The sequence below is a fragment of the Rhipicephalus microplus genome, chromosome 5, assembly GCF_043290135.1.
Source record: "Rhipicephalus microplus isolate Deutch F79 chromosome 5, USDA_Rmic, whole genome shotgun sequence".
Lineage (NCBI taxonomy): Eukaryota > Metazoa > Arthropoda > Arachnida > Ixodida > Ixodidae > Rhipicephalus > Rhipicephalus microplus.
The window spans coordinates 33,550,870-33,656,095 of NC_134704.1; the positions used below are offsets into that span (position 1 = coordinate 33,550,870).

General features: G+C 47.0%; 2 protein-coding genes across 3 annotated transcripts; one reads left to right on the plus strand and one right to left on the minus strand.

Moving 5' to 3' along the window:
* The first annotated feature begins 1,795 nt into the window (after window positions 1–1,795).
* On the plus strand, window positions 1,796–97,837 carry LOC119174740 (cytochrome P450 302a1, mitochondrial). Of its 2 annotated transcripts, XM_037425772.2 has the most exons (11): window positions 1,796–2,185; window positions 11,900–11,972; window positions 69,201–69,465; window positions 70,414–70,651; window positions 71,477–71,670; window positions 74,864–75,065; window positions 81,217–81,376; window positions 85,146–85,315; window positions 88,424–88,502; window positions 91,141–91,347; window positions 95,567–97,837. In XM_037425772.2, exons 3-11 carry the CDS (start codon window positions 69,201–69,203, stop codon window positions 95,678–95,680), a joined length of 1,629 nt encoding a protein of 542 aa, XP_037281669.2. In that variant the 5' UTR covers window positions 1,796–2,185; window positions 11,900–11,972; the 3' UTR covers window positions 95,681–97,837. The 2 variants fall into 2 exon arrangements, with proteins under 2 accessions (XP_037281669.2, XP_037281671.2); XM_037425774.2 differs by lacking the exons at window positions 1,796–2,185; window positions 11,900–11,972 and adding an exon at window positions 50,009–50,232.
* On the minus strand, window positions 51,795–56,127 carry LOC142817720 (uncharacterized). Its single transcript, XM_075895176.1, has 2 exons — window positions 56,058–56,127; window positions 51,795–55,974 (listed from the first exon to the last, which is right to left on the minus strand). The coding sequence occupies exon 2, from the start codon at window positions 55,933–55,935 to the stop codon at window positions 54,277–54,279; it is 1,659 nt and encodes a 552-aa protein (XP_075751291.1). The 5' UTR covers window positions 55,936–55,974; window positions 56,058–56,127; the 3' UTR covers window positions 51,795–54,276.
* Window positions 97,838–105,226: the final 7,389 nt, after the last annotated feature.

Genomic DNA, 105,226 nt, shown 5'->3' on the forward strand with positions numbered 1-105,226 from the left:
ACTTTACTTGCCACCGACTTCAACGTTCCAACGCGCTGCATTGAAGACGATTTCAAGTCATGTTCAAGTCAAGGAGCGTTTCTGAATACGGGGGGAAGAACACGGTACCTACTCCGTATGTATTGCAAACGGAATAATTGTTCAAATAAAGTGTAAAATCGTCGATGCACCCTTGTTGTGACAAAAAACATCAAGAAATAAGAGAAAAGGAGTGTTGAGCACAAGTGAAATAGAACTAGCGTTTCATTTCCCTCCACAGTTAACAGAACGGTTTTATTCCTCTATAATTAAGGCAGTTAAAATGTGACGATTGGTATTTTACGTCCGAAAGAAGCAGCGGTAATCTGTTTCCTGAAGTCAATATATTGTTTCAAACAAAAGGACACCTGCGCGCCGAATCCTGCATGCTACGAATTCATAGAATCAGGGTGACGATTGTGCGTGTGTGCGTGTTTCATGCGTGAATGCAGGAATCATATGAAGCACTTAAAAAAAAACGACTATGAGAGCTTCTGGAAGTCAACAACGCCTTAGAGAGGCAATTAAGTTTCCACTTGGATTCTATACGAAAGCGGCCGCATTTGCCGTGCGCCGAGAGTCAGAAGCCCCGAACTTACCGTCTTCAGAGAGTACTCCCGCACTGACTTTGTAAATCATTTTCAACCGTAAACAGCGCGGCAAAACGAAAACAAGGTAGACAGACGTAAATACGCCTAGTTTAGTTGAACCAAAGGGAGAGTGTATTTTGTTCCTGCTGCGGGGAGCAGATGAGTGGCCCACCGACATAGGCCCCGTACACACCCACCCCAACAACACCCATCCGATAGAGCTCTGAAGACAGCAGATGCTGGCGCCCGACACAACACAGAGGAGCAGCGGCCGCGCCACGAGACACCCATACGCACGAAAAGAGGCCCCAGCTAGGGTCAAAGATCCCTACCAGTGAACTGTTCGCAGAGGGAGGTTATGGGCGAAGGTCACGGACGGCGGAAGTTCCGAGATGCAGCAGCCGGCCGGCCACTACCGGGCACACGGCACAATGGCCGAAAAACGATTGAACCCCCCCTGAGGGCGTCAGTAAAGGGGCCGAAAACGGGGGCATAGCATAGGTGAAGGGGGGGGGGGGGAGAGATGTGGTTGCTGGAAAGGAACGTCTATTTACGCCCCCCCCCCCCCGCCCCGTTTTTGCCTAGGAGATGCGGCGGGGGGTCGTATGACTACGGAACCAGGCTAACCGGAAGGTGAGGGACCCCGATCCCCGTCTGCTCAGCCCAACTAGGTTTTCAGCCCAAGTCCCTCTGACCACTGCGGGACAAGAAAAAAAAAATGTTTGGAATATGGAATTATGACTAGAGGTGAGAGAGACGACCGGACGCGACGAGAAGAAAATAAAGATAAAAAAAAAAGAAATAGCTAGCGTCGATATCAAACATTTTAAAATGGAGCAAAGGCACGAAGCCAGGGCTTTCGGCAGCCCTCTTTCCCCTTCGGTGGGTTCACGGCTTTTGTGTTACGCGGCGCGGGCGGCTGGGGTACCGCGCGTTCCCTCTACGCGTTCAATGTCAAGGTACGATGCGCCGGTAGGAGCACGGGGGCGAGGAGGTAGCGCGTAAGTAAACTGGTATGAACTGTAGCACTCCGAATGCGGTAGCGAAGGAGAGAGAGAAAGAGAAATCTATGGTGGTGGCGGCGCGTTGAGGATAGAGAGAGAAAGAAACGATGAGAGAGAGAGTACGACGCCAAGTCGAGGGCGCGATTACTCCCCGAGCATCTGGTTTGGGCGCGCTCGCTCGGCTCTGGCAGCGTTGTACGTTGTACATCGGCTCCAGAGCGGTGTCTTTTCCCGATCGCGTCGCCGACGACTCCGTCGCGCTCCTCAACTGTCGTCGGTCGTCGCGGATCACACGTGCGCTCTCATCGGGAGGGGCTTGTCCCGGTAGTCGCGCTCTCGGTGACGCGCGCTCGACTGTAATACGCTCCAGGCGATTTTCTGTATTGCTCGTATATTTGTTTCGTACCTTATTCAAGACTGCGTTCGTCGACGTGCCTGGATTGTGCGTTGTTACGAGGACGAAGCTTGGGAAAGAGATAATTCGACGTTTTCCCCATCCATCGAACGCTGTCGGAGTTCAGTGATTGGATAACTTTCTTTAGTGCCATCCGCCGATTGATGAACGAAATGAAGGTATGTTTCTTTCCTTTTACTTTTTTTTAGGTATTTCGACCCGTCACGGTGGTCTTGATGCTTGACGCCTGGCCAGAATGTCGCGCGAAAGTACTGGCCACGGCGACCGCATTTTCAATAGAAACAAAAATACTTAACACGAGCGTACCTTGATTTAGATGTACGTTAAATAATTGCAGGTGGTCGAAATTTCTGAAACCCTCCACTACCGTGTCCCTCATTATCATGTCGTGGTAACGGGATGTTAAACCTTGACGATTATCATTAGAGGCGCTTAGAATCCCTGCACGTATGTACACATAAGGCGATAATTGACACGTTTTTGTTGATATTGTCGTTTGCTTCGTTTGTATGTAATGACCACCTAATGCACTGGCTACGGGGATTTTATATGTAACGAGTTTTTTTTTAGAAACGACTGCATCCTCACGGTGGTTGAACATGAAACGATGTGTCTACAGTTAGCAGTGTTGTTTTGCGGTGTGTTAGGTAAATACACACTGCTTGCGGCTTTGATTTATGTGCAAACAGAACCTCTTTATCTTCCGCGACCAACTCAGATGGCTGAACTGCACACTAACTTGATGCCGTGAAGTGGACGATAATTTACGGAACAGTAAGCGTGTGACACTTTGTTTGTTTGTTCTTTAATTATGCGTGCTCATCGAAGCTCGTCGTAAGTTTAATCGAACAATGGCTATAGCTGTGACAAACACGAAGTCGACTTAACAAGTGCAGCGGAAATCTCACCATAGATCCGTGACTTACAGGAAATACAGCGTCAACAACTTGCCCATTTTCAATAGTACTATTTTGAAAGGAAGGTGGTTTGCTGGACCACGGCCGCTACATGCAGGGGCCGTGGCACCGCATTTTTTAACAAAAGTGCGCTAATTTGACGAAGATCACGCAAAGCTATAGGCATAGCTCACATGTATGCATTATTCTGTAGTCTTCGCTAAATTAGCGCCCTTTATGTGTTTTTTCAAAAAGCTCATAGGCTTCACAGTAACTATCATTACTAACAATCGCGATATAACCTGAATGCCAGCACGTCTTCCTTTCTTCGCCTATTCTAGAAGATCCATAATGCTATTGCAAATCGTTCAACGTCTGGCAAAAAAAAAAAAAATGGAGCTTTGACGAGCTCTTCGTGTTCGCACTTGAGACAAATATCGAGTCAGTCGTGTCAAGGCATTTCGTCAAAGTACACATCAGCTAAATGTCATCCGTAAATGAAATGCCGGAAAATCGAGCTTAGCGAAAAATAAATCGCTTGCAGTGATCGCTCACGCCTAGAGAAATTGAGAAATGCTCTTTTTATCGCGTTGGTTAAACTTGAGTTCCTTGAAAGACGTGTTAGGTTAAAACAAGATTAGAAAAATATTCGCTTAAATTCAATGCTCTTAAAAAAAAAACACTCGTGAGCATCGGAAAAAAGAAATTCAAGCACAAACCATAGCTTTACACAAGCAAAACTATATGCTTCAAGTATCCCAAGAAATGTTTAAAAAGATGTTATGATGAAAGTATATGTAGAGGGTTATAACCCACCATTATTTCGTAAGTAGTTGGTGCTCCCACCACGCGTTATCGTATGAACATCTTGTAAGTTGACCGCGCAACAGCAAATTGGCATTTCCAGCTTGTGGTGACTATTTGAACGATGTATAAGTAATTAACACGTCTTCAGCGCTGGATCATTTACTTTTGATTGAGCTGTTGTATACAACTAAGAATTATCGTATAGCAAACGTCGCATGTTGCGAGTTCGGTGGCCACCGGCCGCAAGTTAGTGTTTTCGTCCTTCTTAATTATCATTATTTCATTAATAGGACCCTACAATAAAAAGATGCCGCCCGCATCTCCCCATGGAGGGAACTCGAGTAAATGCGTCCCAGAGTAGTGACGGTGTCGCGCGAATGTCGCGTAATTGGGTACGATTGGAGAATGCTTAATTGTTAGTTCGGCTTTATTATTCTTATTTACTGAACGAAAAGAAGCGTAGCCTTCAACGCCAAGCGAAAGCCTAGTAAAGACGCCCTTGACTAAATTCCTAACGCGCGATCCAGTGCCCACATATACGGGGTCATCAGGGAGCGGTTGTGCAGCGTGAGCAGTGGGGTGAAGCTCTTCTTAGTTTAACCTTGTCATGCGTTACGCGTAACCGACAGGAGACGAGAAAGAAAAGACGGCAGTATCGCCCTAACAATATAATAGACGGCGCTGTCTCATAGAACTTTATACAAGCTGCAGTTGAGTAAGGATATTCTAGATGGCGCTGTAACACTACTCTGCGATTGGCTGCTGCGCGAGCTGTACCTGGGTACGCGGAGAACGAGTGCCTTCCCAGTCGCCTGGATAGTCACCTTACGTGGCGGATCGTTGGTCGGGAATGGACGAAGCAGAGTGGCGGGTGCGTTGATGACGTTTGCGCTCGACCTCCTCGGCTCGCGTCTCGGCGGTGTTACCAGCGCGCCGTCTGCATTCTCGAACGCACCGGACGCATGCACGAATGGATGGACAAATGAATGGATGGACGCTTCGCTCCACTCATCATCATTCACTCCGTGCATATGCTGTGATTTCTTTCTTTTTTTTTTGCTAGCTGCCTGCGTCGCCTCGGTGACAGAGGAGGAGGGGAGTGACAGTTTTGCGAGTGTTTTCCTGGGCCGGCACGAAACCTGAGCATGCGGCATGATACGTGAGACGCGATTGTGCACAGGGGGGGGGGGGGGGGTGTTGACGACGAAGCGCGACATCGTACGACTATTAGGTGGTGGTGAAAAGCATTTATTCACAAAAAAGAGATGTAAAACTTCGAGGAAGACTCTATTCCGGGACACCATTGATTAAAGCTGCCGTCCTGGCTCACTGGACCAGGGCATGCTGTGCCTGAAGGTCTGAGCAGTTGAGCGGGGCCGCCTCCCAGTCCTCTCTTCTAGGGTTTGGGTTAGGAATAATGACTACATTGTCATGGCAGGCCCACACCACGTGGTACGTGTCTGTATCCTTTTCCCCCACCCCAAGTGTAGGGTAGCCAACCGAGTCAAGCTTGATTAACCTCCCTGCCTTTCCTCTCTATTTATCTCTCTCTCTCCTCACCACAGTGCTGGCACTGTTTTGTGACCGTAGGGACTAAATGTTCTACTATGGTAAAACATAGCATCGTATTCGTCTGGAGGCGAAGTAAAATGTGCTCATCTGCTTTATTCTACCCCTTCGTAGGGGAAGGCAGCGTCGATGACTTTCCCGATAATAATGAAGAATTTCCTTATATCGGAGGAGAGGGTAACCCTCCTCGTCGGTCTCCATCGTTGGTTGATTTGTGGGGTTTAACGTCCCAAAACCACCATATGATTATGAGAGACGCCGTAGTGGAGGGCTCCGGAAATTTTGACCACCTGGGGTTCTTTATCGTGCACCCAAATCTGAGCACACGGGCCTACGACATTTCCGCCTTCATCGGAAATGCAGCCGCTGCAGCCGGGATATGAACCCGCGACCTGCGGGTCAGCAGCCGAGTACCTTAGCCACTAGACCACCGTGGCGGGGCCGTCGGTCTCCATCGGCCTTGAAGGTAGCCCGGAAATAAGCGCTCGGGTAGCCGCATCTGCAACCTCATTTCCCCACAATCCCTGATGGCCCGGTGTCCATATAATGCGTTTCGGATGAGGGTACCTGTCTCTTTTACAGTAGCGCGATATTGTCTCGGATAACGGTGGTATATACGCCGCTATATAATTACGAAACGCTCGGCGTGAATCTGTGATAATGTAACGGCAATTACCATGATAGGCCGCAAGGGCAAGGGCGACCTCCTCAACCTGTGTTACAGAACACGCCCTGAAGGTTAGCGCATTCACCTGTGTGCCTTCGCGAATAGCAGCAGCCGTGTACCACCCATCGGAGGTGGTGCCAGCAACGTTCACGTAGTGCTTGGCTTCTGTCCAAATTGTTCTCGCGCTCGAGCGCATGCGTCACGCCGCGCGGTGTGTTCATCTCTGTACATTTTAGTGCGTTGAGGTCGGACCAGAAAGGCTGTGCGCCACAGTTCTGGCACCTTGATGCGCTCCTGTTGTTCGAAGTCATGTATTATGTGCAGACGTTCAAGCCATAAAGTTTCCCACAATACTTACTAGAGGGAACTCTGGCGATAGTGTCTATGGGAGTTGCAACACACGGCGCTTCAGCAAGCATGTGAATGATGGGTAGTACACACATTTGTCTAATTTTCGTACTTCTAGCCTGCTTCTGGCTCCGTGTGTGTTCGTGTGGCTTGGAGTTGTTTTTTCACGAAAACATAAATTAGCAAATGTTCACCGTTTGAGCTTCACAACCTTATTCTTTTAAGCTTACTATTTCGAATCAAGTCCCTAAGTTCAAAAGGGTTTGTTCTTTCTTTCAAACCAAAACCGTAACCAGTAATAAACAAAGCCGCAAGTACGATTCGCCGCCCGCGAGTACGAAGACTAGGCAAATGTGTGTACTACCCATCATTCTCATGGTCGCTGAACGATCGCAGCGCCAGAGTGCCCTCTAGTTAATTTTGGGAAACTCTATGGTTCAAGCAGGCGTTGGCCAGAGTTGGTTTGGTCTAGCTGTGTGTACTGGTTTAAAGGATGGGCTTCTCAGAGCTGTTGGTGTGAGTAAATCACACCCAATGCCTTGAGACGGCTGTTGAATGTACAGATCCGAAGATCAAGAGCCTGCTTTATTGTTCTTTTAATGAGTGCCTCGATGCGTTATTCCTCATTTTTGCGGAGGGAGAGGTAAGGAAGGTAGTACATGACCCTGCTGGTGACAAAAGGTGCGCTTGCCGCAATGCATCTGTGCACCGAAGTCCCCCCCCCCCCCTTTGTTGGAGACTCTGCGGATAATGCGACCAACCTGGCCTCCTATCTTCCTTATTTCCGTCAATCTTGTGCTGATCTGGAGCTGCTGGTGAGTGTAACAGTATAATTGTCAGTTCAAGCGCACGAATAAACGGCCCAGGACCCTGAGCTCCTCCGCTTGTCTGATTGGGCCAGCAGGCAAAGTCATGGAGATGTCTGTGTTGTGTTTAGCCATGCCTCTGATGTAAAGTAATTTGGATTTGCTGGGGGCGTTTTCGATTCCGCAACGTGTCGCGTAGGTGTGTACGATTCCGGCAGCCTGTTGCAGACTGGTTTCAAGGGCACCTAAGGTCCCTTGAGTCGCCCATACCGTAATGCCATCAGCATAGAGGACATGGTGAATGCCCTCTATGGCCGCCAGCTGACGTGGCAGGTGAATCATTGTGATGTTAAATAATAATATAATCGATTCAGGGAAGATGCCGTGTTATCATAAACATACATTAGACAAACTTCAACTTGATATACCTTTAGACACGGGGCACAGCAACATTGCTCAGTTTGAAATATGGCACAGATGCATGGCGTCATTATCATTTTTTAAAACACGGAAGTGTTTTGCGCCAGGGTCCACCAAGATTTCAGTGATGTATTTCGTCACGGAAATGACGTCTAAAATTAATGTGATCAGAACAGAGAAAAAATTCCGTTAACGGGAGTCGAATTCACGTTCCTCGGTGAGCGACAACAGCTGCCTGGCACGCTATCCACTTCGCCACGGCCGCATAACTTACCGTTTTTAAAAAAAACTCCCAAGCATTTCCCCGAGGGTGAACATGGTTAAGTGCGAATATACGGGGTGATGCTATGAGGGGTATTTATTAATTCGCACTATTATATTTATTGATCACACTATGGTGCCTTTATGGTGTAATGGTTCCTGGGAATCGCAATTTGATCACACGGGGGAGTTTACGTTAACTCACTGGCGAATGCCAACGGATTTTAACTTTACTCCCCCTCACGACCCGCTCTCGACGGGAGACTGAGAGAGAAGGCGGGCGCGCGAGAGAGAGGGGTGCGCGCGCAGCTGCAGCGAGCGAGGAGAGCGGAGGAGCGAGCGAAGGGGTATAAGGCGCGTTACTGAAACCGATATCAGCGTCGCGTCCGTGGCTTATTCGGTAGAGCGTCGCGCTGCGGCCCGCCAAGTCCTCTTTCTTTTAAAGATAGAGAGAAGACTGCGGACGCCGCCGACGGCGGTGGATGGTTTGGGGTCGCTTATAAAGTGTATTCACACTTAAAAGATGCCATTTATATCTACCACTGCACTCTCACGGTACTCTTGGTAAAGTGTAATAGTGCATGATGGCCGTGAAATCCACGATCAGTTCCTTCAACGTGACGTTCGTACGCCTCCGTCCAATTCTGTGCGTTTCCAATACAAGTGAAATTTTGTCAACGTTTCAACATACTACCAGGTGGGGACCTTAGCCAAAGCGTCGTGGCTGATAGGATCCGTCCATACCAAATGTAGTTTCGTAACGACGCGTCTGCTTTGCCTAAATGTAACTCGGTCTCGCCCGATTAGGTTCGCCGCGCGAAAAATCGTGGCTGGCCGAAGAGAAGACCGATGCAACGCGCGTTGCGTTTCCCTCTAATCGGGCAGTGGCGTCTAACATGGCGCGAGTACACGACATTAGCCCAAGTTTGTCGTAAAATAAGTCATGATCTTCGGACTGTTACACCACTTTTCTTTTTTCCCGCTCCCACCGTTAACTACCGCAGCTACTACAGGCACCCATGACTACAAGGGCATGTTTCTTCATTAATCAATCATTAATCATGGACGTTAGTTGTCAGGATGGAGGCGTATCACCAAGCGTCAACTTGGATTTATTCACGAAAAACAGTGCTTCAGCTGAGGAACACCAACATACATTGCACGATCTCTTTTGTATCAATGTACCGTAAGCACGAAACTACATTGGTTAGGCGACGTTTTACTTTCGTGTTATACCAATTCTTATGACGGTAGAGTCAATCACATTTCTTTCCCTTTATGTTCAGATAACATTGTTTAACGTTTGAAGGTCCTGATAAGCATGTAAGAAAACCTTTGTTCTGGTTAATTTTCCTTCTTTCCTCATCACCTTTCTTTCTCTCTCACCCCGGCTTCATTAGAAAGCTACATAAAAAAGGGCTAGATTATAAGCACGTGAGACTGACGCAGTCACAAATGGCCCATTCCAACATCATCTTTTTTTCTCTACGAACCACTCATCCTTTATAAAACAACTTTTTTCCGCATTCCTAAAACCAGTTAAAAGGGAAGTATCTCACTCGTATAGTTCTGCTGCCTCATGGTGGGAAAGCGTCGTGGCCTACCAGACTTCTGAAGATGTTCGGCCGATGTAAGAAAGCCTTCCGCTAAACGTTTTCCCACTCCATTTCAATTCAAGTCTGTGGTTTCCGCTTGCAGCTCACAGAACAACGCAAGTAATTATGAGGCATTTTTTTAAATCGTCTCTCGTTTTCCTGGAGATCGGACGACGACATGTGCGACTTCTGAACACGCGATACGATCCCGTGTGACACGAAATGGGAGCAGCTGTGTTGTGCACTCGATTACTCGAAGCAGGACAAAAAAATAAAAAAAAAGTTTAACGTTAGCAGCAGAAGCGGCGGTTGACGACAGCTTCTACAGCTGTATAGCTGTATACGAAAGAGAGGAAAAAAAATCAACGAGGCGTTACGAAGAAAAGAAAGAAAGCTGAACTGTCATCCGCATTGCCTCTTCGACGAGAATAAATTGATACGTGCGAAGAAACAAACAATTACAATGAAAATAAGATTGTCGCCAACTGAACGCCTTAGGTGTGTAGCCGTTAGTGTACGAGTTCTCTGGACCCGTTTCTAGATGAATTGTCTTAAAGGGGCGCTAAAGAGCAAAGTGCTTTTTCGCGTTTCCATGCACTGCACTTTATATGTTTTCCTTTCAGATATGTGTTCAACTTTCACTCAAAGGCTAAGGCTCAGTCGGTGCCGTACTGATGCACTAACACCTCCTTATATATCATATCAATATTAAAAAAAAAACATGCACTGACGTTGGATAGTACACGGGCCTGCAACATCTCTCCTCCATCGAAACGCGACCGACGGAGTTCGAACCCGCGACCTTCCCGTGAGCAGTCGAGTAGCAAACTGATTAGTTGCGTAAGAGAATCTATCAGTCAGCCCCCGATGTTTGACATATTGGTATCGAAGCTCGCCGATCAAAGGTACTAAATACCTTCTGAAATAGATGTTTTGTGAATTCGGCCCCCGTATGCTGAAAAGGCGTTACATGTGCACCTTCCTTCACGAAGCGAGAAACAACCTGAGTTCTGCAACGTGAAAATCGCTTTTCGAAGGTGCCGCTGGAAAGACTGACCAACAAGATTGATTTTTGGTATTTTTACGTGAACACGTTGGAATTGAGGCTGCGTTAGGGTAGGCTATCTTAACGCCATGAAAACGATAACGAACTGATATGAGACAATAAAAAAATATCCGCTGATAATTACCATATAGCCTAATGCGAATATGAGCGTAGCTTCGTGTTACGGCAAGGCCAACTGCGTTTGAAGTTTCGGCTTTCCGCGAGATATCGGCGCTTCGCCGTAACTGATAATTTTAGGGGCGAAGCTCCTTAGGGCGTGGGCTGTGCGTCCCCTGTAGCCTGTATGTAGCCACCTCTAGTTTAGTTCTTGCAGTGTTCACTAGATGGCGGTACCGTCCCCTGTATGTAGCCACCTCTAGTTTAGTTCTTGCAGTGTTCACTAGATGGCGGTACCGTCTCCTGTATGTAGCCACCTCTCGTTTAGTTCTTGTAGTGTTTACTAGATGGTGGTACTTGTAGCTGATGATGAAAAGATGCAAGATGTTATAAACTAGAAAGCGGTACTTGTAGTTGATGAAAGACGCGAGATCTTATAAAATAGGAATGATGTCACATATGGCGCGTGTCATTGGTTGAAGGCAATCGTTCGATTTAGTGCGGCGACGTACGCTAGGGGGAGCGATGTAATAAAATCGAGTGAGCAAAATGTACAGAGGATTCATGGTTTACCAGGTTTACCTCCGGAGCTTCGCCCACTCATCATCATTCACTTCGTGGATATGGCGGAATTTTTTTGTTTAGTGGGACGGCTCCCACTACAACATTATTCGTCTTTCTGCTGAGAAGCGATGTATACCCGCTGCACATCTGAAAGTTATTACGGGCGCTTTGCTGAAGCTGCATGTGGCTGCATGATTAGTTGAAGCAGATTATGGCTGAGCACTTTGCAGTGGGCGGAAAGCGTTAAGCCACACATCTATTGCGCAGTGGTCATTGTGTGGTGATTGGTTCTTGTTTTACTCTTCTGTATTACATGGGTTATTGCTATCTATTGCCCGACAGATGCCTGTATAGGGTCTTTTTGCAAAGAAGTTTGCTTTGTGGTAGATTACTCGACTGCCACGCTGAGTACCTTGGTTCGACTACCATTCGATACGGGGTATTTTTTTCTCGTTTTATTTTTTCATGTCCACCGATTACACCAGTGTAATGACGATGAAGCTGAGTGCATGAACGAGTACCTCAGAGCAGAGCTATAAAATCAAAAGCACTATTTGCGCACACATACAATGGTCAGCGTACAAAGGACATCTTTTCTGTGCAGAGTCCGAAACTTACAGGGTGGTCGCTCAGATTACAACGGGCAGTCTGTATAAACAATCTTGATTACATGGCATTGACAGAGGAATGAAAGGGCGAAAAAAAGGTTTTGTAATTGATTCTTCACTTTGTCTTTGTTCATTTTCTTTTTTCCCCTTATTTTCTTGTTTTTCGCAGGAGATGTTCGTCTAACTTCAATCTTTTTGCTGGTGCGTGAGGCAGGCCGCCTAGCGACGCGACCATCTCTGAGGTAAGTAAATCTAAAAATAAAGCGAAATGATCGTACGGAACAACGGCAACAGCAACCGTTGATGTCAGTGATGTGCCTTCTGATTGGGCGTTACTTCGGGTTCCTGAGATATACCGAACCCTGTTGTCGGCTATGCCTGCACTTGTTTTGTTTGCTTCACTCGTCAAGACGAGTGAAGCAAAAATTATAATATTGCGACGCCTTCACCCTGTGACGTCAAAGGTCGCCAAACTTTGTGACGTTGCTATGACACCTCTGTGACGTTACATAACATGACGTCACATGCGTAGTCACCCGATCATAGAGGCACTACAAAACCTCCTGTGCTGCAGATAGTATTCTGGTGGTGGTGGCGGTGGGGGACTCGGACGAAATAACTGACCTTCACCTCTAAATCGTATCTAAGGAAATGCGTAAAGCACCGCGTGACTATTGACGCTTTGCTGCAGTGACGTTTAAAGAAGGAATTTACGAAAAAAATCGATCGGAAACTATGTTGCTGACGTTTCCGCTTGAACAATGAAGGCAATAGCAAGAAAGGTCGTCTCATGAACGAGCGCATATATGTGACTCAGCTATCAAGGAATGAGAAAAAGCAGCAAGTTGACTGCGATTGATTGGAACGTCCTTGGCGTTAAATGTGTTCGCAAGAGCAGATGCTATCCGATCGCGAGGTCGGGTATATTTAGTAATTCGAAAGGCACTCACTCAAAATGTGTTTAAAAAAAGGTCTGCAGTACTTCGTACTCAACTATGGGAAAGAAGTGAGGTCCCTAGCCGGCCGGCAGAATCGAGTTAGGCACAGACCCACGGCGATACCAAATGACATCAACGAAGGAAATGTTTTGAAAATTACGTCCGTGACACTTCAATGTGGCTCACAATCACAACTTCGCACCTACTGATAGCGCAGTTATGTCCCCTTATAAGAACGCTGCATGGTTAGCATGGCAGATGCAGTTATTGTTGATACAACCACCACATCGCGTTGTGCGTTCGTTCCCACCTTTACTTTGAATTGGTCGCGAAGAAGCAGGCCATTAAACTCACACGCGTTTAGTCAAGCTCTTTACACATTTACACCATGTTTCAGATGGTGACATAACCTCTACAATGTTTTTGAAGGCGAAAAAAAAAAAAGATTTCTATTTACGCCACATGGTTACATAATATGGTTCATAGATGGGCCACAGTTGATAGAAAGTCAGCGTTTTTCATTTTCGCAAGTTCCACATAGTATCAGAACAGTCCCAGCTTTCCGTACATCTTTCATTTCTCGTAATCGCGGTGACCGGCTGCTTCCGTCCGCTCTCTGCAGGCTAGCGTACTCTAACCTCAAGGAGTCTCCACGCTTGCCCTAGCTTCTCTTCAGGTTTTGTCAGCACATAGATTAGGATGATACCGACCGCAAATTACAGCGCCACCCCTATAAAGCCTTTAGACGTGCCTAATATCCTCCAAGCTAACGTCAACAAATGTAAAGCATGAAGTACGGAGCACCCATTTTTAAAAGATAGTGATATAAAAACTTGAGGCTATAAGAGAAGGTGCTTCGATATAGATCGCAGCTCTTGGCAAACCCCAGGGCCGCAAGTTTCAGCTAAGCTGGTTAATCATCCGTACGAAATGCTTAAGCGGCGAAGATGTTAAAAACCATTGCGCTCTCTCAGCAGTCGCGTGAAGGTATGGCATGCGTGGCAACCCTCTTTCGTCAAACCAGCGTCACAGGCTTTCGCCGAATACGCTTTGGAATTTGCAATTAGTGCCCTTCAACATATGCTGCACTCGGTTACAACTGCGGCACGCCTGCGTTTGAATTGTGAAACACAATTGGGCTAATGGCAGAAGGATGTCTTGGAGGGCCAGTTGGTACATGATACTGAGATGAACAGCGCAAAAACGGAACGGAGAAAGGTGTTGCGTGATCATTACTTCTCCGCCCTGTTTTAGGGGTGAAGCTTCTCATAGCGGCACCCGTTCGTCCCTCGTAGTCGTATAGTGTGTAACAATTGTTACATTTTGACCTCCAAGGTGGTGCTGTTGGGAGATTTCTTCTGGCCGTTGTTGAACAATAAAAAATAGTGCTCAATGTGTATGCCGATAACTGCTAACGGGGAATGAGAGAGAGGAGTATTCGGCTTTTAGTTAACGCGCACGCTGCGATCCCCATTAGCAGCCATTGGCATGTACATTGAGCACTATCTGACAAGAAAGGGTTGCTACGTTATACTCGCTGGGTGTAAGCTCCTTAGTTTTAGAAAGGTTTAGCGAGCGTTGGGCCGCAGTGCCATGAATACAGTGAACTAGTATATACCATGAACTCGAGGTGTTTAAAGGTGGGAGGTAGACCCGAAGCGTAAGCCGTAAGAAAATGTGCGTGTGCCACCTCTCGTTCAGTTCTTGGAATGTCCGCTGAATGGTGGTGCTTCTATATATGAAGAATACATGATGAAAAGATGCGAGATGGTGGTACTTGGAGTGTTGAATAGATGGACGAACGGACACACAGACAGATGCATGGATGGACGCATGAACGGACGCAGGGGCGGATGCATGGACGAACGCAGGGGCGGACGGACGAACAGACGCAAGCACTGACGTGCGGATGGACGAATGGACGGTCACACAGACGGACTCATGGACGGACGAATGCTTCACCCCACTCTCCATCATTCACTCCGTGGATATGCTGCCAATTTTTTTTTCCTTCAGTATCGTGCTGATTTCCGCTTGAGCAGTAAGCACTTATATCGCATTAACGACCTCGTTTCGCAGAAGTGCTGGCGTCAGCGCCAGCGTAGTGGGGTTGTGATCGAAAAATCATCATTTTATGCGTGAACGAAAAGTCGAGAACGATGCAGAGTGGGGGATTGAACCCGGGTTATTTCGGCCCGAGTGGGCTTCAAACCCGGATCGTCTGCGGGGCAAGCGGATATTGTACCACGCGCATTCTTGTGAATGAAGTGAAAATAATTTCCTCTGCTTGGAAATCCAGTGAAAGTAATTTTCGCGCTTTACAAACACAGGATTACTGTATACATGCTTCACAATACAACATAATGTTGACACTGCTGTGACACTGCGTGGTAGAAGCGTACATCGCCATCGTGCGTCGGAACATGTTATTAGCATACCGACGTCGTGGTTGGAGCCGGTAAACCACCGCAAAATGCACCCAGGCGAATGCACCTATATTCCCTTAAGGCCGTGTAGTGTGCGCATAGCAAATTCGAAAAGAATTAATCCACAAAGTGTCTGAAGCCCGCACTAGGAACAGGATATCGCTTCGGCGTGCAACTCTTAGAGATGAAAATCTAGGGTCCCCTAATTTTTTTTTCTCGGCTAACGTAAACACTGCGCATGTAGGAAGTTAAGGGTGCGTTGTTGTTATACCTAACGCGTTAAGTTTGGCTGAGCAGAGTTGTCAGAATCCACGTCAAAATTTACTAGGACGGTGAGGTGTCCTACTGTATCCAGCAACAAGAATAGGGTCTTTTTGAGCAAATCAGCTGTGTGATACACCCTTGTCTGGGCTTGAAGTCTCATAGACAATCGCTGAATGTTAGCTCGCAGGCCCATGCTCAGGAATGGCTTCAACGGGACGGCTGCAAGCTCTCCCATAGTAGAGTACCAAGTACTCTAAATCGTAAACCACTTTTTCTAAACAGGTCCATGGGACGGCTTTAAGCTCTCCCATAGTAGAGTACCTTGTGCTCTAAATCGTTACCCCCTTTTTCTAACCCCCCCCCCCCCCTCAAGTACCAGAGTCAGTTTCTGTCAAGAGGGCTTCACTAAGTGAGAGGCCCACTTTTTCTAAACACATCACCCTCGTCAGTTTGATTGCGTCATTGCAGAGTCTTTTACGAGGTCCACAGGACGGCTTTCAGCTCTCCCTTAGTAGATGGCCAAATTTGAGTATGCGTCTTTCGCCGGGGCCACGCGAATTGTTTGAGGACTATCGATTACAACTGACTACCTTCCCAGGTCCCCTACATTCACATTTTGAAACGGCGTAGCATGTTGGCATCGTACTTAGAGTCACGTGACCTAGACGCAAACCTCACTGACAGAGTGGTGCGTCCCTCTGCAGCTTAACTCTGCCGTGAGTACATACGCTATAAACAGTGGTGAAGAAAAAAAAAGAAATGGGAAGTGGCACGGCGTAGGTTACTTTGCTAGGATAAATCAGCATACGTTATATTATAACCAGGAAGTTCTCGCAAGAACGTTTCGTTTATGCAGTGATTCAGCCCCCTTTGTGAGCGTATAGTAACGTAAGGTTATTTTTATTCAACCCGGAAGCGTATGCCCAGCGCCTTGATTGACTCACAAAAGAGCTGGTTTTCTTTCTTTATTTCTTTTTCGTTCCTCCTTTCTTTCTTTCCACCTTTCCTTCTTTCTTCCCTCCTTTCCTTTGTTGTTTATTTATTTCTTTGAACAAAAGGTTAATTTGATTGATTGATTTGTGGGGTTTAACGTCCCAAATTCACTATTTGATTATGAGAGACGCCGAAGTGGAGGGCTCCGGAAATTTCGACCACCTGGGGTTCTTCAACGTGCACCCAAATTTGAGTACACGGGCCTACAACATTTCCGCCTCCGTCGGAAAGGGTTAATTTACAGTTCACAACGCATGTACGCTGGGACTGTTAGCCATTCATGCTATGTCAGTCTGATCTTTCATCGAATGTACAGCCTGCAGCATTTTTAATAATATCGCGCGAGCGTTGAGCGCATGCAGTATCAGCGCCTCACAACGGCGATAATCTGCGAGACTGGCAGCAGTACGCGCAGACGCACTAAGCAGCGCAAGCGTCGTCTGCCTGCGGTCGACGCTCGCGCGATATTATTAAAAATGCTGGAGGCTGTACTTGCCATTTCACGTTGCCACATTTAAGTGTTGGCTAAATGTAAAAGCATAACCGCCGTTGAGGCAGGAGCTGGAATGTCGCTTTACTAACCACTCAAATGAAGGTCCAGTGCCCGCGGAAGAAAAGCTCCAGGGAGTATAGCGCAATGCGTTAAAAAGAAAGAAAAGAAAAGATGAAGAAGGGTAATAAAACGAGCACGCAGTTTTTTTTTATCACTTAACATAGTCCAGATAACCGTTTAAAATTTGCCTATGCATTCTTGGTTTATTCCACAGAGTAGGTGTGGGCCATAGAGTTGAAGGAAAACAAACAAACAAACAAACAAACAAACAAACAAACAAACAAACAAACAAACATGCACACGGCAAGCTACGCGTGCTCCCATTTTCTCGGCGGGGGAGGAGCTCCCGTTTTTTTTTTCGTATGCTCGCGTTATAAATGAATTAAACCTAGTTTCCCACTCATTTTCAAGATGGATAGTCGGTCACAAAAATGCTGTCACGTCGCGCTTCATTCCGTGCCCGTGTTAAAACGTGCCTGTGTTGAAAAAGAAAAGAGAGAGAAGAGAAAAAGAAAGAAAACGCTCTACACCATTTAGAGTGTTAATAGTACGTAGAGTTAGAGAGCGCTAAGCTGTCCATAGTAATTATCAGGCGAACGAACGCGTTCGGAACACTGCACGCAATACTGTGTTAGCGCTGTGTGAAGCCTTGTGTTTAGAACAAATCGACCGACACTGCTTCACGACACTGCTTCACGACACTGCTTCACGACACTGCTTCACGTCGACACTGCTTCACATCGACACTGCTTCACGTCGACACTGCTTCACGTCGACACTGCTTCGACACTGTCGAACTCCGACACTGCTTCACGTCGATGCAGTACCAAATGGGTTTTTGAAGTTCTGGCCAATCGCAGTTGTAGCAATGTAACACTCCTTACATATTGCCGCAGATATTGCTGCAGTGCTCGAGTGCTACGCACACCATGGATTTTTTGCATTGCAGGCGTGGCGAACTAGAGGAAACGCAGTCAGCCCTGTTACGACAAGCGAAGGTAGTAGCCACGGTGCTCGTGCCAGCCCCGCATGCACACGAGTTCCGAGCGAGGGTCAGTGCGCGCGACGGACGAAGAAGCGAGAGTATATAGTGGCTCTTGATATCGACAGACTCCGCGAGTCCCACTATTTCGTTCTTGTTCACTGCCGGTTACTCCGACAACAGCGACGCAGCTCAATGCAGAAACGAGCTCCAAAGAGCTCTGCTCTAAATTAAGTTCGGCTATTATTAATGGCACAATATAATCTACGGGAGAACGATAAGCTTCCCGCTTGTGGACATCTACTGCGTAATCGAAATTGCCACCATTGTGTTTAAAAAAAAAAAAAGGGTAATGGGAGAGCATAAAGCCGTCCCGTGAGCCTGATACTTGATGAGACCCTGTTTACAAAAATTATGGAAACACACGCATCACAGGGCGAAACGTCGTTGCACAGCATCAGGTGTGTGTTTATAAAGAGTGGGTATGGATTTCGAGTACTATAGGCACTCTACAGCATGCGATGCAAAAGCTACATATTTTCAGCAGGCGTGTTTAGAAAAAGTTGTTAACTATTTAGAGTACGGGGCACTCTTCTATGGGAGAGCATAATGCTTGATCAAAAACGACGCTACAGATGACTGCTGAAAGCGATGGGGAAGGAGTCAAATTCTGAACTTATTTTTGAGCAATACCGGCAGTGCGAGGTTTTTTCGAAAATTCGCTAAGTCTATATACTGACCGGATTTGCGAACATGCCACGCTTCCGAAAAAGGCATGGGATTAGGCTTTACAAAGTACGTCGTTTATTATTTCAAGCGTTTTGATAGACGCAGGTGGAGCAGAATAGTCATCCTAGCTGCTCCGAGTATAGTTATAGGAGCGCGGCTAATTATGCTCTTTTATTGCTTATTTCTTTCATTAAATATTTCTTTCATTCATTCTCTTATTCTTTCATTCATTGTTTATTTCTTTCTTATTTTGAATGAGCAAAATAAAGTAGTTAACAGTTTAGTTCTTATGTGACGCTTATGTGATTCTTAAAGAAAACAAGAGAAAAGTGAGCCCCGTAACTGTCTGCATCAGAGTGCGACACCTTAACAGTAGCTCATGAGGGATAGGTGTAAGGAAGGATTAAAAGGATAGGATTAAAAGGTAAATAGATAGAGGAAGGAGAGAGCGAGGCGCAGGGACAGCGAACGACAGAAAACGACGGAAGTAGAGAGGAGATAGGAAAGATGGACATGGTCGCTGGAGTCCGATGACGGGGCACGACTCAGCGAGAGCTCGTCGGCGGCAGAGTTTAGTTCACAATGGTAGTGCATTGGGACGGCCAGTGGTTCGTAGAGGTGTCCATGCTTTTCTTTTTATACGTCTGCATTGAACATGAATGGAAGCTAGAACTTGGGAGAATGCAGCGACTCAAGAAAATTAAACTGACAGTACGAGTTTTTTTTTTTTTTAGTTTCCACAAAAAAGAGATGCGCTCTGGTAACTTTAGTTTGTGCCCTCTAAGAACACTTTTGAGATGGAGAACGTAGAGGGTGTCGATGAACAATTAAGCAAATATTCGCAGAATAAATATACATTGGGGTAACAAAGAAAAAAAGACCTCCCGTTTATAGGGGACGTCTTATTTGATCACATTCCAGGGCTACGAGTGGCCACCTGTTGTTCTAACCATATGGTGTAGTAGCGCAAATTCACGAAGACGAAGAGGACAAGAAAACACGACACTCGCTACACTCGAGTGTAGCGAGTGTCGTGTTTTCTTGTCCTCTTCGTCCCCGTGAATTTGCGCTACTACACCATATGGTTAAATGATGTCTCACCAACTAGCCCAGCTCTCAACCCTACTGTTGTTCTAACATTATAATTGGTGAACGTTTCTTTACCATTACAATTTAGGAGCACTTATGCTTAGCTAATTTATGCTCCTTCTCAAAAAACCTAACATTTCTGAAGATTTCGGAGTGACGCCAAAAAGAATGACTGACAACTTTCCTAGGCTATTATATATACCTACTCCCATGTTTCTAAACGGCAGTAGGCGCAGTCGACCCACTGAAGGCGCTTGTAGCGACGTTGCGGAACGTAGGCTCCGCCCAGCCCAAAGCTCGCCAGCATCCTCAATGATCACGTGACAACTGGAGCAGCAGCTGCAAAGCTGCCTCCGAGCACAGCGCGTCGGGTAGCCTCCCGCGCGCGACGTGGTTGCCAACTCTTGTTTACAAACATGAAATAGGTATGTCTATACCCATTCTACGAAACGTAAAGAGCTATTGGTATTTGATTAGAATGACAGCTCCGCTTCTCTAGTCATACCGTTTCCCAAAGTTAACTAGAGGGGACTCTGGCGCTGCGATCGGTCAGCCACCGTGGGAACAAGGGGTAGTGCACAAACTTGCCTAGTTTTCCAAGAGCGGCAATATACAACGCTCCTAAGTACGTCAAAGTACCGTATACTCGCGAAGTGACGTCAACACCTTGTTGAGATCACTCATGCGCGAATGCGCTGCCACTTACTGGTCACTACCAGATCACCGGAACAAGCGCCTGCGGGAAACAGACCCCGGTATGACTTTTCGTCTTCCAGATAAAATCAGCCAAAGACATGCTAATATACTGCACCGAATTCGCCTGGGCGTCGCCTTCACTCGCCACTACACCCACCTAATCGGCCATGCGGACAGCCCGAATTGTGAACGCTGCTAAGTGCGCGAAACGATAGCTCACATATTTTGTGACTGTGCATTATACGTGGCGCAAAGAAAAATACTAACTGCAACGTTGGCAAGCATCGGACGAACACCATTAAGTGAAAGCCACATATTGTCAGCAATGAACGACCAAACAGTGTCAAAAACTGCTACAAAGGCTGTTCTAGACTTTATAAAAAGTACTGGACTAGAAACTAGACTGTAGGGTACTATGCTAATTGGCTACTGTAAATACGCACCACCTCTTCTTGTCCCCATCATCATCCTTCTTGTCCCCATCATCATCATCATCATCATCATCATCATCATCATCATCATCATCATCATCATCATCATCATCATCATCATCATCATCATCCTTGTCCCCATCATCATTCTTGTCCCCATCATCTTCCCCTTTCCCTTATCTCCTGTGTAGAGTAGCAGGCTAGAGCGAACTAGCTCAGGCCGACCTCTCTGCCTTCTCTCTCTCTCTCTCTCTCTCTCTCTCTCTCTCTCTCTCTCTCTCTCTCTCTCTCTCTTTTTCTGCCTAGTTTTCGTGTTTGCGGGCGCTGAAAACACTTGTTACTTTGTTTAACGTTGTGTTTTGGTTTTGTTTCGTATAAAAGAACGGACCGTTGTGAACTTCACGATACGATTTGAATTGGTGAGCCTAAAAGGTTATGGTGATGAAATGCAGCTGCTTAACACTTGCCGATTATCGTCTCGGAACAAAGCAGCTCCAAGCCATGGGAAGCCAAACGGAGCCTAAAGTACGAAGCTTGGACAAATTCGTGTACTACCCATCATTCCCATGCTCGCTGAAGCGCCGTGCGTTGCAGCTCCCATAGACACTAGTGCCAGAGTTACCTCTAGTGTACATTTTGGAAACTCTACGGTGCAACCCACGGCCGGGCGCTGGACTGCACCTGCGCGCTCGCTTCTTATGGCTTTCGAATTGAGTGTAGTACATACACCTCGCCACTGCTTTGAGGGGGGCGCTGCGACCCTGACCCTCCTTTTCAAAGCACTAGGGTTTAGGGACAGGGAGGGCAAAATAGACTAAGCGGGTAGACTTAACTAGAAGGAGGTTAGCTGCCTGGTGGCTAAAGTCAAGGCACGAGTGAAAATAAACCCTTCACTGCAAAGTACGAATCCTCTACCTCACTATTTAAAGGAAAAAAAAAGATAAATCTAATAGTTAGTTCACTAAGTATTACGGCTAGGTGGCGTTAGCCGCCGCCCGATCTAAAGGGTACAGCCACATCCATCCATCCATTCATCCATCCTCCGCCACTCCGCGCAGCGCGGGCAACGCTCGCACGTGAGTGCGGACGCGCTTCTTTACTGACCGCGAGTTGAAAAAAAGTGAAAAACAAGAAAGGATAGTCTTCGAAGAGTAGGCGTGGAGCCAGGAAGAAGTTTTCTGATGCGGCACGCAGGCACATAGTCTTCATTGCGTAAGTGTCTGCTGCATACGACAGTCGACGCAGACTGTCGTATGAAGATGATGAGGTTGCCTCGCACAAGATTCATTTGCCATTTCGTGCACAGCTCAGCATTGCTTGTGAGTTGGTGAAAAGAAACACCGGTCGTTGCTCCAGAAGGGGGCTTGCAATACGGAAAACAGCAATACACTATAACACAGCTAAAATACATCCATGTACTGCGCGTGCTGAAGGGTGTACGAGCGTGTTCTTGTGTCGAAAAATCCCTGCAGACTGAACACTGAGAAAGCACCGAACAAAAATCAGCCGTGTTGGACAAATCTTAGAATAAAGCAAGCCACACTAGAGAGAAAGACAAATGGACAACAATCTGCTTGTTGCACGAAACCACAAGAGAATTCATACAGATTTCTTAGAAAAAAGAGCTGCTTACTTGATGAAAAGTTGAAATGTCAATTTTTCTTTCTAAACATGTTCTTCCACGAACTCGACGGATAGCGCACAACTGATTTGCACTAGAGAGTTTTCATCGAGAGCCCCCATTCCGCGGTTTCACATAAAGCAACACTCTTGTGCCGTGTGCGCGGCGCAGGAGATGCAAGGTCAGGGTCGCTGCGTCCCTACCGTCGACGGGCGGCGAAACATACTCCGAAACACTCCGATTGCTTTCGCGATGGGTCAGAAGGCCGTTAGGAAAGGAGCGCGCGCAGGTGCAGTCTAGCCCGGCCATGCTCTATCTACTCTAGTTTGAGGACTGCTTATACTTGCCAGTGTCTTAGAATGACGTCAACGTACTTGATGCTCTGCTGCGTGACGAACAACGTTTAGTTTTTCACGAACAGTTAATCTCAAAGTACGCTTCTTCGTAGAGGCAGTTGGATGAGCACATCTACCGCCCTCAGCGGCACCTGCAAGCTGATTTGGCGACTTGCAGTACTGTGAAAGCGTTGAAAGTACCGTGAATGTATACCGTGCAGTATTGTAAATACAAAGATATCAACACTCTCAGCAGCACTGTTTCCGCGAATATCACTCTTCACCAGCGTGTGCAGACGCGCCTAATTGAGTGATAAATGTATTACGGGGAGCATCATCAAGTGGTATAATGCTGCCTTATAATACCACACTTGGGTTAGGTTAAGCGCATCGCAGTGCCAGAGAGAAACGACATGCTGGATTTCGGCAACTACTCGGATGCAGAGTCTGTGGAATTTTATTCGAAGCACGTTCGCACGCAAGCGCGTCAGCAAGGAAAGAGATAGCGCTACAAGCATTCTCCTTACACGGGGCCGTTGCTCACTCTCGTCACGTTGAATGTTCTCGTCCTTAAAGCCATCTTCTCCTGGCTGTGGCAATTCGGTTGCGCAACATGTTTTCGAGAGTTGAGTCTCCGTGCCCCGCCCTCCAACAACAGTGCTATCTCTCAGGTCATCTTGTGCCGCCACCGAGCTTACCTTGCGCATTCCATTCCGATCGAATGACAAGAAGCGACCACATTTCTTAGAAAGGTCGAGAAAAAGAAACAAACTTGGATCATCTCCCGCTAAAGGGAACCACGCGTAGATGTGAAGCAGCGGGCGCTAACGCTTACACTGGCAGTGACCCTCACGCTGGCTCTCATCAAGCGAAAGCTGCCCTTGACTGAATTTCGAACGTGCGATCCAGTGCGTGCATATACACCTTTTCACAGGAAGGAAAAAAATGCCGCCATATCCACGAAGTGAATGATGATGAGTGGGCGAAGCTCCGGAGGTAAACCTGGTAAACCATGAATCCTCCGTACATTTTGCCCACTCGATTTTATTGCAACGCTCCCCCTAGCGTACGTCGCCGCACTATATCGAACGATGACACGCGCCATATGTGGCATCATTCCTATTTTATAACACCTCGCATCTTTCATAATCAACTACACGTACCGCCGTCTAGTTTATAACATCTTGCATCTTTTGGACGGACGGACGGACGGACGGACGGACGGACGGACGGACGGACGGACGGACGGACGGACGGACGGACGAGAGGTGGCTACACACAGGGGACGCACAGCCCACGCCTTAAGGAGCTTCGCTCCTAAAACACCGCCATAACGGGCTGTGCGCGGGAGTACAAAGGCTAAGGGCGCAGCGTTGCCAGTGCATTTTCGAGGGGACGCACCCAAGGAGGGCTACGGCGGCGCCCAGGGAGGCGTTTATGAAAAGGCGAATACGGGGTGGCCAGTGAACGGTTGTGCTGAACGAGCAGTCGGCTATTATACTAGCAGACGCAGCCTGCGTCGGCCTTGCGAGACCAGAGAGGGACAGGGGAGCGACAGGTTTGCGGGTGTCTTCGTGGCCCGGCACGAGACGCGAGCATACGCAGTGGGGGTGTACGGAGGGACAGCGTTACACAGGCTAGTCAAAGAGTTACTTCGCATCTAAAACAAGGAAAACACGTTTCTGGATTACCGGCGACTCCCCAGACGTGGAAAGAATAGAACTATTAGGGGACCGCAGCAAATGTGCAACCTTGGTAAAAGTAACGAGCACACTGATCAAGTGGTTCTCAAACTGCCATGTTTCTTTTGCTGCGGCGGGATTTTATCGGCAGTTGGAGTCACATGTAAGACTCAGATAGTAAAATGTTCAGAAAGTGTTCATCACCATACATTTTCAGTGCATAAGGATCGCGCGTACTTTTGTACTAATTGAAGAGGCTGCAGGTACACACATTGTCGCCATGCATCTTGAGAACGTCATCTCAGCAGAAAAAAAAAAGAACGAACTTCGGAAGAAAATACAGAAAAAAAGGAGATACTGTGAAATGTCAGTGTTTCAAAATGTGCGTGAATAGAACTGAGGCATTTTTGTTGCATGTGTGGGTGGGTGCCTCCTGCGAAACTGTAGGACAAATAACTGTCACAAAATGCAGGGAACGCAAATATTTTATTTTTGTCTTTGGAACTCGGCGTAATGGGTCTGCTGAATCCCCTTCTCCTGACTAGCTATATGAATCGGCACGTGCTCCATGCCCCTTTCTGCGCGAATTGATTCTATTTTGTGTGGGCAACTTTATTAATTTCGTTGCTCCGCCTATTGGTGCCTCTCAGAGTCTATTGCGACACTCTCGCTGACCTTCCGTTATTTGTACTCTTCATTTCGTAACCTGCCTACCTCCATGTTTGCCTAATTTACTTCTCTTCCTTCTCCTCTCTCACCTTTAGTTTCCCCCAGTTATAGGGGCGTGCAGCGTTCCCCATCAGGAGAGGTGAGAGTTCGCCCCCCTCCCCTGCCCAATCAGAGTTTGGGGCGAATTTCGCCCTCCTCCCCTCTCTTGTGTGACAAAGAAGCCCGATCTCCATGGATGGATGGATAGATATGGCTGTACCTTTTAGATCGGGTGGTGGCTAGCGCCACCATGCCGTGATACTTAATGAACCAAAAACTAGATTTATTTTTTCCCCTTTAAATAGTGAGGTTGAGGATTCGTACTTTGCAGTGAAGGGTTTAATTTTCACTCGTGCTTTGACTTTAGCCACCAATCAGATAACCTCCTAGTTAATACTACCCGCTTAAAGTCTGTTTTGCCCTCCCTGTCCCTAAACCCCAGTGCTTTGAAAAACTCTGCGCCATCATCCTGAACTATAGGGTCCACTTTCCGCGTGCGGGAGACGCGTCGAGACGCTCGGAGCAGTAGGACGCACTGTACATCGTCTCCCGAGCCTTTCGGCATTTTCGCTGCGACGCGTGCTTACTGACCAATAATTTATGTATGAGTGGGTGCATGAGGTTATTGGGAACGCGCGGATATCACTCTCTGCACTGGATTTATCAAGATTCTCCCAGGAGCATCTGCTGACCCGACCAACGCCGCTCGCCGCCCTGAGCCTAGCTGGCTCAGCGCGCGTCCGGCTCCTTGCCTAAGCCTGGTGCAGCGTCTCACGCTACTCCCATCGTCGTGCCCAGCCGCCCACCGGAATGGAGTGCGTCGTAGAAGGTCATACCATCTCTGAAGAGGAGTGGTCCGACGATTCCTGGCAATCGCCCGGCTATCGTGCCCAGGAACGACGCCGACGGGAACTTCAAAACCAAGGCAAGCCCGTTCTTCAACCGTGTACGTCGGAGAATGCCCGCGCCGCTGTGCCGGAACGCCAACCCCAGGTCAAGTCACGTCCGCCTCGGTTACGTCGGCGGGCACCACTCCCCCGATTGCCGCAAGACTCCATTCATATAGTAGGACGTCCAAGAACGCCCATCGACTTGACGAAAGTGCCGCCGTGGCAATTGCACGACGCCCTGCTCAAGGCAGCTTCACTGCCAGATCAGCCACCAGCAAGTCGGGATCGCCTTCGGACGCACCCCACCAATAATACCTTTACCTTGAGCGTGATCGACTCGCAACGCGCCCAAGCCTACCTTCGAGTGAAGTCGATTACCATCGGCGCTGCTACTATCGAGCTCCATGTCTACGCCCCCCCTCCAGACGACGCCATACGAGGCATCATGTTCCATGCATACGATGACTTCTCAGACGAAGAGATTTTGGCAGACCTACAAGCCAGCAACCCCACCATTCCTATCGTGAGTGGAAGACGCTTGGGCCAAACTAGGCACGTCGTGGTTGCACTAATGACGCCAAACCTTCCAAAGTGGATATTCTACCACGGAACCGATATCAGGCTGTACCCGTTCTACAACAGGGTGGAATCGTGTTTTAACTGCCGCAAGGTTGGTCACCGCACGGATGTTTGCCCGATGCCACGTAAGCAGCGGTGCCGCCGTTGCGGAGAGGAACACCCCACACCAGGACAGGGCGAAACACCCGCATGCACGCCACGCTGCATCGTCTGCAATGGTGCACACAACACCGGCAGCTCAAACTGCAAGTATCGCTTTATCAAGAAGGCGCCACCCACCCCGCAATCGAAGCAAGAAGCGCAAGAACCTTCGTCGAACATCCATCGCAACCCATCTCACAGTGGCTCCTCCAGCAGACGCTCACCATCATCTCGAGACCATTCTGCATCTTTCCCACCACTCGGGAACAGCAGCAACCAGCAGCAGCGCCGAGAGAGCAGGTCCCCATCCCACACCCGGCGCTCAGGGTCTCGTTCAGCTAAACGACGTGGCAGCAGGTGTCGATCCCACAGCAGGCGCCCGAGGTCACGCTCAGCCCAACGACGAGACAGCAGGCCCTCATCTCACTCAAGGTCCAAATCAGCCAGGCGCAGCCCATCGGTGTCTCGTTCATCCAGTCGAGGTCCCGGAGAAGCGTCCAAGTCGGTGGCCTGGCAGCGGGGCGCCCCGGCATCACTACTATTTTCCGATTCACAGGTGAGGGAGTTGGCAAAGGAGAATTCTGCCCTTAAGGCTCAAATCTCGGCCCAGCAGTCCCAGATAGCTAAATTGACTAGCTACATCCAGTCTCTAGAAGCCAAAATAGATAGAGCACTCAGTATCGACAAACAAACTACACCCACATCATCCGAAACACAAGACGCACATCCGAACCCCCTGGCACCAAACCCGGCGTTATCGCCAGTTCCTCAACTTCAGAACGCTAATAAACGCAAGGCAGCTACACCCACAGCTTCACTCCACGCAGACGCCGACATCACTACAAAAGTAACGACGGCAGTCACGGCAGCCATCTCAACGCTGAAATCCGATCTGAACGCTGAAATAGAAACGCGCTTTAATGCGATCCACCAAACCATCCGGGAAACAACCACCTCATTCGCCGTGTTAAAGAGCTCGACCGAAGCTGCACTGGCCGACTTCAGTGTGCAGTTGGCCATCCACCGCACACCATCCAATAGCCGGCAAACACCGGCCCCTACGCCAATAACATAGTCATGGCGGCTCTCCACACGCTCACCGTCTGGCAGTGGAACTGCAGGAGCTTCCGCAATAAGAAGGGCCATCTGCAGCAACATATCCAGCATATTCAAAACCATGCACCAAATGGGGAATGTTCGCCGGACATCATAGTTTTACAAGAAACGAACACTGCCGCTCAACTGCCCGGATACGCATCATATAATCAGAAAATAGACATATCCGCGAGCGCACAATGCCACACTGCCATCTTAGTACACAAGAATGTCACAGCCATTCAACATGAAATTGAGGGTACGAGTATTCATCACACACTGGTGGAAATTATACCAAAAAGACGAGGAGACAAGCCACTCTTCATTTTAAATATATACAGCCCTCCAAGAGATACAGCTGCGGATCTACCTTACATCTTTCGGAAAGCAACAAATCTGGCGAAGGATGCAAAGCTGCTCGTACTAGGCGATTTTAACGCAAAACATCCCGAATGGGGATACCCGAAATCCAACCCCAAGGGTCGCCGATTATGGAGCATCATACACGACCTAGGTTTCAGTATCCTCAATGATCCGGAGCAATCGACGCGAATCGGGAACAGCGTATGTCGAGATACTACCCCAGACCTCTCCCTTTGCAAAAACACGGAGGGTGCCCGTTGGCAAAACACAGGTCACACCGTAGGAAGTGACCATTTCATTCTAGCGGTAACCATTGAGTTAACCACAAGCAATGTAAAAAAACGAGCCACAGCTCGCATTACAGACTGGGATAAATTCCGCCAACTGCGCAAAGAAACGGCACCCGATTCGGTATTGGACTTGAACGAATGGATACTTTCTTTGAGTCGAGATGTGGACGCTACAACATACCAAGCAAACGTAACTCCGGAACAGCCATCAACAGATTCACGCCTTCTACATATGTGGGAGGCGCATGAAAGCCTCATGCGTAGGTGGCGGCGCCAACGTCACAACACAAGGCTCCGCCGCCGCATCTCGAGGCTCGAACGTGAATTAGAAGCCCACACCGCTGTGCTAACACGCCAACAGTGGGGCCAACTTTGCGGCAGCCTCAATGGCCAGATGGGCTGCAAGAAAACGTGGCATCTTCTGCGACACCTGCTGGACCCTGGTAGCTCCAAGTCGGCCGCACGCAAACAGCTCGCGCGAATTGTCCATCAATACCCGGGCACCAACGAAGAGCTGCTGGAGGAGCTCATCACCCGCTACATCAACACATCTCAGAAACAGAACAGCACAGAGCAGTTGCCTGAATACACTGGAACAGCCAACGAACAGTTGGACGCCGACATTTCGGAAAGTGAGGTTTGCATAGCGCTACATAAACTGCGTACAACATCGGCACCCGGTCCTGACGGGGTGACAAATAAGACGCTGCGCAACCTCGATCCAAAGTCGGTAGGGGCCATTACTGAATATATGAATGAGTGCTGGAGGTCCGGCCATTTGCCATCAGAATGGAAACACGCAAGGGTCGCGTTTATACCGAAACCGGGCAAGAAACTCGACCTGGAGAATCTTCGTCCAATCTCGTTGACCTCCTGCCTGGGCAAACTAATGGAGCATGTTGTCCTCTGTCGCTTGCAAAATTTCGCGGAAGAGCACCGCCTACTTCCCCCCACAATGCTGGGCTTCAGGGCCCATCTATCCACTCAGGATGCGCTCATCCAGTTGCATCACGATCTCCTACGACCTGAGAGTGGCACTAGTACCAAGGCTTTGCTCGGTCTGGACCTTCACAAAGCATTTGACAACGTGAAGCATAGTGCCATTTTAGGCAGTCTGTCCGAACTACGATCCGGGGAACGCATATTTAACTACGTCCGTGCTTTCTTATCTAATCGAACGGTTGAACTCTCAGTGGGTGACCTTCGTTCTAAGCTCATCACACTCGGTGATCGCGGCACCCCGCAGGGAGCTGTTTTGTCCCCTTTCCTTTTCAACCTCGCTATGAGGTCACTACCTCCCAAACTTGACACGATACCCGGCCTGCGATACACCCTCTACGCAGATGACATCACGCTCTGGACGACGGTGGGATCCGATGGTCAAATCGAGGAGACTCTTCAAAGAGCAACCGACGTAGTCGTTCAGCACGTGTCAGAAGCGGGTTTGGAGTGTTCCCAGAGCAAATCGGAGCTACTATTACTGCGACCTCCAGATCGCCGCAAAATTAAGACTCCACTTCCTAGTATTAACGTGTATGTCAATGACACGCCAATTAAGCAGGTGGCCCACATGAGAGTACTCGGACTCATTGTGCAAACAAACCACCACAACAACATTACGCTAGACCGTCTCACCGTAACCGTGAACCAGACGGCCCATCTTATATCTCGAGTGAGCGCTCGCAATCGAGGCATGAAGGAGAAAGAACTGCTACAGATAATTCAAGCCTTCGTTTTGTCGCGCTTCACGTACGCCCTCCCTTATTTGCACCTCCTTCAATCTGAGCGAGCCCAACTAAATCGGCTCTTACGCAAAGCGTATAAGGTGGCATTGGGTCTCCCCCGAAACACATCGACAGAGCACCTCCTCAGTCTTGGGCTGCATAACACCTTAGAAGAACTTCTTGAAGCGCATCTTACGGCGCAAATTCACCGATTACAGGGAAGCAGGACGGGGCGTTGGATCCTTGCTAACATTGACCATGTGGTATCTCCTACGGGTAACGATCCGGCTGTCATCCCCCCCAACATCAGAAAGAAATTCCTCATAAAACCACTGCCAAAGAACATGTTGGCCAGCCATCACGACGGTAGAAGGAAAGCGAGGGCCAAATTCTTGCAAAAAACGTACGCGTCCAACCCAACCGTTGCGTACGTTGACGCCGCCCAATACCGAGAGTTTACTAAAGCATATGCAATAAGCGTAATCACTCTCCCCGGCAACAACGCCAATTCACCTCAAATTAAAGCGGCTGCTTCTGTCCGTGTGCTTAATACGACAGAAGCTGAGGAAGCGGCGATAGCGCTAGCAGCAGCATCCGGATTCACCACTATACTCAGTGACTCAAAGGCTGCTATATCCAACTTCGCACGTGGCATTGTGGCCCCCACAACTCTGCGTTTACTATTGCCCAGTCTCCTTACAGATGCTGAGGAAGACGCACTATCCTCCATTGCGCTGGTATGGGTGCCGGCTCACGCGGGGAACCCAGGGAACGAGGCGGCCCACCTATATGCTCGAGGATTCGTCAGCCGAGCGGTGGTACCCGCCTCTGATTTGGAAAACCCTGGTGAAGCCTTGACATCCTACCATGACATCACACAATATTACCGTCTTTCGAGGCAGACAAAACCACCCCCGCACCATAAGCTAACTAAGCGCCAGGAGGTTATCTGGCGCCGCTTGCAAACACATTCATTTCCGTGCCCATACATTTATGCACGTATATACCCCGACTCGATTGATCCGCATTGCTCGCATTGTGGCTCAATAGCCACACTTAATCACATTCTCTGGGCCTGCAGGGAAGATCCCCCCTCTCTCGATCTCCTAGCCGCTCCCTCGCCAGAGGGGTGGGAGGCAGTTCTGACCTCCACCAGCCTGGCCGTTCAGCTCCAGGCCGTACAAAGGGCAGAGGAGGTGGCCATCAGGTTCAGCCTGGCGGGTCACCTACCTCCTTAAGTCTGACGACAATAAAGTTGTGTTCTCTCTCTCTCTCCGCGTGCGCGTGCCCCCCAACGTAGAGTAGCCAAACGGACATGTCACTGGCCATGACCTGCGAGATGACGGGCGTGGACGCCGCGCGCCCGCAATCTCAGAAGCCATGCACTGGCTAACCTTCCTGTCTACTCTGTTTTGCGTTCTTTCTTTCCTAATATCTACCAGAATATCGGCTACCCTTATTTTTCTTTCCACGTCTATCTACATTCTAGCATATCGATGTTGTTAAATTAATGAATGATGTGGTTAATATTGAACCTACTATTTACTTAAAGCTACACTGTAGTCTACTGCAGCGTGCAGCCTGATGCAATAATAGCTCCAAACATGGCGCCGAATTCGCAAAAATTGATGCAATAACAGCTCCAAACATGGCGTCGAATTCGCAAAAATCTTTCGCAGCAGTCCTTTGCCAATGACAAGCGCTTTTTAGTAAATATATGATCAAGCACTATACAGGATAGGCTGATTTTTTTTTCGAGAAAACAATCTAGTGTGACTCGTATGCTATGCATGCTTGTCCTGGTTTTCATGTTAGGGCAACATCCGTCTACTTGCAGCCTTTCCTGCCAGTTATTTTTCATCCCCGGCACTGAAGTTGTTAATAATCCCATAAAAATGACTCACGCAGAAGGTTTTTGCGTTTTGTGGGCGCCGGGTGCGACCGCTAGAGGTTTTTATCACAGCGGGAACGGATCGCGGAAGAAAAAAAAAAAAAAACGTTGGACAACCCGACTGTATATGCAACAACTGCGCTGGGCGTTGTTAACGACGCTTTCCGCCCACCAGTTTCAGCGACGTACAGGTGTCTACGCAAAGACCGCTGCGCGTAAAAGGTTATTACCAAGCCTGTTACGAACATCTTTTTTTTATTTTGCGAAATATTGTCGTTCTGGGCGCTTTCAAAAGAAGCAATACGGAAAGTCACGACCACCGTATAAAACGCAAGGACGGTGTAGTGATTGGAATGCCTCCCTGGAAGACACAAAAGGCTTGCCCGCAATAGAGCAGCTAGACGCAATCGTCGTACCAGACGCGATTTCGAAGACCGCCCCTCAGACAGTAGGAATTCAAACGAGAAAACAAAAGTGCTCCGGCACAGTGCGTCTGGCATTTTATATGCGAAACCAGAAAGCTCCGCGCCCTGGACTGATGTCGGATGACCGCAGTGCCGAGAGCGTCAGTCAAAGGAGAGCCACGCTGAAGTTCGGATCGGGCGGGCGTTAACAGGCATGCACGAACGAAGCGACCGGGAAATATGCGCGAGGCTAAGCGTTGATGTCACACACTCTGTCGGTCAGAGCCGTCGCCAACATAATTTGGGAGTGCCAAGCCACCACCCGAAAGACACCGATCAACGGACATCACTGCATTGCGTCGGATGATGGACGATAATCCGTGAGCTATTGTTCTGTATGCACTGTCTTACACTTTTAAAAGGGCCACTCAACAGGTTTGACAATTTTGAGCTGACAAGCGCGATGCGTAAACGAGGCGTTCATGATAACAGCACCCAAAATTTGCAACGCTACGCGCCGTGGAAATGGGTCAAATTTGAAGATGAACGCTGCTCCACCTTCCTATTGCGGGCGCGTGCCTAGAGAATGAGGGCATGACCCGCGCGTATGAATGGCCCTGCGTATACACTACAGTGCAGTGACGTTGGTCCTCTACGTAACGACTATGCTCTGACGTGGCCAACAGTGGCACGTGACATGGCGAAAGTTATTTAACAAAATACGCATAGTTTATTCATTTGTTGCTAGAAGAGATTAATAAATCTCTAAATAAATAATGAGTTGCAGTAAAGGAATGTCAGCGTTCTTTTTTCTTCATTTTTTTTTTCTCCGGGAATTGCAACAAGATGCGGGGCTAATGTGCCGATGTTTCGCATGCGTTCGTGTCCCCGTGGCCGCGGTCAGCTCATAGAGCAGGCGACAGCCGTGGAATGCTCCTACGCGTTCGCGCACTCATTGTGCTCATCTATTCTACCGCGTCTAAGCCAGCGTTTCCAAAACATCGCACAGAAATAGACAGTAGACCTCAAAACAACGCTGGTCAAAAAGAAAAAAAAAATGGCAGATCCCACGTACAGTGGCAATCGATGATATGCGAAGCACGAAGGAGAAATATGTCACTTTAAAATCAGCACAACGTTACGAGGTGGAGGTAAACGATGCCGCACATGACTTCCGTGTTATGAATATATTGTTCAGACGTGTCGTTTACCTTTGTCGTCTATTCACGTCACGTGATACCAAATTTAGCATACGTGGAGCTAGCGAAACGACCGCGAGCACGCTATGAGCATGGTATGTTGTCATTTTCTTACATGACACGCGTGTCAAGATTATCATGTTTGCACCAGTCATATGTTTCGTCATCAATTGACGTCACGCAACACCAAATTCGGTATATGTCGAGCTAGCTAAACGGCCGCGAGCGCATCTTGAAGGAACCAATATACTCTAATGTATTAGCGTTGACGCGCGCCACGCAGGGCAAAGCGACGCTGCGTTAGCAAAACGCCGGTACTCTATTGACTGACGCCAGGCGCGACCAGCGTCCGTCGGCGTGGCCCGACGGCAACCAGCGCGAAATGCGACATGCTGAATTTCGGCATTTAGCGCCGATGTGCTACCCAGCACTGCGTCACCTCTTTTCGTGCCGGAGGGACGCCGGACGCGCTTAAACATGCATGCGTCAAAGCAACGCAGCGCGGCGTGCGCCTGCGAGTATAAGGCAGGACTGGCGCCTGGCGTGGCAACGCCGACGGGACGCGACCGAATGAACGCCGGCGAACACGCGCATCGCGTCACGTCGAAATGTATTGGCGCCTTGACTGTGGCATGTAGTCATGTTCTCACATGGCACGCATCTCATCATTATCATGTTTGCACCAGTTACATACCTTCGTCATCCATTGGCGTTACGTAATACCAAATTTGGCATATGTATGTAACTAGCGAAACGGCAGCAAGTGTATCATCAGTGTGGCATGTAGTCATGTTGCATGACACGCACGTCGTGATTATAATGTTGGGATGTGTCATTTACCTATGTCGTCTGTTCGCGTCGAGTAATGCCGAGTTTGGTGCATGTAAAGCTAGTGAAACGGCCGCGAGCGCATCATGAGTGTGGCATGTAGTCATGTCGTTACATGACACGCATGTCATGGTTATCATGTGTGGATGTGTAATTTACCTATGTCGTAAGTTCGCGTCACGTAATACCAAATTTGGTATATGTGACGCCTGCGAAACGGCCGCAAGCGCATCATGAGCGTGGCATGTAGTCATGTTACGTGACACGCATGCCATGATTTTTTATGTTAGGGTCTGTCGCTTGTGTTCGCCATGCAATCATGTCATACCATACCAGTTTGGCGACATGTCATGTGTACGAAACCACCGCAAGAGCGGCAGGACCATAAAATGTAAATCATGACATTCATGACATACATGTCACGATTTTCATGTTATGACTATTCAAATATGCTCTTCTACAGTCATGTTATGTCATACGAAGTTTGGTATCGACACTATTATCGAAACGGCCAGGAGCGCTAAAAGTTGTAGGCGACTAGATAGATCGCGCGCGGGGGTGTTGGGCATGTTCGGACACGTCATGCGCACATGACCTCTTGGTCGGATGCCGGAGAGAGTGGAGAAGAGAGTTGGATTGCTAAGGCTACGCGGAGGAGCGGCAAGGGTTGCGAGCTCGCCTCCTTTCACCCACGTTTCGCTTCGCTTCTTAAAAAAAAAAAAAAAAAAAAACCTGTTTTTTCATTTCGTAATGAACCGATTCAAATAATTTTTGCGGCGAAATGGTCCTCATCGAACACCCAAAAACTTCCATTGTTTAACTAAAAATTAACTAAAAATTGGTGGAAGGCCTGGTGACTGGCCCTTCAATTGAGAAGTTTGATGTGTTCTGTAAAACGAGTTGTCTATTGCGTTGAACGTGTCATTTGCATTTGCTGTTTGCCTGAAGCGTTTATGTTTGTGATATATTGTCAATTATAGCTTTAATCTGTGTATTTGAATATGATGTCTCGTGTCCATTCTCTTCACTTAGCACACCTGTGGGCGTGACAAAAAAGTACCTCTTTGTGAGAGGAGACATGCATACTTCAATGAAAAACTTGTCACTTGTGTGTTTTACCGACGAGAATTGACGAATGTTTTGATTACGCCGCGCTTTTATATATATATATATATATATATATATATATATATATATATATATATATATATATATATATATATATATATATATATATATATATATATATATACACACACTAATATGACTTAACTAATATGGCTTAACTAATATGAGCTCATTAGGACATAATAGGCGTTATCTCACTGCTTTATTTCTCTAATTTCAAAAGGCTGACATTAAGCAAAGCACGACGCAGTGGGATAACAGCCGAACGCGCAAGCTGATTGCGCCACGGAGGCAGTCCGCAGTGGGATAAGTTGACGAACAGATTTTCTTCATATAGGAAATAAGAAACCGCAAAAATTCACTTACACAATACAGCTAACAGAATTCGTGAACCATTTCACAATAATGTTCTTGCGCCAGCGTCGTCTATGTGGTTTCAAATAAAGATTAACGATTTATTTAAATTTCTTTTTCTACGTATAAGTGTGGTTGGGCAGCGCAGGGTTCAGAGACTTGTTAGGCGCAATGAAACGTTCCGAATATAAACGCGCAGCTTGCACGAGGACAAACAACAGGCCCTGTTTACTGCGTACTCAACGCCCGGCGAAGTGTATTTACTCCGCCTGTGCTCATGCGAATGAGTTAAAGTATGCAACCAAGTCACGATTCATTTATCACCTGGGCGGCGCGTCGATGGTTCATTACTCCTAAACCACCCTAGTCGACCTTCGGAGGTGATATGTGTGGTACTTCAAACCTGCTCGGCTACCGCTGTCAGCGTTTGGAATCGGTTGGGCGAGGCACGCGGGGAACCCATGCAAAAACAGGTAAAACCCAGGTGCTGAATCGGGGGCCCCCGCGTCTGTTCGAAAAAGAAAAAACAAAACAGCTTCGCTGAGTGTTCTTTGCTTCGTCCCACGCCCCCTATAAATCCAAGAGCGAGGCGAAATGGGCGGGAGATCGCTTAGACGTTGACTGTGAAGCTTCGTGTGGCGATGCTTGGTGGCAAAAAAAGGACGGTGTACTCGCAAGCGCCCGAGGCGGGTATTACTCGGAAAAGAATATACTAACCGAAGCCCGACCTGGATCGATCTAGAGTGGGCCTGCTTATTGGATGCCCACGAATAATGCGACAGCGCATATCAATGTATGGTCCTCGCCCACAGGTAATCTATACGAGCTGCGAAGTATTTTAGTTGTGTTTAAGCTTATCAGATCACATTTATACGAAGCTCAGCCATTAACGCACCTTTAAAAGCGTGTTCTTGATGAGGCCATTTTATGAACCGCACGTTGTGTATTAGATAAAGAGACGCTATGAAAATGACGCTTGTGGGGCGACGCATGTGCCAGAAAGAACGTTACACTCGCAATCGTTTGACACGGGTATTATTGAGAAACGAAACGCCCACTAGTCGAAGCTCGACGTGGATCGATACGGAGCAATGTGGTAGTGTACCTGTTTAATGGAGACCCATAAACATGCAACAGTGCGTAGCACAGTGCGTAGTTCAGCCAGCTGGTCTACCATATGCTTCGAGGTATTTCATTAGGCTTTAATCTTAACATCTCACATTTATCCGAAAATCTGAGCCGTCTCACCCAGTGAAACAAAGTGTGCATTGTGTGTTTGGTGAAGGGACCACAAGAAGATTACATTAATGTGACGATGCTTGTGGTAGATAGGACGTTGAACTTTCAAGCATTCGTGGCGTGTATTACTCGTAAAATTCACTATTCGAAACTCGAGCTGGATTGATAGAGCTTGATTGGAGAGATTGATTGGAGGCTGACGGTTATGCAGCAGAACGTATATAGCAAATAGATTGCCCACGTCATCCAAGCCATGCTTCGATCAAGTTCATAAACTTTAAGCTTATCCGATCATGTGTCCATCTGGTCCATCTCACACAGCTGTAAAGGGATATCACTAATGACATTTTATGAGAACGTTTCATGAACGTTCTTATAAAATGAGAACGTTCAAGAACGTTTTTTTTTCGGTGAAAGGCCCACATTCAAATGGCATTCACGTGTTTGCACTAGTGATGCTGTTTTACTGCACGTGCAGCAAAACAGCAGTTTTTTTTTTCTCAGAGCGCATAACGCTCGAAGCAGCCGAAAGAACAGGGCATGCGCTGTCCTACGTTGTCCGTTTACTTCAACGTTCTGCGCACTGACATACGTTTTCTTGGTCAAGTATGTTCTACCAGCCAGTCAAAGCGACCCCCTTGTTGGTTCGGAAAAGTTTTACATTGATTGATATGTGGGATTTAACATCCCAAAACATCCATATGATTATGAGAGACGCCGTAGTAGAGGGCTCCGGAAATTTCGACCAGCTGGGGTTCTTTAACGTGCACCCAAATCTGAGCACACGGGCCTACAACGTTTCCGCCTCCATCGGAATTGTAGTCGCCGCAGCCGGGATTCAATTCTGTGACCTGCGGGTCAGCAGCCGAGTACCTTAACCACTAAACCACCGCAGCGGTGCAGCCTATGGTGTGTATGAAGATATCTTTATATCTGTTGCAACATGTGCATTAAACGTGTTACCATACACTGTGGAGTTAAGTGAATTCATGTCACCTGCGAGTGATCGCCATATTGGAAACTTCGTGTCTTGACAGCCAGAGAGAATAGGCAAATTTATACCATGTTAACGAAGTTATCTGAGCACACAGGCCTACAGCATTTCCGCCTCCATCGGAGACGCAGCCGCCGCAGCCAGGATTCGATCCCGCGACCTAGGGGTCAGCAGCCAAATACCTTAGCCACTACACCACCGCGGCGGTGTTTTTACATTAACTTGAACATGTGACGCGTGTGCGTAACAAATACTTTCGCCTGCTTTTGCTTTGTCTGTGCGTTTTTGTTTATATTTCTCGATAGCGTGTTGTTTGTTTGTTCTCTGTTTCTTCGTATGCATAGTGAAATGGTCGGTCGGTATAGTTTAACTATGTACTGGGATACTCCGTTCTATGGGGCTTACCGTTCTATCAATTGACAAACAGCCTGGAAGTATCTTCTTTCGCTTTTTCTGTCTCCATCGAAAACGCGCAAAATTGTTCACATTGAAATGAACACGTGAGTTCTTGCGGAACAATATCGATGCAGCGCAAGTTTGGAAACAAATGCCAGCGCAAGTTTTGTTTTGTGGTGTCTCTGTAGAGCATTTAAGGTGATAGATTATGCTGACAACGAGTGCTTGCGGACGAAATTCGCTTTGAAAGAACCCCTACGGTTTGCGAACTATGAAAATAATATACACAAGAATAAGGCATTACGACAGCTTGAACAGTGGATTTTTTGTGTGTGTGAAGCGTTGATTACGGACAAACTTCTTTGGAACAAGTAGAAACTAGAGAGGCATTCGATTGCAACAGAAACGATGATGCGTTCGGGCACAACAGCGAAGCGTCACGGCCGCTCACATCTTCTCTGTCGGGTCAAATGATTAGTCAGTTCCACTAAATTAATTACTACAAAGGATGAATGATCGTACGTTTTTGCATCGAAATATCGCTACCTGCAATTTATCTCTTGAGCGCCACTGTAGGGAATCATTTGGCACAGATTTGATGGAGACACGCCGTGGTGGTCTTGTAGTTATGGTGATTGGTCGCTGACCGTATAAAGTCGTGGGATTTAATCCCGGCAGCAGCGGCTGCCCTTTGGGTAGCCGCGAAAGGCTATAGATTCGTGTACTTAGACGTAGGTGCTCGTAGGTAAACCCCCCAGGAGTCCTTTAAACCGATATCGGGGAACCTAAAACCCCTACAATTCTATCACATTAGACGGCGAGAGAACGTCACCTCCTGTTGCCGACGACCTTCGACGGCAGTGAAGCTCTGACTTACTGGACCTGCTCTACGCCATCTACAGACGCCGACAACATCTCTCGCAAGTGTACCCCGTCCTCGGACTCCAGTGACCGTTCTTCCATCTTTTCTGTCTCTCCTATCCCCTCAGTTTGTTGTTGCTTATTCTTCCTCTTTTTTAGACCTTTACTCCTAACTTTTATATCCCTCCTTACCCCCATCCCTTTGTGAGCTCTGTGGCGGTGTCGCTCACCGAAGCAGACAATAACGGGGCTCACTTTTCTCTTCCTTTCTCTTTCTTAAGAACCACTACAGAGAACGTATTCGCGCACTCGACTTCGACGATCCGCCGATCTCGCTTGCTCCACTGCTCGCAAATGATGCGACGACGTTGGCGGGATGCCCACTGTTCCGGCTTGAGACTGCGCGTGTCGCTTCAGATGCATACTCGCTATGTGACACGGTGGGACGCGCTGCATTGCAGAGGAGCTTTCTCGATCGAGTTCTGGGAACCACTCGGCGAAGCGAGCGAAATCTCACCCTTTCACTCGCTCACTCTCTCTCTTTCAATATCTCTCCTACGCCAAGATGCCGTCACAGGAAACCACGCTGCTTATCTGACCTCCCGCTCCCTTCCCCGGGCGGTATTTGTTCGTCGTGATATTGTTTTCTTCCGGGTATGCCCGTACACTCCGTGCTTTTGTTTGCCCTTGTGAAACGCGTCGCGCAGCTGTCTGAAGCGTCTGGCCACTTCTTATTTTCTTTCTTTTTCCCTCGACGTTCTTTACGACCGTGAGGACTTCGGAGAACGCAATTCCCGCCATACCGAGTACGCAGGTTACGACAACGAGCGTTGCTCGTAAAAAAAAAGGTGAGTTCCGCATGATCGTCGGATGTTTGACCGTTTAGATAAGGCATAGCGTCTTCTCGGTGGCTCCGTGATGTCGCATCCGTCCATTACGCGATCGTAGATACAGATATCTCGTTGTTAAGGGGCTGCAGTCGTCAAGTGCAATCTGTGAGCTGGATAACAGTATGAAGTGATGTTTAAACTGGCACAGTAGTTACCCCTGACAGGGCAGTGCCAGCGTATGCGTTACCTACAGTCGCAGTCTGTTCACCATGGTCACTTATGCAATGCAAGCGAAACTGTATGCCATGGTATGTACTATATAGATATGGCTTTAGGAGACCTTAAGTGCGTGTTGTGTTGATTTTCGCTAAATTTCTGAACAAATTTGAACAAACTGGAAATTGGCTCTCTACAATCAAGTGCTGTCGTCGTAATCACCAACTGGACCTAATTCTTAGGCAAAAAGTAAATCATTCTATATTATATGTTATAGCTTTCTAGAATATTGGTATACCGTTTCAGTGAAAGTGCTTTCATCATAATCATAGTGATCATCATTATATTATCATCATCATTATTCACATGATTATCGGTGCAACGCTGTGGGTTTCTCGAAATCCCGTTTTTGAGAACAGCTGTGAGACGTGTTCATCATTTTCTACGCAACAATCGACATTGCATGAGACTGTTCTTTCAGGCTCATGCATAGTATCGGTTATTACCACAATATTTGAAGTTAACCCACGCGAAATTTATATTTCAGTGCCGTATTTTGCATTGGACGCGAGAGAGAGAGAGAGAGAGAGAGAGAGAGAAAAAGAGAGAGAGAGAGAGGAAAGGCAGGGAGGTTAACCAAGCTTGGCTCGGTTGGCTACCCTACACTTGGGGTGGGGGAAAAGGAGAATAATAGAACGGAAAGAGATAGAAAAGAAGAGGAGTTAGAAAGAGAAGCATGAATAGTCAGCTCGAGACACAGCACGGTCTCGCACAGTTCTTTCACAAGCGGTCGTGAAGTCTGGTGGTCCTTAAAAAGTACAAGAGGGCTTTCGTAATTTTGCGCGAATGGGAAGCCGTCGGCCAAGGTCCTAGGATCTTCTCTTCTGTAAGCGGCCGTGAATCCAGCCGACAGAGCTTGGCTTCCATAATACGTCGTTCGGTCTGGTATGCTGGGCAATGACATAGAATGTGCTCAAGCGTTTCCTCGCAGGCGCAGATGTTGCATGCCGAAGTGCTCGCCATTCCAAGGAGACGAGAATACGAATAGACTTCGTGGCGAACTACTTTAGCATTATCTGCGGATTGTAGTTTTTCAGTGATACAACTGTGTCGACAATGATGCCGATTAAGTGACGACTGTTCGGACTGACGAGACGGGCGTCGAAAAGGTAATAAACGCCGTTCGTAGAAGGTGTAGGTAAAGTCGCATGTAACATGAATCGTCTGTGAATCGAGAAATTCAAGCTAGAGCTAAACGTTTCAGTCAGTTATACTAGCAAGAGTTTAATGTGCAATCATACGGGCAATTTTTTTTTTTGCAGCGCGCGAACACACGAAAAAAGACACAGGAGACACAGTATAACGTTATTTATACTTCCGGACACCGTCACGTGGTAGTGACCTTGACGAACGAAGTAGTCGGGCTGTTACAAGGGAAGCGCTTTATTGGGAAAACTTGTACCCAGTAGATGCTTTGTCAAATACAATCAATTCAGCCTCTACACATATATATCGATCATCACACTCTTTGGAGGTCGATAATCCGATCATTCGTAAGGCGCATTAGCAAGTGTCGTCGAAAGTTGCTGCATTCCTGTTGGTGGCCGCGTTATAGTTCCAGAATAAGTTGATCCTTTGGGGTAGCGGTGATCTTCGAAAATCGTAAATGTTCCTAGACACTCAGGCATGGCGTCCGCAAAGCAATGCTTACACATGTATGGGTGGGCCTTTTACATTAAAAAAAGAAAAAAAGGAAGTTTCTGCGGCAATATGTATACGCCATGGATGGCTAACCACGCCTCCCACGACCCATGAAGCATAACCTTAGCACGATTGTGGTGTGAGAGGACATCATTCTTGTAAATTTGTTTTTTATTTCTCCCGTGCGTAAGCACTTTCTTTTTTTTTTTCACTGCGGAACTTAGAGAAAAAGAGTTGACAAGGTAATATGAACCTCTCAACAGCGAGCCAGTTAAAACAGAACAGAACACAGCATAGCTGATTGATTGATTGATTGATTGATTGATTGACCCGGCGTACCCCAAGGTTCCGTATTAGGCCCTTTACTCTTTCTTATATATATTAATGATCTCCCAGACAGCATTAACACCGCTATAAGGTTATTTGCAGATGATTGTGTAATTTACCGCGAAATAAACAATGAATATGATAACCAATTTCTACAGTCAGACCTTGACACTGTCTCAACCTGGTGCAATAAATGGCTTATGACTCTCAACTCTAACAAATCTAAATGCATGTCAATAATCCGGCGATCTATTTCTCCCCCCTGTACCTACAGAATTAACGCCGTTCCCCTCCAGCATGTCTCTTCATATAAGTACCTCGGCGTTTACATTACCTACAATCTATCTTGGCACACGCATGTTACCTACATCTGTAATAACGCTAACCGAACGCTAGGATACTTACGCCGCAACTTTTCTCGCGCTCCGCTGTCCCTCAAAATTCTATTATACCGATCACTAATTCGCCCAAAGCTTGAGTACGCGTCCGCTATATGGGATCCCGTGCAGCAAAATTTAATTAACGCGTTAGAATCTGTTCAGAACCGCTCAGTTCGGTTCATTTGTTCTAATTATTCCCGTACTGCTAGCATATCAGAAATGAAATCTAACCTTGACCTACCCAATTTAACTGTCCGGAGGAAACTGGCGCGACTGCATTTTTTTCATAAGATATTTTTTCACAATCCATCAATGAAGCGAGACCTCATTTCACAACCGTCATACCACTCATCGCGCATTGATCATCAGCATAAGGTTGCCATTCCGTTTTGCCGCACCAAATTCTTTTCAGCAGCCTTCTTACCGAAAACAGCCGCCGATTGGAACCACCTTCCCTCTTCCGTTGTATCAATAACAGGCCCTTTGTTATTCAAGACTGCAATTTCTCAGCAATGCTTGTAACTATACGCAGTTTCCATTATCTATCTTTGTCTTGTATGTGCTTGAATTCTTATACATTTTTAGTTGACTTATGTTGCCTTCCTGATTTGCGCATCTGATACTTGTTTCTTTATTTTGTCTTTTTTCTTGTGTGTTATATATGTTGTACCCACCCCCTCTGTAATGCCCTACGGGCCCTGAGGGTATTCTAATAAATAAATAAATAAACTGAAAGTCAAGGTGTTTGACCAAGAACGTAATCGTTGGAACAATATTGAATGAAAATGATTGATTGATTGATTGATTGATTGATATGTTCGGTTTAACGTCTCAAAACTATCATTTCGTTATGAAAGACACCGTAGAGGAGGGCTCCGGAAATTTAGACCACCTGTGGTTCTTTACCGTGCACCCAAGTCAGAGCACATCGGCCTGCAGCATTTTCGCCCCCTTCGAAAATGCAGCCGCCACAGCCGGGATTCGATACCGCGACCTGCGGGTCAGCTGCCGAGTACCTTAGCTGCTAGACCACCGCGGCGGGGGTATTGAATGAAAATAGCCATCGTTAATTAACATTTTATTACCAGTAGATATTTTTTCGTTTCATTTTATTTATTGATTTATTTAAAACAATAATGTTACTGCAGACCAGAGGCCAAAAGCTGATCAATAAGCTGGAGGGTAGCCTCGATACCCTCAAGCTAGGCAACGCCAACCACCACTTATCAATGCTAACCTCCATTTCATGAAATTTAGGCAACATTCGCAATGATGTCGCCAGTGCTCGGCGGTTGACCCAAAGGTTGTAGGTTAGGGCCCGGTTGTGGTGATCGCATTTCAATGAAGGCAGAGTGTCAGAGGTTCTTGTACATAGATTCAAGTGCGCGTTAAAAAAAAAAAAACAGATGTTCAAGACTTTGCGAGCTCTCCCTGCCAGTGTGCCTCATAAACATATCGTGATATTGGCACCCAGAACTTCGCATAACATTAATATTAATAATTAGGCCATTTATAGCTAACGTCAGCAAGTTATAACCAACACCGGCTGTAAGTTAGCCAATGCTAGCCGCTATTGGTGATCTTGAGACAATGCTAATCAACATCGGTCATTGCTGACCAGTGCTGGTAATATGCAAGCAAATGCGGCAGCTGAATTTTGGTCAGAAGTGTTCACCCAAGCCGGTTACGTCTATGCGGGCGCAAGAACAAAAAAAAAAAGGAATCGAGAGTGAAAGCTGAACGAAAGCTGTATACCTTTTCAGCGTCCCACAACGATATTCCTGATCAGGACATTGCACCGGGCACACTTCTAACGGTGACGTAACGAGTGAAGAGCATCTCAACTGGGTATTCTAAGGACTGGAGGGGTAAGCCCACTCGCGGGTGCAAGGAGGCAATTGGTATCGCGTCATGCGCGTAATCTCCTTCCGGCAGCAAGGCTTCTTCGCCCTTGTCCGTTGCGCCGCGGGTCGTTATTGGCAACAATGCAGCCACGCCAGACGGGTGTGAGGGAAACAACAAAGAATTCATGAAGGAAAAAGAGAAAAGAAAACCCAGGTAGAAATCAAAACCGAAGGTCACACAAACGCGAGAACGGTTGAAAGAAACAAGATCGCCGTGCCGCCGTGTGGGGTGGGTCGGTCTCCCGTTCCATCGGAGGAACATCACAAAGCAAAGCAAGAAAAGTAGGAAGTACACGTTTTCCTTCTCATCCTCATCGGTTATGGTACCCCCCTCCATCATTCTCCGATTTCTTGTTCCTCCTTTCTCGGAAAGGGGTAACGACAAGAGATGAAAAGGATTCCCTTGCTCCTACCCCCGCCTTCCCAGCGGGGCAGAACGCCGTGCCGTCCGACGGCCTGGCCAAGGGGGAGTAGGATCGTATTGTGTGTCGTGGACTGTCGGTTACAAGAAGAAGCAGTAGGGGACGCGAAAATAAAGATAGATGAAATCGGGACACAAAAAGGCGGATAAACACGAAGGCGTTGGAGTGACGAAGTGCGTTGGGGGGTTAGTCCTGAGAAAGAAGGGAATTGGGAGGAAGGGGGGGGGGGGTGAGATGGACCAGCTGTTCCGCGTCACGTTGCACTAACCCCCAGCTCAAGCCGGAGTGAACGGCCCCAAGGGAAAGCACACCACCGGTATTCCCTTCCACAATTCAGCGTAGTTTATTTCTCTTTACTTTATTCCCAACCTGCGTTAGCGTAGCAGGCAGATGTGGCGCGCAGATTAGGGTCTGCGGCACTGGGCGCTGGTTTCGTTTGTGAGGGATGGTCGCCCAGGTTCAACAGCCTTGTGAGAACGAGTAGCACGTCGTGGTCCGCTACGTTCGAGTGACCGCAAAGAACGTCGAGCGGCTGAGGAAACATTGAGAACTGGAACACAACCCTCGGTCGCGCCTCCGATGTTTAGCTTTTCAGCTTCGCTGTAGCGAAAACTGGAAATGCCATCCCTGTGTCCGCGCTTTGCAGACGAGTCGTGAGGGTTGCCTCAACGTTTCTGGTCGCCCCATCCTGCTTCTGTCTTTTATTTTTCTCGCCCCTCACGGCATCCCCAGTGCAGGGTAGCAAACCAAATACTTATCTTCTGGTTATCTCTCTCTCTCTCTCTCTCTCTGCATAGCTGCCATTACTCTTGGCTTCTTCTTCTTCAGCACTGGTTTTCTTATGCCGAAGTTACCCCAATCAATCAATCAGTCAATCAATTTATCAATCAATCAATCAATCGATTGATTGATCATGCCATCTAGCTCGCGTTTCTCTTTCTAGCACAGGCTCCCTCCTCTCTACCTCCTTATTTTTGTTTACCCACAATTTGCATAGGGCATTAAACACTTTGACAGAGATTTATCTGGCTTTCTTAAATTAATTTATTCAAGATATTTAGAAGTTGAGGTAGCTCTAATGGCATTTGTTGAAGAGAACCCGACGTTCGGGTACTCGTTCGAGGCCTTTCTTAGGGGTTGAATGTATTGGTAATGTAAGCGTCACTATTTCTTATCCCTTCACCACGGCTTCGGCCTCCCCTTGTGATCACATCTCAAAAGCCTCCTCGCAGAAGCGGCGGCTCTTCCACGACCAATACACCCCTTGCAATAACTATTTGAGATTTGCGTCCCAAAACCACGATATGCTTACAAGAGACGCCGTAGTTGAAGGCAACGAGAATTTTCGACCACCTGCGTTTCTTCAGCGTTCTCCTAAATCCAAGTACACGGGCGTCTAAAATTTCGCCTGCGGTTAAATTCTGCCGAGATACGACCCCACGACCCTCAGGTCAAGCAGTCAATACAGTTTTCCCGCGAGAAAGGAATGGATTTTCTTCAACTACGGGTTTTCTTCAAAACTGTGGTTGGGTCCACGTCAGCTTTTGAATATTGCAACGAAGATTCGCGAGCCTACGGGGCGCAGAAGAAGAAGAGAGTAGTGGAGCATTCGGCTTTTAGTCCATGCGCACGCTGCGATCCCCATTAGCAGCCATTGGCATGTACATTGAGCACAATCTGACAAGAAAGGGTTGCTACGTTATACTCGCTGGGTGTAACCTCGTTGGTTTTAGAAAGGTTTAGCCAGCGTTGGGCCGCAGTGCCATGAATACAGTGAACTATAGTATATACCATGAATGAACTCGAGTTGGTGAAAGGTGGAAAGTAGATACGAAGCGCAAGCCGTAATAAAGTAAAAGCCGAATTCTCCTGTCTCTCATTTCCCATTATCAGCCATTGGCATGTACATTGAGCACTATCTTACAGAGAAAGGTTGCTACGTTATACTCGCTGGGCGTAACCTCCTTGGTTTTAGAAGGTTTAGCGAGCGTTGAGCCGCAGTGCTATCAATACAGTGAACTAGTAGAAATACAGTGAACTGAACTAGAAATGGTATACATTTACTCGAGGTGGTTAAAGATGGGAAGTATACCGCAAGCCGTAAGAAAGTGTGCGTGTGCCACCTCTTGTTTAGTTCTTGGAATGTCTGCTGGATGGCGTTGCTTCTATATGGGGAATATATGATGAAAGGTGCGAGATGGTGGTACTTGGAGCGTTGAATATATGGTGAACGGACACACAGACAGATGCATGGATGGACGCATGAACGGACGCAGGGGCAGATGCATGGACGAACGCAAAGACGGACGCACGAACAGACGAACGGGTGCACGGGCGGATGGACGCATGGACGGTAACACAAACGAACGCACGAACGGACGGAAGCAAGAACGAACGGACGGACGAATGCTTCGCCTCACTCTCCATCATTCACTCCGTGGATATGCTGCCAATTTTTTTTTCGCTTTCTGTGGCATTGCGAAAAAAATTACGGGGGCGGGGGGTGGGGGGGAGGGGCACGTGCCTGGTGTGCCCCCGTAATTTTGTTACGATACAAATACGGGGGGAGGGGGCTCTGCCCCCCAAATGCAGCAACAATTATCTAATTAGATGACCTATAGCTGGAGCAATTGCAATCGTTAAGCGAGCTCGACTGACTGACTGACTGGTCTTAAAGGTCTTAGGAGTGTTTACGACGAATATGTCGCCTGCTCATCAAACTTGCTTGAAAGAGCCTATAAAATGCTGATGCAAAGCCTGAGTGAACTGTTACTATTGAGCGTCATGTTTCGGGAACGCTCACTTTGTTCATATCAGCGCGACGAGTGTTACGTATACACCAAAACACCAAGACATGGATGTTTTCTTGTTGATGCCGTCTGGGTTTGCCACGTGGGCAAGCTGACATTCGGGCAAGCGTTGCAGACGCAGCTTATCTTCTTAGCAGAGGAAAACAAGAGATAAGTTGCGCTTCGGATATTGAACGAGAAATAGGAGCACGGAAGCGTGTCTCAGTTGCATGAGAGGCACTTTCGCAGGGCGAAGCACTGCCCGCAGAGAAGAACCGGAAAAGCAAGCTTTGCGGCATCGGCGAAAACGAAACGTGAGACTGTTTACGATACGATGGACGGCTTACAACATGACCCTTTCATAACAAGAAACAAAACAATTATCTAGAAGCTCTTGATAATAGTACTTGTGTTTTCGTATAGGAAGAGGCAGATCAAATTAGCTCACTCGACCTTTGGTTGTCTGCTGTTTCACAAGACGCTTTCTTTTTATATAACACAGCTTGTACATTTTGCTATTTTTGTGTTGTGTAAATGATGACGCCATAGCCCCCAGGAAAGGTCTTTCATTTATTTACTCATATTGTGACGCATTTCCCACTCGCTTGTTGACTGACTCTATACTGTATGGTTTTAACGTAAAGAAGCAAATAAAAATGCGTTTCTATAGTCAGAAAAGCTTTGGCATCTCAGTTTTAATAATATTTTCTGCAAACACCACTGTTATCAGTACTGCCATTATGATTGGACAAAAACATAGGAAGCCCAGGGAGTTGGTATGAGCCCAAGTTTGATTTTTACCTTCTTGTTTTTCACATTTTTTTTTTGCTAGGAGCATTGTGAAAAGCCAGACAAACAGTCCTGTTGCTTTTGTGCATATCTATATTGTACTTTTCGGCCTCACTGAACGACTAAGGTGACACTCCCGTGCTTGAGTGCGTATGTCGGTGCGCATTTTTTTTTCTTTGTTAAAAAGCCGTTCTGTTTCTGTAGTTTCTTATCTTTCTCGTCCCTCACGATATCCCCAGTGCAGGGTGGCTGCTGGTTATCTCTCTCTCTCTCTTTCTGTATAGAAAGACGCACTGCGACAAAAACTGTCGTTGCATCCACATTAGCAATATTCTAAACTTCGCAAAGGCACACACACACACACACATATATATATATATAATATATATATATATATATATATATATATATATATATATATATATATATATATATATATATATATATATATATATACCGCATTCTAGAGGGCGCTGCCGTATTGCGATCGCGGCGCCATCTGTCATCTGGCACATTTGGCCAGTATGTGGCATTGTGCATGAAGCTGGATGCTGTATGCGTGCCGTTAACGAGGAATCTGAAAAACAGTCAAACGTTATAGGAATCATTCCTATTCGTACAGGGGTCACTGTGCGAATGGTACTGATTCATATAAACATATTCATATTTTTAAAGAGCGGTACACGCGTCGCCAGCCTCGCCCGTCGTGAGAGGCGCCGCGTTCGGAGACAGCTTACTAATAATATCTTAAACAGCTCAGAGCTCATATATCGGTGTCAACTACAAGCCACTCCATTCGGGGGAGGCAGTTACCGTCGGTCATTCATAGAATGCCAGTGAACTTCACGTGGCGGCCGAGTACAGCGTTGAAGGTCGGGCCCTCTGAAAAAAAAAAAAAAAAAAAAAATTCTCCGGTGTCAGTGATAACAGGCCTTCCTTTCGTCGTACGACGATGCAGCTTCGGGCGACCACCTCTATTCAGTCCTGCAAGACGTGTGTTGCCTTGACAAGCAAGCAGCACAGGCTCCAGTCATACGAGGCAGGTTTCGAGAAACAAAAAAAAAAATGGGGGAAAAACATCCGGTTGGCATATTGTATACTCGACCGCATACGGGTGTCTCCTGATGCTCTACTAAGACGACGACGCGTCCTCTAGCTTGACGGTCGCGCAAGATGCGTATCTCGAGCGAGGGCGTCGAATGCTCTCAGTCTCACAACTTGTCTACCAGGATGTACTTGTAGCCGTGTGTCTTGCATTCACACCAACAACCTAAGCGAAGAGGCTTCGCCAGAATTGGGGGAAGTTTCGCGACGGGTCGAGGTAAGCACGCTGCGCGCCCACTTTCGCTTCGCGGGTGAAGCAATGGCGTATCTCGAGGTTGGAATGAGTGGTTCTGAAACAGCTCCCTTGTATTCCTCAGTGGTGTTTACACGCATGGAGTGACTGAATTGATGTGAAGCGATAAAAGACGGGAGGCTCCAGGACCACCAGCATTATCTTCAGGCAGTTTCTTCTGGATGTAGTCATTAGAACCGAACGAATTGTTTCGTTGTTCCAATGGTGTAAACAAGCTGTAAAGGGTTTTTCAAGCTTATTTTGAACCTCTCGTGATCGCTGTCTGCGTTTAATGAAGTTACTGCTTTTAGTAAATTCAGGATTAACGAAACGAGGATTCTGCTTGCAAAAACCGCCAAGTTGTAACTTGCGAAATTTTCATGCCACACTTGAAAATTTTAGGAACCCTGGTAGGTAGGTAGGTATAAACTTTATTTTTCCTTTGTAAAGGAAAGGTGCAATGGAAGAGAGATGAGGAGAGATTGCTACGCTCGATAGTCCTCCGCAACCCTCTCTGCCCAACCCAGGATGGCCTCCTGGACGTCGGGTTTCAAGCTGCGCATGGCAGCCTCCCACTGCTCCTCATTACTAATTAATTTTCGAAGGGACGGTGGAGGGGGGTGCTTAGGGCACCCCCACATGATATGATTAAGATTTGCTTTCTGTGCGGAGCAATATTTACAGGAGGAGGACGGGTAAAGAGAAGGGTACATGAGGTGAAGAATGTAAGGAGAAGGAAAGGTGTGAGTCTGCAGCTGTCGCCACAGTACTTCGCGCCTTCGTATGGATTTCGACGTTAGCGGCGGTAAGGATAAACGACCAAGGCGGTAGTGACTACAGATGTCGTGAAATGTTAAAAGGCGATCCCGCGCAGCAAACGGTGCCGTTGTCGAAACGGGGCCTGGCTCTTCCAGCGCCTGCGCCCGGAACGTAAATCCTCGGGCGCTGGCGTGAGCCGCCTCGTTACCGGCAAGGCCCGCGTGCGCGGGAGTCCATATTAAAGCCGTGTCTTGTTGCGGGGGATGGGCCAAAAGGAGGGAGAGGGCTGTTTTGGACACCCTACCCGCTCCAAAATTGTAGATGGCAGTTTTTGAATCACTAATAATAAGTGAATAATTTGGAACTGTAAGGGCCAGAGCTATGGCTGCTTCTTCCGCCTCCTCAGAAGAGGAAGCAGAAATAGAAGCAGCAGCAGATATCTGACCTAGCGAATTCACAACTGAGAGGGCGAAAAAAGGACGAGTACTGTATTCGGCAGCGTCAACGTAGAGCACCTCTTTAGAAGTAGAAAATCGTTTTTCGAGAGTTTTTGCACGCTGTCGTCGACGTTGCTCGTGGTGCACAGGGTGCATGTTTTTAGGGAGCGGCGGAATGAGTAGATTCTTGTGTATTTCACGCGGAATAGTGTGTTTGGCGTTAGTGGTTGGAGTTGGCCTGATACTGAGGGTATCGAGTATGTATCTTCCGGTCTGTGTGTTGGAAAGACGAGCATATTGTGAAGTTAAGTGTGCTTCAATAAGTTCAGTTAAGGTGTTCAATGTGCCTGACTCCATGAGCCGTGCGGTGGACGTTCGAATGGGGACTCCGAGAGCGAATTTGTAGATTTTACGTAACAAAGTGTCTACGTTATTTTGTTCTCTTCTCAGAAGGAACAGATAAGGGAGAGAATAAGTCACTTTATTGAGGACGAAGGCTTGGATGAGGCGGAGGAGCTCTGCCTCTCGTAGCCCGCCATGCTTATTAGATATCCTGCCTATAAGGCGTAGAGTGTGGTCCACAGTTGTTTGAAGTGCTTTAATGGTGTGTGTGTTTAGTCGATTTCGTTGTATGTGTAGTCCAAGCACCCTGAGTCTGTCAACTTTAGGCACGGGTGTATTGTTCAGTGTTATTTGTATATCAGAGATGTGCTTTTCAGAGCCCCGATGGGCAGGAAGGAGGAGCAGTTCAGATTTAGTGGGTGAACAGGTCAGATTCATGTTACCCGCACAAACCACCACCCTGTCAGCAGCAGTCTGCAGAGTTTCCTGAATGTGACCATCGGAGCCGCCTGTCATCCAGAGGGTAATATCATCTGCATAAAGTGAAAATTTGAGATCTGATATGGATCTCAGCGTTCGAGCCAGCGGCATCATCGCGATGTTAAAAAGGAAAGGTGATAACACTGATCCTTGAGGTGTGCCGAAACTCCCCAAGGAGTAAGAACAAGAGTGTTCAGACCCAATGTAAATAGTTGCCGTACGGTTCGAAAGGAACGCAGATATGTAATCATGAATCTTTTTACCAACGCCTATAGCGCTCAGTTCACTCAATATGGCAGTGTGGCTGACGTTGTTAAAAGCCCCATGGAGATCGAGACTGAGAATTGCTTGAGTATCGAGGCTAGAGTTAGGGATAATGATGTCATGCTTCAGTCGAAGCATGACATCTTGACTGGAAAGGGATTTACGGAAGCCTATCATTTCGTGAGGGTATAAGTTGTGTTCTTCTATAAATTTGCTAAGGCGGTTGAGGATTACATGTTCAAGTGTTTTTCCGATGCATGAAGTGAGGGAAATCGGACGTAGGTTGGCTGTGTTTATGGGCTTACCAGGTTTTGGTATGAAAATAACTCTGGCGTCCTTCCACGCAGCCGGCAAGGTAGAAGTGTCGAAGCAGTGGTTAAAAAATTTAGTGAGGGCTATAATTGAGTTTTCATCTAAGTTGCGGAGAAGTTTATTATTGACGAGGTCAGGGCCTGGTGCAGATGAGGTGCGAAGGTTCGCAAGCGCGTGTCTAACCTCAGCCTCCGTTATGGGGCTACTGAGATCATCATTTGGTTGTCCGATATAGTCAGGTGCATCGTATCGATACGCGCTGGGTAGGTGTTTGTCGCGAAGATCATTAAAAAGAGTGTTTAAGTTACCTTTGTGCGAGTGAAGTAGTTTGTTAATGTGATGATTATTTGCGGTACGTGATATGGTAGGGTCTAATAAATGCCGCAGGAGCTGCCATGTCATCTTGCTGTCTAGGTGGCCATGCATGCTTTCGCATTTCTGGGTCCATTGTTGACAAGCAAGCTGTATGGCATAGTCCTGAATTTGCAAATCGAGTCTCGCAATTCTCAGTCTCAGTCGGCGATTGTGTCGCCTCTTCTTCCAGCGTTTGAGGAGAGATTGCTTAGCTTCCCACATGTGAAGAAGTCGGGTGTCAACTATTGTAAAAGGCGTATCAGGTGGTAACATGGTGGTATGCGTTTTTGTGTCAGTGTGCAATTGCTGTACCCATTCCGAGATATCATCTATCTCAGTAGGCGCCGAGCAGTGACGGGCCTCGCGAAACTTGTTCCAGTTAATAAGGCTCAGGCGCTTGGGAGCTAAAGGTTTGTGTCGGAAGTGTATGGTAGTTTGAATAATGTAGTGGTCACTACCGAAGTTAATGTTCAGGTTGGTCCATGTGACAAAGTGAACGCGATGGCTGAGTGTAAGATCGGGAGATGTATCTTTAGCTACACTATTACCTAATCTAGTGGGCATGTCTATATTGTTGTGGAGGGTGAGGCGGTGATCCTGTATGTGAACCCACAAAGCCCTACCCTTGGGTGTAGAAACAGAGTGGCCCCATACTTGATTTGGTGCATTAAAATCACCAAGTATTAGGAGAGGGTGATGTTTCGCGGCCGCAATGGCTCGGGCAAAGAGAGTATTGAAGCGATGGTGTTTCGCCTGTGGCCTACTATAGACGTTTAATACGTATAAAGGCGATTCTTGAGTTTTACAAGGAAGGACCTCCAAAAAGTTGTGCTCCACATCGACGCCGTCGAAATTAGAGTGAGTTACCGTCAAATGTTTTTGCGTTAATATTGCAGTATCGGGAGAATTTAGAGATTTAGTTTGGTGTACACTGTAACCGGGAAAAGTTATGTTTCCGTGGGTCTCTTGTAGGGCAATGACTGCAGGGGGTTTGGGGCAGGAGGCCAAATATTGTTGAAGAGTCGCTTTCTTTTTGCGGAACCCCCTGCAGTTCCATTGCCATACTACAAAGTTCGAGCGATTAGGGTTTGCAGCCATTGTCGGGAGGGGGTGTAGGAGAGAAGGCGGGTACGGCTATATTTGGATTATTGGCCGTGACGGCCGCAATCCATGCAGTGGTCTGCTGCATTTGAGTTTGTACAAAATCTAGAAACTTGTCAAGTTTGTCATTTATGGCAGCTTGGCCCGTCTCCTGAGCTGTGAATCTGCTCTCTATGTGAGAAATCTTACTTTCAATGACGGCGAATTTCTTCTGTGTTTTATTTTCGAGGGCGTTTATCCTATCGTTAAGAGTTAGAACTGTGTCGCTGAGAGATTCTTCTTCGCGTGGTGTGGCAGGGGTTTTGCGCTTATTTGAGGGTGGCAGCTGGGAGGTGTCTCGAGGCATTGTAGTGTCCATGTCAGTAGGAGGAAGAGGTATCGTGGGTTCAACAGCAGGGGGCGATTGAGCAGGAATGAAAGATCGTGGTTCGGAATGCTGCGAAAGATTGCTAAGGGGCATTCGGGATTGTAGCTCGAGCTTTAACTTTTGAATTTCTGCCTTGAGGCTAGCGTTTTCAGCTAGAACTTTTTCTAGGCTAATGTTTTGAGATAAGGAGCAGTTAGAGGAAGCTGCCTGTGCCCAGCTTACCTTTAATGGGTTTGGCAGATGACTGGTGGAATGGGGGTTCGTTGACTGGGTCGGGAAGTCAAGTTCTTTGGGAGTCGAGTTTGGGCCCCGCCTCTTGCTCTTGCTGCGACCCCGCTGTGGGCCACGCTCTTGCGAGCGATTAAGGCTCGGTGTCCGGGATGATGGAACTTCTGAGGGCTTAGGTGTCTGGTATTTAGGTGTCTTAGTCTTGTAACGCTGTTTGCACAATGGGGAACCGGTGATGTGAGCTCCACCACACACGACACAGACGGGTTCACATTCATGGTCCATTGAGGAATCCTTCAGTCCGCACTTGTGACAGATTGCATCGGGAGTAGAGGGGCAGACATCCTGGCGATGTCCAATTTTTCGGCAACGGGTGCAGGCTTCCACCTTCAGTCGGAATGGGCGGCAGCGAAGCGTGCAGCCTTCGTAGTTGATGTAAAAAGGGACGTGCGTGCCACGGAAAACAACCAAGATGGTTTCGGTGGTGCTCAGTCGGCGAGCGGCCCCAATGGTCATGGCTGGATTACATCTTTGGAGGGTTGGAAGGATTTCCTCGTCAGCGTAATCCAGAGGGAGATGAAACCTTCCACGACAAGAATCTACAGGGTCGGCAACGTGGGTGACGACTTCGTAGGGGACTCCGTTGAACTTTAAGGTCCGGATGTTGTGGTATAAATCTGCTCGGTCCATGCTTGACGTACTCACGAGCACTGTGTGACTGGTGGGATTGACCCTGATTTGATCAGGGCTGCTGATGGGAAGTCCAACTGCTTTGAGAACGAGTTGTCGTAAGACACAGGGGTGCAACTTGGTACAGTCGAGACCCCCGCGTATCCGAAGAATCACCTTGTAGTCCGCATCGGGCAGTGGTGGAGGTTTAGGCTCCCATGAAGATGGTTTCTTCAGATCCGCTGCGCAGGTGTCAGCCGATGAACCAGTGGGACGAAGGTCAGCATGTAGAGCACGCCATGAGCGAGCGGCGTCGCCTCCAGCAGCGACGCCCGCTGCGACGCTGGCCGCGTCGCGCTGGGCGCCTCCACTCATACTAGGCCGGCGGTTAGGCCTAGCGCGGAAGCGGTCGAGCTGAACAATAAACAGTCAGCACTGTTCTCAAGGAGCATTATCACATCCCAACAAGGTGTCGAATGGGTGCCAGGTCCACTTACAGTTGGTGTGATGTGTGATCCAGGGTCCAAGGACCTGAAGAGGTGGTCATAACACGGTAAGTAGCCGGAGCCAAACGTACATACGTCAGCGTTTGATCGGGATCAAGACGCGTCTCTTAGGAACCCTGAAATCTCGGTGTGTGTGACAATTGGGAGCGTCTTTTAAGGCAAGAAGTTCGGCCTCCATGCTTCTCGGAAAACGCAGGGGGAGTGGACTCTGAAACAGTTCTGTTATGGTCACCTGCGCATGCACGAGGAACACCGCTGTGTGTGCGAGCTTAGTGTTTGCTGACGCTGTAGCTCAGTGGCATTGTCTTCCGCACAATGGCCTGAGCCAACTCCGCTCTTAAATAGCTTTATTGCTGTATTATCGACGAAGTCTTGCGCATTTTACACAAGAGTGTCTAACCGATTGATATTGATTGGTATGTGGGGTTTAACGTCCCAAAACCACCTGTGGTAAGTAAGGGGTTTTACTCAATGGGCCCAAGTCATCGGACGCGCACAAGACGACCCGATAACACGAAGACGTTCTTTATATTGGACGAGGACAAGAACACACACGAAGAAATCTCGCAAAGAACATCCGGACGATACGAGGTTAAAGAAAGTCCACTGGCAAGTTCCTGTCCACGCGAGAAATAAGTCTACATCTTAGCACTCAACGCACTTAACTTCCACGCCACGAAGTTTCCAAGACGACACTCACGCGCACCGTCGTTGCGGTGACCGTAGCACCGGGCAACGTGGCGTTGAGTCCGTCGCGGTAGCGTCCACGTTGGGAACACACCTCGTGTAGCTCGCTGGCTCGAGCTTACGTCGACGTCCCGCCCCCTGACATCTTGCTGGCGTCCAGGCCACGCTCGACCGAAGCGAGCGCCCAGGACACGGGGTCGAAAGCCCCGACAACCTGATGATGATGAACCTTCAGCTTTGCTGCCACTCGCCCACAAAGGGGGATCGGCCAAGAACCGGGCGGCAGGATCATCAAGTGCGCTAAGTCAGGCATTCAGGTAGTCTCGTAGCCGTAGATAATAATAGTAGGCTAACAGGGTAATCTCGACAACCATCGAAGCCGGCTGTTGTTGTTGTTGTTGTTGTTGCTTTCCTGTGCACATGGCTCGTACCCAAAGAAGGGGATTGGCCGATTATAAGGTGAATTTGCCCTAAACTTTCAGCATTGCGTCATTCCTACAATTTTTTTTGTAACTTAATTTTGATTGCGTACGATCACTGCACGCTGCGTACGATCACTGCACCAGTCTTCTTTATTATCTTCTTCCCTTTGCGTTTCAATTCCGCGCTCACGGTTTTGCCCCTACGGCTCGCTCGTCGCAGTCACCACACCACCATATGATTATGAGAGACGCCGTAGTGGAGGGCTCCGGAAATTTCGACCACCTGGGGTTCTTTAACGTGCACCCAAATCTGAGCACACGGGCCTACAACATTCCCGCCTCCAAAGAGTGTTTAACTGTAGAAGCGTAAACTGCACTAAAAATATACCTCGAATATTTCTTTTACGCCGCGGCATTAGAGCACCGCACTCAGCACCGATTGTTATAATATTCAGTTCATTTATTCTAGCGAGCATGCAAACATCATTAAGGGAAAAAAAAATGAAGAACAGGCTAGCTGCTTCGTCAAATCACTCGTCTCATGCTCTTTCGTAGGATCAAGCTTTTGTTCACCAACTGTGAATGTCTCTTGTAACGATACAAACAACGTTTCTTGTATTTTTTAGCGGCTTTTCTCATCTACATGCGACCTCGCTGTTGTAATGTAAGTTTGCTAGCACGAGTCAAGTTACCCGCAAAATAGGGCTTTATTCCGTGGAGGGAATAATTAAGAGACACCCACCTACCCACGCTCATGGATGAATGAGTGTGGAATATGCAGGAACCTGCGCAGTTACAATGCCTCTTGTTCTCATTAATAGTAGTAAGAAAAAAAAAACATGACGTGTCGTTCTTCGCAAATGCTGTCATTTGAGCAATATGTAATCATTTCGTGTCCGCCGTCTACGCTGACAGAGTTTGCTATAACAACTGAAACGCGTCGCATGTCAGCGCAGATTAGCTGGGACGTAATTTCATTCACTGCATGCGAATACTAACTAGTTGTAGTAATGAGCCGCACGCGGTGATAAATGAGCCGCGCGAACAACCTCGCAGAAGGTACTCGCAAAATTTTGTGTCTCGAATGACGTAGCTCACCCACGTCAACCAAGGGACTCGTGAGCTGTTATTAGCTGAACAACTTCTTTAAGGGATGATTGAGAAAATAATAAATCAAAAGTAGTGCATTCCAGTGCAATACTAGTAAAACGCACAAAAGTACTGATGAATATTTGTTAAAAATACGCACTGCTATGCTAAAAGAAAGCGGTATACAATGCAGATGTTTTTTTTTATACTACGAATAGGTACTTGGGCTGCTTTCAACATACTGTCTTTTTTATCTGCTTGCGCAAGATACGAGAACGTACTTTCTTAATGCGACCGCTTCAAGGATCTCGTTTCGCAGAATTTCAGGATTCATCGTTGTTTGTTGCGAGAAAAAATCAGCGTTGTCCACGAGATAAAAATCAAGATGTAAATTAAATTTCGAGCGAAAATCGAACCCAGGCATTCTGCGTGGCCAGCAGGGTTTCTACCACAGAGCCATGCCATTGGTTGAAACTGCTTTGGGAAGATATACTACACGAGCGACATGTAGTGGTGAGAGTCTCCTAGTGCATATTTGCTCTAGGCGCCAAAACATGTTGATTGCGCAAGTATATCGGGTGCTTTAAATGCGCACCCTTTACTAAGTGCTCAAACATAATTAATAATAATAATCATCATCATAATCAGCAATAGCATAAACATAAGCATAGGTTCGCGTGCGGCCTTGCAGACGCGTGTGGCCTGTTCGCGGAATGATTCGCAAAAGAGAGAGGATAAAGTGAGAGAAAGGCAGAGAGGTAAACAAAAATTGTGTCATCTCATCCGGTTTGCTACCCTGCACTAGAGGGAGGGGAAAAAGTGGGAAAGGAAAGCAAAGAGAAAGTTAGAAGGGAATCTTGAACGACCAGCTGCAGTATTACTTGATAGAGAGGAGAAACAGCCCAATTCTTTGACCAGAAAAATAACGACCAAAACAGCATTTCTTCGTCCCGTTTTTGCGCTGTTTCTCCTTCAGAAAAGTAGGCGCGAAAAACAACAACAACAACAACAACAACAACAACAAAATATCAGGAGAAGGGGTCCTATATAGTATAAATAATAGGCCACTAACACGCAAGAAGTTCAATAAGGCCTTGACTTACTTTCTGTGCGAAGGCAGATCGTGTTGGCATTCGAGGGCTGACTGTTTCGACAAGGGTCTGCCGTCAAGGTGGGCTAACGCATCATCTGGCGGAAGTGTGTGCGTGTTGTAGCGAGGGCAGTGTTAAAGAACATGCTCTATTGTTTTATCGCTGCCGCAGGGATTGCAAGAGCAGCACTGTCTTCCATGCCTATTCGGAAAGCAAAAGATTTGGCGAAAGCGGTGCCAAGCCACAGTCGGCAAAGCTCCGTTGTCTCGAGACGGGTGCAGTCTATATGCATTCGCGTGTGCCGTAAACTTCCTGTGTTTCAAAGAGATCTTACATCTTCAATAGCAATCTCGTATTTTTATGGCAGCATCAGTCCTTGAGAATGGGATTGATTCGAAAATGGAATAGTTATGGCTTCATCATCATCATCATCATCCTGACTGCGTCCACTGCAGGACAAAGGCCTCTCTTATGTTCTTCCACCAGTCAACTCGGTCCTGTGCTTGCTGCTGCCAATTTACACCCGCAAACTTCTTAATCTCATCTGCCCACATCTAACCTTCAGCTATGGCTTAATGAACAGTTAACTGAGCTTGCAGTGGACATTCTGGGATAGTTTGAAGCGCTCAATGGAACGCGCACAGAGGTTAGTTTCATTTTGGCATGGCTGAGGCCTCTACCGAGAACAGAAACCAGGCTAACAGATGAGAAGGCGGTGCGCGCTGGGCAAGATTATGCTATGGCGCTCTAATCTTGAAGGCGAAGCTCAAGCGTTCTTCAAGTTTTCTTTCATACTTTTTGAGCAGGTTCAGCTAAACGTATAAGTATAGTTACCCGATTTTACACAACCGTAGTCAAACCTACAGGCAATTGATACTTCCTAAGGTTTTGTCTAGGAAAAGAAAAAAAAAAACTACCCGTAAATAATAATTCGTTTGCTTAGAGCCATGTTGAACGGTACAAAAATATAACTCAGAATAAAGGCATTTAAGTGAAGGAGTCTATATCGAAACGAAAGAAGGAAAAAAAAAACAAGAAAGCTGTAACAAATTCACTAAGCGATTTGACGTTACATGGTTGTGTTTGATGGTACAAAAATATCCAAGGAATTTCAAGTGTTTTTCCACCATCGTTTACAGGCATCGAATGCCAACCTCCAGATAAAACACGGCTTGTTTTACATTCGCCAGACTCGGGACGAGCGTTGCATGTGAATCAGGGTCCCCCCTCTGGAACTATTCGACGACCGAGCCGCAAAGAAAAGGCATGCCGCGAGGCGACAGCCTTGCTTTACGAGTTGTTTGACCTCGTTCAAACCGTACACTGACCCTGTCTAACGCATGCTAATGAAGTGCTGCGGTCGCAACGCCGATAACGCCTTCGTCGACGACGCTGGATCACACGTGCCGGAGAATCGGACACCCCCCAGGCGGCCTCTTCTCTGCTCGCGTGACTCTCATCCCCGCTAGCTACAAGCGCTTCGCAGTTGCTACCCTCCCTCTTTCCCCCTTGCCCACCTTCTTTCGTCTTCCCCGCCCCTCCTGTTCGACAGGCATGCGAATGTGGTGAACCACCAATGCGACTTTCGATTCTGCGGAACCAGTTCGCCGCAGCCAGACAAGGAAGACGTGGTGGAAGACACAGTCCTATAGTCTTAAACTGGTTTCGCCTGACAGTTATTTTCTTTTCTCTCTCTCGCTCTGAATGCGTGGTCTTTCGCGGTTCTGTCTCTCATTCCGAGCGCGCGCACGCAATCGCGATATAGGGAGACACAACAGCGGAACCAATAATAGCAGCAGCCATTACAGTGAGAACATTCAAGCAAAACTAATATTAGACATGCAGTAATATATCACTCTTATCTGGTCTTGTTTGCTGTTGCTCATCATTGTAGATAGGTCATCATTGTACACAGGCAGCGTGGGACGTTACTAAGACAAAAAGGGCAAGGAGTTAGCGTTTTTTTTTTTCGTATCTGTGCGCAGTAAAGTATCGCGCTACGTACAATGATAGGTGATCAGTGATTACCAACTAGTATGATCAAGTTGTCTGTTATGGTCTATATAAATCTAGAAAAATACAGCAAGGGATCTGGATTTCTGCACGTAGCTAGCACTTCTCGAGCGATTGGTTAACGGTGAACTATATAATACGGAACTTCTGCGTGTTTTACGGTGGGGCGAAAACGGGACTGCGGTGCGTCAGCTACGCGCAAAGAATTCAAGTGTGAGGTTTTAATGGTCCAATTGAGCATTAGCTTTCGCGTGGAAACACGTCATTACGGCATCCCTGGAGTAGTTCATATTGCATGCGAAGTGCTTCTTTTGTTGTTTTTGTTTTGACGCCGCTTAAATGCAAACAAACCGTGATGGTTGCCTTTTTCTTTTTTGAAGTCTTCATTACCTTCGTACATTACAGATATGAAGATCAACCAATCTTTACATCAAGGTAAAAGTTACACTAGCTGAAATTCAGCTACCGCTATAGCCGACGTTAGGCACCATTTATCCAACACTAAGCATGAGTCAATGTAGGCCATCGTTTAGGAAAAAAATGGCGAGCTTCAGCAAGTCCCAGTAACGGCTGGTAATGAACCAGGAAATAGGGCAGTCCAAGGTGCACAGTCTCCTATAAGTACACAAGATTCAACTAACGCTTGTGTCTGTGGGAGCTGCAACGCATGGCGGGCCGGCACGGGAAGCTTCGAGCCTGCTCGGCCCGTTTCAGCAAATTATGCCTTGCCCACTCTTTGGTTATTATAATACCTGCCTCACACAAGATATATTGTAGTGAGTGTTCTGGAACTTTTTTTATTGTAACGACTTTCACTGGTATACTCTGTATGTATGCTTTCGCTGAATTACGCCCAAAACACTACTGCAAAATAAGTAGAGGGTAATGCATAAAAAAATTGTATTCGTGGCTAGCTGTCTCATGTACGCAGTGCTAACCACACAATCTTATTTGTGCATTTCAAAGAATGACCACAAAATATACTACCCCCATAAAGTGGGAAAAATGGCAGTCTCTTATAGTTTGCGTCTACATAAGTTTCATGTAAGCTGGGGCTGCTAAATAAAAGTAACAAATCTCCTGCAAACGTCATTTATTACGCCATGCTATAGTAATAATGAAAAACACTAGCTTCTTCTGGGATGAATACAGCAGGCTGGGCGGCGTTACATAAATTAAAAGTGTCGTGTCGACTTTTTGGCTGTCTACATCGTACACTATGTGTTTTCGAGCTCAAAACAAAGGTTATTTTCACCGCCCTTCTTCTCCGAGTCGCCGCCACCATAGTTTTATAGATTTGACAAAACGAGCCACATCCATTAGCAAGTGATTCATCGTCCTCGTTGTTCACTGAAGAGGCCTGTCTCATCGTTTTCTGGTGATCGCCTTCAATCTTTGAAAGTGTTAAGTGTTCGATCTTTACTGGCGCTCGGCGCAGTGCCGTCCACAACATGGCGTACACTCGAACTGTCCAAGAACAAGCAAGCCTCTGTCCCACTGCCCTTCTTCCTCTCTTCAGTCCGTACGTGTGGCGCGCATTTTTCTACAGCCCTAAAACAAGATCGCACTCAGGATTTCCGACACCACTGTCACCTAAAACGCTGAAGTGAACCAGGCTGCGGCTTTAGCGCTCCCCGTCGAACGGGGCCTGTATGCAGTGTCCGGAGCATGATCCCCCGCAGGGACCGGAAGCAGGAGAGTGGGTTGCCTATATAGTCGTCGATGGCCAAAACCCTCGGTGCGAACAGGGGAGTGAAGTGTGGCGGTCGTTGCAGGCTTTCAGCTCGCGGCAGCGACAATGTGGAAGGAGATGTATGTCAGAAAGGAAAATGCGGCGACTATGGTGAGAAAGCGAAGGGGGAGGGTAAAAAAGAAGCGGCATGTCCGTCAGAGATGCTTCGACGAGCCAATGGACGCGCACTCTCGTAATTTTCAACAAGCATGTGGTGCGCAATGCGTGTGGACCGCGCAGGTCCCTAACGAAGGAACTATGCAGCTTGTCTAACTATGTGACAAAAGCAGGTTCGTTCTCAGCAGATACCAAGGAAAGATAAGCTAAGCGTGTGGAACCTGTATAGGGCAAACGTTTTGTAAAAGTAGGGGCTCGTTTCTCCAGGTTTGATGTTTGTTACTTGTCGGTTAATATAAAAAAAAACGGCGGAAATGGGGAAAAGTATGAAAACCCGTAATGTGACTGCGCAAAAAAAAAAAAAACTAACAGAAACACGAAAGGAGAGAAAAGGAGAGACAAGCGCTGGCTATCAACTGAATTACAAAAACGAGACACAAGAACGAGAATCGCAAGAACGAGAATTGCAAGAACGAGACAATATACAGGGCAGGGTAAACAGCAAGAGAGGGAAAAGGGGGGAGTAGAGAAAAAAAGGCACGAGGGACCAAATCAACACAAACTTAGGCCACATCAAGCATAGTACGCCCGTCGTACAGAACTAAGATAACTCTTTCACGCACGGTGCCAGGAAACACTGACGAAAAACTCAGAATTCTTCACAAGAATTCACATGTGAAGCTCGCGTGCTCTTTGGTTTTTATGCCAGAACAATGCTTCTTCTTGCAGTAAAGCTTCAGTATGGACAGTCTGCGCCTGCCGTCCTCCTCTCTCCCGCCGTGCCCCCGTCCGTCTCTTGCGCAGTTACTCCCCTCTCCCCCTCCCCATGTGTAGGGTAGCAAACTGGACGCATAGTCTAGTTAACCTCCCTACCTTTCCTAAATTTCTTCTCTCTATCTCTCTACATTATGAATCATTACAAACTCGCCCAACTCACCATTCTTCTAAAATCTGAAAGGATGAAAAATTCCTGAACTCGGAGTGTCACCACAGCCGTCGGACATTTATGCGGTAAAAGGGGCCAATACACCCATGCCTCTCTTCCTGTTGCAAAAAGTACAGCAGCCAATCAACATCATAATCAAGACCTTTCTTATATAGAGCTCTTACTTCCTCCGCTTGACCGTGTGCTTCCACGTTTTTGAGTGCCGTGAGAACACTTGCGCTTCGACAAATGAGGAAGGACGCTCATGAATTACTGTCGAAATACGGAAAACACGAAGCTGCCGGCCGTAAAAATAAGCAAACACTTTTTTTCTATACGATGGGCATACCAGGTGAATGCTAAGCATTTTTGCTAATTAAACTGCCTTGCTAGCACAGAAAATCGACAACGTTTGCATCGATTGGCGCGCATGTGGCAAAAGTCACACCGCATCTCGCACTTAAAGGGCACCAACAACAGCTCCGAATATATTCATGACTCGCGAGTCGTGTTGAGGAGTCTACGGAGCACGCAAGCGGAAAAGAAAGGCGTGGCGGGCATGCGAATGTATCTGCATACTCGAAAATGTTTCTCAGATACAAGCACGCACGTCTTATCTGCACTATATAACGTAAGCAGTGTACCGTTGCAGCAGAACCACCTGGCAAACCTTTCCTTATGAATTCGTCTTTCCTTACGGTATGCAAGAGCGCCTTTCACTCTATATGATGGTGGAAACTTATATTACGAGTTTGTTGAAATTGCGTGTAGCATATCGACGGAGCAAAGTGCTATACGTCTTGTACTTTTCGGTTTCAGTGCATGTTAAAGCACTCCAGGAACCCCACAAAACAACAAAACCAAACAGCGTAGATACACCATTAAATTGATAGACAGGGTGTTAAAAAGATGCGTTCAATATTATTTTATTTAAAAATCACAGAAAGGATCCCCCCCCCTCCCCCCCCCCCCCACACACACTTTGGCAGAAAGACCCTCAGTTGTGTAGAAACACCAATCAGGGCAGCAATTATAGATATAATGCAATTAACCTTTAGCCAGTGGAAGTTGTCGGTTGATTCAAATGGGCGAATTGAAGTTTTTTCTACGAATAGTGTGTAGCCGCTTTGAAGTTTCGGAAAGGCGGCCACCGGTAATTACAGCGGAGTGACGAAATCTGGCTGATTTAGCTGGTGAAACCCAAACCGACGCACCAAACAGCGCATCTACCATTCACTTCTAAAACGCCCTCAATGAAAAGTTTATTGTTTGAGATTGTGTGAAAAGCAAAAGGAATGTCGTAGGCAGCACGCAGATGACCCCACCCCCCCCCCGCCTCTCTCCTCAGCAAATCCTATAACATTGGGCACATTTCTTGAAACGCCCTGTATATGAGACCCGGGCCTAATACGGGCCTGACTCTGACCCGGGACCGACCCGAGCGGGAAGCTCATGGGCCCGAGCCCGGCCCGGTCCAACAATGCCTCCCGGTCCGGCCCGTGGGCTGGCCCGGGCCTGGGCTTTCGGGCCAGCGCAGTGCTCTAAGTTGGACGTGCGCACTACCGAGCTTATCAGCAAAACATCCTATACATTTCAAGCAACACCGCCATTTTGTATCGTCACAGGGGGCATTTGCAGGAGGAAATTGTTAGGGAGTCTTCATGTGTGCGTGTGGCCTATAAAAAAGGAGGAAGCTAACAGAAAGGGACAAGGCAGGGAGCTTCACCAAAACGACTCCCGGATGACTAACCTACCCTTGGAAATTAGGGGAGCAGAAAGGGGAGAAAGAGAGAGAGAAATAGAAGGAAAAGAAAAATGCAGAGAGAGAGTAAATTTATTGCAGTGTGTAGAACTCCACTACAGGTCAGAGACGTTCCCACAAACCCACCTATGAAGGCTTCTTAGAAATCGTCGAAGCTAGCCACATGTTAGTGCTCTGTGCGAAGCATGGAACGCTCAGGCCTCGATTGCCTTACTTGACAAAGAGCTCGACACACTCTAGATCGATTATCTGCGCTTACGCAGATAGTTATCAATGTGTTGCTGTCTAATTTTTTTTTACCCAGTAGACCCCTCATGTACACCTGGTATGCACGCTTGTCATTTAAATCAAGGTCATGCGCAATAAATGTTTCCGTTGGCAGTCAGCGCTTGTCCTGTGCAGTTCTTGCCATTTGTCGCTAGCGTATCGCACTTTCTATTACTGCGCATTATGTTCTAAGCTACAATGGCGTATAGTAGTCGTTGTGAACTTGGCTTAAGACACACAGTGGACTCAGTTATGAGTGGGCCCGACTGGGAATTACGAAATTTTGCTAGCAATATTACGCTCCCTTGATCCTACGTTAGGCTTACGGTTTCCATCAAGAATGCCGAGGTGATGATACTGTTCTGTGCAGACTATGATTGGGCGTCGCGTTTAACCGTGCGTACGCGTACCACATAGGGATGGCCGATACCGCCGCCTGCGTACACTGCGGATATGACGAGACGACACGTCATGTGCGACTGCCCGGAGTATAACATACGAATGCAGTATATTTCTAATACATTCGACAAGTTAGATGACCAGCCTCTGACAGAGGAAAGTATACTACGCCATCATCTAGACTCATCATCGCAGATGGCCGTGCGAGTGCTACTGAGCTTCTTGCTAACTACTAGCCTGTCTGAGTGACTGAGTGGATCGAGTTTGTGTGTGCGTGTGTCCGTGACTTGTTCCTATTTATTTTTATCTCTCTTTCAACCCACATATTCCCCAACCCTAGTGCACGGTACCATACTGAACCTTAGCATTTGGTTAACCTTCCTGTCTTCTTTTTTTTTTTCTCTCTCTCTCGACCAAAGTGCAATGAAGTGGATTCCAGTGGCCAGTCTTACATAATTTTACGCAGGAAATTTTTCCCTAACAATCTCATTATCAAATTACTTGGGCTTTTGGTTATTCTTGAAACTGCCGTTGCACGTGGGAGTGTGAAAATTACGTCGCACACCATGCACCTAGCCTTTTTTTTTTTTTGAAGTGGCATAACGTACACTCAGAAACACGTCGCGATGACAACTGACGTCTTAAGTGCTCCTTTCGACCATTTTCGTTCGTGTCAACATGATTTGCGAAGTGGTGCTTTATTTTTACGCGCTAAACATTGGCCTCTTTAGCTCTCGAAAGCACCAACGCGTGGCGCTTTCAACCGTAAGAATTAATGGAAAAGGAAACGCTCGCTTAGTGCCATCTTCTCAAATATAGTTATTGATTCATTCGAAGTTAGTACCTTAATCGTGGCCTAGAAAAACCTTCCTACACAAATCTTCGCCATGACACCGCTCTGTCATCAAGCTTATATTGCAAACCAGTGCCTTTAAAAGGTAACCAGGGCAATACGTATACTCCGCAGTGACCCGAAGCAAAGCGCGCAGCCCACTTTCGGTCGCATGCTCCAGTATTGTAACCCAATAAAAGCAGAAGACAAGGCTGCTGTTCGAAATGTCGGCTTCAGCGACACACTGAGTGTTCCATCATTTCCAGTATTGAACAATTAAAAAAAAAATCACATGGGCTCTCGAACGTGTAACGGCTAGAAATAGAGTGCGGGTGAGATTAGCAAGTGTGGTGCGGATAGAAACGAGTCAAATATACGAAATTTGCAGATATGAATTAACGTACGAATCAGTCTTATTCTCGCGTGATAGTACTGGGTGGTTATGAACGAAAATTTTTGCCTCTGAGGCTAAATTTTTTCGACAGGAGCAGGCGGCACCGAATGACAAAGAACACTTACCAGCCAGCAGCGTTGGTATTTGGAGCCCCGAAGAGTATATCGACCTCTTCAAGTGCACCTTTGCCTTGCAGCACACTTAACATGAGTACTACTGCACGCAGTAATCGTTGCGTTCCGTCACCGTGGACAACTTACCGCGCTTTGACGCAGAGTGAACGAAGCATGCTCTCCGAAGAAAACGCGTGTGTGAAAAGAAACATTTGCGACACCTTGCGGAGTGCATGGGTGCCGCGAATTATCTAATGCCATTTTCATAGCGAGGGGGTTGCTACGTCACCCAAATAAGTTGTTGTGTCAGTGATTTCTATATGCGGCATCGGGCTTACTCTCTTGAAGACCCACTTGCAAGTCATTTACTAAGTCACCGAAGGAAAAAAAAAAGATGGTTGCGAACCACATCTTACAAGACATACCGTTCTATGACTGCGCAGACAACGCGAGATTAGTAAAGCGTTTGAAACGTGACTACAAAATTACTGATTCGTCACCTTGCATCACTACGAAATGAGCTACTTATAAAACGTTCACGATAATGCGAGGACAACAGTGGCTGGTATACATAAAAGTGTTAGTACTTCCCTGCGCGGACAGTATTCCTTGAATGCCGCAAGTAAAAATACTGCAAAGAGCGGTCGTCAGTCAGGGCTGCGTTGGTCGTTTACAACTTACGTCCCTTTGCTACGAGGTTGTTCTTCCCACTTCGCAGACTGTAATGATTGCTTCAGAACTTTCACTGCGAATTCACTGAAAACGTCCGTGATTTGTAGCATACCGATGAATTGGTTTAGTGTTTATTTCTAAACGAAACTTCAGCGATAAAATTATTAATCGTTGCGACTTTACGTCCATCAAACAACGATATGGTTAGAGAAACACCGTATAGGGGAGGACTCCGAAAATATAGACAACCTTGGCTTCGTGCACCTAAACCTAAGTGCACGGTCCTCTAGCATTTCACCTTAATCGAAAATTAACCGAGATTCAATACCGCAACTTTCGGTACGGCAGTTCAGCATCATCACTGCTAGACGTCCACGGCAGGTCGATTCACAACCAGCTGAGCGAGTTCGCTGAGGATCGGAATCATCCGTAGCACAGCCGATTAATTGTTGTTTAGTTGATGTTGTCATCGCGACAGCGTCTGCCATATACGCAGACCAGGGAACATAACATGTAGTGGCCCTAAATGTCCGCGTCTTTTGAGCGCGCCGTAACTTAAACATCAATCGGCTCAACAATTGAACTTATTGATTGATTTCAATTTTTTTAATTTTTGCAGATGAGATGCCTACAAAGAGAACTGCTATGCGTGGTACGTCGGGCCCGTTCCCGGGAGAGCAGCTCCCTAACAGCTGCAGCCACGGAGAAGCAGCGCCCCGTGGAGCACGACGTGTGTCCCGTACACGCAGACAAGCTGCAGTTGCAGGGCCTCAGAAAACGGCCGGTCGGTGCAGCCAGCGACACCGCAAGGCCGTTCCACGAAATTCCTGGCCCTAAACCGTTGCCGCTCATCGGAAACATCTGGAGATACCTGCCGCTTATAGGTGGAGCATGTCTTCTTCATTCAGGCTTGCTATTGAAGCTTCATTCGCCTCGGTATACAATATGCTGATGTGAGCTCGTGTGCCTCGAAATTGAAAGGATGGTAATTTGTTTTTGATGATTTTGCTTTTTTTGTGGGATACAACAAAATGAATCCGACAAGCACCTAGACTAATGAAAAACATAGGATCCATTAATAATTGCCCCTAACAGTAAGCGCAATAGTTATGACGGAAATTGAACAGACCTGTACTGGACAAAATCATCCTTTCAGTCGGTGGTATCCAAACTGACATTGATTGATTGATATATGGACTATAACGTCCCAAAACCACTATATGATTATGAGAGACGCCGTATAGTAAAGGGCTCCGGAAATTTCGACCACCTGAGGTTCTTTAACGTGCACCCAAATCTGAGCACACGGGCCTACATTTCCGCCTCCATCGGAAATGCAGCCGCCGCAGCCGGGATTCGATCACACGACCTGCGGGTCAACAGCCGAGTACCTTAGGCACTATAGACCACCGCGGCGGGGCGTCCAAACTGACAGTCTTCGAAATACGCTTACTATGCTGTATAAACTGAGTTATGGTGGAAGATGCTTCCTCGTCCACTTTGCTGGATATTTCTAAAAATGCAACACAAATAACGACACTATAGTTTTTCACAAGTGGCAAATCTATACCGTCTGTACGCACAAGCGAAAGCTGGGTCGTGTGAAAAGTGTAAAGTTTGGCTGAAGTTCACGTGCTGTTGATATTGCTCTCATGGTAAGGTATCCTTATGCTTGTATCGTTTTCGACAAAAAAAAAAAAAATCCGAGAGTCTGCGCTTGTGTTCTGTTTCCGTGCGAAGTTCGATCATGTATCCGTGTACTCTACTCGCTGAAATGCTTGCTCTTATGAACACACTTTGTTTTTTTTTTTTTCTTTCCCGTGCGTTCGCAGGCGACATGGACTTGACGCGTATGCACCGCAACGCGCAGAAGCTCTTGGACCGGTACGGGACCCTGGTGCGAGAGGTGGTCGTCGGGGACCGCGTCGTCGTGCACGTGTTCGATCCGCGAGACATGGAGCACGTGTTCCGCCACGAAGGACGCTACCCGGCGAGGCTGTCGCACAGGGCGCTACTCAAGTACCGACGCGAGAGGCCGCACATGTACAACAGTGGAGGACTGTTTCCTTCGTAAGTGACACCTCGTACAGAGTCTCGAACGAGCATGGCCTACGGGGTCAGACACAGGCATCTATCTACGTGGCCATGCATTTCTAAGGACGCGTAGATAAATTGTAGTTGAATTCACATAGCTTCCATTTAACTTTTTTTTTTGTCACAATTTACGAACTGTCTTACCGTAAAAGCTTTTCGTGGATGCGGGCTTTGGTGTTTCAGTCAGTACCGCGTAGCTACACCGAAATTAAAACACAGATGATACTTGCAATGATGGAGCACCGATTGGAAATATTGTGCTGCGGAAGTTTTACCATTGAAGGGAAAGCAGTGTAATATAGATAGCAGTGTAAAGGAGAGGTAACCTTCTCGATATGAATACCAATACAGGACTAAACTCCAGCTTGAGGTACCCCTGTCCCGATTACAAAAGCGGGTGGTTGCCCAGCGAGAAGAATAATCGAACCCGGTACTTCTATTTTATTGTTTGGCGTGAATGCTCTATGCCTCTTAGTCACCGCTGTGGTTATGCCAGATCAGCCCTAAGACCACGTAATGTTCCCCCTCCATTAGTACTGTTTCCGTGCAAACAGTACTGTGGTCCTTGTGATCTGTTGGCCTCCTTGCGACTGTAATTACGATGGCCTTCCTGTAACTTGATTGTAACATCTGGCGTACCTCCCTTCCTTACCACTTTCCCTATGTCTCTGTCACAACTGTAGCCTAATGCTCCTAGTTTTGTTGACCACCGGCAAGAGCTTGTCAGAAAAGGCGCAGTTATTACAATGCACAAGGGAACCATCACTCACTAAATTCGCCCGTGTGAAACTACGTTTCCAGGAATGGCGAAGAGTGGTTCAGGCTGCGACACATGTTCCAGAAGCCCCTCATGCAGCAGGGGGCCATGTCTGCCTACGTGGACGTCTTGCAAGAGGTTACCCTGGACGTCGCCAACCTGGTACGGCAAACGCGGGACAGCAACACACTAGAAGTTGAAGACTTCCTCAAGCAGCTCTACCAGTGGGCCCTGGAATGTAAGACTCGCTGTTGCTTCTCAAGAATACGTTGTTCGAGGCTTTAATGTCACGCGACTTATAGGACAAGTAAGCAGTTTCGTCGGGCACCTTTTCGGTCATCATTAAAAAAAAAGAGAACGTAATGTTAGCTAAAACTGAAGAAAAAAACTTGAGGCGCCCTTATCTGTTGACCTGGATAATATGTTTGATAGTGCCACAATTGCGTTTCCGCGTTCGTCTGCCCTGGTGTATTGTTTAGGTTACCAACGTGTTCATAGGTGGCCTCTGACAGTTGACTGGTCCTGCACTCCCGTAAAGTTATGTTGCGATATCGCATCTATCCAGTGTAACTCTTATTTGAAGCCCAACCGTCGGTTTCACATGAGTGTCATTCTTTAAAATGCATTTTCTGTATATCTGCGAAACGGGAAGTGTGTGCTCGACCGGAACTTCCTGTAGGAGAAGCAAGAGTGTCACTTGTTGCTCGTGCCTCTAAAAAAAACCTTCAGTTATCTAGGACATTAAGGCTATCACACACATTACTAAAACAAAGGTCAAACGAGACAGGAACTAAGGGGAAGAAATAATCACAAACCTACGATGTCGCTTGGGTCAACGCTTCGACAAGGGCTTGTTTCTGTCAGAGCATCGAAGAACGTGTGCTTTTTTTCACCTTTGCGTATTTTACGTGCTATAACTTGCTCGCACATGGTAAACTACACTTTGACGCAAGAGATCTTGATCAATAAGCAGGATTAAACGAGTGAAGGCGCGCAGAACAAACGAATGCACGCGGCTGGACATAGAATACGTCGTTGCTGTGCCCTTAGGTCACCTAATGCAACGGTAAGCTTTACGTAAGGTAGTATCACATCTGTGCGTCTTTGTGCATGTGTGTACCGGACGCGTCCCAGCAGACATTTTATTCAGCGCATTAAACGCATTAGGAGCCTCATCCCGAAAAAAAAAAACGCATTTATGGGTTACCAAACGAAGCCGCCCATCTTTCTTTTTGTTGGCGGAATAGGAAAAGAGGCTATTAACTCTTTTGGCTAGCCTATTAGCAGGATGAGTGCTTGCGACAGAATACACTCAGTGCACTGTGACGTAGGGAGTGTATTTCTTTGTGATCCAACATAGAGTGCAAGCGGCGTCGACTCCTGTTTCGTAACGACGTGCTGAACTATATCCCCTTAATTTTTTGCCCCACTGCCGGTTTTTGCCACACTGTCACTGCCGGTTCTTGAAGAACCGGCAGTGAGGGTAATACCCGTGCCACACGGGCATAGAAAATGACATTTGGTGGCGACGGCCTTCAGTTCCCGAATGACATTCGTTTCGCCAGCGCTGCTACACGTCCAAAGCGAATGACATTTGACTTGATGATGTCGATCACAGCACCTTCCAAGTGAGCATTGAGTGAATAGCAATAAAAAAAATTAAGAAGCACTTACAAGCTTCAAACACATCAGATAATCATCAAATGTAGAAATAAGCGTATTACGCTGTCCTAAGTTTTAGTTTCTTGCTTTGTTTTACAACGTTGCAGCCGACCGTAGCAACCTAAGCCAACACTAGTCGGATCCACAGCGTAAATAGACACTAAAATTGACAAGCGTTTCATTATCAATACTTTATTTTCTTTGTATAACGTTCAAAGCACCTTTTTAATACTTTAGTGCAAGTAAAAGACGGGAAATTTCATTTTTAGCTCAATATGATTTCTTTTATATACTTTCAGGTAAATCGCCCTTCTCGAGCTGTGTCGTCGAGAGTAGGCATTTCTCAGTCAACTGAGTTCTGGCGAAGGCAGTTGGTAGCGAATGGCATTCGAATGGCATTCGGATGAATGCCATTTTGTTCGCCCGTGTGGCACCGCGCGAATGGCAATAAATCTGAAGGCATTCGGGGGTAAATGCCATTTTTTCTGCCCGTGTGGCACGGGTATAACATGTGGGGTAATCGATAATGCAGCATACAAAGATTAAACAAGATTGTATGACGTTTGCGTATTACATCGTCACCACCATGACAGATTCGGTGATGAGTCTTCATTCTATCCACTGTTCACACATCCTGTGTCCGCTTATATGGGATATTAAGCTTGAAAGGGTCGAAGCCTGATTGAATGATTGATTTCAAGTTTAACGTGCCAAAACTGCCATATGATTATGAGAGACGCCATATTGGAGGGCTCCGGAAATTTTGACCACCTGGGGTTCTTTATAGTACACTGAAATATGAGCATACGGGCCTACAGCATTTTAAACTTCATCGAAAATGCAGCCGCCGAAGCCTGAATTCGATCCCGCGAATTCGATCCAGCAACCGAGTACCTTAGCCACTAGACCACCGCGAAGGGGAAGTTCGAAGCCTCGTATATATAAATTTCTGAGTGTATCGATCGTTATATCGCTGCCCTTATTATTCCGCAGCGATGCCTCGCGCATACGTACACTGTTTGAAATACTACGAGCACTGATACAGCAGTGACTTGGACGAATGTCTGTTGTAACCTTTTTACACGGAATTCAAAGCTTGATAGAGATAGGTAATAGTGCACTTGAAGTTGTAAAAGACTATGTCTACTCAGAACAGGTAATAACCGCGGAGTCAAACCACGAGGCTGAAGCAACTAGAAGAATAAGAATGCAGGTGGAGCACATTTGGCAAGCACTCTCATATTAAGACAGGTAGATTGCCACTATCCCTCAAGAGGGAGGTATATAACAGCTGCATCTTGCCAATACTTAGCTACGGAGCAGAAACCTGGAGACTTACTAATGGGTACAGCTTAAAGTGAAGATGTCGAAGCGAGCAATGGAAAGGAAAATGGTAGGTGTAACCTTAAGAGACAAAAAGAGAGCAGAGTGGATTAGGGAACAAATCAGGGTTAAGGATATCACAGTTGAAATCAAGAGGAGGAAATGGACATGGACCGGGCATGTAGCGCGTAGACAGGATAACCGCTGGTCATTAAGGGTAACTAACTGGATTCTTAAAGAAGGCAAGCGGGTTAGGTGGAGACAGAAGGTTAGGTTGTCAGTTGAGATTAAGATGTTTGCATTTATAAATTGGCAGCAGCAGGCACAGGACCGATTTGGCTGGCGGAACATGGGAGAGGCCTGCAGTGGACGTAATCAGGCTGATGATGACGATGATGATATGGGTCTTGAAAGATATTGCTAAGCGTGACGCGCATGCTCTGCAGGTACGGGTGTGCTGGCACTTAACACAAGGCTGGGCTGCCTGCAGCAGGGTCTGAGCAGTGACTCGGAGCAATCGCGGCTCGTGGAGGCCGCATCCGAGACGCACCGCATCATCATGGTGACGGAGAACGGGCTGCCATTCTGGAAAGTGTGGAACACCCCGGCTTACAAACAACTGGTTCAGTCACAGGATTTCATGGCCAGGTGAACACTGCACGTGCGCGATGACTGCATGCGTTAGGCATCTGCATTTTCGTAATCATTGGTAATTCTCCGCTATAGCCATGTGAATGACTAGGTAATTTATCTGTAAATGCAACTTTTGATAGAATACAAGCTCAGGCTGTTAAGGGATGTTCAAGGCTCTTACGATGCATTTTTGTTGATATACGCTAATGCAGAAGCGCGCAGTAGAGCTAGCATTCATTGACGAAGACGCATGAAAGAGTATTACGCAGAGACAAAGTATGTCGTCAACAGGTATCTGGCTGTAGCATTGCTAAATTAACTTACCTGGTTTAATATTTTGATGCCTCGGCATGATCACTATAAAAGTTGACATAAACAGACCTAGGTTTTTTTTTTGAAGCGACAGTTTTTGTTTTGAACCAGATTTGCTTACAACAATAAAATTAAGTATTTAGCGCAAGTGCTGCTCCAGTCGATGTGCCTGTCATAAAAAATCTGCTTTAATAGTGAGTGTATGGAGACTGAAAAGTAGATCATCTAGAGTCATCCAGATCTAGTCATCTAAAAGTAGTCATCTAAAGCTTCCGGAGATAAAACGATAAAATTAAACTGCAGGTTTCTGCAAGACGGAATATTGCTCCATCACGTTGATCGACACACTTTGCGAGAAATACTGGGGAATGAAGTGGTGTGAGTGGTCCATAATCAAATGTGCCACGCAGAAAGAAATATGTTGCGAGTACAAGACATCAATGATGATTTCATGATAATGACAGACGTAAATACAGATGTGATGCTGACAACCTGAAAGTGCAAGAAATTGAACATGTGTATTCTTCCGGCTGCACAACCATTTTGTCTATAAAATACATGGCACAGAGGCGGCTTTCGATGGTCACATCACGCGACAACTCGAATCGCGAAAAACAGTCTTACTTCTTTTGTTAGAGTGCGTAGTGCCACTCAAGCGTCACGCCATATATCGTGCGTCGATAAGTGCGGTGGAGAGCTACAGTAACTGTGGAATAATGTAGCATCTCAAGTGCTCCTCGGAGGTGTGACAGTAAACTCTTTCTGTACCCGATAATGAAAATGTGTGACATTGCTCTTGAGACCTTGCTGTTTCACGAGCGATGTCATTTGCAAGGGGCATATGCGAGTAGTAGACGAGTAATAAGGGTGCATGCATGGAGTATAAAGGACGAGTAGTAAAAGGACAAATACATGTACTATACTAGAAGTAAAAGGCGTATAAGGCGCACATACGGATAGCACACAAGTAGACAGGGGGTTCAGCAGACCAGCAGTAATAAACATTCATAAGTGGTAAACGAGTAAGCGCCGTACAAGGAATGGACAGCAAGTGACATATACAAGCAGTAGGTGAGTATTAGGGGGCATGCAGAGAGTGCACAAAAAGCGAGTATTAATGGGCATATGCAAATAGTATACGAGTAGTAAGGGGCGTGTAAGGGACATATACGAGTAGCATTACAATTAGTGTACGAATAGAAAAGGCTAGCAGTAGTGGTAGTAGTAGTAGTAGTAGTAGTAGCATGTGTAGTTTTACGTCCCAAAACCACGATATGATTATGGGGGACGCCTTACTGGAAGGCCGCAGAAATTTCGGAGTATAATGGAGGAGTATAATGGAGGAGTATAATGGAGGAGTATAATTTAGTATAATTTAGTATAATTTAGTATACCGGAGGAGTATAATTTAGTATACCGGAGGAGTATAATTTAGTATACCGGAGGAGTATAATGAGGAGTAGTAAGGGGCATACACTAGTATAGTCGTGCAGAACTTAAGAAGGCCGGATAGGCACTGCCCAGATGACAGAAGCATGGCAACCGATCACCTCCGCGCCTAAAAAAAAAAAAAAAACGAGTGGCCCCGTTATACACGTTGTTATGCTTTGCGACAGCGGAGTCTTTGGCCGTCCGGCTCATGACGTCAGTTTCGACCGCGTGCCCTGGGTGTAAACATATACGCATCCGCGTTTCTGAAAGGAAATGCAGCAGATTTGTAGTGTTGCATACGACTACAGTATACGAGTAATAGGCGTATAAGAGACGGGCAATAAGGGGCATATACAAGTAGACGAGTAAATCCGGGTATGGAAATTGAGGTAAAAGAAAAAAAAAAGTGGTAAGGGACATATAGGGGTCATATACGAACGGATTACAAGTATACAGGAGGGGGCATATAAGGATGCGTTTTGTGGGTCATATACAACTATTATGCGAGTAAGGGGTGTGTATAGGGACGGGCAGTAAGGCACATATACGTGTAATAAACGAACAGCGAACAAGTATTGACAAGTAATGAGGTTATGTAAAGGATGTGTAAAATAGGGATAGTAAAAGGCACATATTAGTATATGCGCAAGGGCATATAAGCGACGAATATAAGGGGTGTGGAGCGTATCTAAATAGCCCCTTAATGAAGATTGAAAACAGGGGCATCGATGGTGATGAAGCGAATATCGCAAGCATACAAGAGAGAGAGAGAGAGAGATAAAGATGCAAGGAAAGGCAGGGAGGTTAACCAGACGCACATCCGGATAACCTCCCTGCCTTTCCTTGCATCTTTATCTCTAAAAAATGCAAGCACACAAGCTGCCCGAAACTTTACCCACAGTCACTGGGAACCGCCATGCTGTCCGCGGTTTTTTTTTACTGAAGAGTAGGCTTGCAGAGGAGATTAAAAAACGAATACTAAGTATCTTAGTAACAAAATAAAAGGCTCCCAATGAAAGAGAAAAATAAACATGTCGGACCACGTAGCTAATAGATTGAAATGGAACGAAAATGATCTATCATTTGTTTTGTTCTTCAGAAGATGATGCGTTGTTTTTAAAGTCGAGAGAATTAAAGTACAAACCGGAAATGAACAAAGAAATTGGAATTAAGAATCATCACTCTTCTATCTTTACTTTTCGCTTTATACTTCGGTCAGAAATTATACTTCACATCAGACCACGTAACCCAATGCGCGTGTAAGAGATCTTAGCAAACAGGATCCTAAAAAAAAAAAACAATTCGCCCGATCCCACGTACCTGAGAATCCACGTTATGCGAAGCATGCGGCGAGAAGGTGACCGTGTTGCAATTTTTTTTCATTGAGTGACACGTCATGAAATGACGCTAAATATATGTAAAAATGTTGCATGCACAGATATATGTTGAAGAGATGTTCATATAACCAGTTGTTTGCACTTGCGCAACGATGCCCACTAGAACATGCGTATTAGGAACACCAGAAGCCGATATGAAGCACTGATGCTCGCGAGGATGCTCGCCCTGGACACTGTTACATAAATCAACTTCAGCGCATGGCAACTAACCATAATTGACGTTAACCCAACGTGACGGCTGTATGAAAGGAGTACATATGTAATGCTTATAAAATTGGGTAGGCAGCCCTGCAACCCGCATAGACGTTTCACGATGATTAGCGTCTATTTAAACAGTAGTTCTAAGACCTGGCGTAGCTCTGTGGTAAAATGCTTCATTGCCATGCAGAATGCTTTAATTTGATTCCAGCTGCGACACTGACATTTATTTTTTGCATTCACTGGGTCGACACTACTGATGTCGGGTATTTTTTTAACGCTCGCGCGTTAACATTGTTCATGTGTGTTCTCGTCGTTCCTGCGTAGATACAAAGTGTCAATCACCTGTGGCACATACCCGCATACTAGCGGCACACACCCGCCCGTGGGTATGTGTCACTGTCTGGCGGGAAGCGTTTGACGATGCCCGCGACGGGATTGTGACATTATTCATGTCTTGACGAGCGCGTCACATTCGTCAAACCATCTTACCCTCCCACATTAATTTTGGTTCACGCCAAGTTAAGGGGCTAATCACGAGAGCGCCCAAACTTAAGCGGCTAGATAGATAGATAGATACGCTGAAAGTCACCGAAGTTCGCTAAAAAATGCTTCGCATTTAAAAATGACTTGTTATGCGAAGATTTCACGAAACAAAACAAGCTTCAGCGTGCTAAAGCTGCCAAACAGGAAAAGTTCTTTTGGTTCTCGCATTGTTCGCTTTGAGAAAAAGATAAAGGGATTAAAAACCAACCAACCAACCAAACAAACAAACAAAAAGGTTTGTGAAGCGTGGCACAGCTCAGCCTCTGTGCCACAAGCGTTACGTACTGGCGTTGCAATGCCTTCCAACACCAGCATTGATTATCACTCCCAGCAACTGACCACGAAGCTAACACACAGCACTCAAGCACGTGCGCAAAGGTCACAACGTTTAGTCGTAAGTGCACACGCTTTTGTTTCGACATGATAAGGTCATATGGGGGAGTTATTTTGTGACTGTTTCCATGTGAAATGCAGAGAGAATGAGTGTGATGCTCCGCTTGACAAGAGCAGAAAACTACATAGTTTTAGTTGTTGCTATTCGAAAAAAGATGTGCATTAATCACTGGTTAGCTTTTTCAAAACACGCGTGTATCCCTTCTCTTGGTTACTGACAGCGCAAAAGGCCTAGAACCAGCGAAAGAACACAGGGAACAGCGATCTGTACTTTGTACACAGTTCAAGAATGACGTGTCGAATCGCTGAAGGATTCACTTCAGTTGGTTACTAAGCTACTGGAGGTTTTCTACTGAACTACCTTGAGCTACGAACAGCTGCAAATTACTTAGAAAAATTTACGGTTTGTTCGTTTTGTTTGGCTTGTGCAATCAACACACTGCAGCACAGCCACATTGACCAAGAATCTGCATCTTGAAGACGAGTTGAAGATAATTTGAACTATGAATGATAAAAAAAATTATGGCACTTTGAGACTTCTTCCTCGTCTTCTCTTGAAACCGTGAAAATATAGTCGGGAAGTTCAATGTCACTTTTGTTTCTCAGCTTCCCGCTAAAAACACACAAAAAGCGTTCGAGTGTTTTTCAGGCTGAAATGGTCGATACGCTTTTTATGATCTGCGTCTGGACACTTTAGGACACGCCGTACCAGCGAACCGCTGACAGAACTTTTGAAATGGCGTGGGAGTGTTTACGTCGCCAATTTATCAACAGCACAGCACAGTTCAACGAAGTATGAATAAATGTGCATATAATATGCCCGATAATGGGACCCAGCTACGTGAATATACATTCGTACTATGCAGCGACGTATATGGGTGCTCGCACTCGTTACTCTGTGCAAACGAAATTGCGACACAATGAATTCTCGTTAAGCTTAATGGCTGGTGACTGAAATAGAATGTTTGAACTGCGTGGCGGCCGACGACTTTTTCGCCACCGGGCACTGAATAGTAATGCGTCCAGAAAGGTCTTTTTTTTTTTTGCCTCTCATACCGCACCGCGGTGGCACAGTATACGGGAAGAAAAGCAATGAAACAAGCATAACACCAAGAGCAGCTTTGCGATCCGAGGGACCATTTTCAATCACTGAGGACAGTACCATTGTTCATGCTGTCCCTCTCCGTCCGCACCTCTTTTGGGTTCTTGAGAGATGTTTTAAAAGAGCCCACTACGTGGACTGGCTGTCCATTTCAGCGCGTGTTTGATGGAACTCCAAAGCAGGTGCTCAGGTGCCATTCGCCAGCGCCAGCAGTCAAGCCCTTCCCGTTTGGCGTGCAGTAACGTGGACATTGCTTAACAAAAAATGCTTGTGCATACCTGCTTTGGAATACCTCCGTAGTTTAACGTTCACTAGAGTCTGGGTTTGCCCTCCCACTTTTATTATGTGCGTATGCCTGTACATGTGCGTGAATACATATCGCATCGAAAATGTGAAAAAAAAAACTTGGAGCGTAAAAGGTTAACACCACTCACCCTACCCCTAGCCGCTCTTGCAATACCAATCGCAAGCACAGCCTTCGTTCGAACTCAATACAGTGGTGGTGTTGTAGCGTAATTGTACAATACCCCAAGGTTTTATTGTGAGACTTTTTTTTGCTCCTGTTATTGTAAAGTTGCATTGCTGCCCATTTAGAAGACAAAATTACTTTACTGCAGAAGCAAACGCTCGTTACGGACGTTGTTGTCAGAGTGTACTATAAAGACGGTAACTGGGGCAGTTTGGACAGTCATGGCATGGCACGGAGAAAACAAGCAGGCCACGTTGCACGATCTGTCTCTCGCTTTGCTCATTGTTTGCCCTTTCTCTCGGTTTTCCGTTAGCGCAGTGTAGTCAGCAAGTACCTGGAGAAAGCCAAAGTGGCGGAAGAGGGTCCCGATACCGGAAGAGAACGAACCGTGCTCGAGAAGTTCCTGTCTATGCCCGGCGTTGACCTCAAGGACGTCTTCGCCATGATACTCGACATGTTTCTCGCCGGCATCGACACGGTAAGTTCTGCACTTTCTCAAGAGTTGTCCCTGTAGAACGATTTACGGTTACGCAGCTAATATGATTGTGCACCGCTTCAGAGACTGTGAAACGTGCTCATTGACCTCCAGCAGCTCCTGACAGCCTCAAGCTTGTCATGAGCAACAACTACGTCGAACGTATTTATCTACCGGTAAACAATAAAGAAAAGAACTCCTCGTAATCGGGCTTTTTTGCCCTTAATCTTAGTGGTAACTTTCAATACCACTACAGTTAAAATAAGATTGATTGATTGATATGTGGGGTTTAACGTCCCAAAACCAGCATATGATTATGAGACACGCCGTAGTGAAGGGATCCGGAAATTTCGACCACCTGGGGTTCTTTAACGTGCTCCCAAATCTGAGTACACGGGCCTACAACGTTTCCGTCTCCATCGGAAATGCAGCCGCCGCAGCCGGGATTCGATCCCGCGGCCAGCGGGTCAGCAGCCGAGTACCTTGGCCACCAGACCACCGCGGCGGGGCACAGTTAAACTGAGGTGACCTGGTTTACCTCAAGATGCTAATAGCAGCTATTATTGCCTGATCATCCTCGCAGTTCAATTGCGAATCAGTTCGATTCGAATACGACAGCACGTGTGTGAACGTACAAGCATTGCGCCTGCAACATTGGAAATTCAGATTTGTTCCTTTGCCAGTCTATGAAATACTAAAGCCTCGATCACAGATCGATAGTTGAAAAGTATATAGCTTTTTTATTTACATTTTCAGATTTCATAACTATCAGCAATGTATTATCCTACCAAAAACCTTCCCTCATTCCATGGTATGAACTCATCTGGGCTCCCCCAAGGGTATACCAATTCCGTTCACTGACCGAGGTCTACGCTTCTTAGGTCCGGCGATGGGACGAGAACAGTGGCAGTTATCGCGATGCAGGCAACGATGAAATCGCGAAGCGGGGGTCGAAAACACATTCCTCACACTCGGCTTGTCAAAAGCTGCGAGTAGCGAAGATAGCCCAAGACTGTCTTGTCAGCTCGCGTCGAAATAACGCTGATACGTGGTCGTAAACCACTTGAAAGGCAGGTCAATGTTACGGTCTACTTTTTGCGATAAGCACTAGCTGACGCAAGCGCTACAGTCAGTCTCTGCTTTACGTAATGTCTTAACTTCGCGCGAGCTGCATATCGAGCTTATATACGAGCTTCAGACGAGCTCATTCATGTCCGTGCCACAGAATTTTACTCTCTCAATTCGAACCAACGTCTTTTTTTTTCAGCCTGCTTATACCCCTGTCACACGGCAAATTTAATGTCATTTACAACGAATGGCATTCGTTTGTAATTCCATGTGTTTGCTGTCACACGTCATATGTGATGTCATTCGATGAAAGGGACATTTGCAATCGAATGAGTTCATAAAACTCATTAGCATTCGGTTTCGGACCGAATGAGTAGTCTCGACGCCAGAGGCCTTTTACAAAGGTTGCTATCGGCTCGTGTATCCGTAGCTAATTTAATTTGTTAGTACTTTATTTTTAGTAGATTAGTCAATAGTTGACTTGTGGACATTAAGGTACACCCAAATGTTTGTGGAAAAAAATTGTGTTCAGCTACAAACATAGAGTTTCCTAAAATTAACCAGAGGTGACTCTGTCACTGCGATCGTTCAGCGACCGTGGGAATGATGGGTAGTACACACATTTGTCTAGCCTTCGTACTTGCGGGCGGCGAATCGTACTTGCGGCTTCGTTTATTGCGGTGTTTTTCGGTTTTGTTTCGAAGGAAAGAACGAACCCTTTGAACTTCGTGACCCGATTTGGAATAGTGAGTCTAAAAGAATAAGGCGGTGAAGCGCAAGCGCTGAACAATTGCTGTTTTTTTTTTGTTTCGTGAGAAAACAGCTCCAAGCCACACAAAGAGAAATACGAAGATTAGCAGGCTAGAAGTACGGAGATCAGACAAATGTGTGTACCATTCCCATGCTCGCTGAAGCGCCGTGCGTTGCAACTCCCATAGACACTAGCGCCAGAGTTCCCCCCTAGGATATATTAGGAAACTCTATGGCTACAGACACTAGATGGCGGCCATGTTTCAGTTCATTCTGATGTCGTCGCTGCTGCCGTAGTTGCCTCGGTAGCCGGTTCCGTGCGGTTTGTTTGTGTTTATCCGCAGAGATTCGCATGTGCGTTTATCATGTGTGAGCCGGAGCCCAGAGGCCACGTACAGTGGAAGCAAACGGAGACGTTTTTTTTTATTCCAAATTTGGTAGGATCGCATTGGCGACGTCCATAGATGCTAAAGGAATTTGCAAAGTGTACGCGGCGATAGTCGAGGTGCTCCATGCAGTGTTGGGTGTTGTTATGAACGTGCTACGGCTTGGACCAACGCCGACTAAATTTCAAGGCCGAAAGACTGCCGCAGAGACGTCAGAGGGTGGGGGCCCTGTTACGCCGCGAACGCGGCGGAAAGCCTGCGTTTCGTTCACGTTTTAGGAGAACCAACGCTCCCGCTCTCGCAGCTGCTGCGGCTTGATTGGACCGAATAAAAGATGTGAAAAAAAAAGTCTTACTGAGCATGCTCAGTTGGGCAACTGGGCCCCCAACCTCTGACGTCACTGCGGCAGCCTTTCGGCCTTGAAATTTAGTCGGCGTTGGTTGGACAGTGCTCTCTCGCCCCCCTTGCTGGCCTTCCTCCGAGAGGCACTAGATGCGTCCGTCGGAGACAGTGGGTGCGTTCCGCAGAGACGCTGGACGCTGGAAAACGGCTGCGCATATAACCTTGCAGCAATTTTTTTAGCGATACATAAGAGTTAGATACAAGATTGGATAGCTCTTTATTTCTCCGAAAGCCACGGCTTGATAGGGCTACTAGGGTTATTTGTTTTCGTCGTGTGTCAGCGCGCAGGTAAAATGACATTAGGTCCACTTAATTTCGCTCGTTGTAAATGACATTAGATTTGCCGTGTGACAGAGATATTACTCTTCATGCTCGCATGAATCCATTAAACTTCGACATGTAATAGGAAAACGTTTCATGCAATTATAATGCTTTACTGACGGCGGGTGGTCAATGGGAATGAGCCCTAAACAGATGAGAGAGGCCAGCCTTCCTAATAATTCAAGGGATGCGCCAACTCCGTTGTATCAGAAAGGGGGGCACGCCATTGAAATGGCTATTTTTCGCTCTGTATGTTATGGCGAAAAAAATTTTAGGCTAAGCTCGCCTCGAAGAACCTGGGCCAACAACGACGTCTCGTCGCCAAGGCCTAGGAGGCAGCGAAGGCCAGAGGGCTCTTGGGATGAGGGGACCTCCCACCTAGGGTAGAAGCACAACCTGCACCGCTATACCGTTTTGAACAATAAAGTTTAATCATCATCCTCTTTTTTTTTTTGGGGGGGGGGGCATGGGCCTGGTGTGCAGCCCCCTGGCTACGCCTATGGTCAACTCTGCCCCACACATTTACTCAGTAGAAGGTCACTATGCATGGTAGTGAGCATCGTTACGTGCATCATTAGGTGCGTCACTGTGAATATGCATGGTTATGACAATGCTAATTTAATCTGTTGCTTCGGTTAAACTTAACGACCTGCCCCCCCCCCCCACCCCCTTATTGGAGAATATTGCGTAGACATCTATGCCAAATTCATTAAAAACAAAGATTACCCCAGTTCGATCGAATTGCTTCCCTCCCACTTAACTCGTTATTTGGCGTAACCCGGGGGGCCTCCGCGTTAACTTCGTAGATTAGAATCATGTGACTAATTGTGCTCCGATCATTCCAGACGGCGTACTCGACCACGTTCATCCTCTACTACCTGGCCATGAACCGGCGGTGTCAAGAGAAGCTGGCTCACGAACTGGCATCCCTGCTGCCAACCAAAGACTCAAAGCTCACCGCGGAACAACTTCACGAGGCCGTGTACCTGAAAGCGTGCATCAAGGAAAGCTTAAGGTACTCTACGACGTTGCCGTATTATTTAGGCGTAGGCAAATCGGTTGCGCAGCTCCAAATAAACAACGATGAAAACTTATGCTTTCCGTCAGCCAGACACGGGAGTCTTGTAAGGGGCGCTTCTCTCTGTCCTCTATTGCTAAAGATACCTTTGAATAATCTGCAGTTACGGTGTATGATAATTGCAAATAAGCGATCTGAATGAAGAACTACCTTGAGAGTACCAAATACCTCATTACAAATGCATCAGTTACGTCTCACTGAAATGGTTAATGTACTGCTTGAAGCGATCGGGTCTTGCTATATCTAAATTAAAAAAAAAACTGCTTAAGCGTTTTGTTTCAATTGGCCTGTGCCTACTGTTTCGAACAGTATAATCTTTAAATTAGGGATGATGCTCTTTCAGGCCGAGGCTTGTTGTCAGTCGCTCTCTATCAAACAGAAACCGAAACTAAATACCTGCACAACGAAAACCAGAACATCCGTGTATAAAAACCGACTGTGTGCGAATGTGTGCATCAATGAAGTCATGACATACAATACATGACCACCTGCGCCGTCTGCCCGTCAATACATCCGTCTATCCATTCGTCCTTTTACTCGTCGGCGATTTCAACGCAGACATTGGGGAGGCATTAACTACAGAGCCACCGAGAGGCACCTCACGTAGACATTATGGACCTTAGAACTTTTGTTCGCCCACTCCACATTCTTCAATTCGTGTAGACACGTGGAGACCCAAACGAAGCAATAGGTTTATCTGATAGGCAGACAGCAATAATCCGAGCTGAATGAGAGAAAAATATCCCAGCAGATTCATCGCATTTCTAGTCGAACCGACAAGGTACGGATTGCGACGGTTGTCCTAATGTTGACCTTCACACTGTGCATGTTTTTACAACATTGTTTGTTCTGTACTGCTGTGCATGTGATATGCAACCGTGTTAACAGCATTTTTCAACACAGGTACGTATGACGCAGAACAGGAAACACAAAGCCTCTGAACTTCCTTTGATGGTTCAAAGATTTATATGAGGTTTATACATTTGACCTTACGTACGATATATTTCAAAAATGATTAATTGTCTATCATGTTTAATTGAATGTTTTCTATTTTGACGCTATGCGAAAGGTCGTATTTTACTTTTTACCAACACCGAAACAATGCGTGTGTGGTGTTTAGAATAAATTGTGAACGCTTTAGAGCCATATAATAACTCTACTAGGGGCGAGCCGCAGGCTAGCCCGATTAGAATACGTACAGTCCTGACGAACACTAGTGTCTTCTGTGTGTTTAGAACAAATGATCGATGATTTAGAGTAAGAGGTACTTTACTATGGAATAGCAATACGCTGTGTGTTTTAGAACAAGTTTTTAACGATTTTGAGTACTTGGTGCTCTACTATGGGTGAGCATAAAGCCGTCCCGTGGGCCTCGCAAATGATGAGGCCTCACCGACAAAAAATCTAGGCATAAATCCCTAGCGTTTGCCACCGATTCCGTCCATCTAACAACCGTTCAGCAGTTCTGCAATGATGCCTGTGAAAGCAGTGTGAACGTCGTCATGACACGCTCCCACAATTTTGTCGCTGGTGTCGTTTCAGAAACTTGAGTGCCCTGGTAAATTTATTCCGTTATTCTGATACCACTGCTCAGTCGTACATGCTAATATGACGCGTAACCGCGAACCTTTAGTTAATAATATGCCTAGTGCGTATATTCACCAATAAACCGTAATTTGGTTTGAGTAAAAAACCAGCAAGCACGCCCATTTTTCACAGCAGAAGGGCAGGTGCCACGGCAACTGGTTCGATGAAGTACCCCAAGAATGTGGATCCCCCGCACACGCGCGCACACGCGCACACGCACGCACGCGCACACGCACGCACGCACACGCACACACGCACACGCACACACGCACACGCACACGCACACACGCACACGCACACACGCACACACGCACACGCACACACGCACACACGCACACACGCACACACGCACACACGCACACACGCGCACACGCACACACGCACACACGCACACACGCACACACGCACACACGCACACGCGCACACGCACACACGCACACACGCACACACGCACACACGCGCACACGCACACACGCACACACGCACACACGCGCACACGCGCACACGCGCACACGCACACACGCGCACACGCACACACGCGCACACGCACACACGCACACACGCACACACGCACACACGCGCACACGCACACACGCACACACGCACACACGCACACACGCACACACGCACACGCACACGCACACACGCACACACGCACACCACTGTGCTTCTTAGTCTATGCTTAGTTAACTCTTTCCGTCATAGGAATAGGTAAAATGTGTCCATATAGACGGTTTTAAGATTGCAAGCGCTGTGCCCCCGAAAAAAACTTCCGGTCACGTCATTTACCATTTCGTAACGTCAAGACCGAAAGGACGTTTTCACGTGTTTCAAGCGTAAGGAAAGTATCTTAATAGTTTTTCATTTAAAAATAACATGCGTGGTGTTCAAGGCAATCTCTGGTTTTTATGCAGCTCAAAAGAACATTTATTTGAATATATTTTGCGAAATGAAGGAAGGAAAGTGTAGAAAATTGGCGAGCTAATTTCTAAGGCTCTTCTTGCCCACCTATGCTATTCAGGCACATCGGTGGACGAAACCGGAAGTCGTCAAGGGTCTGTATTTGTAAACAGTGAAATGTTCTATAGAATTAGTTTAATGTTAATGTCTATTCAGAACTCCATTAAACGCTCCGTGTGCCCGCAAAACTGGTCGAAAAAACGAAGATGGCTACGCCTAGCAGGGTCAACGCGGCACTTTCGCTGGGTGCTGTGCTTGAGTTTCTTGGTTGTGGTGTCAGATAGTGATGCTTCGTCGTAAGCGGAAAGGTGCTGGCCGAAGTACCGCCTCATTCTCGTTGGCAAAAAAGAATTTGCTGGCGAAACAGTGGAAACAGATGTTTTTAATCCATAATTGAAATGTAGTCTGCGAATGTGGTGTCACAATTACACGTAGGTAGACTCTAAAACATCTGTCTTATCTTTGTTTTTGTTCGCCTTTGTTTCATGTTCGAACAAGACTCAGTCCCATAGCGATTGGAGTCGGCAGGGTCCTCCCGGAAGACATCGTGCTGTCAGGATTCAATATTCCAGCAGGGGTAAGTTTGACAACGCCTAATGCGCGTTTTATCACTATAGGCGCAAATTTAGCGACCCGAGAAACTTCACAGCCCTCTTTTCAATTGACGCTCCTAGTAAATTTCACGGTGAACAGAACACTCACAAGCTTTTTGTATTTTTACTGGCGCAAGAACATGTGCTTACATGGTGAACGTCAATGTAGCGCGAAACGCTGTCAGAAACTAAGCTTTCCTGACTAGCCTTATCGATATACTGCCACGTTTCATGGGGAACAGAATGAGAGACAAAAAAAAAATGCGTTTGCTTATTCATGTGAATGGTGGTATTCAACTCATTGCATCATTATTTGGGCTTTGTATGATCTTTCTTCCTCTCTTTTTTTTTCCGTATTCTGATGAGCAAGAAGTAAATAATTAGTTAGGTCGTGCTACAGCAATGCGTAATAGGTGGAGCACTAGCTAAACAAGTACAAACAAACCAGCAAAAGCGTGATTTAGGGCGAAGGCGCGTAGACAGTGGCCCAGGGTGAGCATCCCCTTCATAGGCAGAATTCGTTTCGCTCTCTAGTAAGAGTATAAAGGGTGGTGCACACCGGCGACTAGCAGCGGTCGCGAACGGTCGCAAAGCGACTGCTTTGGCTAGTCACTTCCTGACCGATTCTTCAGTCGCGCGACTGCGGTCGCAAAGCTGCTGGAACCAATCAGCGATGCTCAATTTTTGTTTGTTTTTTCATTGCGCTGGCGAGACCAAATGAAAACAATAAATGCGGCGCGCTCGGTTCGCTCCGCTCACTCATCTGGCGGCGATCAGCTGATCGGCGCTGTTCTCCAGAGTTCTCGCTGAAAACGAGATCCGCGGACGTGACTATCCGCTTTTGCGACTTCCGGTATCTCTCACATGCAGCCTCTGCCGGTGTGAACATCAGTCGCTTTTCGGTCGCCAGTCGCGAATGGTTGCGCGACCGCTGCTATAGTCACCGGTGTGCACCAGCCTTAACGTTGCATGGGGTTCGTACGTCGGCGCGGTAGAGAAGAGCGCATATGTTACCCCAGCGTAAAGTGCAGTAACTGCATTTTATTCGCCCACAATCTGCTCAAGCCGCGCCCAACAAAGCGCCGCGCCGTGTATTTGCACACGCGCCGCCGACCGCCTATTCACACTATACACCACGGCGAGGATGCTGCCACGTGTAGCCTGGTCGCGCCGCAAATAGAACATGGTGCACTTCATGTTAAATTGACGACACCCGGTAAAGCGCGACTGCTGTCGAATGAGGCGGTTGAGAGATAATCCAACCCAAGCCTTCTAGAGAGAATAAAATGAGGGAAAGGCAGGGAGGTTAACCAGAAAATGGAGCATCCGGTTTGCTACCCTGCACTAGGGGAAGGGGGAATGGGGAAGAAAGATTGGAAAGAAAGCGAAGAGGGAAATAGACGCGCGCGAAAAAAAAAAGGGGGGGGGAGGTGGGGTGCTACAGTCTACACAATAGGCCGCTGCCACGCAAAAAGTTTAGTAAGGCCTTCACTGATTTTCTGTGAGCACACAAATCATGTCGTCTTTCCAGCACTGATTGTTCAGACAAAGGTCTGTCGTAAAGGCGAGCTAACGCAGCAGCTAGTTGCCGTCTTTGCACGCTGTAACGAGGGCAGTGACAGAGAACGTGCTCTATAGTTTCATCGCTGCCGCAATGACCGCAAGCAGCACTGTCTTCTAAATTTCAGCAGTACCACTCTGCAAGGAAGCACGCACACACAGTGCCGTCACGGCGCGCTGTTCCACGCTCTCCATGTACGAACTTATCCGCAAACAATAAGTGTTGTGTTTTAGTCCTACGTAAAAAATTCACACAGCACGTTCACGACGCGACATCAAAGTCCGCGTCGCATGTAAATTGTAAAAAAAACGCCCTTCAATGAACTAAAGTAGGGCAATCTCGCGCCAGATAAGGAAAGAGGAGACAACTAAAGCGAACGTCTCCAAGCGGTTCTAGAGAACAATACACTTACTCCTGTAAATCTCGTAGACAATTACGTAGTCTGGAGCTGCAAAAAGCTGCCATGCGCAGCTACAACGCCGCACTTCTGAAGGCTGTATTGAGGTGGGCTGATATAGTCGAGGAGGCCTACCGCGAACAGGATCACTTGTCCTTTCACAGCCCCTTTTCCGTTAGATCGCATGTTATTATTATTATTATTATTATTATTATTATTATTATTATTATTATTATTATTATTATTATTATTATTATTATTATTATTATTATTATTATTACATTAGATCTTAACGTCGCAAAACTACGATATGATTATCAGGGACACCGTATAGTGCAGGGCTCCGGAAATTTCAGCTACCTGATGTTCTTAAACGCGCACTAAAATCATATATACGAGCCTCAAGGTCGCATGAAGTTCTTTCTCTCTCTCTTTCTCTATGCATTTTCTTCTTCCTTTCCTTGTGTCACGTGTGGCTTGCGCGCAGCTGCTATGGTCTGAGTCATGCAGGTGCCCACGCTTCCACGTACTCCACATACAAGTGTAATGGCGTATAGGAATCGGGCAGCGCTCGTGTAGTTTGAAGCCATTTTGTGTCAATATCGTGTAGTAAAAAAAAGTTCTGGCGCGCCATGCGCGCCTTTTTCTTCCCTCTGGAACGCAGACTGTGCTCATCATGCACAACCAGGTGGCCTGCCGACAGGAGAGCAACTACCCGGAGGCCGACGTGTACCGACCCGAACGATGGCTCAAGGAGCGAACCGAGGGGACGCGGGCGCACCCTTTCACGCTGCTGCCATTCGGCTACGGACCACGAATGTGCATCGGCAAGCGCTTCGCCGAGACCGTCATGTGCCTGCTCGTTGCCAGGGTACGGACCTAGTCCGCCTCATTCCCGTTAAAGATGTGCTAGAAGCAAATATTCAGTTTACTTCGGGTAATTCTTCTATAGAGCCGGATTAAAAAGATGGGTTAACGGAAGTTTTCGAGCGCAAATAACCAAACCAACCACCTTGATGCTTCTGCGTCTACCATAGCGCCGCTCGTTTAGCTGTGAACGCAAACTGCTTAGGTGTAAACGGCAAACGTAGAAGTCAGATATAACTGTACTAAAACCCATTCAAAGTAATCTAAAGCTGCTTCGTGTTTCCTTCCCCCGAAAAGCGCAGCAGCAAAACTTTCCTTCACCGCCACATGCAGGAAAGCTAAGGGACCTGAGGGTAAACGTCACATGTGATGTGATAACACGGACTAAGTTAGTTTCGTAAAATTGGGTGTAATGACAGTTTCCTCTAGCACGGCTTTAACAATCGATGTCGACGGCCTCTGGCATGAATTCCACGACTGTCTGGGTGCAAGGTAAACGCAACGATACGTTGCCTCATTTCAGCAGATCTGACGATCTGATGATCGGCCGACCCGCTGAGACAGACTGTTGGACTTAGCTGCATCGGTTTATATGCGGCACGTAGGTGCTGTGGACATATCAAAATGCACTGCATTGGCGTTCTGACAAGTGATTGCGTAGACATGTAAGAATACGGTCGGTATAGCCTCCGGGCTAATATTAATTGGTGGCCGAAACCGCAAAATGAAGGAAATCGCTCAGAACATTTTCACTACGTTGGGTTATAGAAGTGAACATGAATCAAAGTACACGGTGTTTCAGCCTTTCGCTTTAATCAAAATGCGACTGACCCCGCCGGGATTCTGTTCCGAGAACTCCGGGTCATCAGTCGATCTCTGTGGCCCGTTGAAACGTAGGACCATTTCCGTGTGTCGTAGCAGTAAAGGAACGTTTAACGAAGAAGCGTAGTAAGGAAATCATTCGAAAAGAAAACAAGAAGTTATGCGTCTTCTGTGGACAATAAACGAAATATTAGAGTTTTAGTACTGCGGAATGGTGCTACGTACGCATCACGCAAGCGCCTTGCGTTACGTGGCGTCGTTTGCCACTAATCGGCTTTTAGTACGCCGTAGTACCCGCGTACGTAACGAGCGTGAAGCGTGTTGCGTCATCTGGTAGATAAAAATAGAAGCACGTGTTGTTGACAGCCAATGTGAGCCAATCCAAGTGTTATAGCCAGATTATGGCCATATTTTAAGCCACAGAGCCGGTCGGTGCTTGCCTTTTATGCCACAATTTTGCAAAACGAAGTCTCGCGCTGTCGCGAACTTGTTCGAGAGCGGCGCGATCAGCTCATACGTACGCACGCACGCATCTCATGCGTGCGTACGTAGCGGCTGCGTACGTAACGCGATACGTGCGCGTGGCGGTCTGCGCATGCGCACTACGCAGAACGTGGCGTCCTTACGTACGCAACGCCGCCACGTACGCAGCGTACGCAGTACTAAAACTCTCTATTGAGGATGTGTAATCCTTCCGATATCCTTAAAGCCAATTATCGACAGTAATTTGTTAATGGTTTGCTGCTGCATGTAGGAGCTAGAAAAAAAAATTATAGTGCACCTTTTTTTTAAATATTTAACTCTTTTATGCGGTCGTCTGCCACGGCTTCACTGACGTATTTCCTTCCCAAATATGATATAAAATATACACTAACAGATTGCAAAGAAAAAAAAACCGAGAAGCAGGCGTTCTGTCGCGGAACGTCGTACAGTGACCTCCCGATTTGCAGCTGTTAATGATGCTAACGGCAAGCCATTTTCGTACAACATTTACCATTGGGTGGCCCTCCGATCTCCGCAACGTCAGTGCGTTTTCAAAATCAGTGGCGAGATGGCGCGAATGTCTCGTTTTGGGCGTTGGGTAAGAGTTGGGCGCGTTTTAAAGCGTCACCTCTCGCGTTTCGGTGACCACTGCCGACACGGAGTGTGGTCTTTCCTGCGCGCGCACTTACCAGACACGTGATTAGGGAGAGCACGAAGGTCCCTTCGCTCGCTGCCGCGGCCGCGTTTCCGAAAGGAGCAGCCTGCTCTCACACTAAGAAGTAAGAAGTGTGACAGTTGTTCGCGCTTGTCCTGTGTGTACTTGTGCATTCCTTTCTTCCGTCTTTCTGTCCGTGTGAACAGCGCGCTTTAAGTGAAGAGTTGTGACAGTTGTTGGTCAACGCTCGTCATTTACGTGCATGTTTATTTCGTGCGTGTTTTCTCCTTTAGATGCGTGCTGAAAGTTTCGAGCTGCTTGCTGTTCTTCGCGTGACTTCGCAATTTGTTGCTGTAGTATACATTCATTCGCCCTTGTGGCGAAGAATGGCACAATAAACGCTCAACACCCTCTGTGAACACGCGTTTCACTTTCGTGTTATACCTATTCGTAGAAAAAGGGATCAGCCTTGTTTTTTTTTTTACCATGCGCTCGCTGTCTCGACAGAGAAGTGCTCAGAAAAAAAAAGTAATCGATATATTGATAGACCACACGTGCCACCATTTTACGAAACCGCGGAGAATTAAGTCTGGTTTCTCTTTTTTTTTACATGGCGGGGATAGTCCATGTACACGTTACGGTAAGTGCTATGGATGGTGACCGCCTTGTAGTACGTTCTTACGTCTTTCGCGGAGTGGCGGAACGTGCTTCATTATTTGAACCGCTAGAGTCCTCCGCAGCACTGTGTGCTATTGACGAACAGAGAACGTCGGTCATTCTAAATTTATGAATGGCGTAGACGAAGAGCTGGTAAATAAATCACGGAAGGTGCATTATAATTTCATAAGTGACAGCAGAAAACGTCGGCTTGTTTGGTTGAAAAAATAGCATATCCACGGAGTGCATGATGATTTAGACGGGTGAAGCATTCGTTAGTTCGTCTGCGCTGCCGTCCGTGCGTCTATCTATGCGTCCGTCCGTCCGCCCATCCATCCGTTTGTACGTCCGTCCATCCATCCATTCATCTGTCTGTCTCTCTGTCCGTGCGTTGGTCCATCCGTCCGTCCATCTAGCGAATACTCCAAGTACCGCCATCTCGCATATTTTCATCATATATTCATCATATAGAAGTACCGCCATCCAGCAACATTCGAAGGACTAAACGAGAGGTGGCACGGCCGGACTAGAGGAGCGGCACGCGCGTATACTCTTTTACGGCCTGTGGTTCGTGTCTAGTTCCTACCTTTCGCCGCCTCTAGTTCATAGAACTGTAGCCTAACACTCGCTAAACCTTGCTAAAAACCAGAGGTTACACCCAGCGAGTTCAACGTGGCGCAGTCCGGCTGTGGGGATAGATATACGTACTACTACTACAACAACTACAACTGCATACATCGTGGAGGCACGACCCACGGCTTAAGGAGCTTCACCCCTAAAAAAAAAAAAAGATTGTCAGGCTTGAATATCTCGCGAGAGCTATATTTAGCCAGTCCTGTTGCTTGGCATACTACTATCAAAGTCTGCCTATCAATGGCAGTGAAAACCTTGTGAATTGAGCCTCTCACTTTTGCAAAGGCGATTGCTAAACATGAGTTGGTGTTTCTTCTCTCGTTAAGCGGAAGCCTTTGTGAGTTAAAGACTTCAGGGCTGTCGCCGGTAGCATAATGCGCAAGACAACCTATCTAAATTACTAAGTGGCGCATCCTAGTCATTACACAAAAAATTTATTCCCACATTTGGATCCGTGAGAACTGCACATGAAGGAGGTCCTGAAACCTGCGCCGGTTACGTGTGCATTTGTACGCGCAGTTTTGCAAAAACTGATGCTCCCTCGATCATGAGCTTAACGGCGATCAGCCGTTTCTGTCACGTTAAAGTGTTGTTTCTTGTTGCTACATTTTGTTGTTGCATTGTATTGTTTCGCGCATGACCGCGACTGTTGCCGCGACAGAAAAATATGCCTTATTTTTTTTTGTTGATTAGAGGAGAAATCTTAGGTGGGGGCACAGGAGGGGGTAGGGGACGGCCGCTCCTAGTCTCCTAAGAGGGAGGGGGGTGCGAAGTCAGCACCGCACATTGGGAGAACATAGAGGGGGCACTGAGACTCGGGGGGGGGGGGTGCAAAGTCAGCCCCATACACTGACATAATAAAAAGGGGGGTCGCTGCGGCGAACCTTTACGCCCCCCCTCCCCATGAAAGGGGACACTGCGCTCTCCTAACGGAGGAACCCTAATTCTTTTCCTTATCTTTCCTTCCTTTCAGGTTGTTCGCAATTTCGTCTTGGAGTACAAACACGAGGATCTCGACTGCTTCACTCGGCTCATCAACGTTCCGGACAAGCCACTCAAGATGACTTTCATCGACAGGAATTCATGAGCCTCGAATTACCAAAGATGCGCTGGATTTTTTTCTTTTTAATCGCGGTCGACGCTTTCAAACGAGGAGAGCTTTTAAGCCATGTGCGCTGCTTCTGGCGATGAAAGTCCAGCGTCCCTCTCCTACTTGGCTGAACTTTTTTGCCAAAAAAAAAAAATGAATGGTGAAAGCATGCAGTGCCAACTCGGCAAGCGAGGTGCTACAGCCGTTATTTGTATAGCTCAACGATGCTTCGTACTGACGGAGCCCGTCTCCATTTGTCTCTCTTGCCTTCCCGTGACTTGGCCGCTTCTCACGAGGTTTGGGTTTTCGCGTTTACATCTGCGATAATACTTTGCGACCAACAAGTCACTGAAACGGCACAGATATCAGTTGTCAGGGGTAATGCTGATTCATAATATTTTTTTTCTATAAGGCCAGGGGTTCGAACTTCGACCACACCAACCGTATTCTGGTAAAGAAGAGTCCCGACTAACGACGTACGATATCTTGTTAGATTCAAGTGTGCCTGAGGCGGGGCATTGTAGCGACCGCCATGTTTTATTCATATTGTTAGAGCAATTAATTGCGGCAGTTGTGGCGTACGTTATGCACATAAAGAAAAAGGCTTGTTTCAAGGAACTACACGCTGAAGTAACGTACACTACAGTCGACACTACCAACGGTACAAAACCCAACTTAAACGTGTGAGCGTGCCTGAAAAAAAATGCGCAATTTTAATTTTAAACCCTGCATTCCGGTTACATGTTCTGTTTTATGGAAACATAGATGACCTCACACAGAAGTTCTATATCCATATTTTGCTTTTGTAATCTAAAAAAAAAGGAAGACCAACTGATTGTGTTGATTCATTTTTATTTGTATGTTCTGTTATTATTATATTTTTGTGCCAAGAGGCATGGCTCTGTAAGGTCTTCTTACTCATTTTTTGTTGGAAAAAGGAAAGCTATACTGACTTAGAAAAGTCTATGTCGATGTTTGTCGATGTGATTGTTCGAACTCGTGGGTACAAATGCGTCGTCGTCATATACTTTGTACAACAGACTGTAAGGTGTCCCCCTTTTTTACTGAAAAATACGAACGATGACTCCTTTCTCAGACTATCCTGAGTTTTGTGTTTCTTCCTTTTTTTTTGGTAACATGATGTGTAAAAAAAAAAGGCACGGTACCTGGGTAATTATCGAATGTCATGCAATCTGAACTGATAGAAGTCGCAATCATAATAGCCTATGTTCACAAAGAAACCTCACGCGGAAAACGTTAGTAAGAAATTATACCTAACCCGTATGCCAGACAGATCATCCTGGTGCTATAGGCGCATCACCAAGGTTGACCAATAGCGCAAACCACTAATGAAGGAATAAAGCCCCCGTTCTCATGAGTGGCTCACTGAGCTCTCGGAAGAGGTCGTCGTTTCTTGTTGGCCCGTGTCTACACACAATTTACAATTGCTATGGTTAAACAACACAAGGCCTCCGAGAGCGCAGGACTGTACAGCAATACTCTTACGGATGCCGTCCTACGCTTAAATGCGTTCGAAAGAAAGCATCGTCAAATTTCGATAATATTTCGTTCTCTTGACATCTTGTAAGTTCTTTGAGGTCCTTTGTTGGTGTTGTTACAACAAGTGTTTTTTTTTTTTTTTGCGTGTCTCTGATGTAGATAAAAACTAAATATATTCAAGTATAACAAGCACGAGATGTACAATGTTTTCTTTTTGCTAACGGTGAAAACTGAATTTGGTTGAACATATAATGATTCGTATTTTTCTGTTACTACATTCAATACAAAAATTTATTAAATGTCAAAAAAAAAGGAGATAGAAATAATGCTTCCAATGAGGCACTTGGAAAGATGGCTCCGTGGTGTAGCAGGCTGTCGCTGGTTCCACTTGAGGTATACCCGAAGCAACAAAGTGTCTGCTTCGAAGAACCCACTTGAAAATTCTTGCCCTTAAAAAAAAATGTTACTTTCCTCGTGCATGTTCACTGTCACTGACACTGGAACATGAATGTACTTGTGTAATGCGCCTTAAGTGTTATTTTCAGAGTTTCGGTGTTTGCCTGCATCGCTTTCTTTTGTATGTGGTGATGCTCAAAATAGTACTGTACAGAGAGACCAATAAAATGAGAAGTGGACTAGTTACAACATACACAAGGACGTCGTTTGATTTTATTCTGTTTGGGTGGGCCTGACTTTGTAACATGTATATCGAGATTTGGGCTAGTCGGTTATTAATGGTAATAAAAAAAAAAGAACGCGATCGTTTCATACGGGGACTGTACCAATAGTTCCTATTTCCTATTTGTCTATTGACCCATACATGCGCGTGCTGCGTCCTTCGATTCTGTCCTCGTTTGAAGAAGGCACCCTGTTTTCTAATCACTATTCGTTTCTTTGATTTCAAAGCAGAGTTATGCGACAAAACGAACTGATCATTTCTGAACCTTGAACTAACTGTACCATAGACAATTATTCGAGCTATACGGAGCTTGACTCTATGATAAGACAGATGCTTGGGCTAGTTGGTGATTGGGAATCAACATATTTGTACAGCACAAGACTACGAGTAGTTACGACGTAACTACAGAAGAAAAGACAAGGATAGAAAGAGCGCTACAGCGCTCTTTCTCTCCTTGTCTCTTCTTTTGTAGTTACGTCATAACTACTCGTAGTGCTCTTTTTATACTTGTCTCTTCTTCTGTAGTTACGTCGTAACTACCCGTAGTCTTGCGCTGTGCAAATATGTTGATTGACTTTATGCTTCGCAGGCTTGCGAAATAGGGACGGTACCAGTGTTTCCAAGATCGGCCGCGGCTTCACTAGTTGATTCTAGGTGTAACGGAAATTCGCAGGTCATAATTGATGCGTCATTGATGTGAATATTGCTGCAGCCTTCTGTAGTGTTGACCCAAAAATTTGGTTCGGATATTGGCGTGGAAGGAATGTCAAATTGATGCAGAAATAAACATGAAGAATGTCGTCAAGTGTATACAAGGTTCAAACCAAGAGGCACGTCATTTGTCAGCATGGAAGGCAAGAATGAAGGCTGCTCTGCTCGTTCGATGAAACATAAATGGATTGACGCTGATGCCGCCAGCGCACATAACAAAACAAGCATAGCACTGCGAGCCCGCCACCTAGCGGCCGGGTGCCTAAGAAACGAGTGTGCAACGAAACGGTCAACGTACGTAGGTCTAAGATGACGCAAAAGTGACGGAGGCCCGACAGACAGCACGTGATGGCGAGAACATTTATTTTGCGTGGATATGCGTGTGAGTACGCCGGCCCCACGAGAATGCCTTAATGAGATGTCCGTGTCTTGGACGCACGGCTATAGCGGAGACGTGATACTTTGCCCGCATTCCACTCACGTCTCGGGTCACCAGAAGAGCGCGGTGCTGAAGGGAAAAGAAATAGACAGATATGGGCAACTCCAGCTGTCGGTATTCTTTCCTTTCGATTTCCTCACCCCGAGTAATGACGAGGGAAACATAAGAACGACGCCCCGCTGTCCTGCGGGAACGTTTCCTTCTCCAAGAGCGAGTATAAACACACACACGCACAAAAGTTGGGCCCGCTTCCGAGGAAAGCGCATCGACCAATTTCTTTCTGCGGCCAGATGAAAAATGCATATTCCTGGCATTTACGACGCGCCCCTGAATGTCAGCATGGCGTGAATGGTGACATATGCTGTTGCGGTCAGGCGAGGCCGTGGGGACGAAGGTAAATAACGTATAGAGAAAGGGTGAGGAGGACACCCATATTGACCGTCTTTTTAGCTTCGTCGTGTACCGCATGTCTGCATAAGCTGCTGTCGCGCATGCATTCGTGCTTGAAATCAAAAAACGTCCGGGTTCGGCCAGGCTACCCCGTTTGCGGCAGGCCATTTTGGTTCCACTTTTGGTGAAATCAAAGGTATTTGACACAGAAAGTCTGCGTTTTGATCACCGAGACGTTGAATCCGAGAGCCAACGGCATGTGTTTTTTTGTACGAGCCAAGAGCAAGAGACCTAAACAAAAGCACGTCGTCTTCTTCAGTGTCCCTTTCCACGAGACTGTTGGCGCGCACATCGTCTTCGTTCTCTGTCTATTTCGAGCGCAGGATTTGCCTCCCCTTAAAAAAGCATCGCCCCGATGCTATAGTTGAGACAGTAATTTGCGCATGAAGTCACTTTGTAGAAGCGACTGTGCCTCGCAGAGTCACTCGCTGACGTATGGCTCAATGCGCACTACGTGCACAAGCTCAGGTCGCTGCTGGCGACACCTTGAACAGTTTGGGCTATCCGGGACGACTTCATAGGTAACGTCACTTAGTCGTCGCAGCACTCGATAAGGTCCGAAGTACCTTCTGAGCAATTTTTCGGATAGTCCCCGTCTTCGTACAGGCGTCCACACCCATACCCTGTTCCCGGTTTCGTACGTAACAGGTGTATGACGTTGGTTATAGCGGCCTGCGTCGTACTCTCGCTTTTGGTATATTCGCAGACGTGCGAGCTGCCTGGCTTCCTCTGCGCGTTGAGTAAACGCGTCAGCACTCGTTTCGTTGTCATCGCATTCGTGTGGCAGCATCGCGTCTAACATTGTTCTTACTTCTCGTCCGTGAACAAGGCTGAATGGGGTCATCCGTGCGGTTTCTTGTTTAGAAGTATTGTATGCAAACGTTATGTAAGGGAGAATGTCGTTACAGTTTTTGTGTTCCATGTCCACATGCATTGAAAGCATGTCTTCTAAAGTTTTGTTGAGCCGCTTGGTCAACCCGTTGGGTTGTGGATGGTAAGCTGTCGGCTTTCGATGAATAGTACCGCTGAGCACCAACACATGATCCTAAAGCGTGGCTGTGAATGTGGTTCCGTGATTTTTTATAACGATCGACGGCGCACCACGTCTCAGCACAATGTTCTCTATGAATAATTGGGCCACCTCCTCAGCTGTGTCTCACTAGATGGATTTTGTCTCGGCGTAGCGAGTAAGGTAGTCGGTCGCCACTATAACCCAGCGGTTACCAGCACTACAGGTTGGAAGTGGGCCCAAAAGGTCCATTTCGATCTGGTCAAATGGCGTTGTCGAGATCTGGCAAGGGTGTAGCAAACCGGCGTGTTTCGTCGGAAGCGATTGCTCGTTTTCTTAATCTCGTGCAGGTCGGTTTTGTTAGGAAACATGACCGAGTGGTACGCGCTTTGCTTACTGTCCTGCCTATCACCGACCACAGGTGTGCTGTAATCAATGGTGCTCACTTACCGTGCAAGCGAGCGTTGCCGAAAGAGCGCCTCGTCCAACCCTCAGCTCGCAAAGCAGGGTGCACGGCAATCGAGGCAGGCCCGAACACTGATGCTTCACGGCAGCGGGGAGTCTAGGCCTGTAATACCTTTCTCGAACTCTGCACAGTGTGCGCATGTAGCCTGAATGTCCAGATGTGAACTCGTTGTGGCACGCTTGCAATACCTCAGAATGAAGAGTGGTAGGGACGACAAGCAGGTAGGTGGACCCGTCTGACGAGAAGTTCATTTTGTAACGGACATTGTTTCGCAGACAGAACGACGATAGTCCTCTTGCAAAGGCTTTGGGCGCGTGCTGGCTTCGTCCTTTTAAATAATAAATCAAGCCAAGTAGCCCAGGATCGTCATGCCGGTGGTCTGCGATGGTTGACGTGCCGAGGATTCCGAGGAACGCTGTCTCTTCATCAAGGGAAGCAGCCGACTTTATTGGTGATCGAGACAGGCAGTCGGCGTCCATGTGTCGTTTTCTTGACTTATACACCATCAGTATATCAAATTCCTGTAGTCTAAGGATCCAGCATGCCAATCGCCCGGAAGGATCTTTCAGACTTGTTAACCAACAGAACGAATGGTGGTCACTGATAACCTTGAATGGGCGGCCGTACTGCGAGAGGTACTAAGATCGATACCCAGCACCTCCACCAGTGTCGCGATTCAACGTAAGCAGATCACCGAGACGTTGAGTTCTCAGCCTCCTTCCTCCACGTCTGTTTCTCTATCTGTGTAGTTAGACGTCAAGCAGGTGCGGTGCACGTAGGTGACTCAACTGCAGCGGTATAGTCAAGCAGCAAAGCATCCGCCTTTGATTAGGGGTGTGCTGGGTTCTATTCTCAAGCACCACCATAGGCAGGTGAAAAGTGAGGTACCTCGAGTTAATATCGACACCTATCTCGTACACGTAACCTTTTCTTCAGTACAGACTTTAGGGCTAGTTGATTAGGTACGTTCGAATGAAGCCATGACGCTGAAAACACAAGCACGAAAGAGGACGACTGTACTTGCACAAAGCTCGTATAGGGTGCGTCTTGTCTTTCTTGGTTCCTTTGTTTTCAGCGCTATGGCTTCGTCGAGTGGTCTTTCTTTACCACTCTTTTTTATCTTTTCCTCCTCTCCCGCTCACGAAGCTTCGCTGCACTTCTTTACGGGCTGCAGGAGCGTTTTTCGGTGCAGTGTCTTTCTTAACAGCAAAACCATTATCTTTCCAGCTTGCAAGGTGAAAGAGTCACGCCATCGCGAGCCCTCATGCCGAAAGCATCCCACGGGAAGGTAGGCGGACATTGGCTAAAGTAGACAAAAGTAAGCAAAACGGGGAACACTGTAAACGCAGAGTATGATAACGCAACCATTGCTCAACCAGCATTTCGCAACGCTGGTGATGCTAGCTAGCATCTCAGGAGAATACGTGCAAACAGGAGTCCATCTAACAACGCAAATGGCGCTGACGAGAAATTCCTTCATCGAAGTACAGCGATGTTGATCAACGAGCGTGTTAGCGCGTAGTTTGCTCAATAGGGTGTTGCTTTATTCTCCGAAGAGGGACTCAGTGAGGCTGTGGTGCAAGCTCCGCTGACGCGTCCCGGCGAAAGGGTTAACATCAGGTTTAAGCTCCACCGAGCTCTGCACCATTCATCACATAGCTCAAAGTGGGGCCCCAAGAATAGTACACAGCGGGAGCCCAAAGTTAATACTCGTGATTGTGCTCGGCTGCGCCTCTTGCTGAGACACCTGAACAGCAAAAACAAAAACGAATTGACAATAAAACTAACAAGGTCCTTCAAACAGTAACCTAAGACGACTCGAAGACGACAACCATCTTTTTTTTTTCTTTCTTAGCGTATTGATCTTTCTCCGCTCCTCTCTGATGGCTTTCCGCCCTGCCGTGGTGGCCTAGTGGGTAAGTCACTCGGCTTCTGACCGGCAGGTCGCGGGATCAAATCTTGACGGCGGCGTCTGCATTTACGACGGAGGCAGAAATGTGGGCCCGTGTGCTCAAATTTGGGTGCACGTTAAAGAACCCCAGGTGGTCGAAATTTCCGGAGCCCTCCACTATGGCGTGTCTCATAATCATATGGTGGTTTTGTGATGTTAAACCCCACATATCAATCAATCTGATACCTTTCCGCACGAGGTTTCGCATGGAATCCACGATCGGAGGCACTGCAAGTTTTCTATACCACACATTTTTGCCCAGCCTCCAAGATCGGTGCGCCTCTGACAGAGGGACAATGTCATGTGATTACGTCACCACGCGACGTTTAGGTATGTGAAGTTATGATTGCGTCACACATTTCAATGATCTCTGACGTCCTCACGGGGTGACAATTTTCTTTCATCACTCGTGTTGACGCCGCCGACGCGGGACGCCGACGCCACCAACGGTCAGTTTTTGTCTCTGAAGAGGAATCTAAGGCGTTAGCCTAAGAAAAAAGGCTTTGCTACTAAACATACAAGAAGAGACAAACTGACAGTGCAGCAACTAAACGTAGTGGAGATGCCACTTAAGAAAAGTCCATCAATACACGCATGCATGCAAGCGAGAAGGCGATTTCCAATGCCCTTACTGCCCGCCCACGGTTGCGGTGAACTTGAGATTGTCGCATTCCTGGCATCGGCCACCGATCGCTAACTCCATTACTGAGTTCCATGGGGCGGATAACTTGATTACTGGTGCAGTAAGCCATAGTGATGCGGGTATCAGCATTCCGCGAAGAGACCGATGACTTTTCTGTGCTGCGATTGTCTAGCGAGCGTGCAATGCAATTATCTTGGCACGGAGGAACTCGGCTGGATCATATGAAGGCACTACAGTAAGAGCACCTCTTACTTCAGCTGTTTTAGATGCGAAGGAGTTCTTTGACGATCCTGTGTAACGATGTCCCTCCGTACAACGCGGCACGCGCCACAGGTGTTGGCGTGGTGCCAAGTAGGTCACTCCGCTGCTGAGCATTGACGTCACACTCCCCTCGTCGTACACGCTGACGTCACTCCCTCGCCTGCCGTGTGCTCGCTGCGGAGCCCACAGCTGCTGCCTTGTCCGTTCGCCCGCAACACCTCACCACACCGCCGACTCATCGGCAGGCGCGTAGCCAGAATTTTTTTTCGGGGGGGGGGGGCACCACCTTAAAATGGCCATTTTCGCTCTCTATGCCATGGCAAAAAAATTTCGGGGGGAGGGGCTGCACGTGTCCGGTAAGCCACCACCTGGCTACGCCCTTGTCGTCGGTTCACGCACAATAAACCTGACGCGCGCCTAACGTACGCGTTGAAACATGTTTGTACGGGTCGCCTACAAGACCTACGCCAGCCATTGTTTGAAACGAATCTTCCAGCGCTCACTGCAGCACTCGCGTTTGCACGGTTCAATCCATGACGTCATCCATGCGCAACGCCACTGCTTCGCATCACATCAGAGTTCCCTTCGGAGAGATAGTCAAGTTTTTGTGATCACTTTTTAATCATAATTGGCAAAATTATGGCAAGGTAGGCTACGTTAGGGCCGTCTATCCCATCATCATGGTGGTTATGTACAAGATACACTAAAACGAGAAAAAATAAAAAATAATAATCAGAGGCACTTTGAACATATATTCTGATGTGCCACCCACACGGGTGGCACATAAGAACCGAGTGGGGTGGCACATCAGAAATTATTCTGATGTACCACCCCCCTCGGTTCCTGCAATACATTGGAGAACATGCAGTGTGAGGTTAACACGCTCTTCAATGTTGGAGATATGAAGTCCTCAAATTAGCATGCCGTCTGATGTTATGCCAAGAAAGCGACGCTTCCGCACAACAGACACTACAGTCTGGTTGACCGACACACTGAGCTGGTCGTGACGACTTCTGGTAAAATGTAACACTGCAACATTTTTTTACCTTTCACCTCGCTTCTTGTTATCAAACGGAGCGACAGGATGAATGAAAGCTAAGTCAATCATGTCAGGTTTGGCCTGCGTGCCAAGTCCTCTGAAGTGTTGTTGAAGAAAGAGATCAAGTCATATGTGTAAGTTTGTAAATCAACAAAGACAACCGTGGTTTGGGCACAATGACGGAAGCTCGCATGTACACATTTGTTTGCCTTCTCTGTACGCGCAAAAAATATAAACCGAATCACTAACTCTATATGTATACATTTATATCATGTCACGATAACCGATTGTTCTATGAGACATGCTTTTAATAGCTTAACTGTAGTTGTCCTTGGCAGAGCATTGCCCTGTGTTGCGAGAACTATAAGTGCAGCAAAAGGGAGAGTTGGTCCAGT

Coding starts and splice junctions, on each gene's coding strand:
- LOC142817720 (XM_075895176.1), bottom strand. CDS start 55,935: ATGAGTGGAGGCGCCCAGCGCGACGCGGCCAGCGTCGCAGCGGGCGTC.
- LOC119174740 (XM_037425772.2), top strand. CDS start 69,201: ATGAGATGCCTACAAAGAGAACTGCTATGCGTGGTACGTCGGGCCCGT. Junction 69,466..70,413: donor GAGATACCTGCCGCTTATAG/GTGGAGCATGTC, acceptor GTGCGTTCGCAG/GCGACATGGACTTGACGCGT. Junction 88,503..91,140: donor GATTCAATATTCCAGCAGGG/GTAAGTTTGACA, acceptor TCTGGAACGCAG/ACTGTGCTCATCATGCACAA.